This window comes from Trachinotus anak, unplaced genomic scaffold (genome assembly GCF_046630095.1).
Source record: "Trachinotus anak isolate AG129_WGS33_773 ecotype Australia unplaced genomic scaffold, CSIRO_AGI_Tana_v1 ptg000028l, whole genome shotgun sequence".
Lineage (NCBI taxonomy): Eukaryota > Metazoa > Chordata > Actinopteri > Carangiformes > Carangidae > Trachinotus > Trachinotus anak.
In genome coordinates, this window is record NW_027273879.1 from 6,391,593 (window position 1) to 6,534,373 (window position 142,781).

General features: G+C 40.3%; 10 protein-coding genes across 11 annotated transcripts; 5 read left to right on the forward strand and 5 right to left on the reverse strand.

The window, feature by feature from the left end:
• The first annotated feature begins 360 nt into the window (after nt 1-360).
• Nucleotides 361-10,682, forward strand: pstpip2 (proline-serine-threonine phosphatase interacting protein 2). The gene is made up of 15 exons (XM_071466237.1): nt 361-569; nt 1,829-1,929; nt 4,035-4,109; nt 5,185-5,219; nt 5,337-5,443; nt 5,541-5,603; nt 6,248-6,346; nt 7,115-7,160; nt 7,527-7,606; nt 7,684-7,782; nt 8,800-8,896; nt 9,026-9,110; nt 9,226-9,263; nt 9,746-10,425; nt 10,476-10,682. Exons 1-14 carry the CDS (start codon nt 387-389, stop codon nt 9,799-9,801), a joined length of 1,164 nt encoding a protein of 387 aa, XP_071322338.1. The 5' UTR covers nt 361-386; the 3' UTR covers nt 9,802-10,425; nt 10,476-10,682.
• A 294-nt stretch (nt 10,683-10,976) lies between these two features.
• On the reverse strand, nt 10,977-22,579 carry dhx29 (DEAH (Asp-Glu-Ala-His) box polypeptide 29). The gene is made up of 28 exons (XM_071466236.1): nt 22,256-22,579; nt 21,580-21,653; nt 21,321-21,434; nt 21,088-21,217; nt 20,842-20,981; nt 20,617-20,760; nt 19,968-20,094; nt 19,688-19,846; nt 18,943-19,111; nt 18,664-18,784; nt 18,166-18,558; nt 17,818-18,084; nt 17,558-17,701; nt 17,180-17,356; nt 16,838-16,978; nt 16,080-16,224; nt 15,852-15,972; nt 15,669-15,753; nt 15,357-15,445; nt 14,600-14,728; nt 14,360-14,435; nt 13,990-14,214; nt 13,678-13,814; nt 13,035-13,125; nt 12,591-12,887; nt 12,373-12,504; nt 12,016-12,112; nt 10,977-11,352 (listed from the first exon to the last, which is right to left on the reverse strand). Exons 1-28 carry the CDS (start codon nt 22,422-22,424, stop codon nt 11,297-11,299), a joined length of 4,149 nt encoding a protein of 1,382 aa, XP_071322337.1. The 5' UTR covers nt 22,425-22,579; the 3' UTR covers nt 10,977-11,296.
• A 270-nt stretch (nt 22,580-22,849) lies between these two features.
• On the forward strand, nt 22,850-45,906 carry mtrex (Mtr4 exosome RNA helicase). The gene is made up of 27 exons (XM_071466945.1): nt 22,850-23,007; nt 23,632-23,772; nt 24,101-24,167; nt 24,253-24,315; nt 24,614-24,726; nt 25,306-25,480; nt 25,570-25,660; nt 25,786-25,910; nt 26,671-26,769; nt 26,971-27,091; nt 27,185-27,316; nt 31,075-31,154; nt 31,663-31,773; nt 33,031-33,132; nt 34,916-35,041; nt 35,666-35,816; nt 36,349-36,521; nt 36,605-36,673; nt 36,749-36,874; nt 37,405-37,515; nt 37,627-37,815; nt 39,871-40,034; nt 41,140-41,245; nt 42,218-42,274; nt 42,384-42,546; nt 44,059-44,163; nt 45,195-45,906. Exons 1-27 carry the CDS (start codon nt 22,907-22,909, stop codon nt 45,245-45,247), a joined length of 3,114 nt encoding a protein of 1,037 aa, XP_071323046.1. The 5' UTR covers nt 22,850-22,906; the 3' UTR covers nt 45,248-45,906.
• On the reverse strand, nt 45,623-60,608 carry plpp1a (phospholipid phosphatase 1a). Of its 2 annotated transcripts, none has more exons than XM_071466948.1 (6): nt 60,028-60,608; nt 54,363-54,514; nt 52,650-52,930; nt 49,052-49,109; nt 47,434-47,610; nt 45,623-46,941 (listed from the first exon to the last, which is right to left on the reverse strand). In XM_071466948.1, exons 1-6 carry the CDS (start codon nt 60,083-60,085, stop codon nt 46,822-46,824), a joined length of 846 nt encoding a protein of 281 aa, XP_071323049.1. In that variant the 5' UTR covers nt 60,086-60,608; the 3' UTR covers nt 45,623-46,821. The 2 variants fall into 2 exon arrangements, with proteins under 2 accessions (XP_071323049.1, XP_071323048.1); XM_071466947.1 differs by lacking the exon at nt 54,363-54,514 and adding an exon at nt 56,350-56,504 and having other exon boundaries at nt 60,028-60,600.
• A 3,044-nt stretch (nt 60,609-63,652) lies between these two features.
• csgalnact1a (chondroitin sulfate N-acetylgalactosaminyltransferase 1a) lies at nt 63,653-95,907 on the reverse strand. Its single transcript, XM_071466946.1, has 8 exons — nt 95,770-95,907; nt 83,583-84,919; nt 79,241-79,457; nt 77,089-77,190; nt 68,458-68,636; nt 68,274-68,368; nt 67,947-68,028; nt 63,653-65,920 (listed from the first exon to the last, which is right to left on the reverse strand). Exons 2-8 carry the CDS (start codon nt 84,391-84,393, stop codon nt 65,625-65,627), a joined length of 1,782 nt encoding a protein of 593 aa, XP_071323047.1. The 5' UTR covers nt 84,394-84,919; nt 95,770-95,907; the 3' UTR covers nt 63,653-65,624.
• A 4,183-nt stretch (nt 95,908-100,090) lies between these two features.
• Nucleotides 100,091-103,379, reverse strand: nxnl2 (nucleoredoxin like 2). Its single transcript, XM_071466633.1, has 2 exons — nt 102,765-103,379; nt 100,091-100,823 (listed from the first exon to the last, which is right to left on the reverse strand). The coding sequence occupies exons 1-2, from the start codon at nt 103,064-103,066 to the stop codon at nt 100,655-100,657; spliced, it is 471 nt and encodes a 156-aa protein (XP_071322734.1). The 5' UTR covers nt 103,067-103,379; the 3' UTR covers nt 100,091-100,654.
• A 1,063-nt stretch (nt 103,380-104,442) lies between these two features.
• gng10 (guanine nucleotide binding protein (G protein), gamma 10) lies at nt 104,443-105,728 on the forward strand. The gene is made up of 3 exons (XM_071466332.1): nt 104,443-104,647; nt 105,373-105,500; nt 105,603-105,728. Exons 1-2 carry the CDS (start codon nt 104,567-104,569, stop codon nt 105,496-105,498), a joined length of 207 nt encoding a protein of 68 aa, XP_071322433.1. The 5' UTR covers nt 104,443-104,566; the 3' UTR covers nt 105,499-105,500; nt 105,603-105,728.
• A 140-nt stretch (nt 105,729-105,868) lies between these two features.
• Nucleotides 105,869-113,977, forward strand: btc (betacellulin, epidermal growth factor family member). Its single transcript, XM_071466331.1, has 5 exons — nt 105,869-108,145; nt 108,906-109,013; nt 111,367-111,484; nt 111,805-111,951; nt 112,678-113,977. Exons 1-5 carry the CDS (start codon nt 108,106-108,108, stop codon nt 112,826-112,828), a joined length of 564 nt encoding a protein of 187 aa, XP_071322432.1. The 5' UTR covers nt 105,869-108,105; the 3' UTR covers nt 112,829-113,977.
• A 6,614-nt stretch (nt 113,978-120,591) lies between these two features.
• On the forward strand, nt 120,592-123,469 carry rxfp3 (relaxin family peptide receptor 3). The gene has a single exon (XM_071466329.1). It carries the CDS (start codon nt 120,937-120,939, stop codon nt 122,173-122,175), a length of 1,239 nt encoding a protein of 412 aa, XP_071322430.1. The 5' UTR covers nt 120,592-120,936; the 3' UTR covers nt 122,176-123,469.
• Nucleotides 123,470-126,019: 2,550 nt separating this feature from the next.
• On the reverse strand, nt 126,020-142,241 carry slc45a2 (solute carrier family 45 member 2). Its single transcript, XM_071466757.1, has 7 exons — nt 141,508-142,241; nt 139,217-139,393; nt 134,595-134,962; nt 132,817-132,960; nt 130,690-130,813; nt 129,269-129,474; nt 126,020-126,344 (listed from the first exon to the last, which is right to left on the reverse strand). The coding sequence occupies exons 1-7, from the start codon at nt 141,977-141,979 to the stop codon at nt 126,123-126,125; spliced, it is 1,713 nt and encodes a 570-aa protein (XP_071322858.1). The 5' UTR covers nt 141,980-142,241; the 3' UTR covers nt 126,020-126,122.
• Between the last annotated feature and the right edge of the window lie 540 nt (nt 142,242-142,781).

Here is a 142,781-nt window from a genome sequence, read left to right on the forward strand (position 1 = left end):
TTCGAGCTTGATATGGTGGTATTCAAGGTAGTATTCCACAGAAGTACTATAACACACAACCAACAATTATTTTCATTATCAATGCATCTGTTGATTATTTTCTTTAATAACTGAGGGATTGTCCTGTGTAAAAAAATGCCATCACTAATCCCTGAAGCAATGAAGCAATGCAAAGATAATATAAAAAAAAAACAACTACAACAAATATTCACATTTGAGAAACCAGTACAAGTGAAGTTCGGGCATTTTTGCGTAAAAAAATCAAAATGTTTGCCATTTAATTTTCTATCAATCAACAATTTTTTTTTTTTAAACTTTCTTTCTTTCTTTCTTTAATTTGTTTAATTTCGACATTTCTAAATCTTCCGCTCCGGGATGGATACAAAATGCAGGTGAACCTTCTGGTTGGTTATCGTCATCATGAGTGCGCATGCGTGAGTTTGACCGGCGACGCACAATCAAAACCGACGCCAGCGCTGCATTTCAGTCAGAGCCGCCGCTACGCTGCCGTGCTGCGCCCGGTGCCTTTCACAATTATGAAAAATCTACATTTCAAGGATTTCTTCTGGGTGAGTTATCTGTTGATTGATTATCATTATTTTAAACACTAACTTATAGTCTAAATGCCTAAAGCAGCCTCGTAATTCCATCATAAAGAGAAAATGTCTGTTTCCCTGTTTCTACACTGCAGTTTCGAATGGTGATGGGAATTAGACACTTTATTTTCGACCTCAGCTGACAGGTTCCACTTTCCAGCTCTGGATGGGTGGTTTATGCAGTGGTGGGAAAAAAGCGTTCAGATTCTTTCCTTAAGTAAAAGTACCTGTACCACACTGTAACAATACTCAGGTGGAAGTACTGTATTTAAAAAGCTGCTAAAGTAAAAGCAAATATGATCAGCAATATTTATTTTTGATAAAGTAATGCTTATTTAAAGTAACAGAAGTAAAAGAAATATTTGATTTCTTTTCGTTGATTTTGGGGATTCAACTAGACCCAGGTCTTATTTTAATAATTCTTGGAACATCTGAGGGGCTAAGGAAGCTAAATAGTGCACGACAGCACCTTCTGGCATATGGCCTTATAACAGCAAAAAAACGGATACTACTTAACTGGGGGAAGAGAGAGGTCCTCTCATTTAAGCATTGGTTGATTGATTTGACAGACACCTTACATTTGGAGGGTATGCACTGTTGCCCTTTTTTTCCCCTTTTTTTTTTTTGTCCTGTCCTTTTTGTTTCGTCTGCTTTGTTGATGCAGGGCTCTGCTTGTTTACTTGCTATTCATTTTTGTCATTAGTTTTTTTTGTCTTTTTTTTGACATTCCACCTCTGGTTTTATGAAAAAGTAAATCTCCTTATAGACTCATGCATAATTGAATTAACAACACAGTTGCATACATGGTCTCTCATGGCTTAAAAAGATGGAAAGTCAATAACCCACTGATTTTGACATTCACGTGGTTTAGATGATTATAGGCTGTTACCCTATGCTTACCTAAATTATGGAGATGTGCACTTCAAAACATCAATTTACACTCTCTGTGAAAGATCCTAATGTTAAAGTCTTTCATTTATGTCTGTGTGTAGTGTTGTCTTGGGAATTTCGCTGTGTGAATTTACAATAAAAGACAGAGCCTGCCCGTCTCACAGTAAAGGACTGGGTATCAGAGGTAGTTGTATGGCAAAAGTATCTGTTTTGAATTCATAATATGTGTATAATGTACTGTATATCTGTTAACTGGACATAGAGTATCAATCTAAACTGTATTGTGATTTCTATAACCGAAGCAGATGAACAGAATAAACTATTTTCCATCTTACTGACAGAACACTGACCTGACGTGCACTGGTGGCTATGATGCCATCATCCAGTATCTCAATGATGGCAAGAGGACATGCAAGGAGGTGGAGGATTTCATGAAAGCCAGGTAATGCCCTGATCTACGTCGTATGTTAGTTGGAGACTGTTCGCTAGCTCTAAATTACTGACCAACTGTGCTTGCTGGCGTTCTAGTTGTACTGTATGTTACCATACAGTTCATAGGTAGCAAGATGGATAGTCACAATATAACTTAAGGCCACACATGCAAACCTAATGAGACAAAACCATTGGCCTGGTTGTAATCTCGATGGCTTTGTAACGGTCAGACTTACTTTGTGTTGCAGTAAAAAATAAGAATTTGTGTTTTATCTCAAAAACAGATTTTATTTGGAAGGTTTTGCAGAATCAGGAGAAATATATAAGAGTCAGATTAAAGGAGGAAGGTGAAAGAGAAAGGTGACAAGGAGGAGTTATGCTTGTGGGAAGTTACAGTGCACAGTTTCACTATGAGAGAATTGGAGCAATTTAGCTATTTAGAACAACTAAGACATAAGAGGGTTTTTAGTGAAGTGGCACAAAGAGGTCCAAAATAAGAGGAGGAACAACATGAATGACATTGACTACATAGATATCAGATGAGGAAAGATGGGGTAAATGTGATGTCTTGAGTTCCTTTCAACCTGAAGCTATTCAGAAATTTAACATCATATTGTTTTTGGACGGTCAAAATTATGTTCTTAAGTTTGCCAAAAGTTTCCAGAGGTGCACTCTTCTGAGAATGTGAAGCATTAACGAAAAAAGATTTGCTAGCATTAGCTTGCAGTCTGTCTGCAGTCTGCGACGACACTATCGAATGACAGGAAAATGATTCCCAAAGCTTCAAATGCACAATTTGTTACATGCACCTTACAAATGCTAAAGTCTAATATTATTTGTGTTCGAAATGGATTTCAACACAAATGAATTTATTCTGATATGGAAGATTTACCTTTAATCTGCAGGTAAAGCAGCATTTGTCCTGCACACTACTGCATCAAGGTAGACCAGCGGAAATGTATCCAGCTCAGAGAAGGAACAGAAAAAGAGTGTCTAGCCCACAGTGCTGTAGCTCTGAGCCTTTCATAACAAATCCTTTATTACCAAGCATCATCAAGCTAAATTTTATAGAGGAGTAATGCAAATTTTGACATTTGAATCCCTCCTTGTTCATATGATATTATTATGTCCTCTCTCCCACATAAACAAACACACAAACAACACACATGCACACACAAGTCCAGTTGCTGGCCAGTGGTTTAAACTTCACCTGTATTGTGCGAATTGTGCGACCTTGTGATTTGAGTATCCGTAATGACCTTGTGGAGTTCCTGTTATGCAGAGTTAATGAAATGGTGAGGAAGTCACATCATCGAGGTTAGAATTAGTGTGAGCAGTTATTTCCTGGTTGGTTACCCTCGGTGCCCTGTCTTTCTTCATACATGAAAGAATGACATTTAACATGCAGGATAGTTGTTTTTTTTTTTTTTGATTGTTTAATTGCATTCAGATCATGAAGATGTAAAGAGTCACAATGAGTACATCTAGATAAGGAGCCACATTTAGCATTTATAAATAGTAAATAAAAATGTAATAATAGGTTTTATAACACATTATAATGTAGATGACAGTTATTTATATATTAACTTTTCTTACGAGGATAGATTTTATTTTATTTCAACTGTGTTTTTTGTCATTAATCATCTGTTTATACACCAGCCGTCACTTGTTGGTATTCACAGGAGGAGTTATAGTTGTTGCAAAAATGCATTCATAAACCCTTATGAACTGCTCATTAATGCTAATAGGGTGACTTTAAGTGAATTGTTGCCCCTGTTTGCACAAATATTTTTATATTTTGTCCACTTTACTTAAATCGTTTCACCAAGAGTCTGTCTGGAGGTAGCCACACACACTCAGTGTAAATGTAGTCCTTTTTTTTTTCTAATCAGTTAACAAGCAAATTGATTGAATTTATGATGTTCATTTCTAAAAATGTCCACTGGCTGACAGTGATAACCAAGTTGTTTGTACATGTAAATTAATAAAGCGGTACCTATCACCAATATAAGTGCAGTTTCATCTAAATTCCTTTGCAGTTTATTAGCTAAAGGGTTGTTCTGTTTGTTCGCTTGTTTTCTTTGCTCATATACCTGACACATTTTTCTTTTTCAGGGCCTCAATTGAAGAGAAATATGCCAAAGATCTCCTTGGTTTGTCCAAGAAGGTGTGTGGACACAATGAGATGAAGTAAGTAACCGTCGTGTTGAGATGCTGTTATTGTTTGACCAGATCTATTTATAGAGAAATGAATTTATCTTTCAGAACGGACACGGTGCCTTTCAGTTTGAGAGCAATGCAGAGAGAGAGGTCACCAAGCATGAGATAATTATGACACTGTTAAAATGTGGAAATGGTGACTGCATTAGTTTGCAGTTTCTTAATAATATCAGTCCAATTTTACGTGCTAGTGTTAACATGGTGTTCTGTATCAGCAAGTCTAGTTCCCATTCTGTCAGTGGTCACATGAGCATTGTGGCTTTGTTTCTGCTGTTACTGTTAGAAAGAAGGAAGACTTGTGGTGGGAGGTGGAGCTAGCAACATTATGTACTTGAAAAAAATCATAGTGGTCAATTAATCATACTTTCAGTTAAAGGTTTGACCGTTTTTGTAAACAAATGAAAAGTTTATTTTCACATTGTGTGAATCCTTGAGAAAAAAAAAAAGCTGTATTTACATATTCAATTTTAAAAGTTCAGTAGTTGCTAAACAGCCCGTTGTCAGCTGTTAAACAGCCAGCACACTACCTGCTGCCTCTGTGAATTTGGCGTAGCGCCACATGTACCAGTTCTCCACTGGAGCAGAACAAGCACCACTGTCACCAGCTGCAGCCCAAGAATCTTGGAGATACAGTCTGGCTGCAATTTCACAATTTCCAGTCCTGACTTTCATAGTAAAATCTGAGCGGAAACAGGATGCAGCTTGTGATTCACATTGTGGATTGTGATTCTACCCAAAAAGATAGTCATATGATCTTTTTGCCAGATCACCCCAACCCTATTTATAGGTAAAGGCCATGAATTCAACTTGGTGAACCGCAGAAACCAGTGGCAGGCGTAACTCGTGCCGCTGTCTTTGCATGATTGCTCCACTGCACCATGAGTGGCCAGAAACTCCACGGGGTACCTTTAACGTCTTCTTTGTGTGTGCTTTAGTGGGTATTAAAAGGTCTTAATGCAGTTAAGTAACAGTGTTTGTTTATTTTATGTAGATTATGCAATGTATAGAATTCCCTATATAATATCTGTTTGTTTTGTTCTTTTAGCACATTAAAAAGATCCCTGGATGTGTTCAAATTACGTAAGTGCTGAAGTTTTTAAGTATACTGGCTTTCAGCCACCATTATTCACTTGTTCTCTATGTGTCAGTTCATTATTTCTGTGCAGAACACAATTCAAACCACCCCTCTTCCTGCAGAGACTGAACACATGAGCATATCACACTTACAACTGGCACAGAGCATGAGAGAAGAGGCCAAGAAACTGGAAGAATTCAGAGAAAAACAAAAAGAAGTAAAGAAAAAGGTGAGTGGTTTTATCAGCACTGCGGTGCTCTGAGGTAACACGGGCATCTTGACTACACAAAACATGTTGGTGACTAGATGCAACCTTGTCATTTCAGATAGAACAGCAGATGGATGCTCTTCACAAACAGAGGTCTACACACTTCAAGAAGACAATGGATGTAAGTAATAATAGAAAGGTCATAGTTCATTATTACAAGCTGAAATAAATGTCTGGTGCTTCACTCCAGAACTTTTCTGTTTCTTTTCCTCGTAGTGTGTCACTGATAAGCTGACTAGCATGCAGAGTCAGTCACATGCAGAGTTAATGATACATAGCAATTGACCTGCAAAACCAAAGTGAATTACTCTGTTATCTATGTTTGAATAACTGTGTATGATAGAACCAAGCTTGTGCTTTTACTGGTGTTGTGCTGCCTTTAACGTGAGAAAAAAACAGAAGTATTTGAAATAAAATGACACTGGACACCAGTCCATTTGTGATTCATGTCAGATGAGTTTCAGTTGTGACAACAGTGAAAATGCCAATTTTATCGCATCCCTCCGCTGTTCCTCTTTGGTGGGGGAAGTTGTGTCGACCAGTCTGGGAAGTGAACCACAAGGGATCATTAAGCACCAAGAAGATCGTAGCCAAAAGAAGAAGTACATGTGATGCACTTTTCAAATGTGTATAAAGTCAGTCTGTAGCAACAACAGAACTGAAGCCAGTAGATTGAAGCAGCTCAGCAGTAGAGAAATACCATGACCTGCTCATTAACAGCTGATGATGATGAATTAAAAAGCTCTAATGTGGTGCTGTCACCAGTCAAAGAAGACGTATGAGCAGAAGTGCCGAGATAAAGAAGAAGCAGAGCAGAACGTGAACAGAAACACCAACACCAACAACACCAAGCACATGGACAAGGTACAGTGGAGCCTCTTGGAACATTTACTTTCCCCACGAGGGTTATGTCTTTGGCCTGTTTTGGTCTGTATCCATGTAAGAAATAAAAAACAGTGCAGTAGTATGTCAATCAGCAAACATGAAGGTTCTATCAGCTCATTGACAGAAAATTTACAACAATTTTGATTCATCCTTTAAGTCAGTTATCAAGCAAAAATATCAAACATTCACTGGTTCAGGCCTCTCACATGTAAACAAGCAAGTAAAAGACTGATTAGCTCATTACCGGCCCAACAAAAGAACATAGCAGCATCAGCATGGTAAAGTGGGTGTAAGAATTTAAGAGCCCATAATGTTGATTGACTGTGTTGTTGTGACTAAAAGGCATCAAAGTGAGTAGATTTGAATTATCTGTATGGTATCTCGTCTTATTTCAGGCACTGTTGTGAAATTGTGTGTGTCCCCTAATGTGAAACAGGAAGATGTTTTGTGCTTTTTTTTTATGATTTCTATAATAGTGGTAGAGATATGTACTCTAATGAAGAAATGATGACGATGATGTTATCAGACTCTGGTGCACATATAGCCCCTGTGAAAATAGTGGTGTTCTTTAAATGTGCTGGTGATTTCTGTGCTTTACACTTCCTCCATCTACTGTCCTGCAGATTTACAATGTCGATAGGACCTTGTGAACAGCAGTTTCTGTATTAGTTAGTTGGTATGTATTTGCCTTAGAGCCACTGACACATACTAAATACTCGTGTTCTTTTTCAACTCATCATCTTTCAGCTCTACTCAAAAGCACAGCAAGCAAAACAGAATGCAGAAGAAGCAGGTAAGTTAGCAAAAAAAAAAACAACTGCTTTTGTCCAAACTGCTTCACATTTTGCCCTAATTCACCCTTTCACACACACATTTACACGCTGATGGAGCTACCGTGCTAAGATGGGGTTCAGTTTCTTGCTCAAGGACACTTCAGCATGTGTCGGTTGGCCCACCACTTTGGTCCAATTAAAATAACTCAACAACTAGTTTATATAGACATTACATATTCATCAGAGGATGAATCCCTATGACTTTGGTGATCCCCAGACTTTTGCTCTAGCGCTAATATCAGACTGATAGAATAAGAATAAGAATGTGTTTGTGTATTTGTATCATATTTATACAGTTTATATTGATGTATGTGTTTGATTGGCAGACAGGTTATACCAGCAGAATGTGACCACACTGGCAAAAGTTAGAGATGAATGGCTGAAAGAACATGTCAAGGCCTGTGAGGTAAGACTGTGAACGATTCAAGACTCCTGTGGTTTGAATATAGCACACATCATGTGACTGAATGTTTTCCTTGACAGATATTTGAAAAACAGTCAATGGAGCGCATCAACTTTCTGAGAAACACAGTCTGGACGCACCTAAACCAGCTTTCCCAGCAGTGTGTGACCAGTGATGAGGTAAAGCCCACAGTTACACCAATGTTAAATCTGCTATAATCAAATATTTAATTTAAGCAATGGATCAAGTAAGTGAACATAACATGAAACTCATAGAGAATTATCATTAAACCCTGTAATTTGCATTTTAGTATCTTTCAGCTCCTTGTTTTGGTGTTACAGCCTATAACCTTTTGGTTGACTCTCACTGCTCTCATTAGTGTGGTTGTCAGCTGCAGCAGGAAGAAGTTTTCAGTGTAAAACCTCTGATAAACATCCTGTCTATCATCGCACATAAGACAAACACAATTAGCAACTAGCTGGTGAACATAATGAAGGATTTAGTAGTTAAAGAGCCAAACATTTCCCTCAAGAGTTGGTGGGGACCAAAAAGAGAGCTAAAAGGAGAGCGAATATTGGACTTGTATCCATCAGGTAAACGCAAATATTATTGCTAATGTTGCTCACTGTCTGCTGGATGTGTAAAGAGGCAACTGAGGTGACATTATATTAGTGTGGTTAAAGCTTATTCTGCCACCCATAAGTGGCCAAAGAAATCAAAATCAGAAGTCATCTGAAAACCAAGATTCTAGGCCATCTTGCGCCTGGGATCACACAAGCTGCGACACTTGGCAACATCACTACATTATTATACGAGTTCTGAGGATTCACGACCACACCCATCTTTGAACTTTGAATGCTCGTAAAGTTTTGTGACAGTTTTTTGCATGGCTGTGACACTATCTGTCATCAGAACCATCTCTGTGGTGGTTCCTGCTACAGTATATGTCTCCAGGACCACATTTTGTCATGATGACACACATACACACAATACTGGCAACAAATTTTTTTTTAAAAAATAAAATAAATAAATTGATAAATAAATACACTGTTTTATGTTATTTTTATTATGAGAATCTCCCTTTTTTTAAAACTTCCTGGACAAACATCTATAACGGTTGTGTGTATCTTTAAAGGTGTGTTTTAACTGGACTCTGACCTTGTTTTCACTGTCTCTGCATGTGGTTGGGTGCATAGCTGTACGAGGAAGTGAGAAAGTCACTTGAACAGTGTGACGTCCAGGAAGATATTGAACACTTTGTAAACCTGAGGCGGACCGGTGATAAACCACCAGGTATGAATGAAAGATTTAGTCACTGACAGTTCTCCAGCATTATCAATTAACCAGGGCACAGTGATAGCTGACAACACGCAAGTATACACTGCTTCATCAGTTGCCAGTAACAGTCTCTCTCTCTTACAGCTCAGGTCGTGTATGAAAACTTCTACAGTGGTCAGAGGTCCCCAACTGGAGCTCCACCCTCTCGCCTTCCTCCACCAATCATCAGGTAAAGAAGAGAAGGACTCTAGGAGAGGCTCCCACCCGTCTGCTCATTCATTTATTCGCAATTATACACGACAAGTGTCAGTGCTTATTGTGTACCTTGTTTTGTCAATTTACAGGAGGGGGCCATTGCCTGGTCCAACACCCAACAGTCAGGGTATGTTTTTATTTGCTTAAATATGTTGTTTTGCTTAAAGGTCCCATATTGTATAAAGTGAGAGTTCCATGTATTTTTTTTAACTAAACACACAACCCGTATTTAGAAACTGAGCCTCAAAACGAGCTGCCAGGACGTCCATGACTTTGTGATGTCACAACAAAGCACTCACTGCCCTCATCCACACCCCAAGCCCAGCCCACCTGCACCCACCATCCGGCCTTGCAGGATTTGGTTTCTCTGAGTGTTTGCCTGAAATCTGCTATGTTTTTATCTGATCTCACTGATTGGCTCACCAATGTGTTGTTAGAGCTCAGAGAGGCCAGAGAGGGGATGTAAAACTACATTGATTTGTACTGTAAAGTGTAAAATATGGGACCTTTAATTCCCACATTTACGCTTTACACTCTTCTGGCAGTGGATGAAAGATGTCTCCTTTTCATACATAACCACCATGTTTCTGATCTTTGCTTTGATTGCAGATGACGTAGTCTACTCCACAGTGCAGGATGCAGGCTACAGTGTTATCCAGTACTAACACACATCAGCTGGAGCAGTTACTGCACGCCCTGTGCAGTGTTGGAGCTTGTAATGGACGTGACCTACATCTCATTACTTACTCCTTTGTGTTTTTCTGTAAAGACACTGTCTCACATGGAAAATTAGTGTCATATTTGTGTACATGCATAGTTTAGGTGAGGTTGTGTGGTGTTTTGAGCGTATATCACTGTGTTATAAACAGTGCAGTACCCATTATTATTTTATTTTACGGTTCTTGTGTGTACTTTTAAATTCAGAAGCTGATTAGGTAATAAAGAAAAAAATAAAACAGTGACAGCTTACTCATTTCTGTGTAAACTAAATAAGGATTTTCTAAGATTCCAGATTTAGAGCTTTCTGTCAAGCTGCATCTGAATTTGCCTTCAGTTTATTTTTGTAGTTCTCCAATTTTAAATACGCACATATTAAGTTAACATGTCATCTGCTCACTTGTTTTCATTTCCTCCAATGCGTGGGAGTAGTGTCAGCCGACAGATTTCTTGTGAGCTTAACCTAAAGGCCTATCCACAGGGTACAGTGTGTTGATTACTGCAGACCCTGATTTTCTTCATTTTGAAATCCAGTACTTTGTCACTTAACCTGGATCCTAACATGTCGACAGGTTTGTAGTTCAGTTTATGTGCTGATCAAAACAATCATTTCCAATGTGAGGAAGTTAGACGTTCAGTGTTCTTTATGAACATTCAAGTAATAAAAATGCATATGTGTGATGAGGATGCACAATATTTATTCCATGCTGGAGGACGATTGTTGGAATATTTGCACTTTGATTCAGCTTTTAATTTAAGTTAATAACTCTTCATTTGTAGAAAATGTTACAAACTGTGACGTAAGGGATTAAATGGCATTTTACTGTGACCTGGTGTTTTGTGGTTTTGCTTTTCAGTGTTTGCATTTTCACAACTGACTTGACTTCATCTGGTTTGTAATACATATATTCTAGCTGCAGCCCTGACCTGCTCCATCTACAGACTTTGTACTTGGTTTAAGTCTTAACTCTGTCCCCATGACACCTGGCCCCCTTCACATCACATCTTCAACACATTGTCAGGCTCTGTTTGGTATCTGCATTCACACTTGTTTATAATTTATATAATATTTAAAGCAGTGTTTCATTTTGACTATCAACCCTGACACAATAACTGGTTCAAATGAAAATGAATACAGCTTTATTTCCACCACATTTGGCAACATCATTAACTCATTATTGATTTTTACTCTCAAATTTAAGGATGTCCTTTTGCATTTCATATTATACAGTCCTCCTCAATGTGAGTACTAGTTCATCCTCAGGATGCCCACATCTGTCCAGTGGGTGCTGCGTGCCCACAGGCCTGAGTCCTGAATAGCAGGGCTGAAACAGGAAGCACTTCGTCAGCAGGACGACTGGACGCAGAGCCCGTTGACAGTGTGTGGAAAGGTCCCGGTTTGCAGGTTCTTCTGTAGCAAACAGCACTTTTGGTGGTTTGATATCACAAAGCATGCTCTGACTTGATCAGATCCAGAATCATCTGGATGGTCCTCTCACCTACAATGGTCAGAGACAGACTGGATCAGATCAGATCTACCAAAACAACATCTGCAGACTGAAACCATATAACATAGTGTATCTTGAGAACGTACAAACATCACAATACAGAAATGTTTCAGCTTAAAAGACACAAGTAATTTGTCTTGAAAATAAAAATGGATGATGGGAGCCTTTTTCATTTAAATACAAAATCATCAATGGGGAACAACTTTGAGAAGGATTTTAGCAACTTTCAACAAATCCCTAACAAGACCACAGCCACAACACATTGGTCTCTCTCTTCACAGTTAGTGGGCCTACACAGTCTGTGCCTACAGGTTCCTACTTAAAAAACCTCACAAATCTTTCAAAAACAGATCACACGAATAGAGGTTCTTGTTTTAGAAAGGCTCAGAGATGTCCCCAAACAGCTGGACGCTGGAGTTCCCAGCAAGAACATAAGAAAAATACAAAATATCACCACCAATGCTCTAATAAAGTCACTGCTTAGCCATGCCTTGATTAAGCAAGTGCTATTTATCTATTACTACTGTCCGAATGAGGAAAAATGCATGAATTTTTCACCAGTATTTTTCCACCGTGTAGACAGTGTGCAAAAGTGTTATGTTTAATTATGCTGTTTAATGTAGGAAAAATAAAAACTTTGATGCTTGGGTTTACCTTCCAGGTTCATTCTGGGATTCTCCAGCTTCTTTTCCAGCAAAGAGTCCATCAGCTTCCTGAGGTGTTTGAAGATCACACCAATCCGTACAGGAGCCTTCAAAGGGGAACACGGGTTAAATCAAATAAGCACAGGTTTAAATAATAACAGTAATGGTGGCTCTGTTGCATTAAGTGTTGCAGTGAGCCTACATGCACAATACCGACACCCTGAAACTGAAACAACATTAAACAGCATCTTATTTCGTGGGTGTACAAAGTCAAGTTTGCAAAGACAACTGCTGCTGCTACAGGATGGGACGGACGAGGAAAGGAGACAAAAAGTCAGGAGTCCCAGAGCAACCAACACTTTCTGACCTGAAAGTGTATCCATCCGTCTAGTGTGATGAGCCTCTCTCTGTGCTGAATATCAATGTCGCCTCCAAACAGCAGCATGGGGAAAGGAGATATCAGGGTGGTGTCTCGCAGGTAGATCTTAGTGTATTTCACCTGAGGAAAAGCAGTTATTAGCACATATGAGACTTAGAGATGAGCTGATGTCACACACACACACACACACACACGCACGCACACACCTTCTCCTGGTAGAGCAGCCAGCCGTGTGTCTGCAGGTTGCGGTTAACCGATGAGGGGTGGACCTGCGCCCTGCCTTGCGGGGTCTCCACTGTGCAGGCCACTCGCTCAAGCACATCCACAGAGGGGGTGCACAAGACCCGGGCCACGCTGTCGTAGAGCCCTGCTGTCAGCACCGCGTTCAGGACCGAGATCTGCTGCTTGGACAGCGAGGCCACCTGAAGCTTGGAGTGAGAAGAGGAGCGAGACGACCAGAAACCTGCCTGCTCCATCATCTTCATCAGCTCGTGCTTCACATCCTGGATGGAAGATGTCAAACAACATGATGTTGGACAGGAGGAGGAGGAAGAGAAAATAATTTGTGAAGAGAAGCCCAGGTGTGTGTCTGTGTGTGTCTGTGTGTGTGTGTGTGTGTGTGTGTGTGCAAATATACATGTGTGTGATACCTCTATTGTAATGAGAGCGGTTCGATTGAGGAAGTGTTTCCTACAGTAGGACATTTCTGCTCTCAGTCCGTCCATCTGTGAGTTCTTCCACCTAACAGTATGACAGGTTAACACAGAAAGCAGGTCAGGTCAGTCTGTCATAGCAGTAATCATGCTAAAGGCAACAGATTTAATACCCATTTCACAGTCATGCTACCTTACTTGTCAAAGTATGATGGAAAACCAGTAGGGCCACGGAAGCCTACAAATATTTATTATTATTGGCATTTCTGTCACATTTCTGTCTGCACTTTACAACTGTATACAACAATAATTTCTGCTAATAATAATTAATCAATAAGCAGGACCTGGATTTAGATAAGTGGCAGAAAACTGATGGAAATATTAGAGTAGCTGATGTTTATAGCTGCTATAGTTACGAATAGCAACAAGTTTGATGGTGTTAACTCAGAGTCCACACAAAAGGACTGAACAACTTCAACAATCCTCTGCTGCACTAGTCTCACCACAACCACATGCAAACATTTTTTATAACGCTGTCTACAAAAATATTCAAGACCTTTGGAAATCAATGTGAGAGGCTTCCAAAAGGCTCCATTTAGGGAAAATACACAGACATTAAAAGGTATCTAACAGTCCATACCCCAGATAGGCGTTGCATATGGTCAGGTGATCAGAGTTGGCCAATGCCAGTGCAGCTTTGGCCAGGTTAGCTTCCTCCTTTCTATTCATTGGTGTGGAGAAGGGAGACTTCTCAGTGATGGCTGCTGCGATCGTTGCCTGAAACAAATCTTGTATTAATATTTCCAGAAAGACATGAAAGTAGGATTTTAAGATACATAACTACAGCATAATATGGTAATAGTAGTAGTAACAAGATATAATCATAATACAGTTGCAAAGACTCGTAGTTGGAGTGTTTGTTGTCTGATAATAATGAGGCAGTGGAACGTACTATGGGCTCCAGGCAGCCGAGGATGGCTCCATAGATCAGCATCTTGCCGATCTTCACGTTGACGGGCAGACTCGCCAGGTGGTGTCCCAGAGGGGTGAGGACGTGATCACTGGGGTGACACGCACCGATCTTCCTCAGCAGGTTGACGGCGTTACTGACCGACTGGGGCTGAGGAGCATCCAGGGCCCGGCTCAGGAAGTCCTCTGGGGAGCCGTACTGACATTTCTGCCAGAGGGGAGAGAGGAGATTAGTGGGAGTGAAGAACACTTAAACAGAGGCTTTGATAATGTCTCCACGTGAGGTTGAAGGTAAAAGTGGTTGCCTTTTTTGTGAATTTTTATTTCTATGCTACTGAGTGTGGTTTATATACCATAATATGAAGGCAGAGCTCCTCCAGTGGGACGCGTAGTATCTCTGGTATGGAGTAATCCATGAACGCATCAAACCTGAGGTCAACAGAGCAGATCACGTGACCAAAAACAGGAATAATATAACATGTGTAGTTGTTGTTTTTATTGATGAAAACATCCTTTATATTTTGTTCTCCTGCTTTGTCTTCTTCATCCCATCTCATAGTGCAATAGTACAAAGTGAGTTAGGAGCTCCGTGCCTGTATTTCGGGTAGAGTCTGAAGCAGAAGCCATTTCGGACACGTCCCGCTCTGCCCTGCCTCTGGAGGGCGCTGGCTTTGGAAACAAAAGTTTCCACCAGGGAACTCATCTGGCTGCTCTCGTGGTACCTGACCGACACAACAGAACAGAGTCACGTCTCTTTGCAACCAGCCTCAGTTATGTTTTCCCATTAGTGTAATCATTAGCCATGTTAGGGCCGTGGCTCCAGAGGTGGGAATGTTGATCTTTCGGTGAGTCACCACTTTGGTCCAGACTGAAATATCTCAACAACTGCCATAACATTTTGTTTGGACATTCATGATTGCCACGTAATGAATCTTAATGACCTTGGTGACCCTCTGATTTTTCCTCTAGCTCCACCATGAGGAGAAAATCTGTTTGTAGAACTGAAATAACTTTTTTCAGCCCTTCAGTTTTCATTCAGCCCCTTCAACTGCTCAAAATGTTCAAGCATCCACTACTTGAGTTTATAACCAAATACCTATAAAGCTTAAGACATTCCCACCAGCCTCAGCTGTACTGTCATTGTGAGCATGTTCATTAGCATTTAGCTCAAGCTCTGAGTGTTGTTTATAGTCTGACAATTAAGATAAAATAATTTTTGAAGACTGAAGCCATGAAACAGATCAAATCGTTTAGGATCAGCAATGTGTAACAAAACAAGAGACAATACATTAACCATACAATAATATGCGAGACTTTTCTGGTATCGTGATCATGATCATGAGCTCTTACTTATTTTCTTTGGTCTTCCCTGTGTCGATGACAAACACGACGTCAGGAATAGTCACACCTGTCTCAGCAATGTTAGTTGACAACACCATCTGAAGAGGAGACAGAGCAGTGGGGATTTTTAGGACTTGTGAAAATATTTGTTCAGTTGCTCAATGAAATCATTTTATTTTCAAGAAATATTTAAACTGTATTTTCTGTTTCAAAACATGAGAAAGTATCAGCTAGTGGTGTGAAAAATTGTATTACACGATCTTCAATCTTGCTGTATATTTTTATTTCACAGTTATTACACTGTAACATATTTAGTGGTACCTTCCTAACTCCAGCAGGGGGGACTGTGAAGGCAGCAGCCTGGTCCTTTGATGAAAGAGTCGAGTGGAGAGCAACAATCCTATACCTTAAAGTAACAAACACAACTCACAGTGAGACCTTTTCAAAGGTTGCTGCAGGACTATTACGAGTGTATACTGGGTTGGATTAGTGTGTGCCTGTCACCTGTTTTTGTCCCTGAACCTCTTGTCCGAGGAGAGCAGGTCGTAGAGCTGCTGGATGTGAGCCAGACCTGGGAGGAAGACCAGGACGGCTCCATCCAATTCCGCAAACTGTGGGGATTTGTCTGACCAGAAAGACAAAAACGCACTAATTTAACACACATAACAAGACCAACACATGTATGAGTGTGGACTTTGTGCCGTCTGAAACAAGCATGATGATATTTAGTACCGAGGTAGTCCATCAGGTCAACCAGCAAGTCCATGTTGATCTTGTTAGGGTTCATGTACTGCAGCACCTGCCGGGTCCTGCTGCTGAAATGGTCGAGGTCAGGACCCAGGTCCCAGCCTGAGGAGGAGTCTCTCACTATCACCTCCTGACACACACATAGAAACACACATACTTATTATAAATCACAGTAGAATAATGATCCACTATGTCTCTCAAGGGGCAGGACAGCAGTTTAGCGGTTTAAGCCTCGGGCTCAGTCCATTAACAGCGACTGCTCAGAAATGTGTCCTATAATTAAACAAGTCATTTAAAGGCTTTAAAAACCTATTTCCTCATTAATTTCTTGCTATGAGTGATCTGGTTTTACAAGAACCAAAAACAACCTGCCAAAGTGTTCTGTTACTTCACATGAGAGATTTCTGTATCTGTGTGTTTTTCTTCTTGCTGGTTTGAAGTGGGCAGTGCTCAGCTGGAAGAAAGGTGGTGTGTCTCAATCACAACTGATCAATATCTGAATCAAAAACTAATGACAGTGGTGGGCTGTTTGCTTATGTTGCCAGGCCACTGTTGATCAAATCTGATCAAACCACAGTTTGGGGTTGGAAATAAACTGTAAATAAATAATACCTATGCATGAATGTTTTTCCAAACTTAAAAAATAAGATTTGAAACCATGTTTTCAAGTTTTGCTGCAGGTTGCTGGAGATTAGAGCAGCAGCTTACAGACACAGAATAGTACTGCAGAGGGCCAACATTACCTGGTGTTGTAATGTCTTGCCGCCTTTTTGGGTGACAGAGACGCTGACTTCTTCTTCCTCTTCAAGGATTTTCTGACTGTACTCCGAGTCCTTCTCCAGGATGTACCCTGTCTGCTCCACTATGTCTTCTAAGTGAAACACCTGCACACAAAACCACAGGAACTTGAGTAATGTACACCCTGCTTCCTCCACCATGTCCTAAGGTTCATCTTCTTTTTTTGTTCAGAAATGCATCTGTGATACGACTCAATGCTAAAACACGTGATACGACATCCAAAACAGATGAAGGGATTAAATTAGATTCTGTGTTCGGCTAAACCCAAACTAAAGCTCTCCTCTCACCTCCACTGGGAAAGTCCTGCCAGGGATGGTGATCACTGGGCAGCGGTTGAAGTAGTTGGAGAACTTGTCACAGTCCACTGTGGCGCTCATGAGGATCAGCTGCAGGTCCGATCTCCTCATGACCACATCTTTCAGGATGGTGAGCAGGAAGTCTGACTGGACGCTGCGCTCGTGGACCTGAGAAGACGGAGGTGAGTAGGTGTCTGATTATGTCATTTAAAAATAACTGCAAACGCTTTTTTATTTTATAACCAGACAAAAAATGTCACTTACAAATATATTAACCTGAGGATTGAGAGGACTCTCACAATATGGCAACACACGGTGCCAGGACATTACAATCTGCTAATACTGTGTTTGATCAGAATCTGTCAGTACCTCGTCTACGATGATGTGCGTCAGGGAGCTGAGGTGTCTGTCGTGCTGGAGTTTCCTGAGCAGAACGCCAGTGGTGCAGTACAGCAGACGAGTCCACTCCCCGGACTGATTCTCCATCCGGATCTGGTATCCGCACAGCGACGACTGAAACACGATCACAGCAGGTGTCAATGCATCCAATCTGCCTACACTGTTGTTTCCATAAGAGTAATGTTGTGGCCCTCAAGTCTGAAGGCGTCTCTGTAAAAGTGGATTTGCACCTTCGATCCGGGTCCATCCTCACATCCTAGCTCCTGACTCACTCTGCAGGCCAGGCTCATGGCAGATATCCTGCGGGGCTGAGTCACCACGATGTTGCAGGGCTGTGCCTCTTTGCCCCCGGTCAACAGCTCCTCCAGCAGGAACTGGGGGATCTGAGTACTCTTTCCGCTGCCCGTCTCGCCAGCCACCACCACCACAGGGTGACGCTTCAGAGCCTCCAGGACACGATGCTGGTGTTGGAAGACAGGCAGCTGCTGTCGCTCTGCCTTAAAGGTAGGACACTGGTTTAGTGACTTGGGTTCATTTTATGCGAACTGTACTGTGTAGAAAAGTTCAAGTGTATTTACCTGCAGTTTGTGAGCAAGAGAGGACTTCCTCAGCTTCATTAAGAGCTCCCTGGATGCCTCGAGCGCTCCCGTCCCTTCCCTCCTCCCTCCTTGTTTCTCACTCTTGTCCTCCACTTCCTCTCCTCCCTGCCCAATATCAAGACCAGCCAGGTTCTCCCAGGACTCTTCAGGCTCTTCGTCCCCACCCTGGCCCAACCTGGCCTGGCCTTGGGATGCAGACCCCTGCCCCTGGCTCTGGTTCTGCTGCTGTTTGAGTCTGGTCAGGAGGCGGGAGATGAACTGGTCTCGAGGTTTGTTGGCGGCAGTGCGGCTCTCCTCCTGCTTCTGCTGCTCACTGTCTCTCCACTCCAACCACACATCTCTGTAGGTTGGAGGAAGGAGCTGGTGCACTGACTGAGAGTCAAAGATTGAGAGGGGAGAGGAGAGAGCTCACTCTAAGCACAAATATATATATAAAACCAAAACAGAGCAGAGGTGTGGCCTGGTAACATGTAGCACCTGTCCTTTAACCAGGTTGTAGAGTGCCAGTGTGGCTGCCAGGTGTTGAGCCTGCATGCTGTCCTCAGTCAGGATGGTGGGACAAACCTCCAGAACATCATCTGCCCTCTGAATACGCACCCTGATGGACATAAAAACATCGAATCAATACAACCTATTTCTAACTTCACTCAAAAGTTAGTTTTGTTGTATGAGCAGTCAATTTAAATGGATTTCTCAGCATGTCAAGAGTATAACACACTGTATGGGAACAAGGACTCAGAAAACACACACACTTACCTGGATCTCCAGTATCTACCAGCAGCGACCTTGTGAAAAGCTGGTGGCGGACTCTTGGGCAGGTTCTTTCTGACCCAGTCGATGAGAAACTGTTTGGGAGACTTTCCCGTCCAGCTGCGAGCTGTGTAGTCAAAATTACGAATGTCCTTCGGCTCGTTCTTTTTCACGACTGCGAAGGCAAATGAAAAAAAAATGATCGGCAAAGAAGTCAGAGGCGACTGGAGCGAGATGTTGTCCTCTGAAGGCTGCAGAAAAATCTTAAGAACACTTCAAGAAAACATTTTTTCAGTTGCAACATCTGTCGAGTCTCGTGCTACATTACACTGCAAAAAATATCAAGCTTATATCAGGTTATTTTCCTCCTGGTGTTTTGTCTGACTGATGCCTCTTATGTTCTGAGTTAACATCCTGAACTTCTCCCCGCACACAGAATAACTGCATCTCTCTTGGTTTAGGGTGATTTGTATGTTTTCCACTGCAAATTTCAGACACTCTCTACTAGTCTGATAAAATAATATATTAAAGTTTGACTCATATGACTGAGGATAAATATGTGGGTGTGATTTATGAGCATGCAGCATCTATTACAGGGTACTATACAGTATATTGGTTCTGAGCCATAATATTACAACTTAATTACGTCCTACAGTTTGCTATATTTTGGGTTTCTATATCCTGTAAAACCTTTTGAACATGTTCTATTAAAGTCACTCAATGATTGAATTTAACTTGGTGTTTATTGAACCTTTCTCGGCAGGAGGCTCCTTTTCAGCTTGCTCAAATAAATTGAAGGAGATGTCCTCTTTGTCCTCACTGACAGGAAGTTTTTTTTTTTCCTTCTGAGGCACCTCCACCACTTTTATAGCTGGGTTAAACATGGGGTGGGACTCCAGCTGCTTCATCTCTAGAAAGAGAAAACATATTTGTTCTATTTAAGTCAAAGGTGGGTTCAAAAATGTTGTTTAATTTCTGCATGGAAGAATTAAAGCACACACACACACACACACACACACACACACACACACCTTGCTGTATGATGCGTATCCTGTCCTGTGCCATCCTCTGACCTGCCTTGTCTCCTTTGCTCTTGGCAGCAGCCGCCATTTCTTTAGTGTCATACAGTTGAGCAGTGAGGATCAAATACCGGTCATTCTATACAATGGGAAATAACGCACACTCAATTATAGACTGACCACATTGTTACGCATACATAATGACATTAAGTGTACTCATCTACCACAACTTCCTACCTTTATACAAACTATTCAGTTTCAATGCTGAAATGTGGTTACTTTCCATGTAAGCTTCAAACTCCTGAAGAAACGGTGGAGCATCTGTTCACTAAGGTGATCAAATTTTCTAAATAAAAGAATGGAGAGCTTTTTCAACCACGTAAAATCCTCTCCACTCTCATGTCTGTACAGTAAATAAGAAGCTACCACCAGCAGCTGGTTAGCTTAGCTTAGCATATAGAGTGGAAACAGGGGAGAAACAGCTAGCCTGGTAATAAAAATCTGCCTACCAGCACATCTAAAGCTCACTAATTCACATGTTATATATTCATTCTTGCAAAAACTTGTCTAACTCTCTTGGAGAAGGCAAATTTCCCAAAAATGTTGAATCATTATTTTAACTTTTCAAAAATATATAGCTCTTAGTATTAATTTTAATTACTGGGTCAAACTTTTCGTCCAGTTCAGGATTGCGCGCAGTCTTCTTCCCTCCTTCCTCTTCCTCCTCCTCCTCTTCCTCACTGCTCTGCTCTGCATACCTCAGGATCCAGTCCTTCATGCTTGCAGCTTCATCCCTCTCTGTGGCCTGGCAGACACCACACACACTTAATAAGCAATGATATCACAGCTGTCTAGCCAGCGCACTCTTGTTAATAAACGCACAAACCTTGGTGGTCTCTTTGCGGGTGCTGTTGGGTGCTTTGGGGCTCGGGGTGGCAGGTTTCTGCTGAGCAGGAGGCTGGAACCTGGGCCTGCTCCTCTGGCTCTCCTCCTGCATCTGCTGGCTAAAGCCTTCCGGCAGCTCCTCTGGTAAAACAGACAATAAATAAAGAGAGTTACAGAGTTTTTGCAGTGTCGTGTTCTCAAGAACTATACAGTGATTATATCTAAATGACTGCTGATGCTCTACTACCATCTCTAAGGTTGAGGCAGAGCCAGTCGAGAGCAGAATGGAGATCCCCTCCGTAGAGCACGCTGCTCTTCATCGCCTCCTCAATGTGCTCTCTCTTAAAGTTGAACTTCTCCAGAGCTGTGTACAGGTCCTGCAAGCACATTAAGAAACACCCAAAATAAATACAACAAGAACAAATCTATATGTGCATTAACTTTGAAAATAAAAAAAAAAAGAAGAAGTTTTGTCTTCACCAGCAGTTTCTTGCTTGTAAGTCTGCCTGATATGGGCCCTTTGTCCCCATCCTCCTGTCTGAAGTCATTGATCAGCTTGATGATCTTCTTCTCCAGGTCAGCTTGGATAGCAACCTGTGTTAAAGAGTTAAATCCCATTAATTACAAGATTTCTAATGTTTTTCTCTGTGGGAAACACACTTGATGAAATTGATGACATTCAAAGTTGAATACACAATGGACAATTTGTGTGTTGCAAGGTAACAACATGGTAACTTACTTTAAGAATGGACTTGTCTGAGACGCCTCCTGTGTCGACCTGCGCAGTGTTGGACAGACTGTAGGTCTTTGGAGCTGAGCAGAGCAGTGGCAGATCTCATGTTAGTTCAATTATCACTTTCACTGACATAACTAATACAAGTATGTTATATCTTTTATGACATGACACATTTGTTGACACATATTATCACGCAATATGGCCATTCTTCTGACTCATGAATGGTTTACTTTTTCTTATGTGCAGGAAAATGTCCACCACAAGTTATCTGACTGCAATGTTTGTTTACCAGCCTGACAAGAAAATGATGCATCTGGCATGCAAGCAGCACAAGGAGGCATAAAGGATTTTATGAAGGTGCAGCATGAAGAAGTTAATGATCTTTGTGTGACGACGTACTGAAATGAAAGGAACAAGGAGAGAGCTCCGTGTGTAAAAGTTGTGCCAGTAAATGTGCACAGCCTGATAGTAAACATCCCGATCACAGCAAGTATACAAGTACGATGAAGTCACTGTATACAGGGCGGGGCACAATATTCTGAACACCAATATAATTTAGTATTATCAGACTGAAAAGTGACCATATGAACACGCTTATCACACAGTAGGTGCCTGAGTATTGTACAGTGGAGCAAGACGATGTCTGGGGAGGATTTGTCCCGTTAGCAGGTATTACCACCTTTAGACTTGCTCTCTTTGGCTGGCTTAGCCGGCTTGGTGCTGGCTGTCTGTTTCTTCGGTTCCTCCGCCACGCTGTTCCCCGCAGCAGTGGCACCACTCCTGCCCGCTGCTGCTGCTGCTGCTGCCGGAGCCACCGGAGCGGCGGATTTTTTCTTCTTTCCACCCATTAAATCACCAAAACACAACCTGTATATGGCTCCTTTATGTGGCAAAAGTAATTCGAAGTCATCAGCAAGGCCCTAAAGGGTTCGATTATAAATAGAGAACAAAAATTACGCTAGTGTGTGTTTCTCATTCCTGCGTTTTCATGACGGATTGAACCCTGGACCACACGGCCACCGTAGCGGACGTATATGCTGCATTCATGAAAATGGGAAGAACAGAAACAAACTATAATCCGATACCTAAATGGCATCAAATAAACTAGATGACAATTTACTGCGTTACACATTGTACCACTTTATTATCATGTGAAATCAGATACAAACCAACACAAACCGTAGATCGCGCATATAAAATAAGCTTGATAGACTGTATTAGTATTTAAATTGTATTTTGATGTAACAACCAGCGGTGGCGTATTTGAAGCTATGATTTGAACGCCACATAACCTCGTGTTGAATTGTGGGAAGGGGTGCCCCTAGCAATCATGGCTGACGCCTTTGGAGACGGCTTGTTCAGCGTGTTTGATGATGAACAACAAACCACCACAAGCAAAAAGATACCCGCCTCCGTGGCTCCGGGAACAGGGTAAAGTCTTGGGTTTTCGCATGGCAACGTTTGGTGTTAAAAATTAGAGGTTCGGTTGTACGGGGAACTTGAACGAAGCATCATGTGCTTTCGTTACAGGGAAACAGTCCATAACGTAAGACGAGTAGACAGCCAGCTTCGTTAACTTAAAGAAATACATAAAACTGCATGTTTGTGTTGATAAACGTCAACCTAAAGCATTTTTGTGATTTCTTTTTTTTTTTTTATGTTTTACTTCGTTTCCGTGCAGTGGTGGAAGTAGTAGATCATTTACTTAAGTAACAATACCAGAACAAAACTGTAAAAATAAAAAATAAAATAACTACATGATTTAATCTGGGAAGTAAATAATAACCACAGCCGTCATATAATTGTAGAAACGCAGAATACTAGATGCATGAAGTATCAAAAAAATGAAATAAATTTGAGTCAAGTACAGTTCTTGAGTAAATGTACTTGATTACTTTCCACCACTGTTTCTGTGAGACTGGGAATTTCAAAATTATAAGTGTTTAGTTTGTTGTTGTTGTTGTTGTTGTTGTTGTTGTAACGTTTCTGTGTAAATTTACAGGCTCAGCTAACAACATTTTTTTTGTGTCTGCCTGTGTTTTTTCTCTTCTCCAGGAAAGCTGTAGGTAAAGATGGCGCTGACAAGGATGCTGGTCCGTCTGTTCGTGTCAAGAGGGAGGCAGACAGCGACGGTGGGGAGGAGATGGTGTTTGCGAAGAAACCACGGCACGACGCAGTCTCTGCCAGCGACCTAAAGTGAGATGAGTTACTGAAGGCCCGGAGAGGTTGCTGCTATTACATCTGTCTGTTGATGTACATTCAAGTTACCAGTTTATTAGACAGCCCAGTTAAAACCAATTGGTTCTGAAAAGCAAGTGCATTTACTGAAGTACTGTACTTAAGTGCAATTGAGTGTAAGTGTGCCTAATAAACTGGCAACTGAGTGCAGGTGTCAACTTTTGAAGAAGCAGTTGCAACATGAAGTAATGATTTTTGAGTGATGTCAGGTGAATTATTGGCTCGAGATGTTGCAGAACATGCTTCAGGGATGCTATGTGGGTGACACGTTCTGTGTTTACTTCAGCCTTGCAGAATTTATGCCCCAAGTGAAGGTGGAGCAAGTTGAAACTGTGGAAGGATGCTCACATGAGGTAACAAACAATTCCAAGCGGTTGTGTTTCTCCAATGCACTTCTCAAAACTTTTTTTGCTAAACATGTGGTCTTCCCCCCAACAGGTTGCTCTGCCTGCCAGTGATGAATATAAACCACTGAAACCTCGAGTGGGGAAAGCAGCCAAGGTATGTTGAGCTTTTAACTTTCTACTTGTGGGATTAACTTAGTTTGTCCAAATACAAAAATTGATTTGCCTTTATTATTCAATATGAAGGCTAAAAAAATTAGTTGACTATTAAACTTAGCTTCAGGAACTTTTTGATAAAATCTCAACAGCACATAGTCTCTAAAAGGAAAATACATGTGTATTATAATCATATCCCTTTATCATATATCATTGTAATGGTTTTATACACTGAGCTGATTGAGAGATTAGTGCACCTGGATTCTTATTCCTTTGTTTTGATATTGCTTTTCTTGCAGGAGTACCCTTTTGTTCTTGACCCGTTCCAGCGTGAAGCCATCTTATGTATTGACAACAATGAATCTGTGCTTGTGTCTGCCCATACCTCTGCTGGCAAGACTGTCTGCGCTGAGTGAGTATTCCCAATAAGAATGTTTTTCTTTTTCATTCAGACACTTGATTTTGTTCAAGCAGAGTAGCTACAGTACTGTTTAACCAGGCTAAAACTTAACTTGTTTTTCTTTTAAATAAATAGATAAAGTTCTCACTTGAAAGCAACAATATCCTACTTTTAATTCCTGTGTGTGGGTTGATGTGAACATTTTCCCTATGTAGGACTAAATATTTACCAAAAATAAGAACTTCAGTGAATGGAGCAACAGATTCCAAATAAAACAAGTTATAAATCAACTGTGACCGTTACTTTATTAAGAGGACTTGATTTGCTCAGCAGCAGTTAGAGAGCCATGAGTAAGTTTTGGAGAACAGTCCTTCCACAGAACTGGAAGTACTAGAAGCTCCTAAGTGTTATTGTGAAAACACTTTTATTGGAAACAAAAAGTTAAAAAAAAGTAAGATCCAGTTTGAAAGCAAGCAACTATCCTTTAGATGGAGCAATGATTAAACAACTTATCTCACTTCCGTTCAGTTTCACTTCATGGACTACGGTAATGTCAGATATGTACTCTAACCTGGTTTCCTCTGATTGTAGGTATGCCATCGCTCTGGCCCTCAGAGAGAAGCAGAGAGTGATCTTCACCAGCCCCATCAAGGCTCTTTCCAACCAGAAATACAGAGAGATGTACGAAGAGTTTCAGGACGTGGGACTGATGACTGGCGACGTCACCATCAACCCCACCGCCTCCTGCCTCGTCATGACAACAGAGGTGAGATGCCGTTATGCCTGAAAGAGTGGTGGCATCGTTAGATTTGTCAGATAAGGAAGCGCTGACACGATAAGCTTCTTTTCTCCCAGATCCTGAGGAGCATGCTGTATCGAGGCTCTGAGATCATGAGGGAAGTGGCGTGGGTCATTTTTGATGAGATCCATTACATGAGAGACGCAGGTGTGTACGTAGCACAAACAGCCCAGGCACACTATCGACCAATCCCCTGTGCGCGGTAACATTTTGGTTTCTGTGTGTTTCAACAACCTGAGAGACTCGTGACCTTTCTTGACCATTCCTTTCAGAGCGTGGTGTGGTGTGGGAGGAGACTATTATTCTTCTTCCTGACAACGTGCATTACGTCTTCCTGTCAGCCACCATCCCCAATGCCAGACAGTTTGCTGAGTGGATTTGTCACCTACATAAGCAGGTGAGATGGTGCAAATGTAGAACAGAACATTAAGCATACACTGTTATAGTCTGCTCACAGGCGGAACAGCATGAAAGCCTCGACAGTGTAATGCAAGGGATTTCAAACTGTGAGGCGGAGAGTTGCACTGAAGGACAGATGTGAGGTGAAAGAGATGGGTTCATGCAGGTGTTAGTTAACAGCTGGAGGTTAGTCGTCGTAGTTTGAGCTGTTTATTTGGTCTGGTTATCAGCGTGGTCATGTAACAGGGTCACAGACATAGTACACATATTTTTAGTGTCAGGGTCACTTAAACTGTCTGAGGACAACGTTGCCAATGTCCATTATGAATAAATGTCCATAATATACATTTTTAAAACATACAAAGAAGACCCTCCTTATAATTTGCCTGAGCAGAATCACAAGTTTCTTTAGTATCAGAGTAATATACTGATAGTTGTCAGCACATCCATGGATACACAGCAAACAAACGGTGCCAGTTTGCCAAAATGTAAACATATACAGGTTAAAACAATGTTGATCTGTCTAATGCAGTCTGGTACAGTAGACTTGCAATTGACACATTTGCAGACATGAATACCAGACATACTGTATATTATAATTATAAAGGTTAAATTACTTTGACTCTCCTCCTGTATGAAAAGTGAGTAGGCAACATTTATGTGTCTGTCTATATAAAAAGACCAGGATACTATGTGATTGTGATTTCTTCTGTCCTGTTTTCATGTATTGAAGTGTGTCTGTCTTCTGTCTCCTGCAGCCGTGCCATGTGGTGTACACAGACTACCGTCCCACTCCGCTGCAACACTACATCTTTCCAGCAGGGGGCGACGGTCTCCACCTGGTGGTTGATGAGAATGTAAGAACATGCACAGACACTTTCAGGAGTTGCGAGAGTTGACTATGAAGTGATAAATGAGACTTATAGAAGTCAGACTAGCTGTGTCTGGTTTGATATTAGACCCAGATGCCTGTCTCCTAATCCCTGATGCATCTTTTGGGACCAGTCTCTACATGATTGGTCTCTTCTGATATCTGTGTGTTCATGGGTTTTCTCCAGGGAGACTTCAGAGAAGACAATTTCAACACAGCCATGCAGGTGCTAAGAGACGCAGGGGATTCTGGGAACAGCAGCGGAGGTGGCAAATGGGACCCAAGAGGACGAAAAGGAGGCACTAAAGGTGTGTGTTTCTGTCCGTTTTTAAAGTTAAAATCTGTAAATGTCTCGAGTTAATAAGGCTAGATCAGGATTTTTGTTTGTGTACTTTCCTAAGGACCGTCCAGTGTGTTCAAGATAGTGAAGATGATCATGGAGAGGAACTTCCAGCCTGTCATCATCTTCAGCTTCAGCAAGAAAGAGTGTGAGGCCTATGCTCTGCAGGTGGCCAAACTGGACTTTAACAGAGGTACGTGCACTTGTGCGGGTTTGCTTTATCACAGCTGATATGTGTGTGTGTGTAATTATTTAAAACTTATACTTGTCACGTGGGGAAATTTGCATCATGAGAAGTAATTCAGCCGCAGTCTGACTGACATTGTATGCACTTAGTAACACTCCTGCACTTGTTCACTTTGAGTCGGTGTATACAGTGCAGGAGGTTGTACATGCATAGTGAAAGGTTTACGTCACACCCTTGAACCAGCAGATTAATGTTATGTGATGTGTTCTTGGCATGAGATGACTTCGTTTTTTTTTTTTTTTTTTTGCCAAGCTGAATGAGGTCAAACTGTGTCAAGCAGATTCGGCATGGAGTAGGTCAATGCTTTCTGTGTTTACAAAGTATAAATACTGCTAATCCAACTGTGATAAGGATAAAACATTCCTCCAGATTTGACCGTCCAGAGTTGTGCTCCTTACTTTGATTCATGGCCCACTTATTGAACGCGTCATGATCTAATGATATGTTCCACTCTGACTTCTGTTATTCCAGCCGTTGCTGCTTATTCAACCGGCGATAAAAGCTCAAATGTCAACTTGACATAATGAACCTCTTTTTAGCTAAATTATGGAACTTTATTGTGAGCTGTATTTTCACTGTATTTGTCACTTTTAAAGTCTCATCACCAGCACATCAGACAATGAGCATATTTCGGGTTAGATTGAGAGTTGTCGAGCAGATTGTCTGTGTCCGCGCTGGAATGCCAAAACAAATACATTTTTGTGACAAATTGTTGAGACATTCTGGGAGGGAGTTGAAATTAGGCAAGAGAAACCACTCACCAAAATGTGAAATAGTTGGCGAGCTGAGGTGAATGAATCCTCCCCACTGAGTGAGAGCTATGAATATGGTTTATTGTGCGTACACAGCCGGTCACACTGTTTGGTCCAGTGGATCAGTGAAGTTGCTTCATGAGGACAAATCTCTGCACTATGGGAGATAATCCAGCAGTAGATGGAGCTTGGCTCCTCTCCACCTGCTTCAGACTTTTTTCAGTGAAATAAAACATGCTTATGGAGTCTTACTCGGGGAAACATTTTCCTCCCTCATCTTGGTTTGTTTTCCCTGCATCATGACATTCTTATAAATGAGGAGGTTTGTTTTAATGCCGAGCTCTTCCAATACTGACGGCCTTTCTTCTGTCAATGCTGCCAACTTTTTTCATCAATATTGCAAAAAAAAAAAAACAAATAGAAAAACTCCGCCAAAGATAATTTCTCATTTCCAGCAGTTCCATGGGTTTTTGAGAATCTTCTTAAACAAACTGGCTTTCTTAGGAAATGAGGCAGATTGTGTCCAGTAATAACAGTCAGACAATTTCATTTGATTGCAGAAAATTTTACCTGACAGAGGAAAAAATGTTGAAATAATCAGAATAAAGTCTGTTCTGTAAAGGAGTCAAAATATTTGCTAGTATTTTAAACAAAGAAGTAGCTTTCATTAAATATGACTGGCTACAGAAATATTATGGCTACAGAAAAATTGCATCTCAAGATACTGCTGAAATAATTGGAGTGACTCGAACCATTTCTAGTTCTAAAATTTCAGCTGTGAAAGTTTTCTGTCTCGTCTGTCATTTAGAAACTCGTAAGCACCAATTCTCTAAACCAAGCAGCTGAGGAGCCAGATTGTTTATAACCAGCCTACACTGTATGTAGGCAGGTTGTTGGTGTTACGGGGCTCCTCTGTTTGTGTGTGTAGGTGGGTTATGATGAAGAGATGGAGCCACGTGGCTCTCTGTCCGACCCCCCCACCCCCCACCCTTTCCCTCTCTTTTACCTTTTCTACTTGTGCTTTTTTCCTTCCATCCTTATTCATTTGTCTGTTTCTCTTTTTTGAATACTAAAAAGACCACCCCCCCCTCTCTTTCCCTCCCCATTTTATGCTGTGACACATAGTTTCTGGGCAGTGTTTGTGGAATGGCAGAGCCGTGTTGGAGTCAGGGGACCGACCGGTGCCGAAACACAAACCAACTGACCGAGTGCATAACTGCAGCAACAAGCAGGCAAATAATAGAGGAAGTGACTGGCTTATGCAAAGACTGACAGAGGAACGTGGACCCATGCTCTGTTGTTGTGATGCTGACCTGCAGCAGCAGTAGTTGTTGTTGGTAGGTTTTGTTTTTGTTGTTGTGCAGTAGCGTTACAGTTGTTTTTGCCACTAATAGCAGAGCTGGAGGTTGATTAAACTCCATCCATCAGAGCCAAATGTTTCAAACATTACTGGTTGCATAGCTGTGCATAGCATGTAGTTTGGATATTCATAGTCCCCAGGAGAGAATTCCTAATCATTTTCACCACCATTAGGTTGAAATTTCCTTCCAGCATTTATTGTTACACGTCAATGTGAGTGGGTCAAACTCCTAAAACACTGGATCCTACATTTTACATAGTCTTGATTATACTTTGACTGGTACAGTTGTATGCAAAGGTTTGACCACAGCTGGGCAAATTATACCGTTTCTTTTTTTTTTTTTTTAAAATGCCTCTGTGCCGGGGACGGGCATCATGTTTTTGGGTTGTCTGTCTAAACCATTGTCATGAACATGGTATCTCACTAACACCTTGAGTGCCCTTTAAGCCTTTGATGAGGTATACACAAGAAGTTTGTTGTGGTTATTCACGGTCCCCGGTGGATGAATCCTGACATCCGCTGCTGGTATAGCTCTAACATAGCAAAAATGTATATTTTATACACTTGTCTGAGCTTGAACACTTTTAATCATTGGGTTGTAATGCACTTTGCAGCCTCTAGGGGCCACAAGAACAGCTTTAGACTTATAGCTTAAGCTTTTAGTAAAAGCCTCTAATAACCCTTCTCTATGTAATTTGCAATTATAAACTAGACGTCCTGGCTGTGACATTTCTTTCACGCTACCGTTGTACTGGAGCCTTGGAGTTTGCTTGCTTTTTTACATTGGCCTTAGCTTGTGTTTATCTGTGGCATTGCTTTGTTATTGAACCATTAGAATAAGTCCCATTGACACTGAAGTCATTTGGCCTTAACAATAAACACAGAGGCACCAGACTTTGTGGAAGTCCAAGTTTCTGACTAACACAGACACTTAAGGAGGAAGGTTTCCCAGAATGGTTTCATGAATAAATGTGACTAAGTTTCCACACGGAAAGAGATGGCCAGCAACAAACAATGTTATTACAATAATAAGACACTGGTGGTAGTGGCACAGTTGGAGCATTCATATATAGCAGATTATTATTAATAGATTAGTAGGTTTAATTGTGGCAGCAGAGCAGACAGCATTTTTCCAGGTGGTGTTTGTTTTTTGTAAGAAAACCTCAGCTTTAATCAGAGGCTTAAAAAAACACTAATCAGTCGAACAATATGAATATTTGTTAGAAATTCTACATAATTACAGAAATCAGACAAACAGTTCTGTTGGTTGCAAAGTCAGATTAAATCATGAGTCAACACAGGCTTGTAGCAAATGCAGCAGCATCATTTGTTTGCTCAGACCCTGGGTGGTTAAAGTTTTCCAGCAAGCGATTCCTTTTTTTTTTTTTTGTCCCTCGTGAACCCCTCATGTCAAGAGAAATTACATGTGAAACTTCTTGAAATCCCCTAAAACTGTGTATGAGTTAATGTGTGAGCACATGTTGAAGGAGTTTTTGAGATTGGAGCATTTTCTGGGAAGCTATGAGAAGATGAAGACGAGATGTTGAAGTAATTTATTTATTTATTTTTTTTTCCTTTTGTAAAATTTCCAGATGATGAGAAACGTCTCGTGGAGGAAGTGTTCAACAACGCTGTGGACTGTCTCTCAGATGAAGACAAGAAACTCCCTCAGGTGAGGAGGACTGGACTCTCTCACTGTGTTTCCTCACGACCTGTGTGATGATTTCTATAAACATCCACATTGATCTCCCTCCAGTTTTTGAACCCAGCGCTGCCACCTCATAAAGCCTCAGAAAAAAAAAAAAAAAAAAGCCTCGCCGTTTCCTTAAGTCATTTTCTACCAAGAGAAAACAGTTAAACAGCTCTAATGTAAATAGCTGCACACATAATATCAACACTGGCTCAAACACTGCGCTCCTGTTATTCCACCCTGCTGTGTTGAGCCACTTTATGAAAACCAGCCGTGTTGAGGTAACAGTTGTTAGTGGGTAGACCGCTACGGTACGAACCATGGCAAAGCCAACATCACACTCTTTCCACTACGAGGGTTGGATTCTGTTCCACTCTGTCTCTCTGTGGATGATCACTGTGATTTTATGAACTGGTGAACTCACACTGTCACTAAAACTTCATAAACAAATACTCCAAACACTGACCCGCCTCTCCACGCTCTTCCTCAGGTGGAGCATGTGCTGCCGCTGCTGAAGAGGGGAATAGGAATCCATCACGGAGGCCTGCTGCCCATCCTGAAAGAGACCATAGAGATCCTTTTCTCTGAAGGCCTGCTCAAGGTACGACTGTCTCTGCATCAAGATGCTCATCGAAACACACTCAAACATTTCAGATTTATCTGTCTCAGCGGAATTACTGCAGGGACTTGGTTTATAAAAGGTTAACATTCCTCAAACACCAAACATTATCCCTGACCTATGTGTAATATGTTTGAATTTAAACATTGTGTATGTACAAGATAAATTAAAATGAATGTTTAGTTAGCAGTAATTGATAAAAAAAGAAGAATTGATACACAAAATTGGAATTTGTAGAACCCATGAAGTTTCTGCTTGTATAAAGGCACCCTGTGAAGTTTTTGACCACTAGTAGCACTGTGGAGCATTGTGTTTGTCACCGCTTTATCTATGTCACAAGTGTATGGTGACTCAGTCATGTTCTGCCAGTTTCAGGTGATCCCACTTATCAACAGTCAGTAGCAGTAATAAGTGGCCATTCAGACCAGAACCAGTGAGATAATCCAGTTGGAATAAAACATTAACGAGTTAAAAGTCTCATCAGAAGCCAGAGATCTGCACCTTGGTTTATGAGACAGAATTTTACAGCTCTGGGAATTTCATGATCACATTCGTGAGGTAAACAGTAGAAATACTCCACTGATGTTGTAAAATAATCTACTAGAAATGTGAGGCTTTGTTTTATCATGCAGTGCTGTGCCAGGTCTGAACACAGGTTAACTCACCAACAAACAAAAGGCTGAGAAGAAGAAAGCTGCTGGCAAGCAACCATTGATGTAAACAATTCAGCATTTAAAATATGTTAAAAACCAGAAACTTGAGGCGCTCGGGTATAGAGGAGCAAACATATGGAAAGTTTTGATAAAAAGCCTTTATTAGTTACATGGCCTCAGGAGCTTGTAACTAAGTCATATAATTATAATTTATCAAACCTTTTACATTCTCCTGCTTCTCTATGTGCCAATGCCTGAAGTTCCCAATTTTGCACCTTTAGATATTTTAACTCTTTTAATTTTTTCCTGTAAAAGAACCAACAGCAGCCCAGGATTTACCCTCAGAGTTCACCACTATCTTGTTGGACAAATTGAGTTTGCAGATGTTTTATGAGGATTGAAACACATTCAACATGTTTTATTTAGACCTCTAGGACACACACAGAGTGAGAGGCACAGGGCCAGAACCAAAACAAAACTCTACAAGACAACTCAGCAGGGCGCACTGTAAAAGCTGGATTGAAAATGACACTGTCACAACATTGAGATGAGATTTTTCTTAATGTGCTTCTTCCTCTCGTCCCAGGCCCTCTTCGCCACAGAGACATTCGCCATGGGCATCAACATGCCCGCTCGCACTGTGCTCTTCACCAGCGCGCGCAAGTTTGATGGCAAGAATCACCGCTTTGTAAGAGCGCACAGACACACGCACACATGTTTGTATTTCTGTGAAGATGAATTGTCAGGGGCGAATTCTCTCAGGAGTTCCAAGAGGAATTTTCACTCTGTTCAATTAAAGGGATTGTTTTTTTTTTATTTTCTGTTAATTTTTTTCCATTATTTTACAGAATAAAACAGAACATACATATAGACCTATACCTATATACATATACATATACATACATACCTACAAAAAATTGATAAATGATAGAATTGAAATAATAAATAAACATTAACACAAATTAAGTAGAAATAATTAAAGTAAACAGATATACCATTCTTGAAGGGAGGCATTTACAGTATACCAGTATACATCATAGAGGAATGTAACAATGACATTTTCATTGATGTTCTCACAATATAATTTTGTTACAACAATCCATCTCACTCAGTTAGACTTCTAGGTATTGTGTGGCACATGTCCACCTTTGTATAAAAGCATCTGTTTCTTTTTTTTTTTTGTAATGAACCTTTTTTCCTCCTCATTCAGAGTGAGAACGACCTAGTATACACAGACGTCTTTACAAGTCTTCACATGCAGTTTCAGTATATTCTGAATGATGATAACCTATCAGTTATTGGATCAGCAGATGTGCAATACTGAGACTTTAATAGTTGGTCCTTATTTAGACTTAAGATTTATTTCTTGAACTCTTCAACATTTATCATGTAATGCAGACCAGTCCATTTTTGGTGTAAAGATGTTTTACTGTGCCTTTTTTTTTTTTTTTTTTTTTTTTTTTTTTTTAAAGGGAGCTTCTGCTTGAACCCACGAACATACAGTTTCTCCCTGTTACTGTACCTGCAATGAGTTTGTCTCTCAGTGGTAATACTCCCCATAAACAGTACTATCTCTTTAAAACGGCTCTGGCCTGTCTGTAGTGTGGGGCCGTCACACACAGTGTGTTGCTCTGAGGCCTTTATAAGGTCTTCAAGTCCTGCTGCTTGCGTCGCTACATAAACAGCCACGTATTGTGTACAAGAGCTAGGGGGCTGTGTGCGCCAAGCTGCCGTCATTTAGAAGCACACTTCATCGTCACTTAATGCACATGGCTTTCCAGCTCTCTCTCATACATACATACACACACATACACACACATACACACACATACACACACACGCACACACAAAAAGGGCTTGAAGAGAATGCGAGAGAGAAGGAAATTGCCCTCCAAGAAGTTCATCAGGAACATCTGGAGGCTCCGGCGGTGCCAAAGCTCCACGCAGGCACTCGCACACTTCAATACACACACACACACACACATCTCATTCCTGAAACACACTGTGTTTCAAATCAAGAGCTGATCCCCACAGCATGCCTGAAATGACGATTAGATCGTTTCAACACAAAAAGAATCGTATCTGGCCTTTGCAGCGTTTTTATTGCTGAAAGACCAATAGACGCGTGGAGTTTAATCAGAGCCACGTGTGATGCAGAGAGTCGTCCTCGGACGCTGGTGGAAAACTGGTTCAGTCTCTTCCTCATGAGACAGTTTCATCTAGATTTCTATGCCAGTAATGCAGATACTTGGCTCAGCTCTGACTGTACAAATACTGTGAAAACATTTCACACCTATAATACATTATCACATTACTTTTCTTTCCATCTTCAGATGATTTTACACTCTTCCCAGAAGTAGAATAAATCTTTTTCAGTCTTTGTCACATATATATTGTAAATCAGGTACAGAAAATCATTCACTAGCAAACTTCTTTCTTCTTAATGTCTTGTGTGTTTTCATGTGGTTTAGATTACATCAGGTGAGTACATCCAGATGTCGGGGCGTGCTGGAAGGAGAGGAATGGACGACAGGGGAATTGTTATTTTCATGGTGGATGAGAAGATGAGTCCAGCTGTGGGCAAACAACTACTCAAGGTAGCATGAATCTGGCTGCTGCAAAGGTTTTTTTTTAGCATTTAAGCTCAGGTTATTCTTCAGAATGCAGCTACTAGTCATCTGTTATATCTTTGCAAATCTCTTCAGTGCGGCTTCCACTGTCCCATCAATTAAACACATTTCCCTTCTGTCTCGCTGAAGAGTCAATTGAGTGGAAACTGTCAGAAGTGACTCTTAAGTTGTTCTCTCTGTGGATCATCAGGCCATTTGGTGCTCAACGCTGTCACAGAGAAGCCAGGGAGTCTTGGTCTTTTGTCTTTTGATTTGACACATTTATAGCAGCGCTGCTATAAATATGTAGCTGCAGCTTTTGAAAGAGGTTGTGTTAATGTAAAACTGTTTGTTGGCGCTGTCACTGTGCTTTAACTTCCAGGGTCTCTTGGAGAAAGATGTTGAACACATATCTGTGGTTCTGGAGCGTTGTGTTTGCAAAATGCTCCTCAGAGGTTAATTCAGGGAACATGACTTCAGCCTGCATTTATTCAGACCTTATACCTTCTTGGCACCTTCTAGTGCAACACTAACCTTATCATACTAACAGCGGTATATTTACTATCATTTCTGTCAATGTCTAATCTGCCTGTTTTTCATTGTGCTGTGCAGGGATCAGCCGACCCTTTGAACAGTGCCTTCCACCTGACCTACAACATGGTGCTCAACCTGCTGCGTGTGGAGGAGATCAACCCAGAGTACATGCTGGAGAAGTCTTTCTACCAGTTCCAACACTACAGGGCTTTGCCTGGTGTAGTGGAGAGTAAGCATTTTTCCATATATAGCACTGCACACTCCAGACTGGAGGAGGTAGGCGGGGTGACCAGGAGAAAATCTAAGTTGAATGACTGTGATTTATGTAGGGACAATAAACAAGTGTTCTGACGTTATCATGCTGACCTTTATTTGACCAAAATTCAACATGGATCCTTGTTAGGTAGTGTCTTCTTAGATTGAGAACCACTGCTCTTCAGTGATATTTGCGTATTGGCAAATGATTCTGTTCTGATTTGATTTCTTTAATGAATGTGTGTCTTATTTTCTCTATTGATTTGTGTATAAAATGTCAGAAAATATTGAAAATGCTGGTTATAATTTCCCACAGCTCAGGTTTACATCTTCAGATGCGTTATTTTGTCTGACCAACAGTGCAAACTCCAAAGACATTTAATGAAAACACATCAAATCTTCATGACATGTATTTCACTGGAAGATGCTGAAGTAGATTTCCATTCTTTCCGGTTATGGTGTAGTTATAGGTTGCATTTTAGTCATACTGCTTATTTTCTGTGCAGAAATAAAGAAGTTGGAGGAGCAGTACCACGGCATTGAGATACCTAATGAAGAGAGCGTTGTCACCTACTTTAAAATCAGGCAGCAGCTGGCCAAACTGGGTAAAGAGATACAAGAGTTCATCCAAAAACCCAAATACTGCCTGCCCTTCTTGCAGCCTGGGCGGCTTGTGAAGGTAGGCTTCACACACTTCCACTCTGATGACAGTAATTACAAATTTCTACATATTTTGACATGATCTTTGTTGTGATCCAACAGGTGAAAAATGAAGACGCTGACTTTGGCTGGGGAGTTGTTGTAAACTTTTGCAAGAAGTCTAATGTGAAGGTAAGTTCTCATGGTGTCACATGTTTGTGAATCCATTAACATGCATCTGTGACTAATATGCATTTCTCCATTTAGACCAGTACAGACTCAGAGCCGCTGTATGTGGTGGAGGTTTTGCTCCATTGTAGTAAGGACAGTGTAAAAGACGCTGCAACTGAGGCTGCTAAACCTGCTGCTCCAGGGGAGACTGGAGAGATGCAGGTGGGTGAAACAAGCACAAGGAAACACATACCACACAAGTCTGATGGAAATGCATTTCCATCAATCTGTTTTATGCACTTTTTCAATTTCCACTTTAAATAACCTGAGTGAAAATGCTGGAAATTTGAATAAATGTTTAAATATTGTGAAATAAAGTTTTTACTCTTGGCTGAAGTGGAAAATTTGGTCTATCAAGAAAAACAAAAGTTTCAGTGGAAACAGGCTTAGCAAATTAATCATGATGTACATGAAACATGAGACTTAAACACTGGAAATATAAATGCTATATTTCCATTATGTTTTCCACATTGCGGTTTGACTGGCTCTCTCTTGTTGCATCCTCCTCTTCTGCTATTCTTTAATGGCACCGGCTGCAGAATTAGCTCCACCAAATGTTTATCTTGATGCTTGTAATATTCTCAGAACTGCAATGGAAACCCATTTTCTGGAAATTTTTTAAAGCTTGTGCTAAATTTGGACAGAAACTCAGCTGATGACTTGTGTGATTGTAATCGCTGTTTTTTGTCCAGGTGGTCCCAGTGATGTTGCATCTCCTCACTTCCATCAGCTCAGTTCGTCTTTATATCCCCAAAGACCTGAGGCCCTTTGACAACAGACAGCTCATGCTCAAGTCTATACAGGTACTAAATACAGTCATCTTGAAAAAGATGTTGAAACTGGTTGAACTCAACTGAATCACAGTCTGAACTGTTGCCATTTATTTTCGTTACCTCTAAACATCTTGTTGTTAGGAGGTGCAGAAGCGTTTCCCAGATGGCGTTCCTGTGCTCGACCCCATAGACGACATGGGCATCAAAGACCCTGCGCTGAAGAAAGTCATTCAGAAAGTGGAGGCCTTTGAGCACCGCATGTACTCCCACCCCCTGCACAGTGACCCCAACTTGGAGTCTGTATATTCTCTCTGTGAGAAGAAAGCTCTGGTGAGAAACTGTCTGTGTGGGTTTCAGTTTGTGTTTGTGAGAGCTGAAAGTCGTGTGAAACCCTGCTAAATGTCAAACTCTATTGAAAGCTGAAGCATACATCCACAGGTGACAGTTGGGCTTTGTTACTGTTGAATTATTACTTATATCTCTCCTATTCATCTGCATTGGCTACTTTTTGTTCGATATCAATCAGTGACCTTTTTTTGTCTTTTCCTGTCAGACAGGTTGGCTTTGGTCATTTATATACTCACACAGACAAACACAGGAAGAAAGCAAGTACCTTACTCATACAGTTCCTCATCCTCATTCATAGGTCAAAACCTCATCGCATTACATGAAGCAAGGGATAAAAAAAGGCTAAAACAAGGGGTTGATTTTTTTTTTTTTTTTTTCTTTTTAAACACGTATCTTTGCAGAAGGTCCAACTTGAGCACGTTAACAATACATAACAATACATTACGTTAACAATGACAACACTAACATGCTGATGTTTGGCAGCAGGGGTATATGTTTGTAGCATGCCAACATTTGCTAATTAGTGCTAAAGACAGTACAGATGAGGCTGATGAGAGCATCATCAGTTTTGATCATGAACCAAAGTAACTGACAAATTAAAATTTTGACCCGATGATGGTGCTGGAGGAAAAGACAGGTGGGTCACCAGAGTTGCTGGGCTCATCCTCTGTGGACCGTAAACATGTTAACAAAATTTCATTGCAGTTCATCCAATATCTGTTGAGATATGTCAGTCTGGAACAAAGTCATGGACTGGCAGACTGACATTGCCATTGTGCTGCTAGCATGGCTACAGTTAAAAAAAAAAACAAAAAAAAAAAAACCCAAAAAACACCAAAAGTAAACAGAGCAAAGACAATATGTATCTTATCAGGGAAAGATCCAGAACAAAACAAAAGAAGTAAAGCTATCAGATATACATACATACAATTTGTAAAATAAAATGGTTCCTACACAATATCGTCTGTCAGGAAAGTGAATGAATTTAACTTTCGAACATACTTAATCACATAAAAATATATCGGCAACAATTTGTGAGGCACTGTAACTGGTAATGGCCTTCAAAATAAAATGTCTAATTCGCATCGATTTTTCCAGGAATGTTTTATGTCCTGTTCATAATTTAGCCAGTACAACTTCACCTAGTTGATAATTTGGTTGTTAAAAAGACACAATGTCGTATATGCAAAACACCCAGGTTGGACCAGGGGACCAGACTGTGTTTGACATTTGCATAAACATTTACATCTCTCTGTGGTCTTTTGTGAGTGTGTGCGTGCTGTGAAATGATAGAGTATAGAGTACAGTGTAAACTGGATAACTTTATGTTTGATTGGCAGAGTAAGAGTTTAACTTGCTTTTCATTTAGCATCTCTCCAGTCCCTGAGCAGCTCCCTGCAGCTCCTCAGTCCTCATTTCTGCAGCCTGTCCAGTCCTGATAGCACTCCTGCTTTATTTGTTTAGCAAAGCAGCTAACACTGTCTCAGTTCATCACCCCTCACACACACTGTGGCTGATACAGCTGCCCCTCATGTGTTGGCATGTGGACTAAAACTGAAACAGTGTTTAGGTTAACTCTTGGTTTCTGTTCTGTTCTGATGCTTTCTTGGCGAGCACAAGCACCGAAAAACATTTCAGCCCTCATGTGCATATGTGTTCGATTTCTCCACCTTCTCACATGCAGCCACTTGTTCTGAGAAATTAGGCTTCCCTTGAGTACTGAACAATGCTGGTGAAATCTAACTTTGTCATTGTGTTTGCCTTGTAGACTCAGGGGTGTGTTGTAATGATGAAGGGTAAAGGTTGAAGTGGATAATGGACAGATAAGGAGGCAGATGAACATCTGTTGGCAAATAACTCAAATATTCTACTACATCACTATGTAATGTTTGAAAATAGCTCTTGTACAAAACAGCTGGTAGTTGTCAAAGTGCCTTTAGTGCTTTTCTGGCAAGTCTGGAAGAGTGTCCTCAGGTTACATTTGGTGAAGGCTGCATGGTATAACAGTACATATGTGTGTGTGTTTTTGTGTTTAAGATCGCAGCAGATGTTCGAACAGCAAAGCGAGAGCTGAAGAAAGCTCGCACCGTCCTGCAGATGGACAAGCTGAAGTGCAGGAAGAGAGTTCTGCGACGCCTCGGCTTCGCCAGCCCCTCCGACGTGATCGAGATGAAAGGGCGAGTTGCCTGTGAAATCAGCAGGTAGGGAAGGACAGCAGTTTGTAAAAACGCAATGACACAGATTACCAGAAACCTGGATTATCATGATTATCATGTCATGATGGTGCACACAGAAAGATGAATGTCCAGGATCTTGTTTCCCAAAAGCATCTCAAGGCTAAGATGATTATAAAGCACCACTGCTTCTTTGTAGGTCCACAACATCTGCCTCCAGCAGCAGCTGAATCAAAACATTTTTAAACTTAAAACTTTTGAGTCAAACTGAACTTAAAACTGAAAGTTGTAGATACGTCTGCAAACACACTAATTGACACAGACAGTGAAAACATGATGTTTGGGTTAGTCAGCTGTTGCCACTTCTGCTCTGACAGATAAATGAAGCCAATGTAGAAGTTACTCTGTCTCGAAGCACTAGTGTGAAACTGGTTGCTTCTGTCCTTCACAGTCTGGAGGTGAAACTGCTGTGTGTGGTGTATCCAATGCAACCAGCAGGGTTTAAATAATCAAACCTCACAACTGTTGGCAGAAGAAATCAGAGGGAACTGATCATTTGATGAATACTGGAAACAAGATAGATTGAATAATTCAAGTTTTCTGGAGTAAACTTTTATATAAATGGCATCAAGGTTTACAAGTGAGGGGCCATCACAGTAATGTCCACCTCTGCCTAATTTCCAGATTTGTCTGTTGTTGATGACATGGATGGTGAGTCTGGATCATACTCAGTGGAATTTTGAACATTAACTGGGTTCTCATTTGTCCTGGAAAACCTGGAAAACAGTCGACCAGTTTTGCAGTCATGGAAAACACATGGAATCTGAGAAAAAAAATAAAATGTCCTGGAAAATGGTTCCAACATTCTCCTACTCTCAGGCAAAATGTTCAGGATCACATTAATGCTCAAATGGTGAGCTAGTTTATGGACGACAGTATTGTGAGTAGGCCGCTATCGGTTTCGTTTGGCAATGCTGTGAACGCACCCTGAAGTTGGATCACGTGTGCAGATTAGATGATTTACGCCTTAAAGTTTCCAAAACTCTGAAGAATCATTGCTCATTGAATCATTCCTCATTGCTTAATAAGTAATCAAGTATCATCTAATAATTCAATGCGTTAATCTTTCCAGTGCTGACGAGCTCCTGCTCACAGAGATGGTGTTCAACGGCCTCTTCAACGATCTGACGGTGGAACAAGCCACCGCCCTGCTGTCCTGCTTCGTCTTCCAGGAGAATGTACGCACAAACACGGACACACACACAGAGACACGTACAATTCCTCTAACAAACAGATATTAAGCCTTTCCCGAACACTCAGATAAACAGTTGATTCCCATTTCCACACTTTCAAGCTTCAGTTGCATTCTTGGCCTCTTCCCATTCTCTGCAAACAAAACAGAAACCTGAGGTTGATGTGTGTGTTTGTCTTACCTAATGATGCCTGTTCTCTCAATGAGGCAATCCAGCGTCAGATGGTTTTACAAACCTTTTCTTTGGCTCCGTTCTCTGCGCTGAACAAATTCTTGTTGAACTCAATCAGGGCGCCCACTGTCCTCGTCTCACTTTGTGTCTCACTCAAATGTTGAGAGTGACAACAAGCAGCTGTCATGTGTGCAGTAGAACTGTGTGTGTGTGTGTGTGTGTGTGTGTGTGTGTGTGTGTGTGTGTGTGTGTGTGTGTGTGTGTGTGTGTGTGTGTGTGTGTGTGTGTGTGTGTGTGTGTGTGTGTGTGTGTGTGTGTGTGTGTGTGTACACAGCTGTTGCCTGTCATTAAGGAGCACCTGCTGCTCTGAAGCTCTGGATGACAGCAAACCATCCAATCTGTGTCTGAGTCTAAAGCAGTGATGTATTCTGAGAATAAAATGCTCCAATATGAGTTTTATTTAAAGTAACTCACATGTGATTAATGATTTAAAGATATTAAATAATGGGGGATTCAGATCTTTACTCTTGGATAAGCCTATACTGTCTTTTATTTTAGTAATGTGTTTGTATTTGGCAACACAAACATATGGAAAGTAAACCCATCTGAACATCGGGAAGGCAGCAGGTTTCTGTTTTGCTTGGGGCAGGTTCGATCTGTTGCTTTTCAAACATGCCTACAACATGTTTAAGTAGACACGGTTTTTTGCCTGGAGCTCATAGTAAAAACTACAAAGCAAATGTTTGAAATTTGTCATCACAACATTAATGTTATTTTGCCCTCCAGGCCAGTGAGATGCCGAAACTGACCGAACAACTAGCCGCACCCCTGAGACAGATGCAGGTGAGACGACATGAGACTCTCCTGACTTTGTTTCTAAAGGTTTGAATTCGGTGGAAATGTGAATGCTGATTGTTTTTTTTGTTTGTTTGTTTGTTTTTGCTGCATTCAGGAGTGTGCGAAGCGGATAGCCAAGGTGTCTGCAGATGCCAAGCTGGAGGTGGACGAGGAGACCTATCTAAACCAGTTCAAGCCCCATCTGATGGATGTGGTCTACGCCTGGGCTAACGGCGCCACGTTCGCTCAAATCTGCAAGATGACAGATGTCTTTGAAGGTGGGTCACTGATGTCACCATCCAACAGACATGACAGGAAGTTAAAATGCAGGTGGTAACGAACCTGACCAATGATCAGTTCTGCAAAGTAACCAAATGCATTTACTGCTCTTAATTTTGAGCTATTTTACTCAATTATTTCAAATTTATGCTACTTTGTACTTCTGCTCCTCTACATTTAGATTAGATTTGATTAAAAAAAAACAAAAAAAACAAAAAAAAAACCTCTTTGTTCAACTTTGCTCTTCTTTCCTCTCCCATTTATCATCTCATGACACCTCTGATCAGTCTTGCGACCTTTTTGAGGGCCAGCAAACTTAACTACAGTCAGTAACTGTATATAAAGCAGATAAAATTAGCTCCATCTCAACAAGCTTAAACTGTGAAATGCTGCTTACACATTATTGCATCAGTATTAACAATCTAACAATATAATAATAATGTCAGATGTAATGATAACATCAGTTACAGGGGCCATTTTTCTGCAGAACTAGTACTTTTATCTGCCAAGCTACAACGTGGCCTTTACAAAACCATTTCACCTTTGATTCCTCTGCCGTCACACAAGCAGCCACTTGGAGGCCTCACTAATTGATTTATTATGAGTTGTTGGATTTCAACCCAATCCTAAGTCCATCATTCTCCCTATAGTTTTCTATCTCTGACTCCCAGCAATGACCTCAGCTGTAAAATATTGGATGTCATTGTAATGGGGAAGTAATGCTGAGTTGGGAAACTGTAGGGCGTTTTAGATGTGCTTGTGCTTGTGTGTGAAGGACAGAGACAGAACTGTGAAATTTCCAAAGTTTTGTGTATTTTGATATCTACTTTCTGTCTCATCTTTCTGTTCAAATTTTGATGACACTTGGTTGCAAACTAATAAAGGTTTGTATTTTCCAGCTCTTTAATTTCCTCATAATCTTCCGGGACATTTTGCAGAAGAGTTTTATTAAGTAACTAATTATCAGGAAAATGAAATGTTTCATTTAAACCAAAGTAATTAGTGAGTCATCATCAATTATTCATTTATTACTGGAAGCTTTATTCTTCACGCATTGCATGCTTTCCTGTTGACTAATGTCACATTCTGTTCAGCTGACTAAAGAACTCTCTGTTCTACAATCACAGTTAATTGGAATTAATTGGTAGTGTGCCACTTAAATAATGTCTCTGTTTTCCTTATAATTAGTAGCATTTTTTTTTAACTTATTTCCTGGAAAGGTATTGGAAATTAGGGTATTAAGTGATAATTACAGACCACTAAAACAAGACTTCACATATCCATCAAGGCAAGTTCGTCAAAGAGGATGCAAAGGTTTAAGAAGTGAGCTGTGGTTTCAATATTCTCCAGCCACACTACCGACAATAGTGATCTTATATCACTGAACAGACTCCTCCATGATCTTCTTATTCTCCCATTAAATTTCCAGTGTGATTCTGGATAAAGTCAGTTCATCTGCCTTGTAGTTATACTTTAAAAAGATAAAGTGTAATTCTGTCTGTCTCGTGTAGGGAGCATCATCCGCTGCATGCGCCGTCTCGAAGAGGTGCTGAGACAGATGTGCTCTGCAGCCAAGGCCATCGGCAACACTGAGCTGGAAAACAAGTTTGCTGAAGGTAAGAAACCTGTTACAGTGTTACTGCAGCTGAAACAATCAATTGATTGAAAATCAACAGGTATTAACCTTTAAGATTTTCTCTCAAATGTAAATATTAGCCAATATATTTCAGTTTTCTGATACTTAACTGAAACGTAGTTGGACTTTGGACGGACATTTTCTGCCATTTTCTAACCTTTTCATAATCCTGATGATTTAACCGTTATCAGACACCACCATTCAAACCCAAAAGTAATGTACCCGAAATAAAAAGGTTACTGTTCTTCAACCTTTTTGATATCTGTCATAACCCTAGTCTCCTTTTAAGGTAACTTAAAATTTTACAGTCCAAAAAGTCAGATTGTTAAGAGATACTGAACCAAGCTTAGAAAGGCACAAACATGGTAGAAATGTTCGGTTTTTGTCTCACCTATTACTGGGAATATAAGGTCTGTAGTAGTACTTTTTGTACAGAAAACACTCTGGAGTCGTAGCCACAAGTCTGAACCAGTTCTGTGTCAACACGGGGATCTTAAGATGCTTTGCACAGATATAATCAGGAGACTTGGCTTCAAAGCTGTGTGAAGATTTAGTCCAGTCCAGACCAAAACACACCTGAAGCAGCGTAACCACATGAAAATGATCATTAGTTGCAGCCCTCAGTACAAACCAATCTCAGCCCCTCAACTTTTTAGTCTCAGACGAGATTCACCCAAGTCCACTTTATTAGGTACAGTCTAATGTTATCCAACACAGCGGTTCTGCCATGAGGTCTACTTCTATGATGCCTATAATGTTCAGTTTTTGTTGACACTGCCACAGATGAGTTAATGAAATGTTTTAGCAACAAAGTCATAGTTAATGGTGGAGTTGTACTGCACTTTATTCGTTATCACGCCCCCTGACTGTACAGTCTTCATCCCACAGGCTGTAAACCTTTTTGTACAAGTAACTACAAAGTGTGTTTTGGTAAATTCTTTTTCACTGAAACAACTGTCTCTGTTTGCAATGAAATTTCTTATTCATGACAGTTAGTTTGTGTCTTTGCAGGCATAACAAAGATCAAGAGAGACATTGTTTTTGCTGCCAGTCTCTACCTATAGTGACAGTTACAGCTTTCCAACACATTGTGGCTACTGGAGGACAGCTGCTATTTTGGACCGTTTCATATGATCAACCCACGATGGATCTCTTGGCTCACTGTTTTCTTTTTTTAAGTCTCCCAACGGGGTCAAATATTATGACACTTAATTCCCAAAATGTTTGCTAAATTGACTTTCAGTTGGAAAAATAGTTTCTTTCAGAATACTTTTCTGATCATTTTGTTTTTTTTAAATCAACTTACCTGAACTTGTCCTGTTGAGTTGTGTCATCCACAGTGATATCCAGTTGCATTTTATAATGAATGAGGCTACATGTGTCTGAGGATGTGCATAGACGTCTTGTTCATTCAGGTGAATGCATCTATATGGCCAGAATACATTGAACATTCACGCTTTTATTGTTTTTTGCTTACATGGGTAAAGTGGTGCACAATGACAAACTAAGTTGATATATCTGGCTGAGAAAGTAAACAAGTCCTGCTTTAATTTCATGTGATGGCTCTTGACATAATACATCCAACACTTGTTTTTCATTGGTGTTCATGTTAATAAGTAAAATGTCTTTATTTTTACTTTTATTTTAGACATCTGTACATATTTTTTTTTTCAATAAAAGTCTGTATGGTGATTTGTTTTTACATACAGATTATACAAAAGTACATTATTGTCTATTCATTTGATGTTTATATTAGTTCTTAGATACACAAGAAGCTGTGATAGCAGCAGCAGCAGTAGCAGTCCAGCAAAGGCAACACGGGACTTGAAACTGACCGTTGACTCTTCAACTCTATAACGAAACAAGTTGAATTTTCATGAGGTTAGATGGTTGGAGAATCATACGGCAGTGGAAGTGGCCTGGAGTCAGTAGTTCCATTTGCGATGCAGTGTTGCCCTCTGGTCTAGGATCAGCTTTAGCCTCCAGCGCGTTCTAGCCTTAAGAAACAAACATTCCCCTCATAATTAGCCCTTTGTTTAACACTGGAGCTAAGGCAACGAAGTTGTGAGACTCACTGTCTCTCTTGGAGCTGGAGTTGTTTTAAAACTGACCCTAAATCAGATCTTTGACCACACTGACTCCAGGTCAGGAAAAAGCACAAAGCAGGGTTACATTCACAGGTTTCCAACCTTCCTCCCTCTCTCTCTCTCTCTCTCTCTCTCTCTCTCATCAGTGGTCAGACCCTTTAGTGAGTGCATGCAGGCAAGTCTTCCCACCAGCTCAGTAGATAGATGGTTCCCGTCCTTACAGAATCTCTAGCCCCTAACCTACATCTGTTTCTGTCACTTTAGCATATCTACATGGGTTGGACAGGCTGTCTCTCCACTTCATCAGTGGACAAGACAGCAAATTGCCTAAAATTATAAAGTCTATTAACAGGCCTGAGGTGTAGCTTCCAAAAGTTACTTCGGGGATGCACAGTCATCCACTAGCTAATCAAGTACTCCACAACGTAAATCCATGCAGGGTATCTGATGAGAATTTGAGCAAGATGAAAGGCTAGAGAGCGTTTGATCCTGGGTGTGCGTTTGGACAGAGCAGAGGTATCATCATCCTCCTCCTCCACCTCTCGCTTAGCTTAGTTTGGACTCTCAAAGTGGTTTCCATTTGTTGGGGTTTCCTGCAGGGTTGTGTGGGGGATGTCCACCTCTTTATGAGATTCAGCACGAGGCTTGAAAAAGTCAGACACAAAGAAGACCTGCAAGATACAGAAGGAGAATTTTAAAAATGCACAGATGGGAGTGAGGCTGAAATACTTGTATCTGTGCTCTGCCTAAAGAGCGCCACTCAAGCATAGTAATAACACTACTTGAACATTTTGGGAATACATTTCTGAGCTTTCTTGAGAAGAGTTAGAAATTGCCCTCATGTTTGTACGCTAAATATAAAGCTACAGCTAGCAGTTTGTTAGCTTAGACCCAGGCTTGCTGTTTCCCCCTGCTTCCAGTCTTACTGATAACTAAGCTAACCAAAATAGGCCAGATGGCTGAAGAGACTTCTTGTCCTTGAGTGTGATCCGCTGTCATACTTAGTCATCTGGCTCTTTTTAACTTCCTGTTATCTTTTCAGGACCACCACATAATAAGGGCAGAAAATGCACCAAAAACATTAATAAAAACAGCAAACTGCATTTCCCAAAATGTCAACCTTTCCCTTTAAATTTAAAGCAACGTTAAGGTGCAGCGCTTACCACCAGGATGGCCATAAGGGCGCCCTGCAGGAGTCCAGTCAGCACATCACTCCAGTGATGTTTATAATCAGACACTCTCGACAATCCTGTGAACACTGAAGCAGCAATCAGGAAAAACTGGATCGTGGGTCTCAGCAGCCTAGCCCATTCAACCTGGAGTCGAGCCTGCAGATAGAGCTGAGAAAGACACAGGGCGTGCATTGAAACACAGAGAAGTTATGTTTTAAAGTCATGACAGATAACAGTTTCACTGACAATGATCATGACAAGGACAGGGAGCATTATTAGTCTAGTCAATGATCACTGTAGTAGACAGCATTCCTGTAAGAATGACAGTAAAATGAGCTGCCGTGATCTGCTGGTGCCTGAGTGCACTCACTTCCACTTCCACACCAGAGACAATGGAGGAAAATGTCATAAAATGTCCCTGGATTGAATAAACATCCCTTTTTAAATTATCAGCTCTACCATTTACTCCCCCCCCCCTCGGCTTTTAAAGGTGAGAAAATCTCCTGCAGGCTTCTGGCCTTGAAATCTGTACAAAGTCTGACACTGGATCCATGATTTAACCTAATAAATAAATATCACACCACCACTGCAGGATAACTTATCATGGAAGAATCTTACGTCAGCTGAACATCATGTTCCATTGTGCCATAAACCCGACTACTTGATTTTGTTTGCATTAAAAACAGGGCGTGTCTGTTCTTTTTGTTTGAATCAAGGACAAACAAGCTTAGCCGCTTAATCCTGATGCACATGTCTCTTCCTGTTATTATGTCATTTCTGACGTCATTTAAGTGGCGGGAAGAGAGAAGAAAGGTACTTCAAGGTCTTTAGGTAAATGTTTAAATTTCAAGCTACTCTCATACTTGAACTTCCACTCCTTTCAGAGGGACAGAGCTTTATGTTGGTGCCAGGACTTTGTCCGTGTGTCTATTTTTAACTGCTGGTGTTGAACGAATCAGTAGGCAGTAAAGTTTATCAGGGCTGGGCAGTAAATTCAGCTCTGAACAAACAACAGTGGACGCTCAACGATGCTGCAACTGTCACCAAGGTCATCAAATGAGTGTAACATCATCTTCAAGTGCTGCAGCTCAAAGGAATAGTTTGGCGTTTTGGGAAATGTGTTTATTTACTCTCTGGATGAGAGTTAGATGATCAATGCTCTCCTGCCAGTACGCTAAATATGAAGCTACAGCTAGCAGCCTGTTAGCTTAGCTCAACATAAAGACAGGAAACCAGGGGAGGTGGCTAGCCTGGCTCTGTCAAATCATTGCTGTCACTAAACTCACATCATATTGTGGGGTTTTTTTAATCCAAGAAGATTATTTTTAGACAGACTGTTTTCAGTCTTTATGCTAAGCTAAGGTAACTGGCTGCAGTCTGTGGCTTTAGACATGAGAGTGGTATCAATTTTCTCATCTTACTCTCAGAAAGCCAACGAGCTAATTTCCAAAAATATCAAACTGTTCCTTGAAGCTGGAGCGATCGATATCACCATCAGGTTTTGCTCAGTGGCTCGACATGAACATGACAATAAATGGATCTTTTCATCCCAGTGTTCCAGTAAATATTGACCGACTGAATTACAGATCAATATGGTGCAGGTACTTACAGCCAGGAACAGCATGCAGTACATGGAGAAAGAGGAGTGTCCGGAGTAGAAGGATAGTCTGCAACGGAAAGACAAAAGAACAGCTCAACACTTTGCTATGGGCTAAATTCACTGACACATCTTGCATTAATACATTGGTCATAATTAGTCAAACGCACAAACCCAACAGTACATCCTGGCACACCCGTTTTGGGGGATTTTCTGGTTGATTCAATGTCTCACAGGCAGGTAAGTGCAACTGTTGTTGTGTGCATTCTGTGATGTTGAGGACTATGGTGGATTAAAAAGTCCTTCAGTCCTTCCTGCCTTAGTTACTTCCCATTTATAATAACAGGGCTGTGTTTTGCTGTTGTCTACAGCAACAGCCATGCATGCACACAGTGTAATGTTACTGCACACCTGCTTATTCGGTGTGCTAACCCACTCTGGCACTTGAGTTGTTGAAGAGATAAGATGTGTATGTCAGAGTCGGGGCAGGACTGTGGACCAGCGACTTGCCGCCTGTTCCAAGAAGCAGGTTTACTGCGTTAGTCGGATAAATTTGCTGGGTAAAATCCCTTAAACTGGACCATGGAGACGCAGAAACAGAACAGCTGTTCTGGGATTTACAGTAAAACCTGCTGAAAAGTCCCTTGGTCCTTTGAAGACCCCTACACAAGTAAAGTTTCTTCCATTGTTTGTTTTTTTTTCTAGCTGTAGTCTCTAGTCCATCACTTTGGTTCAGACTTGACATATTTCAATGAATATTAGTAAGAATGCCTTGAAATTTGGTACAGACATTCTTGTTCCCTCCAGGATGAATTATCATCAATTGTCTTAATTTACATAAAATGTATTGCTAATTAACATTCCATGCAACAAGTTAGCATGCCATACATACTAAACTAATACGCTAATATGAAAGTCAAATTTACAGCTAACAGTCATTGTCATTAGATGGATCCGTTGATAGTTTCTGTGAAATTTCAGACAATGGTAAACAACGCCCACTACAAAGCAATTCAGTCCAAAAGTACCCAAAGATATGTAATTTACAATATGAGAAAAAAATTGAGAAGAGTGATAGTAGTAGTATAGTAGTATAGTAGTATAGTAATTTGTAATTCATCATTATCATAATTTCACCAATTAAACAACTGATTATTTTGGCTTCAACAGTGTTTGTTGGAGGACACACCCCTGGCTGATTAAACAGTCCTTACAGTTGGTAACAAAACCTAACTGGCCAATGCAATGATAGCACTGACCTCTATATATCCTCTGTGGTATCAGGTTAAAGCTGCAGCTCGGTCGGACTAACTGAGAGCTTCACTCATTGTTTATTTATGGTTTCTACTCGAAATAAATATTTTGTGTTTTATGGATTCCCACCTTACAAGGGTTCTAATATTTTTCACACAAAACATGTTATATGAAAACAAACACACAGACAGCACTGACGTTGGGCTTCCCCTCTCCAGTGAAAGTTAAACTAAGCAGAGGAGGAATCATATTACTGTAAGATGATCCAGAGCAGCCCTCTCCTCTGCCTCTGCATTCATTAGCTCTATTAGTGACAATCAGACCATCTCAAACACACACACACACACATACACAGACACACACAGGCACACACAGGCACACACAGAGGAGCTGGAAATAAACTTGTCTCCTGACTTAAAAGCCTGGGAATATTTTCCTCCACTCACCGGATCTTTATCTCGGCCTGCTGATAGATGTTTGTCCCTTTATGCTACATTAAAACAGACTGCATAGTAGAAATGGGGCTCCAGGAAATGTCAACGATCATGCACCACACCCTGGTGAATACAGCAGATAACCCAAAGGAGATAGGCTTGGGTGGGCACATTTCCACTCAGCTCAGGGAAACCGGACAAGAGCATACACTCTGACCTCTGAGTAGAATAACCTAACCTTTACACAGAACAGAACAGAAAAGAGTAGAAAGCTCCTCGTAGCCCATAATAAACGCTGCTTCACACTGATACAATTGGCAGAGCTGATGTCACTATTTAGGCCTCTGCTTCTATAATTACCGCTGCTCTCTGTGGTCGTTACTACATCAGAACAAGAAGTGGATATCCCCTCCTCCCACTATACTTCCACTTCCTTCTGCTCTGAGCTGATAAGGGATGGACATTATAATCAAAACAACCTTTACATTCCTGGAATATTACTCAACATATTACTGCTACCATGTCCAGTTCAGTGCGCTGCAAACACTTCACACTGCATCCTACAAACACAAAACACTGCCTTGTATCGTGTGTCAACTTTGTGTGTCGAAGTTGTGCAACTTTACTGGAGCATGCTGGCGGCTTTCTGATCATGTACCTTTATATTTGTTCAACAAATTCTTATTAAACATTTCTTAAACCTACCTGTGCTACGATGTTTTCAGTTCCTCATCACAGTTGTTCCAACTGAAATACCATGATTTTTTTTTTTTTTACTTTGCTTCCAATAATTTGTTCTTTTTAAAACGAGCACATTCCTCTGAAACACGTGTGTAACTTGACCACTTTCATAAACCAACTGACGGATCAAAGGAGAAAAAAGAAATTATATAATTATTCATAGTGACACGTTTCGCCATCGCCCTTTGTACTCGCATGACTCTGCTACAAAACAATGTGTTCATTAATCTGTTGAGCAACAAATAAGAACCTGAAGCAGTGCAAGCCTGAATGTCAAGAGGAAACAACTGAAATCATGAACCATTTCATTTATTCCTTTAATCAAGAACCATGCTATTAATTCAATTAGGGCTGCAACTGACAATTATTTTCGATATAAATTAGTCTCTTATTTTTTCAATTAACCAATGTGTCTGTATTAAACTATAAGAAAATTGTAAAAAAAAAAAAAAAAAAATGCTTATTGATATTTCCTACATCCTGAGGGAATTTATTTTGATAGTTTGTTTAATTTGACAAACAGCAAACAACCTAAAGATATTCAGTTTATTATCATAAATGACAGAGAAAAGCATTTAAAAAATTACTGATATGATTAATGGATCATCAGAATAGTTTGTGATTCTTTTCCTGATTAATCAACTAATCGATTAATCACTCCAGCTCTACTTTCACACACCCTTTCTTGAATGGTTTGGTTTCAGAAGTAAAAAAAATATATATATATATATAACTATTATAATTTTTTTTTAAATGATTAGAAATTTGATACCTTCTACATCTATAATGTATCTGGATTTTTATGACATTTTTAACACAAACCAGTTTTATGATCTTATTTTTTCTTGATGTTCAGTTCTTGAGTCTTTAGGACAGTATTAATATTATGTATACAATAAAACTACAGATTTTCTTTCACTTCAGAAGTTGACAGTGCATTTTTTTCAGCCCTGAGTAGCGCCTACAGGTATTTCTTTAAGACTGCATACAGCGGGAAAAGTGCTGCCGCTGCTTGTTGAGCTCACTTCAAAGAAAGTGTATCAACATTTTTCTCAACTCTGACCTTCTCTCACAGAGTAGTAATAGTAGTAGAACAATGTTCAGAGAGATTTTAGTATGAAAATCAAGCTGAGACAATAAAATGAGAGACAAAAACAGGAGTTTCGATATACAACACCCACCTGCCCTCATTGACCTTCGTCAGGTCTCCAGTGCACGTGAACTCTTCGATATAAGCCCCCGCTGAACAGTTGATGAGTTTCCAATCAGGTTTGCAAACATCCAGGAAGTGCGGCCTGAGCCGACCAATGGAGTACTTGGCTATGTCGGTCAGAGACTGGCTCATGGCGGCACCAAAGAGGAAGGTACCGACGGCTTTGTAAACACAGGCAATGTAGCTGCCGAAAGACGACTTGGATTTGATGCGATTTAGAAAAACTAAAAGGCACTCGCCAAGGACCATCTGTAAGGGGGAGGGGAGGGAGGGCGAGGGAGGAAGGGATACAGAGTTAGAGGTTTGTACAGAAATACAAGATGCCAAATGACAACTGAAAGATGCAACTGAATGAAATCCACAACATCAGAGCCAGCGATACTCCCTAATCTCCTCATCACTATCTTGATCTAAAATAATGGGTTTGGTCGTAAAAAGTTTAGATTACTACAGAGCACTAATAACAGGAACAGTTTGACTTTTTGGGAAATACACTTATTTGCATTCTTGTCAATAGGTAAATATGAAGATTGACAGTACTTTCATATTGGTAAATAAAAAAAACCTAATTCTGGGCGTAAACGAGCTCATTTCCCCAGATGTCAAACTATTCCTTTCATTACGTTGTCTATAAAATTATAAGATCGATATCATTTGACAAAACTGGCAGTGCTTCTTCCTTCACCTTCTGAGATAGTAGATACCGTTAAAAAAAAAAAAAACATGGCCACAGGATGATGTCCACTTAAAACAAAATTTAATTTGATCCAGATGCTTAAATTGAATCCTGCCTATTGTTAGATCTCATAGTAAAAACTTTTTTTGCGTATTTGACCTTGTGTGTACAGTATGTGCTCATAGTGACGTGTGATATGTCAGACGAATGACTCATGAATTCCCCTTGTTTATAATGATGGGGTTCAGGTGCATGTGAATGCGTTTGTTATGCAACGCTGCTAGCAGATAACAGGCCCACGAGACTTCGTCTAACATAAAAGCTGTTGACAGGTCTTTTATTGCTTTATGTATCTTTAAAAGCTTTGACTATGAGAGCTAACAGCTTCTGCTGAGGCGACACTAAAGATTAAAGATATATGTTTATATCTTTATATATGTTTATCAAGGAGCTTTTTTTACCTTAACTTAGTGTAGCTGAATGTGTTTGATGTGTTTTAATGCGAGTTTTATTTTAGCTTTATTTTATTCATTCATGTAGTATGCAAACTTTTTTGTCAGTCTTTAGTGAAATGATATTTTCACTGCTTATACGGAATGAGTCTCTATTTGTGACTATTTAGGTGCTATTGACATTTACACATTTACAGTACTGTCTTTTTGCAAACTATTGCAGCAGCTCCAGATTAATTCAGTTTCAAAGTGAAGGTCTGTCTCTGTTCACCTTTCTGTTTCATCTTCAGTTCCGGGAGCTAAGAGTTTTGAAAGCGGTTCCTACCACATGCTATTAGGAAATGACGCTACAGTTAATGGTAGTGATGGCTTACGCAAGCAATTAAAGACACACACATTATTACACAATAATGTACAGAGCAGCAACCATGCGTTAAGAGAAAAGAGAGAAGTTAAAAGTGTAAACGTGGATTGAGATAAGCAGCAGATATAGATGAGAAAACATGAGAAGTACCACAAAACCGTTAGCTGAGAACAAAACAGATGCACTTACAGTGAGTATTGTGATGGGAATCATAACACCTCCTAACAACTGATAGGAAATGGTCTCCTCTTTAAGGGGGTACTTGATTGAATCATCATTACAGAAAAAGCCCCGGCGGAAAGGACTGTGTCGCACATTGAGTATTACAAATGGGAGTCCAGCTAGCAGAGAAGCAATGAGAGAGAGAGAGAAAAAATAAATAAAAAATACAGGTTATACAGGGGCTCAGATCCCGACACATGATGCAACGGTGTGTGCCTGTGCAAAGCAGCAGGCAGCAGCCACATGAGAGGGTCACACCAAACACTGCATCCACTGCATCCTTGCCAACCTCCAGGGACGTCAGAGAGCAAATATTAATGGTTAAGTGTTGGCACAGATAAAGTTAAATGCTGAGAAAGAGCGGATGTTAATAGTTAAAGGTTAAACTTAAAGGCACAAAAATGACATTTCTGAGCAGGTTATTGAGTGAGCCTCATTAACTTCCTCCTAGAGGCTGTGATAGGTGCAGCAGGTGAGGTTTTAAATCAGGGATTCGGTCTCCAGATCAGCTGACTTCTCCCCAACACGCCCACAGGAAGCTGAAGCTGTCAGCATGTGAGGAGAAGCAGTTGTCTCACATACCGTACCTCCCATACTGGACCGAAAACCTCCTACATTAGGCATGTTCTCATTCACTTCCCCTCAGAGTGACAAAGTGTCGCTTGCTGCTTCTTCATCTCGCTTCTCTTTAATACCTTACCAACATTCAAGCTCTAACTGCTCTGAATTCCCACATATTCCTCCTCTGGCACACAGTGAGCTGTTCAAAAATGAAGACGACACTCACATTTGAGATCAAAGAAGCCTCACAGATTGATTGCTCGTGATGCATAAAAGATTTTATGGATGAGATAAATCACTGACACACACACACAGATAAGCAAAAGCAAAACCCACACACCAGCAGCACTTTCTGCCTCTGTCATTCTCTGAAAACAATCGCTCTGGTCCAGAAGAGCATTCCTGCTATTTTAAGGAACAGAGGGATGCAGCCTGCAGTGTGCAGCCTGCAGCCTGCATGTCTGTTGCACTAATTAACAACAGTGACAGAAGGTTTTCTCAAGACATCAACATTAAAAACAAAAAAAAAGAAGAAGATGAAAAAAAAAAAAAAAAGTGTTACCTCATATCATCCATATTTAGAATAATAGATTAGTTTGTGGTTTGGCTCTTTTGTGTGAGGTTGAGTCTGTGTGTTTGGTTGGACCAAATGATTAGTGTTGGACTGTTGATGGAAAATAATAAAGATGTCTGGAAACTAAATATTGACCTATAACTAAGCTGAATCTGCATAAACTCATTTTTAGCAGAAGGCGTAATGAATGCTGCTGTAGTGGGCCAGATGTTGGTAAAAGTAATATATTTTATGACAGTTTGGTTTTTATGTGTGTGGACTCAAAAGGATTTAATATTTCCTCTATGGCTGATTTCATTGTGATTCTCTTGGTTTTTAAGTGGACATCCTCCTTCTCCTTTTTGTTTTTTTGTACCCAGCTGTTGGTAAACACCAACAAGGCCACAAATCTCACACTGGGCTGGAAACAGTAGCAGAACTAAACCAAACCCATTGTACATATTTGGTTTCAGATGTGCCATTCAGGCACTTCATTTGTGCCACTGCACAAATGAAGTGATCTGTAAGCTAGTCCTTCTGCACATACCCTGTATGAGGCTGTGGAAATCTGTTGTTTGTTAACATACTGGTCTCGCTGGCTCTGTCCGGCTGTCAGTAACACATACTTCTCACAGTAGAAAAAAACCAAATGTTTAGCCGACAACAATAATAATTTTTTTTTTTTTTTTCTTGTGGGCGTCATTCTCTGATACCACAGGCGCTGGCGCACCTTGGAATGCTTTAACGTAATCAGTTACACCTGTGTTTGGCCAGTGCGCATGTTTCTATGAGACAGGTTATGCGTGTATGTGAAGCCTGCCTGGATCGATTCCTACTTACGCAGCTAATGGGCAGGGTGAAGCCCACAGTGTAGAGGACTGTGGAGGTGATTGTGCTGTCGTGGAAAGGGTACTTGATGCTGTCATCGTTACAGAAAAAGCCCCTCTGGTAGGGGCGGATCTTACCCAGGTTAAAGGCTGCCAGCGGCAGACCGCCTGTGGACGGAGATCAGGAAGGTCAGAGGTCAAGTGAAGCACGACAGAGAAAGTGAGGGCGCCGAAAGAAAAGGGTCGAGGTCTTCAAATCTGTCATCTTTCAGGTGGAAGTGACTTTACTGAGTTAGCATCATGACGAACTGGAGAAAGTGCCAAATCTGTTTTTTATTTTTTTTAGTCTTCATGACAGAATTGAGAGACCCCAACTTTTCTAGCAGTTGAATTAAAGGATAAGACTGGCTTCATTGTTTGTACACGTTTCCTACTGTCATTAAACCCAATGAAAAGACCAAAACCACCAATGTGTTAAATCATCTCTCAGTATCGTCCAGCACTCACCCACAAACCGAATTGTTCCTACTGAGTACATAACTCTTCAATAATTGGTCACAAATATTCAAACCTTTAGAAAAAGAAAAAACATTTCCTAAAACAGCTGGACACCGGAGTGAATATTTCTCATATTTCTCAATTCTCATTTTTCTGTTGAGGACTATTTTCAACTGTGGATTTATTCACATTTGGTGCATTAGTGACCAATTTACAGCAGTAGGACAGTGTGCTGTAGGAACATCAGTCACCCAGTGCAACAGTGTGGCTCATTTGTGTGTTTTTAAGCTTTTGGACAACAATGAAGCTCTATGGCACAGAGACATAAGCTACAACAGGCTCTGGATACACAGACAATCCTTGCTAATTGCATCAATTTCTTGTTTATTTTGGTCTTTTCATAACATTGATTCATAATAAGAAAAACAGAAATTACCACCCGCCTTATCCTTAAGTCAGAAAAAGTGTATTTCTAAGCACAATCAGATACTCTGCAACTTGACACATTACACAGTAAAAACACTCAGCAGCACTGACTTCATCTCTCCAAAAAAATGACTTTATCTTTGGCCAGTTTTTCAGCAGGGATGATTGTTAAGTTTTAGGATGGAGCCTTGACTCAAACTGGTGTGAAAGGAGCTGTGGACATAGCTTAACACTCCCTACAGATAAAGAAAACAGATTATGCTAATAAGTTATGACAGTCCAAAGTCTGAGTGTAATCCAGCTGTCATTTCTCGGGCTGTTTGGCCCATTTAGCCCATTGTATAGTGGGGAAAAGACACAGTCGTTCATCCATTCAAGCAGAAAGTGAGGGTCTGTTATTGAGCTGTAACGCACATTAACATGCCATGGCTACAAATGGCAGAATGTGCACAAACATATGGCATCACACAAAGATACACCTTCACCCACAAACTGCTTTTAAACTACTTGTTAACTCTTTCTGGTATTTTTCTTCTGCCTGCCATTTCTGCAGCTGTTCACACCGTCAGCTGTGCCACCCTCAGTTGATTGGCTCCAACAACTGGAAATGCCAAAATGTTGGGACAAGCCAATGGCAGGACCCCCCCCCCTCCCCGCCCCCCCCAGCCCATAAGTCACTTTCTGACTGCTGTAAACAGCAGTGATACACTTTCATTTGTTCTCATCTCCAAACTTTTGCAACCAAAGAAGGAAAAATGTGGGTATTTTGAAATAAATCCACATTTCAATTTAATCTTTTACCAAGACTCACTGCCAGCCTGTAGTCTATTCTCTCCCTGCTTTAAAAAAAAAAAAAAAAAAAAAAAAAAAAAAAAAAAAAAATCTCTCTCAGTTCTCATATTCAATCGAGCCATATTCTTAATACATGTTTGTGCATGTTTGGTAACATGCAGCTGTGCCTGACTGCACAGAATAATCACGATTGCGTCTGCATCAGGCATCCAAACAGCAGAGAGTTTGTACTGTTACCGTGCTTCTCGCTGCACAAGTGCTGCTGTAAGGCGCTTACTAAATTATGCAATGTAAAATAAAGCTGCAGCCCTGAACTGCACTCAAGTGTGTTTTACTTATTGTTACTTAAACGCGTAACCTTCACTGTGCAGAATGATGTATGTGCTCGGTATTATGTGACTGCCTTCACATTCATCAGTTCAACTGTTCTCACATTAAATCTAAGTTTTTTAAAACTAGTCTGGAGGCCAATTATGGTCCAGTATGCAACTTGCACAAGTGTAATGTCAAACACTGAAGCCTCCAGTGCACATACACTGAGAATGGCCTCTACAGTGAAGCAGCAAACATCTTGTGTGTGGTAGGGCAGGTTTTCAAATGGACAATATACGGAGTAGATGTAATTTTATTGTTTTACTGGATAATTGAACCTTTTGTGTAAAAAAATAATTAATTTTAATATGTACTGTAGACTGTGCAAGGGAAGCCGTAGCTGTCCAAGTCACGGTTCAAATCAATAATTCATAATCATATTTAAAGCCCCAGAGACGGTGCCTGTGCCTACGCAGCAAAAATGAAAGAGAACAGTCCTGTGAGCACTTAGACAATGATTCCTATAATCTAATATAAAGACGTTAGGACTGGCAGAGAGAGACTGCAAATATTTTGGGCCTGATATGAGTGTACTGTAAGAGCCCGCCATTTAATGGTTTCAGACCATGGTGATCTGTGTCAGTGCAAACACGTGGTTTTAAACCACAGACTGAGTGGTAGTACTGCCATTCATTAACAGTGTCACAGCAACATCCTGAACAGATGTCAGAAATTTCACGTTCGATTCCCTCGAAATCAGTTTAAGGACAGACACTTTAACTTTGAACATGTGAGTGAATGACACAGTAGACAATGATCTGCAAAATATACGTCCCTGACTTGTGCTGCAACAATAAGTCAATTAATAGATTGAAAATGTCAAATACGTGCTGATTCATACATGACAGTAAACTTAATATATCTGGATTCAATCGGGTTATAAGACAAAACAGGGAATCTGAAGACATCACTTTGAGCTTTGGGAATGAAGAAAGGGACGTGTCTCTCAGTTTGTTAGCTGAAACTTCAAGTCATATGTTTAAATCTATTCCAGTACAAATCAGTTGATATACAGGCATGTTTACAGACTTCAACCGTGACTGTGAGTAAATGAAACACTGATCAATGATCCATTACATAATGAAGCCACGAGAAATACTAAAACATTACATAATCAGGCAAGGGCTGCAATATAACTGATACAACATAGATAAGAGTAAGTGATGTGCTGGAGATTTTATGTGTCATAACAAATTGTTGCACCCAACAAAGCAGCATCATTATTAACCATTTGATCCCCGTAGAGCATCTTAACCAAGTAATTTGCAAACAATGGGAACAACAAGAACACGCAGCTCTTCATTGTACTGAGAAATCACTTATCTGTAGCCACCCTTCAGCCCAGTTAGAAAGACACTCAACACAAGTGATATAAACATACTACATAGGTTAGTGCTACCATGGGATGTTAAGATGAACACAGTGGAGTCTCACTCTGTCACACTCGTGGACGACTGGTTATTCACCACTCCCTTCACGTGATTGCAAGCTGTGAAATTATCCCGGGCAGGAGGATTATATCAGATCACAAATCGGCTTAAATCAATAAACAGCAGCAACACAACAGCACGCAACAGTCAGCAAAAGACGTTTAAGCACATACCCAGAACCAGGCAGGCTACGTCGAGCAGGACAAAGGGGATCCCTCTGGTCTCAAACATGTTTGCTCCTGTCTGTCTCAGAGTCGAGTCCCTGGCTTGTGGAGCGTCCTCCCCTATAATAAACACCAGGGGGATCCTCCTCCTCGGTGCGTCGCTGCTTCCGAGTATGTGTGTGTGAGAGAGAGAGAGAGCAGAAAAAAAAACCGCAGCAGCAAAAAAAAAAAAAAGGTACAAACACAATTAAAACGTCGACGCCCTCGTCGCAAAGGAACAAGAGGGCCGGTGAACCGAAGCGCTTATCGGGAGGAGAAACGCGTCTTAAGTGTCGCTGTAATTTGGTGGTGAAGAGCCGCAGCACAGCCGGTAACTCCACAGATCTGCCATGATGGGTCTTTTTTTTTTTTCTGAAGCTGTTATGAGCTTTTTAAAAAAGGGAGCTGACGCTCACTCTCACAGACGGCCGGTCATTTAGAGGGACACCTGCCCCTCCTTCCGCCGATGTTTGCAGCCGGGGGCACACGAACCGTCCGACGGATCCGGAGAGGAGCTCCGAAGGCGACCGAAGGTGCAGGCCCGATGTAGCGTTCAATGACCAGCGGAAATATCGGAAATAAGAGGCTTAGCCTAGTTTGTGACCTCAATGTTTGCCCGGGAGTGCCACCCTAACACAACCATAAGAGAAAAATCAAAACGTTAAAGACGCTGCCTTATAGCTTGTTTAGGTGCAGATGGAAGCAATGAAAATCACATTTTTTTAAAAAAAATAATTTTTTTTTACAAATAGAAGAAAGGTGAAAAATCTGAAACAGTCTTTGGCTTCTCTGGGTTACTGTGGGCCAGATTTGACAAGTCTTAGTGGGTGGTTTTTGATCAAGACCTGGTCTAGATTTATTTTCACTGATAGAATAGAGGTTTCAAAATCTGAAACTTTGTTAATCAAGACCAAGTCTGTTAATAGTAAATTTAGGAGGTTTTGTTGGCTGCTCAGAGAAAATAAGCTTTTTTTTCTTTTTGCTGTCATAAATTAAGGATCCACAAATCTTAAACTGGGTTTAAAACAGCATTAAGGTGCATCAAAAAATGGAGAGTTAGGTACTCAATATTGTCATTTAAAGTTTCCTTTAAGTTTCACCTTCACTGTTGCTTTTTTGCTGAGATTTAGACTTATAGATTGATACAACTCTCATATCTGTCCCTTAAATCTAAGACCAGCGCTCTATAGTTTAGCACAAAGATAGGAAACAGTAGAAACAGTTATTCAGACTTTCCAACAATAACAACATCCACCACCTGGATCCCCTAAAACTCACTAGTTCACACATTATGTCTTATTTGAAACTGAATTATTAAGATGTTGTCGTGTTACACAATGTTGTGTGTCAGACTAGGTCAAGCAACTGAAGCTGCATTTCAGGCTGTTTCCTCCTGATTCCAGTCTTGATGCTAAACTAAGCTAACCGACTGCTCCGACTTCATATTGCTAGTTTATTTTGGATCACTATCCTGTTCAAGGGTCCACTTCATGGTTCAAGTTCAACTTTCAGACAGATAGACTCACTCTTTGATATGTTGCAGAATTCATTGTTGAATCAATGAATGCAAACTGCTCCGGTTCCCGCGGCAGCAAAGCAACCCCAAACCATAACATTTCCACCAACATGCTTCAGAGTTCGTATGAGGTTCTTCTCCTGAAAAGCTGTCTTTGATCTGCTGTTACTGTGGCCAAACAGCTCCATCTTTGATTCATCTGTCCAGAGCACATTGATCCAAAGGGCCTGGTCTCTGCCTATATGTTCATTGGCAAACTGTAGTCTTGCTCTAATGTTCTTTTTGGATAGCAAAGGCTTTTTCCTGGCACACGTCCCAGGTGTCACAGGTCAGATTCGTGCAATCTGTTTTTGATTGTAGATGCATGCACTTTGACACAGTTCTAAGAATTACCTGAAGATTTTGTTATAAAATGTTGGGGTTCTTAGAGACTTCTTTTTGCATCAACATGGTCTGCTCTTGGGCTGACTTTCCTGGGGTCATCACTCCTGAACAAATTTGCAGTCGTTTGAAATCTATGCCAGTTGTAGATGATTTTCCTTTACAATGATTTATTTCTAACAATTTGGACATATTTTTTAAATCTCTTACTGGACTCATAGGAATCCACAACCTTTCATATTTTGGCTTGATGACACCAGGCATGTTAACAGCAAAGAGAAAACCAGACCTTAGATGTCTGACGTTTAAAAAAGACAGGTTCCAACTGCACTCCCTAAGGAGGTTTTAATCATGGCACCTACTCTGCAACACCTGATTCTAATTTCATGGATTTAAAGGTGTGATAAATGTAGGGATTTACTTACTTCTAGCATGTAACTGATAGTTTTTTGGGTTTTTTTTTTTTCAGGTCGTTGTAATAAAATAAAGCAGCTGTCAAAACTGTGTCTGTTGTGTATTTCTATGGACTTCTAAGATGTCAATTTTTAAACCAGAGCTACATTCCTTGTCAAATATGTCATGGTGACACTTTAACTAACAGCTCAGGAAACTCCGCACACTGCAGACCTGAGATGTAATCTATTAAAATCTGGAATTGCCTGCACAGGAAACATTCATCACCCAGGAAATGACACAGAGCCACACTAGCCTCTGGAGGAAGTTTAGTCAATAAGAAATTGGGCTACATTAAAATATACTGAGAAACCATTGAATTATATACTACCCCATTTGTCAGATTATAATATGTTAATATTTGTATACACACTCTGTCATACTTGTGATTATCCTTGAGTTGTCACACTCAACAATAATCACAACTGACACTGTAATTAGCTCACTGACCCCATCTAGTGCTCTTCGGGTTAAACTACACTAATAAAATCCACAAATAATTTTGGTAATTATGATGATTACCAATACATGATTGCGCTAAGATCTTCTGTACTGTATCTGTGACATGTTACAATACTGTAAATTACATTTACTTATATTCTACAGGAATTTGTATATTTTACAGGGTTGTGTTCACAAAAAGAATCGAAATTCAACAGACAGACAACTGGATATCCATGGATCCAGTGGAGGAGACATCTTGCTACTGGCGGTTAAACTTGAAACAAAAATATTTGGATATTTATAGATTCTGGATTTTTTTCAGTGAGGCAGAAGGAGTAAACGCAATGTCTACTGAGTGATTGAGAGCACTACTGCGGTTTAACATGAGAGAAGACACAAAAGCATCCTCTGATTGTCAGTGTTTTATGTGTTTCTATTGTTTCCTTTGAGAGTCTGATCAAGAACCAGGTTAAAATGCCTTAAATCTTTTTGGATTATTTTATAATTTCACGGTTACATTACATATTCTGTCTGTATTCATTGTTGTTTATTTCATGTTTTAGTTATTTGTTTGATATTGAATACTTTGGCTACTTTGTTACTCACCGTGTTCCTGAGCACAAGGTAAATGGATAAAACATAACTAAATTATATTTATGTATCATTAAATGTGCAATAATAAAGGTAATAAATGTAATTTTCTCTAATCACTAATCACTAATATTCACCTTATGGTCATTATCAAGATAAGACTTGATAATTACAGTAATGACATGAGAAAACGCATTGTAATAAAATATATACAATGTACAAATATGTTTTATTCAACTAACTTACAATGAAGTGAAAAGATAACTTGAAACATAATGAAAGTTGATGTATTATTACAAGGAATATTTCAATGAATAAAACAAAAACATGATTCAGAAAGTGCCTATTTTCACATCTTTGGTCAACCACCAAAAATACAGACTGTTTGATTTCCTCTAAGGATTGAAGAAGTGCTGAAGAAAAAATTACAAGTGACTATATTGAAACAAATATAAAGTAACCATCAAGGCAGTTGATAGAGATGGTTTTATATCTCTAAACCGACATCAGGTTCTCTTCAGTCTCTGTGACTACAGTAATGCATGTAATGTCACATTTTCTCATCATTATTGCACTCTGGACTTTACTTTATTGACAGAAAAAAAATATGAAGATAAAAAATTTTATTCTGACTTGTTAAGTCATCGTCATTGTCAATAATTTATATCCTTATGTGTCCACATATTAGTTATGTGACAAAAAACACAAAGTTTCTACATTATATTTTATCTTTTGAAGTAAACATTTAAAAAAATATTCTTATGTGTAGTTATATTGTGTACATACATACATACGTCCTAAACTAAGAAGGCTTTTGGTAAAAGAGTCATTTTACTGAAAAACACAGAGATAATGAAATTTATGGCATTTTTTTTCTTTAACTCAACACTAACTCTCACTTCAATAAAGATGTAAATGGCCCCCACACAAAATACTGCATTTGAAATGAGAGAAAAATAAAACATAAAACTTAAATGGTGGCATTTACAAAATAATATCAAACATAAATAAAAAAAAAATACGATTACTAAATTATAATTTATAAAATGTTTTACAAGGCCATTACTGGCTTTCAAAAAGTCCTTCATTGTTTATTCACCAACATGTATAACTTTCAGTCCACTAGGTGGCTCTGTTTCCCTACATATTAAAAACCTGTAGGTTGGTTAGATTTACAAGAGACAGTGATCAGGTTTTATCCACACAAGGCACATGGTACACCTATAGGCCTTATGCTTTCTTTCTTAACGACCTTGCTGCAGTTACAGAGGGATACACAAATGGACACTGAATTACAGATGGCTGTATCAGACCAATTAAAAGTCCACTGCAGTTGTTTAGATAAATGCCTCGAGCAGTTCAGTCTGTTTTATTTAGCTGTAACTTTATGTTGTCCTTTCCACAGCTACATCAGAGCAACAACGTGTTCTGAATCCTTGTAAATTTGATTAAAAATTCTTCACATTTTTCATTAAGGGAATAGATTGACATTTCTGGGAATATGCTTATACATTCTCTCTGAGAGTTATGTGAGAAGATTGATACCTCTCTCATCTCAAGCAAAATATGAAGCCAGCAGCTGGTTAGCTTAGCTTAGTTTGAAGACTGGCACTGGGGTAATGTAACTAATGTAAGGACATTTACTCAAGTATTGTACTTAAATACAAATTTAAAGCACTTGTACTTTACTTAAGTATTTCCATTTCATTACACTTTATATACTATTAACTCAATTACTAGTCACTTAACAGATTTAGATTTTTTCATACAATGCATATTATACAGTTATAAAATGGTTTATTCTGAAGAGAACATTAATTTCAGCCTTTCATTAAATAGTTAAATTAGTTTCATCTCTACCAGTCACCAATCACTGTAAAACCACATCACATAACTTATTAATTAGTGACTTTGGACAGGGCCAGAGTAGCTGTTTTTCCCTGTTTCCAGTCTTAATGCTAAGCTACGTCAATCACCTGCTGGCTCTAGCTCCATATTTTGCGTACGGAGATGAGAGTGGTATCTACTGTCTCATCTAACTCTTGACAAGAAAGGGTATTTTCCAAAATCTTCAACTGTTCCTTTAAATTCTAATGTAGTCCAGGTCAGTTGAATTAATCTCTTCTTCTCAATTTTAACTGATTGCAGTCATTGCGAGTGATTATAATTCAACCGTCAGCCTTCATGTCTTCTTGGGATTTGGATTTTGCTGTTGCTTCTGTTTGCGGAGGTGAGCCTCGATTTCATGCCGGAAAAACAGCATCCCCAGCTGGCCGTGCGAGGCCTCGTTCATGGCCTTGGACTGCATGCACATGCGGTACTGATCCGGGGGGAGCTCATCAGCGCAGTGCTTCTCATGCCACAGGTGGAACAAGCCTCGTGTCGGCGCTCGCACCACTAGGAGGTTACTATGAAGGTACTTTCTGTAGAGGTGGACATCTTCACCACCCCAGCCTTTGATGTCAATGTCAAAACCGCCTAAGAGAACAGAATATCATGTAAATCCTTTTATTATATCATCATTAAACACGCAGTTATGTAAAGTGGAGACTTCAAACCTCTTAATATGCATACACTTCCAGGCAATGTTTGTTTTCAGCGCTGTGTTCACTGCCTCTTGAAGGAGTGCTGATTATGAATCCTGATTAGAGTGCTCAGTATGTGATCATAATCAGTTTTCTCTCCACACTGCCTGGTTTGTTGTCTCATGAGGGGGCAGTGAGGAAATTCTGGACTGATGGCGTGTGCAGCAGAACATATCTTGATCAGGCTTGTTTAAATCTGCATCTTTACACATCTAAACCACTCACGTCTGCTTTAGCTCACGCTGCATTTTTATTTGGAATATTCTCTCTCTTTCCTTTTGTCGCCTTTTTCAGGGCCTAAATGGAGCAGAAGTGGGACTTTGAACCCAAAAGAGGAATTGTTCATTTCTTTGTGTGTACTCATGGCCTGAATAATGTATTCCACTGTAATTTCTGTTGAGCATAAAACTGCACAACTAAATTTTGCTTTTAAAGGAATAGTTTGACATTATGCAAAACATGGTCATTTTCTGTCTTGTGGATACCACTCTGGTGTCTGTATGGTTAGAGCTAGTTAGTTTAGTTTAACATAAGGACTGGAAAAAGGAGGAAACAGCATTGTATAAAGTAATATGTAAAAAAATCCAGAAGAAATTGTCGTTTTAGAGGAAGCTGACACTGCACTGGGCCAAAAAACAGTCATAACCTCCAATAAAACCACAACTTCTCATTTTTGGATTTAACACACACAACAAATTAATTTTCCAATTTCTATTCCCCCTAGAATGATACATATAAGTGTTTTCTCATGTGATGCTAACGGGGTCAAGGTTTGGTTAGGTCAAGGCACAAAAACAACTTGGTAAGGGTTAGGTAAAGGTCACAGTTTGGGTTACTGTTGCTACTTGATTAAGGTTAGGGGTCTGTCGTCATCATGGTTAGAATAATAACCATGACTGGTGAGCTAAAAGGCTTTCTCTTCAGGCTTTATCACTTCATTGTAAACTCGTCACATTTGCTGAAATGACTGATGCTGTTGTTTTTCTTGAGAGGACAATCTCGACATACACTTAAGCGGTTCCGGTAGACTGATTTCGTTAACTTTGGTCAGAGCTAAGCTAGCTGTTTCCCCCTGTTTCCAGTCTTTATAATAAGCTAAGATAAGCTATCCCACTGGTGGCTGTGGCTGCATATCTACTGGACAGGCATGAGAGTGGAATCAATTATTTATTTATTGGTTTGCTCATTTAGATTCTCTATTAGATGTTACCAACACAACAACTACTTTCTTGGGTCCATAGAAAAAAATGACTACAGCAATTTTATGTTTCTACTTACCAAATGAAAGTGACATGTATCATATGGTCATACTCTGAGCTGGAAAGTGAATAGGTGTATTTTCCCAAATTATCAAACCATCCCTTTAAAACAGATTCTGGCCTTCTTTTGTTACACCTTTGGCACAGTTAAGTGAGTTCATTTGCATGCCTGTGTGTGTTTGTTAGGGTCCAAAACAATAAAACACTTTGTATTTCACTGAAGCCTGTAATTGATTTCACTTAGGAGGGAAACTAAATTGATGTAAATCTGCCTTGAGAGCCAATATTCCTCACCTAATATACAGATGGAGAGGACATGGGGCTATGAGATATGCTAATATATGCTGCTACTGCTCCTCAGAGCAGTTTCATGTGGAGTAATATAATAGAATCCCATCCAAGCTAAGAAACGTAATGTAATATTGAACCATTTGTGTTCTGATCATGTTTTCATATCCATTAAGCTATGGCACCATTAACATGGAAATGCATATTTTTGTAGCCATCCAGGAGGCTCATTTCTACTCTGCGTTATGCAACGCCTCTGCATAGATAATCAACCCCCAGGAGCAACTGTTTATAAATTCCTGCATTGCTAAGATGTTGCGATGGATGTGACTGCAGTGTGTGTTGTGGTCTAAATTGTTGTCTAATATTTACCTATGTTAATAAAGTCGGACCTGTATTGGCAGGTCATGCCGAAACCGAAATCCCTCCAGAATCCTGTGTCTTTCTTGATCACCTACGGGGGAAAGAAGTGTAGCTCTTAGACTGTTTGTGAAAAGAAATATTTCAGCTCAGTACACATGGGAGGTACTTCAACAGGAATCCTTCTTTGGATTTGTACACCTAGCAGCTGGAGAGGGGAACTATTTCCCAGCCTCCCAGCTACATAGCATCACCCTGAGTATGATATTTTCAATAAGTGGCTTGCAGAGTGTTCAAAAAATGGAAAGGTAGAAGATAGATTTGACTGGTGTGTGTTACCAGCTGTTGCTCCACAGGTGGGATATGTTCAGGGCTTCCATAGATCAGACTGGGGTTGTACTGGCTGAATAACACCGGGTAGAAAACCTTTTTACCTGAGACGTAGAGAGACAGTGCCGTCAGACGACTAAGATATGATACGATTTCTGTGGAGTGTGTCTGTGTGCAGGTGTGTATGTCTCACCAGGCTGTGTGTTGAGTCGGCAGCTGTTGAGGAAGTCAGCATTGAAGTAGATGTCCACATCGCAGAAGAAAAGCAGTACGTTGCCCCCTTTCCAGGCTCGGGCCCCGATGTCCAGACCTCGGCCCCGAGAAAACTCCTCATCCAGCTGCAGCAGAGTGTAGTTCTTAAAATTAACTTCCCTGCAAGATACACAGACAGAGAGACAGAGAGAGGGAGAGAGAGGTTAGATGGAGAAGCCAAAGTCATTTTTCTTGTAGCAAAAATTTGACGTTTTTGACTGAAATAAACTTGCTTTTCCGACATGCTTTGGCAACAAACCATCATACCAAGACAGCGATAGATTGACGCGTTGGTTGAACTGCTTCAGAAACTGAGATTCTAATTTCAAATTCCTTAGAACACACATTAGCAATAACCTGAGGTGCAAACTAACACTGAACACACCAGTGCAAAAGCTCAGCAATGACTACTTCCTCACTCACAGAACTGCAAAGCAAAGATCATCTTCAGCCTCCCTCATCCTGCTCACCACCTCATCCAGCTCCTTCCCCCATGGATGCATTACAGGTCACTGTCGTTTCACAAACAGGTTTTTCCCTTTAGCTATCAGGACTCTAAACTCCTCCCTCTAGCCTCACATTCCACTAACATGCATGACCACGATTGTCTGCTATTGCCTGTTAATGTGCTAGTCTAATGTTGTCCATGTATGTATTGCAGAGAATAAGATATTGTAGTGATCGATTCACATGTGCAAAAGGGTCTCAAAGTCCATTCTGGACCTTTGCTCTGCAGCCAAACAGTCATCATGATTTTGCTATATCAGTATGGAGCCGGGATTAACAACCAAGAAAAGTGGGTAAGTGCTCCAAGGTCTGTGGTAATTATTTTAATTTGTCACTTAATTTGTTTGGGAATATGCACTGTTAAAGTACAATGTACTGCTAACTGAAACAATGAGGGCCTTAAGCTAGCTCTTGCATTTTCACTTGATCAAAAGACTTGTGTGTTGACCTTGTTTTGTGGAGGAAACCGGTGGCAAAATCCATCTTAAATACTTTCATTACTTCATTTAATTCTGTGCTGACATGATGAATGTTATTCCTAAATAAATGTGAACTTCATTAAATTACCACAAACTAATACAGCACGCCAAACATGGGGTCGGGTAGTTTGTGCTGGTTGGTTTCTATGACTCTAGGCAAAAACATAATGAAGCTGCCATGTGCACTGTGCCCAATGGTTATGTAAATGCAGCAGAGTGAAGAAACTGAAGGTCAATAGGGCCCAATCGTACAATTTTGCCCTGGGCTTCTGTAGTGGGTTAATTTGCCCCTGGTAATCCTCTGTTTTCCGCTTTTTCTGCCCTTAGTATTTTCCACCCAAAGATTAAAACATAACGACCTCACAAATCCTCTCCCAAAAGTTCACATCAGCACAAACGTAAACTCTGACTTCATTTCACTCCCCCGACATGTTCATGAGTTCATGCAGTCCTCCCTCTGATCCTGGTCATGATATGGACAAGCTTCAACTGCAACTGAAAATTAATTGCATGGAATAACAAAGCTTCCTCCATCAGTGGCCTGAAGTTTTTCAAGGATGTGGTCAGAGTAAAAAAAAACAAAAAAAAACAGCTGGATCCAGATGTGCACAGCTGTGGCTTTTTCCAGAACCATAACAATTCACACTGTTAGTGACTAATCCTTTTATTCATGCAGGCACATACACAGACACATACGCACACACACACACACACACAACTTCAGATAGAGGATACTGAGGAAAAACTGGTTCACATGTCTGAATGCGAGGCAGAACAAACAGGATCAAACCTCCTCCTTCATTCATGTGATACTGGGCGACATAACACATGGGAAACAGTAGACAGAGGGAGCAAGTAGACAGAAGCAGACATACACAGCTTTGTTAGAGGAAACCAGGATGACCAGAGGAAACATGGTCAGTTTGTTTTTGCCTGAGGCAGCTTGAATCATGCTCCCCACATTTCCATCACACTGCTGTGTGTTTGTGTCTGTGTATCAGCAGATTTATTCATGTGTATGTGTGTGCAAAAAGCCTTTGTCTCGCTGCCGTCCTTTCAGCCCCTCCCATAAATAAGATGTAATAAAACCTTTTCAATCTGAGTGGCCCTAACAACAGAAACAGGAACATGACGCCACTTATTAGCACCTTATTTGTCTGTGTGATTAACCTACAGATGGCCACTAAAAGCAATGTCATCACATCCCAAAAACGTCTGACAACTTCAAATAATTTGTTTACATTTTCAGCAATGAGCTAAGTATCAAGATGTCCTCATACACCTGTCTGTAGGCGTTTATATGCAGTCGAAATGTCAGCAGACAGAGTCCAGTCTTCTGACTATTCTGTCTACAGTTTGTGAATCCAAACAGACTCGATCTGTTTCCCAATCTACACAGAGTCCCAGGAGAGGTGGACCCACCCACTGGCACTAAACTGTCCACAGATGGCAGAGACAGAGCATAATAGCTCTGATTGTCTCAAACAACGTTAACACAACACCAGCTACATGCACATGTTGATTCAGTCTCCACTTAAATGGGGCAAGAGGCTCATTTGTCAGAGATGAAGCCAAAACTCTAAATTTTCTGTCTGTGACTGAAGAAGCAACTATTTTGCTCATTTCTTGCATTATACTGATAAAATTCAGATTTTATGATGATCTGTTTAAGCATATGATCATTTGCCTTCTGTCGGTTAGATGTTAAATGAGAAGACTGATACCACTCTTCTGTCGTTACACTTAATATGAAGCAACAGACAGCAGCTAATTAGCTTAGCTTAGTTGAGTCTTTGTGCAGGCCAGCTGTTTATCCCTGTTCCCACTGGAAACAGTAGTAAACAACTAGCCTGGTTCTTTCCAGAGGTAAAACATCTATCAGCACCTGAAGTCATTCTTGTGTTTTAGTAATTGTAAGAATTAAATGAACACCGCTAGCATGGGTAAAAATCTGCCTTCCAGCATCTCTAAAGCTCACTGATTATCACGTGATATCTCGTTTGTTTAGCCCCTCAAAAAAAGGCGATGTAGAAACTATTTAAGTGGTGTTATGAGGGGTTCTGTGCTGGATTACAGAAATAAACGATAATATGATATAATATTAGTTAACTGGTGAACTGTAGATGTGCTGGTAAGCAAATTAGCTTTCAACAGAGTGAGGCTAGCTGTTTCGCTCTGCTTCCTGTCTTCATGGTAAGCTAAGCTAACCAGCTGTTAGCTGCAGCTTCATATTAAGGTGTGTACAGACCTCTTATTATACAGACCTCTATTTCAACATAAAATCATGCATATTCATAGTTCAATTATACTAACATAAGTAATCCAAAGCATGCATGTACATTTTATCCCCTGGAACATTTACTAATTCAATTGTGCGTATTACATTTTAAATGCAGTACATGTCCATGTAGTTATAAATAATTCATTAATCGTTTACTTTGTGATTACCAATATTATTTAGGTTAAAATGTAATTATCTCTGTTTCAAGAGAGCCAAAGTTGTTATATTGTTCATCCTGGTAAGAGCAGGGTTTGTGTGTGTTGGCCTGAGGTTATTAACTATTCAAATAATCCTCACAGACAGACAGGCACTACTATTGTGTGCCAAGTGATGAAGTCCACTTAAATACTGTGATATTAGTTTTTATATCCTCCTCTTTTTCCTCCATATTTCCCACAGGCATCAGCACTCTTATTATGGCCTAAAATAGTCAATTTGTTTACTGTAGGCGTGATGGCTGGTATCTAGTAGCAGCTAAATTATTGAAATTGTGTCAGAGTGAGAAGCCCATAAAGAGCTGTCGTGTTGTGTCTCAGCAGCAGGCATGATCCTGTTAGTTCTGCTCAGGACAGGGAGGGGAGACCAGATTTTCTTTTTCTTTCTCTGTGAATCTGTGCCTCTGTATAACCATTTTATGTATTTGCTTGTGTGTGGTTATAGCTAGAGGCCTGACTGCAGACACGGTGCTTACTGAATGTGAAAAGTCTCGACTGTAAGCCCCTATATGCGGCCAAAACCAGGCTTCTTTTCAGTCTCAAGCAAATTAAAGATACCAGAGAAGCGTGCTTGCTTTTCAGCCATGCTAGTGGCACTGCTCTATGGGCAGCAAAGTCAGTCTGTTCACCACTTTGGTCCAGACTCAAATATCTCAATAACTATTAGATGTTCTTCAGAGGATAAATCCTAATGACATAAATGATCCTCTGACTTTTACTCTACTGCTCCCAGCAGGTTGGTGTTTTCATTATTCAGTGAAATATCTCAACATCTACTAAATGGATTGGCACAAAATTCTGGTATTCTTCTTCCCCAGAGGATGAAACCTAATGAAAGTGGTGATCCCGTGACTTCTGCTCTTTGTCTAATATTTGGGATTATGACTCAACATTTGAAAAATGAATGAGTTTCCCATTAGCTAATTAGCAAATGATAGCATGCTAACACACTTAACTAAAACTGTGAACATAGTCAACATTACCAACTGTATCAGCGTTATCATTATTAGCATGCTTAATGCTGATGTTAGCTCAAAGCACTGCTGTGCCTAATTGCATCCTGATAGAACTGCTTGCAGTCTCGTTGCCTCATAAATACATTTCAGAATAAACACTCCTCATCATTCTCTCCATGTTCTCTGATGTAGCAATGTCGGTCAGTAGCTTTCTTCTACCTATAGTTTTTTTTATTTTCTATGCTTGCAATATTAAACAAGTCATTTTCTCACTGTCACCTTCCTGCTGTTTACAGAACAGGGAGACCGGTGTATCCTCTCTGGGCTATTGTGCAGAAGAAGAAAAAAAAAAACTTCTCCTTTACAGTGAGCTGGAGAGTCAGCAGTCTGTGCATGTAATGGAGAGGTCAGGGGAAGCTATAAAAATACAGACTTGTTATCACTCTGAGGCTGAGCCCTCAGGCAAAACAGCTACACGAGCTATCATTGAGTAATTTGCAGAATGGGTCCGTATTGGCGATCTGTAAAGACACATGATCTCTTTGATCTTTGATATTTCGGCAGCTTTAGCTATCTCTATCTTGTCTCTGATTTCTTTAGCGTTTCATCTACTCATAATCTTCTCTCCATCACCTTCTGCTGAACATTATCCTCTCTCTTCCTCTGAGCTGTCAGAGGTTCTTCAGAGAGTTGTCGACCCATCTGTGAACTGAATGAAATGCCACAACAGCATCAAAGGCTTGTTGGAGAGGCTGTTGTAAGTTGGTACAAGAGGAAGATGAGAGAAAGGTTGCAGTCGAAGGCGAGACAAGAGTGATCTCATTTTCCGTTTCTTTGTCTGTCCAAATTTGTTGTCCTTCCCTTTCATCTGCTCGTCCAGTTTCCTTTGAGATGCTCGCTGATGCTCTTCTTCCATCCTCAGAAATCCTGTCTATCTTTCCACCTTTGGTTTGCTGTCCAATCTTATCTTTATACGTCTCCTCCAACTTCCTTTCTCACAGTTTTCCCCCACAGCCATCGTCTCTCCTCTGCTTCTGAAGCACAGTAATTATTCATACCTATCAATGGGTTATCGCTTTAAAACAGATCACTCATTCTTCCTCCTGCTTTACACACAAATTCCCTCTCCCTCTTTTTTTTCTATCTGTATCTCCTTTGCTTTTTCTCGCATAGTTGGGAATTTTTATTGGGAATCTATTCTTGAATATGTAAGCCTCAGAAACATACATGCCCCCCAATGGTTTGAGCCTGAGTTCAGGCTTTGAAGTACGGATGTGTAAGCGATATACTTGAAAGTTTGGCAGCTGATCCTATCTATTTTAAACGATATCCCTGGTGTCTGCCAGACTGCTTGAACGCTGAGGCTCTGATTTGCTGGAGCTGGATGCGTTCTACTTTTCTATATTCTACTTGTTTTGGCTTTTGTTACTGTAGAACTGATGTAGGTGTTGATACAGCAAAATGCAATTAAAAAACTACCATCTTTTAACCATTTTAAACCCAGAATAGGTTCATAGGGGTTAGAAAACCTGGTGTAGATCCAAGACAATTTAGATCTTGTTAGACTCATGGGAAATTTGCCTCAAGTAGTTTATATTGGCTGTTGATAGTCATGCAAATGCTTTTTTGGAAGAATTTGAGCAGGGACACTGTGCCACTAAAATGCCTGGAGTGTGACTGCATGTGATTTCACAGAAAAAAGAGGACAAATAGCTGGAGGTGATTTGGGAGCAGATTCAAACGAAACCAGTTTCTGGAGGTGAATCTAATTTGTAGGAAGGGCAGAAGAATCAGATCAGCCGCTAATAATGCCATCACTGTTGGGAACAGATATTGACTTGTTTGTGAGTCAAAATGTCTGTGTGTGTGTCTTTGTGTGAACCAGTCAGAGTCTCAGAGTGAGGAAATTATGGTCAACCCACTACTCTTCTTTCAGGGTTTGGAGCTGGCTTTTAGGGTTAACCTTCTGAACCACACTGTTCCACCCATGGAGCACTTTAGCCTTGGTAATGCTACAGCAGCTGTGTTTTGGTCTGTACTGGACTCAATCCTAACATAACCTTGACGAATCAAACTGTTTCATGAATCTTTCTGTTCAAAGCATTTTTGGATCCCCGTGTCACTGCAACAATGAAATCATGATTATTATGGGTTAAGAACTGAATAAAATAAACATTTTCAGTCAATTAGTTGAATAGATTAGTCGATAAGAAATAATTTATTAATTATTCATCAAGGATAATTACCTAAAATTGGTTCAATACAACTTATAAAATGTGAACATTGGCTTGTGCTTGATTTTTTAGCCATGTTAGCCATGTGTCTCAAGGGATGGCAGTGTTGGTTGGTCAGTCCAGCACTATGGTCCAGACTGAAATATGTCAAAAAACCAATAGACTGATTTCCATGAAATTTTGTATGGACATTCAAGGATGAATCCTGCTGAATTCTCTCCTTTAACACCACCATGAGGTTGGCATTTTTGTTTTATTTTGACATGTCTCAACAATAATTAGATGGTGCTATGAAATGTGGTACAGTTATCCATGTTCCCCACAAGATGATTTTAATGACTCCTCTATTGCCACTATGAGGTTCACATTTGTGGTCTTAAATGAGATGTCTTGAGAACTACCAGAATGATTACCATGAAACAAACAATGTTCCCATAAGGATCAACTGTAATAACTTGTTGATAGCCTTAACTTTCCTTTAGCGCTATCATCTGGTAAAAATCTTAATTTGTTCATCAACCATTAGCTGTACTCTGTGTTTACTGCCAATTAGCTAATATTAGCATGCTAACACACTAAACTAACTGTCTAAACTAACTAAACTACTGTCATTATTCTTGGCAACGTATTGTTTAAGCAATTCAGATAATCATCCTTTCACTTTCAGCCCAACTGCACATGCACACATGGCACGCACCTTCCATTGTTAGCGTATACTGTATGCAAGTTTGTGATTGCATCTGTGTATACTGTTATGTGTATTGTATGTGTATGTCTGCCTGGGTTCCTAGATAATGGAACTGCAGGTAGATCGTCCAATAATGACTCCCATTCATTTCAACCACAGTCTGAAAGCCAGATAAAAGAAAATCGGAGCACAGAGCTGATTACAGGAAGTGATTCAGACTCAGATAAGCTGCTAGATAACTGATGAATGCATAGTTAGACCGAGAGAGTAATACGAAAAGAGTTCAAGGCTGAGCTGCAGCTCAGGGAGAGAAATTATAGTCAATGTGCTTTATTCAACACCCTTCTTTCCCTGACTATACCTTCACTTACTTTTGCTCCAAGTGTTTTCCATTCAGTGTGTTTCTCTTACAACCCTTAAAACCACCTCACTCCTTTAAGAATTCTCCCACAGGAAAATCAATAATATTGCAGGAAGATTGCAGGTTTGTTGGATGTTTGTGTTCTTCTTTCTGTATTCACAGGTTAGGTTGTAATTTTACCTTATTTATGCTTCATGTGAGCTTCACTTCAAGAGTATTTAACGCTGCCTTTTTTTTTTTTATCTCCACAGTTTCCCCAACAGGAGGAGACACAGAGAGACAAAGAGACGCTGTGTGATACTGGAGATAGTCCGACTGATTCAAGGCCACACAAAAACCTTCGGGGCTGGGAAATCGACAACCATCACCATAGCAACCCCCTCAGGGAATCTGTGGCTCAATCCACAGTGGATCTGACTCCTGATCAGCCACACACAGCGATCGTCTCCAGAGGTGTGGGTGTCGAGCTCCCTGTTAGTGGGCAGCGTGAAACAGGGACTATCACAGGCCTGTTGTAATTTATCTGTGTTGGCTGGTATGGCTCTAAACTCCTCAGCATGGGTGGCACACTGCTCCATTATTCATCGGGCAGATGACTGGCTATGGCAGGACGCCGATCTAGGAGGTGTGTGTGTTTTGTGTGTGTCGTGAGAGAGAGGAACAGATTGAAAAGCATGAAGAAGAGAGGGGGTTTCTGGTGCAAGTGTGGAAATAGAAAAAATATTTTTACAGCATGGTAACAGCAAGCGTGTGACTGCGTCAGTGTTCATTTCACATACATAAATTGCATTACATATTCTACATTTGGCCTCTAATTCAAAGACCTGATCTTGGCTGCGGCTCCAACCCACCTGGATGTGTTCTCCAGGGTGCTGCGGACTTCATTCATCTGCTCTTTCCCAAAATACACCACTGTCAGATGGACCCGGCCGTCCTGATGCACGCACACTTCCCTGTATATATACACAAACACATAGAGGAAGGAATATTAAGAATGAAAGCGTGTGATGTGCTATTTTTTGCTTTTTCCTGACATTTATAGACTGAAAAATTAATTAATTAATCAAAAAAAAAACAAACCCAAAAAAACATGCAATCCCGACTCTCCTCAGTCTAACACTATGTTAAAGCACACAGTGGGAAAGACTGTGTGTGAGTAAAAGAGAGACCAGGTGGGAGATGCCTGCAAGCACTTTGATGGAAACATGTCAAATATATCACACACATGCTGAAGATAATTCACCCTCCTCTCCCACAAGACGTACAAACATTTGTCTGAATTTTCCACCGAAGCACATGGGAGAAAAATGTCTCATAAAACTTAACTAGATGAACACAAGATGCTTAAAATGACTCAATACATGCAGAAGGTACTGAGAAGTCATGAATAATACAATTTTTACTGTCATTACAGATGCTGTTGTGTATTTTATTAGAAGTAAATAGATTTTTTGCTGCAATCTGATGAGTCATTTTTTATTTTATCACTGGGACCAAAGAATAGAAAAAGAAACATGTAAAAATGATTTCATCATGTATTAAAAATGAGGTTTTATCTAGAGAGCCTGTCTGCAAATGTTTGCAATTTGTTTGTGTTCACAATTCACATATTATCTCTGTATGCTGTGCTGTGGAAACATACCACAGTGAATAAGAAATGCTGTTATTTCGGGGTCTGAATGTGAATAAAGAACATTTGATAAATACGCAATTACTCACTGTTATCACCAACTAAACACACAGACACACACACAAATCCTTGTTTCACTACATTTGTGGGGACCCATCATCGACATAATGCATTTCTTAGCCCCTTACCCTAACCTTAACTATCACAGCTGAATGCCTAGCCCAAAGCTAACTCTAACCTCTAAACCAAGTCTTACTCCTCAAACCCCTTAAACTTGTGGGGTCCAGCATTTTCAGCAGTTTGGTCCTCACAAAGCTCTCAGACCCCACAAGTACAGTGGACTCCCAGTTGTCAGACTCCATGAATGTAATAAAACAAGCCCACGCGCACACAAACACGCACACACACATACCACACAGACAATTTCTTCTAGTACATACACCTTTAATATGGATGAGGGCAAAGTGTTTGCTCAGCGACTCGCTGACTCTTTCAAGTAAGTACACTTCTTGCTATGCTTTATATCAACTTCTGCTGGTCTGCCCAGGGGACCATTTTAATGGGCTTCAACACTGCTACTAAGCAGGATTTACCATGTAAAAAGAGCTGTGATAAGCAGCAGCGGCAGCACAATAAATTACAGACATTAAGGACGTTTCCTCAGCTGATGGTGTCAGAGTGTGGAGCTGAAACAAGCACATTTTGCTATTAGCTGATGAGTTTTGACTTCTTGTCAAAATATGAATGTGAGTGTTTTTTTAAATGACAGCTGTTATTCTTTTTAATTTGACCTTGCAGGGATCATTTAACATAAAATCAACCCCTCATACTTTTCCTTTATCAAAAATTCTTCTTTGTTTCATCACATACACGTGGTAGCCTGGATCTGTTTGAGATGCATCAAAAATGTGTATGAAATTACATTTCCTGGGCTTATGTAGTGACTGATAAAAACTGAGCAACAACCTGTAAGGCTATCTTTATTCATAGTCTTGTTTGAATCATTCAAATCTCTTTCAGATTATTTACATTCATATTATGCCCACCAGCACCAAAATAAATTAACTGATAATTTAAAAATGTTAATGTACCTTCAGAAAAGAAAAATCTCTCTCATGTTAATTTTCTTGCCTCTAATCTCCCCACTTCTTGTCCCTGTCTGCCTGATCCCCAATTAAAATGTAAGAGCGGAATCAAAACTGGGTTTGAATAACAGAGTATCACATTTTCCTGCATTAGTTATGTGTTATACAGAGAACCGCCTTGAATAATTTATTGTGGTGCTTCAATGTCTTTGTCACATTGTTTGTGACAGAGACAGCTCAGTAAATAAATGAAGAATTCAAGAAAAAGGTTCAACCACTGAGTCTCACCTGAAGTTCTGCATAAATTGTTTGAACTTGTCTGTGCGCCTGGACAGTGGGACGATGATGTTTATCGGGACGTTGGCTGTGTCCACCCTCTCGTTTTTCACCTTCATCAGCGGTCCAAAAGGACGGAAGAGGACCAGGCGTCTGAATTCATTAGCTGACTCCCCTCTGAAGGTCAGCTCATACAACGTCCCTTTGTCCCTCTCGGTACGAGTGATACCTGATGGGTGAGACGCAGAGACATGAACTCATGACCAATCAAACTTAAAAATACAGTGACAGAAATCCTGCATGTTTTTGAGATAATCCAGTATTAAGTATATAAACCTGTTTAAAAGAACAGTTTGGGAAATATGCAAGTTCAAGATTGATACCAATCTCATATTTCTCTATTGAAAATGAAGCTACAGCTAGGATATTTTTTTTAGCTTAGCATAAAGAGTGCAAGCAGGTGGAAAGAGCGAGCCACAGATAGAACGTAACTAATGTCGACGTTACACTAGTGGATCTGTGGGGCCGCGCTTAGATGCATTCTTATGCTAGGTAAGTATAATATTTACATGTTAACGCCCCCGTTTCTGGTCCATATACAGCATGATTGTCAGGTGTTACTTCCACATCTGGACCAATTCTGGCACACACACACAGAAAATCTTCCAGCTGTCAGCCTACACCAGAGGATAACAGCCAGAATTTAGCCAGATGCGGAAGTATATGGGCAAGATATGGCCGTGGAAGTGGGGGTGTATACTGGGCCAGAACTTTCATTTTGTCATATGCTAACATTTGCCATTTACAGTAGCACTAAACTCCAAGTACAGCTGATGCTGATAGAAATGTTGTTAATTTTGCACGCATTTGGTCACAAACCAACATTTTAAAAAGAAGTTGAAAGCTCACCAATCATCCTGAGAGTAGCATGAATGATGTATTGCTACCTTCACACACACTCAAACTCATACATGGGCACTGATTTGGAGTGGTGTGTGTGTTGGGTGGAGGGATGTGTGTGTGTTGGGTGGAGGGATTCACTTTGCAGTCAGCCAGTGGCTGTTTTGGGTGTCACATCAGGTGTTGATTGGACGCAGGTGTGTCTGAGCGTGCCCCCCTCTCCTGTCTATTCTCCTCCTTGTGTGCAGGTATGGTTGCTGTGTATTGAATATCTAGGCCTATTTAAAGCAGCTCATTTGTGGTGTTCTGCGTGACTGACTGTAAAGCTAATGAAATCTTTACTTAAAGGGCCCTAAGTTTTGTTGTTTTCTGTTTGTACTTAAATGAACTCTCTCATTCCCTCTCGGTCTCTTCTATGTGCTGCTGTCTGAAGGCGGGGTTGGGCTTATCATGGACTGAGCAACCAACAACCGCTAGCCTGCTAGTAGGACATGAACTTTGAGATTTTGACCGTTCAAGTTTATTTATATAGAAGCCTCAGAATCTTTCCTCAAGCTATAAGCTCTCTTGATTTTAATTTTTATACTTCTATATAAGGTGGCATGGTGGTGCAGTGGTTAGCGCTGTCGCCTCACAGGAAGAAGGTTTTTCTGTGTGGAGTTTGCATGTTCTCCCCTGCCTGTGTGGGTTCCCTCCGGGTACTCCGGCTTCCTCCCACAGTCCACAGACATGCACCTTAGGTTAACTGGTGACTCTAAATTGCCTGTAGGTGTGAGTGTGAGCGTGAACGGTTGTTTGTCTCTATATGTCAGCCCTGTGATGAACTGGCGTCCTGTCCAGGGTGTACCCCACCCTCGCCCAGTGTCAGCTGGGATTGGCTCGAGCCCTCCCACGACCCTGTATGGATAACCGGTATAGATAATAGATGGATGGATAACCAGTTCAGTCCTTTGCTGCACCGGTCTTTCAAACATAAGAACTCATAGACTCCCTGCAACATATCGCAGGGTGTGTTACATCTGCACCAAGTTAATAGAGCAATGTCTCTAGACTGGATAAAAAATCTTTCTAAATACCTAACTAATCAACATGTTATATTTCATTAATTGAATCCATAAAGAAACTGAAGTATAAAAAGGATAAGTTGTGGTTTTACAAGTTTGCAAGCTGTGCAAAAGCAGCAACAGCTTCCACTTTTTATGCTAAGCTAAGCTAATGGTCTTCTGGCTCTATATTAGAGAACACACAGCTCTTCTCTTTTAACTCTAAGCAAGAAAGCATATTTCACAAAATGTAAATGTAACCTGGGGGTGGGGCTGACTACATTCAGTTGCATATATATTACATTTCAATATCACATTTTTTTTTTTTTTTGCCTGTTGTTCCTCTGTGCTTTTCCTGCGTCACAATGATCTAGTTTCCTTATTTTCTCCAGGGTGCAGATTTTGTTTAAACCCCTAGAGATTTCTAAGTTTCTAAGTTCAAAGGATCATGTTTTCTTTTCCCAGTTAGTTAATATCTAATTTTAAAAACAGCACAAAAAATAAACATCTTTCAAGAGAACATAATTTTTACCATCAGCTGCACCATTATTTCTGTGTGTATGTGTCATCAATTCTCTGTGACAGCCTGATACTGTGTGTATATATGGGGAAAAAAAGAAAGGAAAAAGGGGGCATATGAGGCCAAATGAGACATTGTCCATGCAGACTGCTGCTGCTGGGCAAAGTGCCATAATCGTACACACATGTAACACACACACTGAAAGAGAGGCTGTTATGATCATCCACACCATTTTCTTTGTTGCAGGCCGTGAGTCAGTTTGAAAGTTTTTTTTTTCAATGACTCCGCTATTACTAAGATTATTACTTGCAAATTGACCCACTGAGGTCAGTGGTGGTAGAAAGAAAAGGGAAATGGGATATAGAAAGTGAGAAGTGAGATGACAGAAAAAAGTAGCAGACGGAGAGAGTGGAAGAAAACACCTCACTGGAAGGAAGCATGGTCTTCAAATAGAGAGTTTATCAGATATCAGACAATGACACAGAGAGAAGAAAGTGAAAAAAATGACAGACAGAAAAAAGAAGCGAAAAGATGTCTGTGGGCAAAGATTTTTCCTGTTAAGTTGGCCAGCTTCCTGTGATGGGAGGCTTCAACTCCCAGAGGGACACGATAAGCCTTCATTTAGTAAATATGTCCAACAATTTAGACTAAATGCCTTCACTTCCTGTCTCTGTCTTTCTGTCTAAGTGTTGCTCTCGGTCCCTTTCTAAGGACAGGACTCAGTGGTTGGCAAGTTCATTTTGCATACCTCCAGTGTTTGTGTGCAGATTCAGCTCACTAGCTTGTGAATGCAGCCCTGACAGCTCCCTGAAGATGCTTTTGTCAGTCTGGCCATCTAGGTTGTGTTTCTCTTGTCTGGCTGGTGGGATAAAAAGCTGCTTCTTCAAGATTTGCTTAAAAATCAATGGCTTAATCCATTAAAGAGCATTAAGTGAAAAATATGAGCAGGGGGGGAGAGTTGCTATTTCATAAAAAGCAAGATGCACTCTCCTGCTGTCTTGTTGAGGATGTGTAGAGGCTGTTTATATGAGTATACACAGATGTAGACAAATGTATGCACATCTATGAAGATCGCCATCACATAAACACACACTTAGATCACATGAGACCACACAGAGGCTCATGTACATGTAAGAGGCTCCATATTGTGACCTATGGCTCATTTCCTCCAAGCCAGGTGCCCCTATTACTCACTTTTAAACCCCCACCCACTCATGCGCTGAAGATGGTGACCTTCAAAGAGTAGATCTCACATACACACACACACACACACACACATCAGATACACAAACGTTTGAAGAGATGCTCCACTGTGAATGAGTAGCAGCTGTGTTCATTTCCTGAGGGTGTGATCAGAGCTGAGTGGAACAATCTAGGAGGATATCCTGGTCCTACTTGTACACAAAAATGCTCACATGTTTCTGACCTTCCAGGGATTCATGTACCAAAAAAAGAAGACAGAAAAAAGGAAAAAAGAAAAGAGATCAAAGTAACACAGGGTGGCAGAAGAAACTGGAATGCAGTGTTCTGAGAAAAAAATGTGCCAATAATAGAAATGGAGTCCACATAAAGGTAGAGAGGTTTACATTTGCAATCCTGTTTCCAGGAAATGATGTATTAATTCAATAACATGACATAGATAGAGACTGAGGTAGCCTGTAACTCAGAGTTATCACATGTGCTTTGATTGGCTGAGGCAATCAATGATTACACCTTTAAACAGCGACTGACGTGATCGTTGCCTGGATTATGTGTGGCTGGGGTGGATGGAGGGTGTACAAAGCACAAGACTTGGAAGAATGGAGTCCATGTATGTTTACATTTAAGTAACAAAAGCTGGTTAAGTTTAGGGAAAGATTCTTGTTTTAGTTATATTTTAACGTGTTTTCACCTTCTATGAAGTCAGACGGTGCGTAAACTTTGCTGGTTTGAGTCTTTTCCGCTGCACCCCTGCCGTCCTGCTTGGATGAAGGTGTGTTGAGGCTGTGCAGAGCCATCTCCAGCACCTCCCCCAGCTCCTCTCTCTTGTCCTTCCTCACTGGCTTCTCCTCTGGGTGACGCGTCAGCCCCATCTCCAGCTGGTACACCCTCTGAAGGGTGAAACTCTCAAATGGCACCACCGCATACTCACTGGGAAGCCTGATGCCGGCTGTCACCTCGGCCTTTGACAGCTGGCTCCTCAGAAACTCCTGGAGATCAGCCTGCTGGCTCTTGGCTCCCTGAGCCTCGCCGAGACCACCACCCTGAGACCCGGCCACAGCTCCCTCTGCTGTGCCCCCAGCGGCTCTCTTCAGGCTCTCCTGCACTCCTTTCAGCTGCTGGCTGCGTTCCTGCAAAGCCTCCTTCAGCTGTGCAATCTCCCTCTTCAAGGAGGTGATATGGAGGCGGTGCTGCTCCTCACGTTCTAGGAGGAGCACCTGGTACGACTGGACACCTGGCGATCCACCGCTTTGAGCAGGCCCGGCTCCGGCTCCTCCTGTCCCACCAGCCCCTGCTCCAACCCCTGGCCCTGTGCCCCCCAGGCTGGGGTGATTGGGTCCAGCACGGGGTAAAGCATGAGTCAGTGGAGGATCATCAGAGTGGGGAGGGCTGCAGGTCATCACATAGAGCAATGAGAGGGAGCAGCAGAGGAGCACCAGCACGCCGCCAACACGGGAGACCCAGGTTAGCAGTCCACGCCGCAACATTGCTGCATGTGGCATCAAAACTCACTCCTCTGAGTTAAACATCCATCCACACACACACACACACACAGAACTATCATGTAACCTCACACACTCCAGCCTCTATGATAAGAGTCCATGTGTGATTATGTTCCATCACCCAGTGAGGAGGCGGGCTACTTATCAGTGTGAGGTCATTTAATCTGAATTAGGTCATTGGCTCTCAACTGCCTCAGAACTGGTTTTGTCATTGGCAAAATAAATGTGTGAGGGTCACACGCTGTCGAAAACCACTTCTTCCCTTTCTGCCGGTGCAATTAGCTCCATGGTCTGCTTGTCGACTGGCCCAGACATTATTACATCATCTATCACTCATATGTGACTCATCTGCTCAAATGTGCTCTGACTCGCTCACTCAGTCCGTAGCATCCTCTTCCCATCTGCCTGTCTGCCTGCATCTTGAAATGACTGAGTATGAAGCTGGCTGATGCAGCGAGAAAAAACGTTACGTTCCATGTGAGGGCGAATCCTTGGTGGTCAGCGGGGGTTTCTTCATGTTGTTTTCCTGACAGCGAAAACAGAGAGAGAGATTTGTCATTAGAGAGATATTCATTCTTCCCATCTTGACCTCCACTGACTCCATCTCATTACTGTTAGTTGTGTCACTTGTAGCAAACCAGAAACATGCCAGACTGCTTTGACATGTTAGTTTAGGACAGCAAAGGGTTTAACTGCCTACGCCAAACTAAGCATTCCTCCAGGACTACAGCTCCTGGAAAACAATGTTGTCACTGATGTGTGTGAATATGGGGCAGTGTGCAGGGGTGTGTGTTTGACAGTGTAGTGTTTTCTGTGTTTTTGTGAGTGCGTGTTTGGTATATACAAAGCAACAGAGAAACTAGGACATATACCTGTGTATATAACTGTAGCATACTGACACACAGCTCCCTATCTGTGTCCTCGCCAATTTAAAGCCATTACATTCATCTTGAAACATTTTTCTAATGTGGCGTTCGAGTGACTCATACAAAGGCACCATGCTCAAATGAAATTTCTCTCAAAGGTTATTTTAATCCCTGGGTGCAAGCCTCTGTGTGCTCCAGTTTCCTCCCTCAATCCAAAGACATGCAGAGTAGACTAATATGGTGACTGTGAAAACACATAGATGTGATTATAAAGGGTTTACTCTCTGTAAGGCCTGTGAGAGACTGGCAAACTGTCCCCACCTCTCACCCAGTGTGAGGTGGGATCCACAACCTTGCAAAGGATATGTGAGTATTGATAATGGATGAACAGAGTTCAGAATAGGCATCCAAAATCAACCATCTAGGGCTCCATGGTGGTTACAGCACATAACCACGGTGTCCACAGTGTCCATGGCTATGAGCACCATGGTTGATTTCTTTAGGCCTCTAAAAAATGGCCACGTGACTCCATTTAAAATAGAAAAATTGGTTGAAATGCTCAGGGGCCATAACCTGTGATGAGTGGTCATAAGTTTACAATTAGCCTCTTTTAAACAGAGAAGAAACCCTTCATTATACTGGCTTTGCTTGTTTACACTGAAGCAAACAAATGGGCGTGACGTGTAACACAACAGCATCTACATCTGTGCCTTTTACACAGATGTCGATCCGGCTCTGTGCCTACCTCTGCTGCCGGCTTATTGCTGGAACAACAATCCCCCTTCATTTCCTGTTCATACCTTTTATACAAGATGTTGAGGCAGAATAAAGGCACAACATTCCCACCTTTAACAGGCTGTATAAAAGGGGCTATATCTTAATTTTAAGAAAAAAAAAGTAGATGATAATGTTATTGTAATATGATCATAAACAAATAAAGCCATTAATAAAAAAATAAAGACATATTGTCTGATAGCCAACACCAGTGTAGAAAAAGTGAGTGGTGCTGATGTGTATGAGTGAGCATATTTTTATGTTTTTTCTGGGAAAGTGTTTGAGTGTTTGCATTACAGTACGTATCTGTAAATGTATCTCTGTGTATCAGTCTTGGTCTCTCTTGACTCCCCACACAGTCAGCTCTTTTACAGGGCTGCCAGAAGCCAAGCCTGCTGAAAGGATTAGTATATGGCAGGAGTGAATACTGGACTGTGCTCCAACAGACGGCTGGATCAGGAGAGACAGGGCGTCTCTCCAGCAGAACCTCCACTGCAGAAAATGTTTGAGGAGAGGGTGCTCAGGGAAAAGTGGGTGAGTGAGTGAGTTGGAGTGATGTAGTATCATCCTTTCAATTACAGGAAAATCCTCATGATGTCATTATATGGAGCCATAAACCCTCAGAATAATATGGCATGGCATTAATGGTGTGGTAGCAGTTTAATCACTTTCTGTCTTTCACAAGCAGCTTTCATTAGTTTCATAGCCATGTGATCGAAGGCTGGGAAACTCCTTCAAATAATTACATCATTTCTGCCAGATGACTTTGACTTTCCCGGTTTCATGATTTCCTGTAACACACAGCTACACTCACACTAATGCCAGTGAAAGTGACCACAAGCCATTCACACAAATGAGAGCATACACTTAGCTCTGACATTGCGAAGGTCAATTTGCCTCTTCATTGAGGTGCAAATGCATGACTTTACATTTTTAACTACAGCCTCTGATGTTTTCAAGTTACAGAAGGAGAAGAGTGACATAAACATAACATAAAATAGACATATTATTTTACAATAACTTTTTTCATTATCAATTAATCTGTGGATTACTTTTGTAATTAATAATTTATCAGATTTTATAAGCAAAAGAGGAAAAAAAAAACACCTCTTCATATCTGAGTTGTTTAATGCATCAAAAACAGCTACAAGCTGTGGGTTTTGTTACCTTATTCCCCCGTGCTTCCAGTCTTTATGCTAAGATAAGCTAACCATCTCCTGGCTGTGAACTTTCATATTTAGTGTACAGATAAGAGAGTGGTATTCCCTTAAACAATGAATTGATTGTTGCTGTTGATTCATTTTCTGTCCAACTAGTGATTTCAGTACTAATACAAAACTGATGCTATACATGATACTGAAACAATAATAATGCATATCTATACTTGACAGCACTGTATTTCTCCTCCTGTGACGTTGCTGAGACACACTGCTTTTAGGAAGAACTGCCAAATATATCACAGACATAATAAGAGACGATCCTCGGCGGCAAAGCAATCAGTCCCTGCTGTAAAGTTATGAGAGAGAGATTCATCACTGGAGAGGGAACTGGTGTGACTAAGATTTATGAGCAGAGACTCACAGTCAAACCACTGAGTCTCACCGGGAATGAATGAGTTGATTCAGCCCTGGTTATTTGACTCCCCGTGGGGAAAGGCATGGCTGCAACACAGGAACACTGGCAGCTAAATAATCATGTTTGATTTTATTTCTGCTGGGATGTCTGAACAGGTGTCTCTAATCATTAATTCCTGCTTTGTGTTACTGTAGTTGTGCCCATGTCATGCTTATCTTTAATACTGAAAGAGCATCTGTTTGGGTTGTGACATTTATATTGCTTTCCCACACACTGTGAAAGGCAATCATTGTAACATCAGAAATGATAAATAATCCACAGCAGATTTTTAAATCTAATTAAATTTAGACGGCCTAAATTCATGTCACACTCATGTCACCACCTTTTCAGTTAGCCCGATCAAAAAGTCAAAATATAGTTTGTCCTGTACTTTGGTTCACGACCAGATAATTACAAAACTTCCCTAACATCCTTGTCAGCCTGCTAATTAGCAAATGTTAGCATGCTAACACACTAAGTTGGGGGACATGTAAAACGTTGTACCTTAAACATCAGCATGTTAGCATTGTGCCTGTGAGCATATTAGCTTGTTGATTTTAACATTTAGCTCCAAGCACTGCTTTGCCTAAATACAGCCTCAGAGATCTGCTAGCATGGCTGTATAGCCTCAGGAAAGCACCTATAATCAGACACAGTGTTCCATTGACAGGTGAAAGGGGTCACCTGTGATGAACCTTCAGAGAACCTCCAGAGAATTGCAACATTATGGTAAAAGGATTATGGCAGAAACTTGATATTGAAAGCTTTTCATTCAACACTTAAAACATAATTGGTGTGTGTGTGTGTACTTGTACTTGCTACTTGGTAAGGACCAAAAAAAGTATTTTACTAACAGAGTGAGGACATTTTGGGAAAGTGAGGACATTTTGGCCGGTCCTCACTTTTTGAGACACCTTCAAATCACATTTTGAGGGTTAAGACTTGGTTTTAGAGTTATGGTTAGAATTAGGTTTAGGTTAAGTTAAGGTTAGGGTCAGGGTTAGGGTTAGGCACTCAGTTGTGATGGTTAAGGTTAGAGTAAGGGGCTAGGGAATGCATTATGTTAATGAGTGTCCTCACAAAGATGGAAGTACAAGTATGTGTGTGTGTGTGTGTGTGTGTGTGTGTGTGTGTGTGTGTGTGTGTGTGTGTGTGCGTGTCTGTCTGTGTATGTGTATTGATGACAGACTTTAGCTTCATCCAAGAACCGAAGAAGTAAAGATTTCCAGTTAACTTAAACTGACACTGAGAGGAAATTGCACCATTCGACTGTGACTTTTCATTTGGCGTTTACCACAACACCCTGTCCTGACTTCACCCAATACCATGCACATTTATATATTATATTTATTGTAGAGTACAATGTCAGTTTCAACAGAAACAAAACTCACACTGATGAAATTCAACAGTTCCTGTTTTCTCTTTGTGCAGGGCTGCGACTTCCCTCTGTAACTGTGTCCCTGGGAGGACTGGCACCTGATAAGTTTCCTGCTTTTTGTTTCAACCTTAACTCGTTCGTGCCGCTCTGACACTGCCTCTAATCAAAGGTCTCACAGAACTGCATTTCCTGAAGACTCTTTTGCATAACACAACTAATACATCTACATGCAATAGAAGCACTGTCAAGCTTGTTTACCAACAGAGAAACAAGGCAGAGGATACATTTCCTGGACTTCCTGAGGTGACATAACTGATAAATGTGTTTTTCTGCTTATCACATATTTCATTCTCTGCGCTAGAAATAGAAACAGAGATGCAGAGATGAGAGAGGTAGAGGGTCAGACAGACCGATGAAATAAATAATCAGGCTGTCATAAAGAAGAGAAAAAGAGAGAGGAGAAAGAGAATGATTTAGTATTTGGCGGCTAGATATGTTTCCAAAGCAGAGCTCTGCAGCGTCTGGTTCAGCCTCCGAAATCACTTCCTCCCCTCTTGCTGCAGCTTCCTGCCCACAGGGCACTTCTGTATATGTGAGTGTGTGTGTGTGTGTGTGTGTGTGCCCCAGTTTGCCTGTATCTATGTGGGAATATGTGTATGTTTGTATCTGTAATAGCACGGAGCACTGAGTGACAAGTGGCAGCTGCAGGAGTCTGCTGTGGGAAAACAAGAAAGAATGAATTTCTTCTCAGTCCTATGTCCCATTTGTGGTTGAGAGTCACACTAGTACAGCAGAAATCACACACAGGTGACGGGTTATCTCTGTACTACAGCCCACGCAGGTCAACCTTTAAATGTCCATTAAATGTCTCAGCCATAAGAGAAAAAACCTTGTGACCCTCTCCTCATAAAAAATGTAGCATCTCAGTCCTGCGGTTAGATTTGAAGAGCGGATTCTCTTTGCTCTCTGCTGGTGTTTTAATATATTCAAGCCCACTCTTAAAGAATAATGCATGCACTGACAAATTACGGTATATGCTCTTTTCAAATGCAGAAGCTATTTGCTGATTCACTGAGTGTGTGTTTGATAGAGACTGTGACTGAGAGGAAGTGCAGGAAAGAGAGAAATCAGACCACATGACCCACAACCATAGAAGAGATACTGTATATCAGCTTCAAGGATCTTATCAGTGATTTTACACATTGCAGCTCTGCAAATACTGCACTTGCTGATGATGTTCAAATGCATGCTCAAGAGCTTCCTGGGAGCCATTGTTTTCCATTCATTTCTGCATGGTATGAAAATCTATTGGCAGACTAATGAAACTTACTTGGGTTGTGTAATCCATCAAAGTAAACATCAAGTTCTGCAAGTGCTTCATAACGATAATTGCAATCAGTTTAATGGAGTGCTCCACTGATTCAGTGTTGCATTTCCACAAAGTTGGGAACTTGAAAAAGAAAAAATTGAAATAAGAAGCTTGTTTTATCTGTGCAGTTGAAGCTGAAGCTGGGTTTATAGATGTGTGTTGAGTGTGTTAGGGTTATATAGTAGCTACAGCACTTACACACATAGCCAATGTGTGCCCTCTATCACTGTGAATGAAACCATAGATGCATAGATCTTATAGATAGTCTTATATTCATTAATGAATTAATCTGAACTTCCCATTGTTCCCATCACTCATTTCTCAAAGACACTTTACTGTGAATCATATGGCCAGATCGTGTACGATACGTCATGTGTTGAGTTGATGCTATCAAGTGCATAAAATCTGATGCTGCGCTACAAATCACAGCTTAAACCGTAGGTATTCACGGCAGGACTCCTGTTAACCCCTTGTGTCAGGTAAAAATCCAAACCTTAGTCCTTATTATCTCCAAAAAACTAAATCCTATATTTCACATTTCACAGCAGAAAAAGCACATACAATAATATAGTAAACACACAAATAACAATATTAACAACAGTTCAATTCCATTAAATTACAAGACCAGGACTCTGAACCTCCCCGATTCTAAGTGGTTAAGTTTTTAACCACATGGTCTATAGTTACTCTGTGTTGGAGCATCTTTGGCTGATAACCCAGCCCAGATATGTGCGACTCCAACCCCCTGCCTCTTAACACAGGCTTTTTGTTTTAAATGCAAAGTCTTTAACACAAACTGAGATGACCTCTAATGACATTGTCAGGAGGTATTTCATCAAACTTGACAAAGCCCCGCCCCCCCCCAGAGCCACAGAGGACATTCTACAACCGTAGTCAGAATGATGAGTAAACTGATCTTTTGCACTTATTAAATAGATGTAGTATTTATGCCAAGGTCTCCCACTGCACCGAAGCTTTTGTGATGCAAGTCACTTTGAATAAAAACACAAAATGAAAGGAGTTCCCCTTCACGTGTTGACTGATTTTGGCTGATTTGAACAGTTTGGGCCAGATTACCTCACCACAGACTTGACATTAAGCAAAGAGAGATTACACAACTAAGACCAGTTACAAGAAACTGCTGATGGATTTTCATATTGTGTGTAAACCAACAGACGCCTGGAGCAGTGGAACATTTTCTAAAGCACAATGGTTTTCAAAAAGAGTGGCTGTAATGTTAAGTATACTTTACTTCCATGTGAAACCATTGGTTTGGTTAACACCAATTCTGCCTCCGCTTTAAACGTCTAGTTTCTCAGCCAGTTCACATCCATGAAGTACACACATCCACACATGTTTATATGAGAGGGCATGGATGCATTAATCTTTTAAACAGCACCCCTCCTCCCCATCCCTCCCCTTCCACTCACTCTGAGTAAGTAGCCTCTGTGATCAGTGCAAACAGCCCGATAAACCACAGGACATGTTCCATACTGTCTGTCTATGGCTCTCTACCCTGTCTCACCGCAGCCTCTTGTGGGCTGTGTGTTTGTTATAGGTTAAGGACGTTAATGCATTTATGTGCATGCTGGCCTCAGTGAATGTCAGGGCTTCCTCTCAGACATCTCTGTCTGAACCTGCCCCGTGGCTATCTCACAGAAAAAAGAGAGGAATGTCCTTTAGGGAGGAAAGCGAGGAGTGGAGAGGAGAGAGGAGAGGAGAAGAGAGGAGAGGAGAGGAGAGGAGAAGAGAGGAGTGCAGAGGAGAGAGGAGAGGAGAAGAGAGAGAAGAAGAGAGGAGAGAAGAGGAGAGATTAATTAAGATACATTTTAAAAGTGAGTGGAAAAAAGGAGGCTGGCGAGAGTGTCAACTATGCCCACAGATTACTTGAGGGGAGCTACTAAGCAGCTAGATTAGATACATGGTGTGAGGAGAAAATGAAGAGCGGAGAGAAGTCAGTATAAAGTGAGCATGTGGGAGGGGAGGAAAGAGCGGGAAGCAGAGAAAGGTTTCTTTGATGTCTCTTGTCCCCTCAGGTGATTCTCCCTCCCATTCATTAGGGGCCTGTTTCCCCGGAACCTTCCTGTCGACGTGCCATCTGGAAGGCCCTTAAAAAAAAAAAAAAAGAAAAAAAAAAAGAAACACACTATACTCCTCTACTTCACTACAAGCGCCCCGTGTTAACATTCACCACCCACCCCCCTCCTCCACCATCCTCCCCTCTCCCTTTCTCTACATTGGTCCTCAAAGTGTCCCATTTCTTCACAGTTAGGTTTGATTGTATCTGATGAATCTTTAATGGTCCCCTGGGGAAAATGGGTCATTTCAGCAGCAGAGAATGTAGATGGACAGATAGATAGACAGACAGACAGACAGACAGACAGACAGACAGACAGATAGATAGATAGATAGATAGATAGATAGATAGATAGATAGATAGATAGATAGATAGATAGATAGATAGTTGCAGCCCTCGTGTTACTGTACATGTTCATAGACAGAGTGGGTCAAGAATAAAGCCTGACCGGTACAACACCATTCAATACAACAGCTGCACTTATCAATACTTTTACTTTCACAGTGGATCAAATAACTGTGTGTAATGTGAAAGGGGTCGTAGTGATGAATATCACCTCCTCTGCAGTTTCCTCAGCCCTCAACAATGGCTGTGAATATTGGACTTGCATTTGTCAGTTGACAAAAAACACGACTCCAAATAAATGCTAATGTTGCATCATGTCAAAAAAAAAACCAAAAAAAAAACAACTAAATAATAGTCCATGGATTTTTTTACTCTCAAGTATAGATATCAGTATCAACCACAAAAAATCTAGTGTCGGTCAGGCCAGAAATTCCAAACATATGTTTGAGGTAATTTAGAAACAGCATTATAATTATGTACTTTATGGTAGTTGAGTGGTTAGGGCGCGTACCATGTCGAGCGTAAGACGCTCTTGGCAGGCAGTCACTGGTTCGACTCCCGACCGGTCTGACTCTTTCCTGCATGTCATTCCCCTCTCTCTACCCCCTTTCCTGTCAGTCTCCACTTGTCTATAATAAAGGCATAAAAAGCCCAAAGAAAAAAAAAGTAAAATAATTAAAAAAATATATATATAATTATGTACTTTATTCACAGCAAACAGGTTTTCCAGCTGTAAAAAGTTCAGATCAGTATAACTCTGGGCCACAATAATTAAATTCAAAGGAATCTATCAGCTGATATAGTGTTGTTGTCCTAATAAATCCAGTATCAGTCAGGGTAAAGAATAAGCAGGTTTGGTTTGTAAGTGTTTAAAGACAGAGCGTCTGTAAGCCATCAAAAACAAGTTACTCTGATTTCAATCCAAACTAAAAAGTGGGGATCACAAACGTCGATTTTAATGCTTCATGGAGTCAAAAACAATCTGTGATCCACACAAAAAGATTGATCGCTCCCATAAACCAATGATACAATAACAACCACCACCCAATTGCACAACGTACAATGCCTGTGTACAGAGGCGAACTTAGTAGGCACTCTCTCATTCACTAAAACACAATGAAAAAGCACAGTACGGTTCTGATGGGCTGTAGCTCATCTCTGCATAATTATGGTGCAGTGAAATAAATCGTAGTTTTGTACAGCGAGACACTCCCTTTGTCACACGCTTCACAGTTGTTGAGAGTGGTTTTACAAGCTGACACTTATAAATAGCTGATACTAGAGATAGGAAGAGAGCAAACAATTGAGGTTGGCACAAAATGACTGAGTCCACTGTGTCCACGAATAGCATCTGCTCATCTCGCAGCCTGAGCCACTCACCTTCAACGCGCCGTCACAATTGCACATCCCCACCTTTCCAAACCTTGTCACTTGTGTAAGAGAGGATCATCAATTTTGTCCTACAGAAATGTTTGGCAAATGCTGTAAGTGGAGAAAAACGTTAACGGGTGCGAGCCAAGTTTGGCCAGAGCCAGAGCTCATTACTTCCCTCTTCTCATCGGACAGTAAACCACCACACAGCGGTTGCATTTCTCAACTGCAGCCTGTCTACATGCAAAGATGCTTTGGCTTTCAGCTGTTAAAACGGGTCTTTGCGATGTTTACAGCAATAACCGCAAGTGAACCAGCTCCACATTCTGCTGTTGACAGCTTATACTGGTTTTAAATGAGTGAGACTGACAGTCAGCCCTTGAGGCAATACACTCTTCAGTGCCGTTCATAAGGTCTCCATTTAATCTGATAGATTTTTGTAGAGCAGCATCATCTAGATGAGCAAAAGGCAAATGTAATATCGTCAGAGGTAATTTGTCAATATGCTGCAGCGACGTTACATCAGCGCTGCTAAAATGTCACTGGGTAACCCTCCTAAAAGATTCTATTATCTGATCTATGAAACATAGGAATGTGGTGTGTTCAGCAACAGAAAAACAGAACACACACACACACACACACACTCCCAGACATGCACTAACCACACATCTAGGACACATGCACTCATGAATTGAGCATCCTAAAGGGGGCAACTTTATCTTCCAGGCACAGTCAGCGCATATATGTCATCATGTATCAGATCATTTCATCACTCATATAGGGTAAAGTAATTTAGATACTGAGGATGTAAGTATGTGTACACTCCTTTCAAGTCTTTCTCTTCTCTGCCTGCTAAACAACACCAAATCCCACATAATCTCCAGTTTCATTCTTCCAGTATGAGGAAAACAACTCCGGCAGCTTGCAAACCAAATATTTCAGGCTGCTAGGTGCCTGTTAGTGAATGCACTAAGCAGATTAGAGCCATTTTCCCTGATAAAATCTCCAGCCCGCTCAGTATGCTGTGTGTACTGTATGCATGCGAGTGAGATGCGGAGGAACACTGCAAAAGCCTGTGCTTTCACTAAGTGCATATAATTTTATTATCTGGGTCTACCCACTACAAATTATTGTGGGTGCTTTTTTAATTCATCTATGTTATTTTACTTTCATCTGACCTAAAGCATGACTCACATATTGACAACCTGGCTGGGCTGAAACCACTTATTTTAACTATGCCAGAAATGTGTGTCCACTCAGTGGATGGAAAACACACAGAAACGCAAATTGCACTCATTTTTTGCCCGTGTTTTCTTTCATACTCAACATCTGTGTGTGTGTTATGGGAATAAGGCACTTTGATTTAATTACAATTTATAGTTGTTCTTTTGTATGACTCCTTATGCAAAGTAGCCGGATAGCTCCTATAAATACATCCAACATAAAGTTCTCATTGAGAGCCATCACTGCAAACTCACAGCAGACGCACTATTAAAACATTGTCATTATTCTTTTACAGTATGGTTGTATTGTACATCTGAAGTGTACACTGTGAACATGCCCTCTCACCCGGCCAACTTACCTCTCCTCCCAGCGGTCGTTGGTTCAGTCCATCCTGAGTGGAGGTTTAGTCTTGTCCCGGTGCAGCGGTCCAGGTCCCGTCCTGCAGACCTCCACCGGTCCACAGACGACACTTGCGGAGCGCAGGAGCGGGCGTGAGCGTTTGTACCGCGGAGTACAGTGAAGCCCACCGGAGAGAGGCACCACACCGGAACATGGGAGTTTCTGCTTTCAAAATAAGAGAGTATACTAAAGGACTATTCTTTAATTATCAATACATCTGATTTATAGCTTCTTTTTTTATATAATCAATTAAATGTTTGGTCTATAAAATGTCGGAAAGTAGTGAAAACTCCTCATCATTATTTTCTGAAGCCAGAGTTGACGTATTCAAATAGATTTTTTTTTTTTTTTTTTTTGTCTGACCAACAGTCAAAAATACAAAAATGCTGAATTTACTGTTGTAGAAAACCAATATTCACACTGTACTGTATAGTGGAGGTTAATAGGAGCCCAGCCACAAAATTTTGTAAGAGGGAAGCAAATGGTGATATTAATTTATGACACTACAACCTTGTAGTCTGTAGCCTGCATACCTGTAGAAATTATGATGCATTACCCAAGAAGCACAGCCTTATCATTATCATAATTATCATTGTCTTTTACTGTAATTTATACCCTCATAATCTGTGTATTGCTCAATGTTCTGTGACTATGCTATCATCATCTTTGAAAATTCAGCTATTATATTTCATACAGTATAATGTCTAATATTGCATAATAAATTATCTGTATAAGAAGGCCTGAGGCTGGCCCCATGCAGCCAGCTCAAATTCATTTTGTTCATTTCTCTTCCATTCGGATCTTTATTACCCCACATGAAGAAATTCTTTTTGCAGCAAGGCAGCATAAACATATAAAATATGAGCACAATAACTGAGGAACCTGAGAGTGCTGCTACTGTGCACACAATACTCAGCACAATAAAAGGTTCAAGCTCGCCCTGAATTTAACACAGCATTTCTGTGTTGTGCCATTTTGTTGTTAACATACAACTAGTTTTACTACTTAGAGACAATAAAGAGTAGCAGGAAATAACCTGGATGTTACCCCCGTCTTGACTTTGGTGCTACAGCTTCATTGTTTTGGATTGCACAGACCCCACTGATGTATGTGCACAAAATCGTTCTTCATTTCTGTTCATATTGAAACTCAATATGTGAAAAAGTATTAAAGAGGTAACCCTTCCCTTTGAAGGCATCCTGAGCTTTAGGCAAAGGCCGCTGACATTCAGCGGCCCTGACAATGTTAAAGAACACACTGCTCACACTGCACCGAGCACCTGCACCGGGCTGTAGGGGACATTCTGCTGGGGGCTGACGCTGCAGTTTCTGTGCTTTTGCATCTCTGCAGTTCATTTGCTCACACTGTGATGTAAGAATCACATACTAGTAACCAGATTACGTTTCCTGTAGAAACACTGTAATATAATAAATCGTAGCTAGGATTCAGATAATACTGTATGTTTGCAGGTGTTTGCCATGTGGGCAGTGAGTCATGGGTTTGACAAAAGAAAGCCTGTGCTGATGAACAATTAGGCTGCCATGAAACTGACACGATGTCACTGATGGTGAACACACCTACAGTGCTGCTGTTTGTTTGCCATTTCATTAATGCTAAGTTTAATGATTCGGTCCAGACCTCCCTGCTGCAGAAGACTCACGCTGCCATCCCCTCTCTTGGTGTAGGTACATTGCTGTGTGCACTGAAAGTTGTATGATTAAGGAAAAACATACAATTATAATATACAATGTGGCTGGTGTTGATGGCATTATAGAGAACAGAGGCTGAACTAAGTTAAATTTGAAATAACATTAGAAACACCTCTGAATCTAATGCTGGCCAGTAAAGCATCTCTACAATTTAATCAAAGCCTTTGTGACAGTGTCAAATTAATGAAAAAATACGAGAGACCAAGCTCCTTGACTTGTTATAAACGATTAAGTCGTCGATGCCTCAGTATCTTATTTTGAAGGTTTTGAGCAGAGTCCTGTGTATTAACGTGGTGAGCTTGACGCTGGCGCTCAATCCGTGCAGGTCCGCCGGTCCACCCAGCGGGCCCCCCCCCCCGCCCCCCCCCCCCCCCCCACCCCTGCTCTCACATAAAGACAGCCTTGTTAGTTGCTTCAAGACACCGTTACAGCAGCAGGAAACACTACTGCCTTTCATTTCTGAAGCCAACAAGAAGTCCGACCGGCTCCGAATGTGAAGTCGACATACAGATCCGTCTTAATGTGAACTGACCTGGGGGCTGTGCTCTGCGGCCTCTGCGGGGTCCCAATCAGGCAGCAGGCAGGAAGCAAGTGCAAACAATCAGAGCAGCTGAAGTGAGATTTTCTTCATCACATCTCAGGAAGGCCAATGTCTGACGCCAGAGTACATTTTACATTGTACAGTAGAAGCAGCAGGACCACAGTGAAGAAATTTCACCTAAACTCAAGTCTGATGGTATTGGCATGAAAATATACCTGTAGTGCCAAAGGTATAGGTATGATGAAGCCTATATTATATCTCTGAATTATAATTACTGATGCATTAATCACTGTGATATAACTGTTAGACATAAGAGTCTCTGACCTCATGGAAAAGTCCACTGTCAGTGTTTGTGCACTGAATGTTTCAGCTGTTCATATCACACTGTGAAGTTTTATACTGGACCATGATTGTCTTCAAAACATGTTGCGATGCCACAAAATCGTCTTGTACGTACATATTGAACTCAGATTAACAGATTATGAGGCAACAGGCCCCTGGACACAGACACGTAAAAGGCCCCCACACCCTACATAGAATCAAAACGTTCTGCTTTCTTCATCTCTTTCAGCTAGAAACCTTTTAGTGTCTTTGTAGTTGTTTTGCATCGCTTTGTAGATGTGTCTCTTTTTGGTTGTTCTGTCTTCTCGTGGTCTGTTTCTAGCTGTTTTGTGTCTCTTTGTAGTTGATTTTTGGTCATTTTGTGTCTGTGTGGTCTCTATAATTGTCTGTGTAGTTTTTGCCTCCTTGTAGTTGTTGTGTTTCTTTGACTCAGAAACAAGGCACCCAAACCAAAAGAGACTTTCAGGTTGTTTGGCATCGGTTTCAACTACAAACAGTTTGTGTTATTATTTGTCTCTTTGTCATCATTTTTTGTTGCTGTTGTTTTACATCTATTTGTGGTTGTTTGATTGACTTTCTAACAATGAATGACGTCACTTTGCACTGAGGCTCTGAGCCCTTGGGCCTCTGGGCCTGTGCCCACAGTGAGGGGAATGAAGACACCACTGAATGTGAACAGTCTTCTAGTATCACACTGCACATGTATCATTCTGCAAAGTGAAACTCAAACGTCTAAGTGTAGTAATAATAACTATTTACTTTTACTTTAAGATGATGAACCACATCATCACAAACCTCTAGATAAAACTGTAAAAGAAATTCCCTTAAATTGATCGTACTGCTGGTGACACCTGCTGACACAATACTCATTCTATGTCAAGTGTAGCATGTGTGAGTGGTGGGATAAACTGTCTTAAATGTAGGTATGATTAAGAGAATTAAACACCATTATTTCTATATGTGACAATATAGTGACCCCACATGGTGGATTATGAAACTACAACTTACACATGGTGAGGCAGAGGAATAATGATTCAAACGAGATCAATAAAGCTCAGTTTTCTACTGGATAACACACTCTCACTTAGACGTGCAGTAGATTTCTGCGGGTTTGTTGCGCCAAATGCCCGAATCTGAATCTGGTGCTTCATTTTCCTTCTCTCTTTTTCACCTTGAGCAGTTGCATCATTTCATCCAGTGATGGATGTCGAGCTTTAAGAAAGCTCTCTCTCTCTGTACAGCCCTCTGAGACATGCCTGTGATGAAGGACGGCATAAACACACCTGAAGCTACCTGAGGAGAACCACCATCCCCGGCTGAACGTATTCCTGAGTGAAGCCTCGGGGCATTGCCTGGTGTGGCACGGAGTTCTTTGAAGACTTGCAGCATTTAATATCAAAAAGCAGACAGACCTGGGGAGACGGGCCTGTGCAGGCTCATCATAATGTCATCGTGCATGTTGGATGTTTTTTATGTACAAAGTGATAACAGCAGTGTCAGCACACACAAGGGAAAAAGGCAATTAGGGTCCAAGGATGTGCTAGCATGTTGGAAACAATGCCCTGCGGGCTTTCTGTACCTTAATGAGGCAAAGGGGAATTATCTTGTTGATATGTGTGTACGCTCTTTAACGCTATGACAGAAAATGTTTGATGAAAGACACAATGAAAATAAATCTGCATCCAAAATCACAGAATATATATATATTCTTTAATAATAACCAGTCTTAGCAACTCATGAAAAACAAAATATAAAAATATACAGGCAGCTCAAAGTAGAACTACAAGTCAAACTTTTGAGAATGTTTAGAAAGGCAAGCTCTCCGGAAAGAAGGTGCGTATTACATATGAGCAAGATTTAGCTGTATGTTTAGTTAGTGCATTAGCTTATGGAGAACATAAGCAAATAAACCTTTAAATAAACTGCAAAGCTGCTGTAGCTGGCTTGTATTATTGATATTAAACACACAGTTTCTATAAAGCAGAGCCTTTTTCATACGTGAACCACAACAGACATGCCTGAGATTTATCTTAAATGCATAGGATGGTTGGTAAAAAAAAAAAAAAGAAAAAACCCTCATTAAAACATGACTTGTGAGCAGCTTTCTCAGATTGTTTCATTTGAAGGATTTTACCATGTTACTTCTACTAAAGTGAATTTACAAAGACTATGCTTTGGTTTTGCTCAGCGCTCTCTGTGGTTACTGAAGCCCATGCGAAAAGATGGGCTGACCTTTTCCTTGTCGTTGTTTCCTAACCGTTAAAGTTCTGAAAGATCTCCGCAGCGTCCAACCAGGACCTGAAGCAGGCCAGGCCTCGGTCTCTGATCTGCTTCCTGCCCTTGTCTGTGATCACATCACCGTTCTCCTTCACGATCACCAGTTTGGGCACCGCTGTGATCTTGTAGCGCTGCTTCAACTCGCTGAGAGACAGAGAAGAGAGACAAGGACACACATTTATTATAAAAAAGAAACCTGGAACAACTGCTGCTCTGCTTCAAAAAACAAAAACATTATATGCCTGACGGTGGTGGAACCTGAAGTACATTTACTCAAGTACAGTACAGATCAAAGGGAGTTGTACTTTTGCAACTTTTGTACTTCAATTCTTCCACATTTAAGAGGAAAATATTGTAATTTTTACTCTACTACATTTATCTGACCGATGGAAAGTTGCTAGTTGCTTTGCAGATCATATAAGATAGCTAGATTCAGCTCAACTGCGGCCAGCTACACCATTAAAAATACTGCTAACATGTTAATGAGGCAGTAATATTATCCAGCACTATACTATGTAATAGAATAACTCTGACAGTGGGAATGCTTACTTTTATATTTTAAGTAAATTTGACAGTAGTAGAACGTAACAAAACTATATTCAGTCAGGTGCAGCACTGAAGTGCAAGTTTGAGATACACATACTTTATGTGTGCTGACACACACAATACACAGTCGTCTTAAAAAAACAGATGCACTGTTATTGATTAGAGCTGAAAGTTACAATTATTTTCATTATAAATGAATCTGATGATTATTTTCTTGATTAACCAATTGATCATTATCTCTAATTATCTCTATAAAATGTAAAATATAAAATGAAAATATTAAATAATGGCATCACAATTTCCAAGAGCTTAAGTGATGTCTTCATATTACTTGTTTTATCCGACCAACAGTCAAAAATCCAAACATATTCAGCGTACAATCAAACATGACAAAGAAACGCAGCAAATACTCAAAGTTGAGAAGATGAAACCAACAAATATTTGGCATTTCTGCTTAAAAAAATGACTGAAATTATTTTTAAATAGGTGCCAATAAATTTCCTCTGGAGTGACTGGAATATTTCAATTCTGCATTTTACTTTTTATGACACTTTTATACTCCACTACATACATACATATCTATATATCTATATATCTATAGATACATCTCTCTCTCTCTCTCTCTCTCTCTGTTGATCATAGGAAAATTAACCAGCAACTATTTTGATAGGTGATTACTGGTTTTTCAACCATAAATGCTCAAATACATCAATTCCTACCTTGGGATACAATGACTCAGCAAATTTTGAGTTTTCCTTTTAATTAGTTGATTGACCATGTAAATAATCAGCAGATTAATGAACTAGTTGTATCCCTATCTGATACTTTAATCCTCAATGACATAACACTGAGAGGGGTCAATGCTGCCTTCATAATGTGTGCTTTTGATGCTTCAAGCACATTTAACACATTAATTGTGTACTTCTACCTGAGCAACACTTTAAACGCAGGACTTTTATTGTGGAATTGCAATGTTTACTTCAGAAAAGTGTACTCACTTTCCTCCACCACTGATGCTTGATCTACATAAGAGGATAAGCATTTGCTCCTGTACCTCCACACACACACACACACACACACACACACACACACACACACACACACACACACACACACACACAGATTTAATTATCAAATAAATATCCACACAACACATTTGTCCAAATATTCACAAACCAACCTGGGACCTGGACACTCAAAGGCTAAAACATAAAATGAGATAAAAATATGATTAACATGGATTTGGTCAGTCTTAAAGTCACTTTTATTCTCAGCTGTGGGAGGAAGTAATCCCTGAGAGGGTGACCCTGGTAAGCATTTTACATAAGCTGGAGCACAGCCTAAAAAGCTGCACAGACAATAGTGTTAAATCCTCATGAGATACACGACAAATAAAGCTCAACCAACTGCAGCCAGTTATGTTTTTGACATATTATGTTGAGCTCAAAAATCACCGTGTAAAATATTTAATTAAGAGAAAGTGAAAGGAAACTTTCCAAGTTAGATAATCAAAACTTTTGATCTCATTTTAATACTGACTGTTTGTAGTCGTCCGTCCAGGGCAGAGCGAGCCAGTCTCCGTGCATGTCGTGGTAGTATTCAACCATATCATCGCTCGACTTGTCAGAGGAGACAAAGACTATTTCAAACTGAGCAGGAGGCTCACTCTCTTCCACCAGTTCCGTGTAGAAATCACACAGGATGGGCGTGAAGTCCCGACAAGGCGGACACCATCCTGCAGAAAAGTAGATCCCCACCACTTTATTCCTCAACGCCTCCTCGGGCTCGACGAAATCCCCGTCTTTATTCAGGAGTGTCCGCCCGGCAAATACCTCCACCATGTCTGCTAAGCTCTCCGGCGCACTTCAAGTTAAAGTCCGGGAGATTTGACAGCTCTAAGTGTAGTTTTAGCTCATTTCCCCACCCCCCCGCCCCCCCGGTTTAGATTCAACACCTCGACGCTGTTGTTGTTGTTGTTCTTCTTCTTCTTCTTCAGAAAACGTGGTAACTCTCTGAAGAAGGTTCTCCCACTTTCCTCTAATGTTCGCCTTTCAGTGAAAGCTACTTACAGCCAATCCCGGTAATCACCTGTGGACCAATGAGGACACCGGACGACGGTGTTGTGGTTCGTTAACCACGTGGGTTTCAGGAGGAGAGAGCTGATCATGCGTGAGCGGCAGCGGCTGTGCGACACCTCGCAGCACTTTCAGGCAGCGGTCACCGACGCATGCGTAGTTTTGTTTTGGTTTTGTTTTGTAATTTTTTTTTTGTTTTTAATAACACAACAAATATTTCAGTCTTTGTATCTTTGTAAAATATATAAGCACCAGTAACCATAAAAACTAAACAAAAATAAATAAATAAATAAATAAAAATAATGATGTAGAAAAACATTCATAGAAAAAGCAAAAAAGAAGAAAATAAAGAAATAAATAAATACATTAAACGAAATAATGATATACAGAACATAGAACGTTCATAGAAATGGAAAAAGAAAATTACAACAAATACCCAATAAATAAAATTAACACGTGAATTAAAATAGCGTAATAATTATAAGAACAACATTTATAGAAAAAGCAAAAAAAAAGGAAAACTGAATGAATGAATTTCTAAATAAACATAAATTAACATGATAACTATAAGAATAACAGGAAAAAAAGGAAAACAAACAAATCAATAGATAAACTCATGAATTAAAACAATGACATACAATAATAAGCCACCTAAGGAGAAAACTAACAAATAAACAAAATTATAAATAAGAACAACACCACAAAAAAAAAGAAAATAAACATATAAATAAATGAATTCCATACATAAAATAATCATGCTCTTATACAAATTTCATAAAAATAATTTGATGGCTCAAACCAAAAGTAAAACCACACTCACCCTGAGTGAATTGTACATTTTCATGTGACATGTATTTGGTGCAAAAACTGGAAGAGTACATTAAGTATGCAAGAGTTTAATAGTGTACAATGATAAACAAGCTCGCTAATAAAATGACTACAAATTTAAAGAAAATGTATATGTCCAAATTATTGTTTGGGGTCAAATATATATCTGTATGCAGTTTATAGTTTTCATTTCACATTTAGCAAAGAAAGCTAAAACACTTATAAAGTTTGTGTATAAAGTACATATGGAGGTCAGTGTGCTTCCTTGTCTCCTTTGAAGAGAAGGGCTGAGGTCATTTGGAAAGAAACCCGGCCACTCCTTTCTTGTCGAGCGTTTGCTGGAGTCAAGGGCTGTGTTGAAAGACTGAACTGGACTAAGTGGACTTCTTTTTTTTTTTTTTAACAAGGAATTCTTCTTCCAAAACAATTTCCATCAACATGACCTCTAACTCTAATTTATCCAACATGCGACGGCTGGTAGAACAACTGAAGCTTGAGGCCAGTGTGGAACGAATCAAGGTAAAGCAAAAGAAATTAAACAGAAGATGATATCAGAGCGTTAGAGCTCAGGGTCTACTAACTTGTTTTTCTTGATTTATTTAATTTTGTTAAGACTGTCCTAGACGTAAGACTTTACAGACTGATGTTTTGCTTCTATTTTGTATAAAATATTAATTTGTATCAGCATGGTCATTCCTTACAGTTAGAAAATCACTATATGCTATTAATAACAATTACTTTGTCACCCGGTTGTGGAAAATCCAGCAAACTTCTTTTTTTTCTTTACCTCTTTGGTTTATTCTGGAGAGCCCTCCTTACTAGTGAGTCATAAATAAACTGTAAAATAAGTCACCATGTCTACATAAATAAACGTTAGTAAGTCATAAAGTTACACAGGTTTCATGTCTGTTGTTACAAATGTTAACAGGCCTTTAATAAAATGTCTTGTGTTTTCAGCCTTTAAAGAAAAAAAACCCCAAATCTTATTGTAATCCATCAAGTTGACAGTTGCACGTGTTAATAAGATGATTATATAGGGACTTTGATCTAGATGACCTGCAGCCCTTTTCCACAACCTGGCAAACCAAAAGCAATTCTTATCATTGGCTTATAACTGAGATTTAAAGTGTTAATAAATGATTTATTTATAAATCCCTTAATTAATGCATATTAACCCTTTACAAAAGGTGGCTTATCAGAAAGTGATACCATATAAACTAACATCTCTGTGTTTGTATTCCCAGGTGTCCCAGGCAGCTGCAGAGCTCCAGCAGTACTGTCTGCAGAATGCAGGGAAAGACGCCCTGTTGGTCGGCGTGCCCACTGGCAGCAACCCCTTCAGAGAACCACGCTCCTGTGCTGTAGTGTGAAGGTCAGAATCCGCTAAGTTCACAGCCTTTATTTGTAAGTAAACACCTATTACCGATGTTGCTGAATTTCAAATGAGAAATAAAAAGTTTTGCACTTTTTGCAGAGGAAGAAGAAGTGGACATGTCTCACTCACAGAAGAAAAGAATTCAGTTTTATTTTTTTAGCCATTTTTATATGATTTTCATGTTCATGTTTTTGAAAAAAAAAAACCATAAAAAATTAACACATATTTTTTGAATACACGTCTTTTCTTTCTTTTTACTGTATAGCCATTCACATTTTTTAACACATTAAAAAACATTATGTAGTTCATCTCAGTCTTTCTTTAAATACCTTTTGAAAACTATATAAGTGTGATCACTACTTTACACAGTGGACAGTTGCAGAGTCATATAGTGATTGTCTATGGGTTGTACAAAGCGGATGTTTATAGCCCGGCTCTAAATTACACCCTGGAATCTCACAGCGTCAGAGCTTCCTGATGTTCACTCTAAGTTAGGAGCACAGCCAGAGAGAGGAAACTAGCTCTTCCTGTCCAAAACTGCAAAGACACTCAACACAGAGTTAAACTTCAATCAGTCTTTGAGCTTTTTAAAGCTTTTTGGACTTATTTATACTCTTATACTTAAGGTCAAGGCTTTGCTGGATTAGAAATAGAATATGAATCATCATTGTATAGAAATTGGACTATATGAATCATGTTGCCCATTTTATTTGAGTGTGTTTAGTCATCTAAATCAGTGCCTGTTTATTCTATTCATTTGTGTATATACTATTTAATATGGGTCTTGTTACATAGATATGTGAAGGTGTAGATTGCCCCAGAAACAGTCTAAATCAGCATAAAAGATGTCTAGCCAGTCATGAGATGGCTCTCTACTTTGTCACTTCCCTTTCCTCTCAGTACACTTCTGGACGAGTCTCAATAGTTTTCCCATTTTAATGCCTCCTCTCCCAACAACCTTTGTTTGAATATGGCCTATAACACACTGAGAGGATGAGATCCTCCTTTTGAGAATGAAATCACTTTTATGTGATTTAAAATTAAATAGGTCAAAAAATTTACATTATCTACAATATGAAATTTATCCTAAATGTTATTACTTTTATTATTTCTAGCATATTCCTACATGTACTTGATATTATTTACCCTTTTAAATAGTCTTTGAATTGAAACATATTTTACATTACAGGAGGTTTTTGAAATTTTAAAAATACGATTTTAAAATGTAACATTTATTTCTACGGTGGCCGTCCAGAGATTTATGGTTTTAGATGTAGGTTGGAGATTTATGGGCATTAACAGAGTTTTCTCTTTCGTGCTGGATAAACAAGTTCTTGCACATCTTGATGTTTTTGGCACAGCATGCACACGCTGTTGCTCTTTTGTCATGTTCTGTGCCAAATAGGTTGCCTGTTTCTCATATGCAGATTTAATCATAGGAATGGAATGAGAAAAACACAGAGAGGTTTAATTATAAACTTAAGGTGGCTGGCCGTACAGAGGCATTGTGAAAATGAAAGACTAAGAAAGGTTACCATACAAACCAAGAGTCCGAATTTAAGGTGTTAGAAAACGTGTTAAAAGTATCTATTTAATTCATAAGAGGAAAATGTCAACTTATGCCATCTGCTGGTCATGTTTAGAGAAATTACCAGCATTCAGTTTTACCAAGGCAGCAAAGTAACAATACCCCTGAGTAGAAATACTCAGTTATGGAATAGAAGTTCAAGTCCTGAATCGAAAATGTTACTTAGGTTAAAGTATGTAAGTATTATCAGCAAAATGTATCTAAAGTATCAAAAGTTAGAATATCCAGTTTTGAAAAAGCTAACTACACACAAAACATATGATGCATTGTTACAGCATGTCAGATAAATGTAGTTGAGTTAAGTAAAACAATTCCCTCTGGAATGTATTGAAGCAGAAGTACAAAGTGTCATGAAATGGAAACACCCAGGTGAAGTACAAGTATTAGTCGTAGCCACTTGAATTTTCACATTAATGAATCTCCTACATTTATCTACTTTCTGTTGGTGCAGGGATCCTGCAAATCTCAGGTCACATTTTAACATGTTCCTCTGAAAGGCAGTGCAATTGAAAGTATGTATTCTTAAGTATCTGGCTGTTAAACAGGTTGTTGTTTATTGTCAATGAACGCTCCGCCTTTCACTTCATTAAGAAAAGGAAAGTCAGGTATAAAGGTACAGTTGTTCTTTGACAGAGAAACAACCTGAGTTGCTTGAATGGTGTGGCATTCTCCTTTAAAGTCGTGGGCGGGGAGCAGAGAGCAGAGTTGGGTTTCGGTGCCACCCCTTTTCTATTCTCACACTCGCTGTAGTTGCAGTCCAGTCACAGTCCAGAGAGCCACTTTGGCCTGTACGCCTGCTTTGGTTACAGCCTCAAGCTCTCCTGTTTGACTATGTGCTTAACTCTCATCAATGAAGGACCACAACACAACCCACCACTGGGGAACTTCCACAGCTTGTCCACACCTTTTGCATAGGTCATTGACCTCTGAGGAAGGATTGATCAGGTTTGACTTCTACTCACCAATGACACTGAACTTTCATGTATTGGATCAGCACTTACATCAAGTGAGGAGATGGCCAAGGTGTACCGACTGTATGTGGGAATACTAACAGGTAAGGTTTACTGTTGTTTTATCCTTTTACTTGAATCAGCGTTTACCTTCTCTTGTAAACAGAGGGCTGGTTTATAGTATAATATAATTATTATCATCGCGGAGTTTGGCAACCTCAGACAGACACAAAGTGGTGTTTACTTGTAACTACACATGATAAATTTTCAACACATGCTCTTTGTGACAGTTTTCCTCACATATAGTTCCACTGTATGGGTTTGATAGCTGGCACACTTTACACCTGATGTGTAATTCAGCCACACCAGGTTTGAAGATAGTGCTCCAACTGCTACAATAGACTTCAGTGTTGGTTAATGATTGAATGAAGAGTCCATACACCAGCAATATATCCCTTGTGATTACTAATCATTGTCAAAACAGGCTTCCCCAATGTGGAATGAATATGCCATTTGGTATATATATATGTTTATACAATCAGTGGTTAAGCTCTTATGTATTTAAAGTGCTTTGACCAGGGTAGTTAGTATGGCTTGTGTTTAGAGTAGTAAAGGTGTGTGTTATATTGAAATAGGTTGACTGTGACAGGAGTGGGCCAAGGGAAATATAAGGCTGAATGCCATCATGACTCACCATCTTTTCACCAATAACTCAGATTATGATTATGTTTTTTTCCCATCATCTCTTACGTAGCTCCTATACAGTAGGTTGGATATGGTCACAAATTGGTTGAATCTGTTTCTTGTGATTGTGTGTGTTTGTGTGTGTGATGGGCTTTTGTGCGTTTGCGTTTGTCGCTGCAGCTCTGGCCTTATGCAAACACTGCCTGGCACAGGGGAATGCCACCGACGAGTCTGCCAATCGAACTGTGTCCCACTGTCATCGCCATGGCAACAGAGACAATTGCACAGGTAGATATGGACAGGAGGTGAGGGGCGGTTCCTGCACCGTGTCATAAATGGTTGGCTGCTTTCAAGGTTTAAGGTGGAGGTTTAATAGAAGAATGGGCAAAGCACACCTGTGCACAGACACACTTCACAGGAAAGGAAAAGAATTAGGAAAATATAGAGACAGAGGCAGTTCATTATGGAGGAGTCATATTCTAGGCTGTCCGGAGAGCAGAACTGGGTTGCACCAGCGATTCATAAATAATCACTAAGTTTGAACAAGCCCTTTTGAAGTTCTTTGTAACTACAAGCTAGTTTCAAAGTAATGAGTTTTAAATTAGCTTGTTAGCTAATTAAGACTTCATTGATGTGTAAATAGGTTGTAAATAGGTTCCGGACAGTATCCAGACTTTTTGCAGCCTTGTGCTAAAATCATTCAAATTAATTTTTCCCTCATTAATCTACTCTTAATTCCCCATAATGAAAAAGCTGAAATACAATTTTTGACATAAGTATTTAAACCCTTTACTACAATGCTTGACATGCAGCTCAGTTGCCTCCCATTTCTGTTCATCACCTTTGAGATGGCTCTACACCTTGACTGGTGTCCACTCTCCGTAATTTCAATTGATTGGACACACCTGTCTATACAAAGTCTTACAGCTGACAATGCATGTCAGAGCAAAAACTAAGCCGTGAGGAGGAAGAAACTGCCCACAGAGCTCAGAGACAGGAGAGTGTCAAAATGTAGATCTGAGGAAGGCTACAAAAACATTTCTGCTGCATTGAAGGTAACAATTCTTAAATGGAAGAACAACCAAGAGCAATCAAGGGAGAAGGGCCTTTGTAAGAGAGGTGACCAAGAACCCGATGGTCACTCTGGCTGAGCTCCAGAGATCCTGTGTCCTCAGTGGAGTTTGTTAAAAAGCACCTAAAAGACCCTCAGACTGTGATAAACAAAATTCTCTGGTGAAACTAAGAACAGTTTGGCCTGAAATCTAAGCGTCATATCTGGAGGAAACCAGGCACCACTCACAACCTGGCCAATACCATCCCAACTGTGAAGCATGGTGGTGGCAGCACCGAGCTGTGGGGGTGTTCAGCAGCAGGGACAGTGAGATCAGCATTTAGAGAAAGCTGTACAGTGCAAAGTACAGAGAAATATTCAGTGAAAACCTGGTCCAGAGTGCTCTGCACATCTCTGGAAAGACCTGAAAATGGCTGTCTACTGACGGTCCCCATCCAACCTAACAGAGCCTGAGAGGAACAAATATTTTTCAGCTTAAACCCGGATAGCAAAAATGAAACTTCTGGCCCAACATATCCCTGAGTCCTCGGCCCAAGTCTGGCCCATTTACTTCCAGATCTGGACAGATTCTGGCTGTTATCCTCTGGTGTTGTCTGACAGCCGCGAGATTTTCTGTGTGTGCGCCAGAATTGGTCCAGATGTGGAAGTAGCATCTGATAATAATGCTGTATATGGGCCAGATTTGGGCCGTGGAACCAGGTGTATACTGGACCAGAGGAAAACAAGCATGTGGCCCAACTATGGACTGGATTGATTTTGCTATCTAGGAAGGAACCTTTCTAAAAAATGAATTAGTCAATGTTTTGGTGTTTCCCAAACTATTCCCTTAAACTTTGTAACTGGATATTCCTCCTTTCAGTCCTGAGGTCACGGCAGCAAGCCGAATATCATGTTTCGACTAACAACTGAAGCGCTCTCATTGATGTCACCTGAACAGCAGTATTGTTTTACAAGCTCGTTTTCAAAGATAATCTCCTGGGAATGGATTGTAAAGATAGTGGCAGCCTGTGGTATGAGAAGCACTAACTGGTGGTAACTGGTGGTCAGAAGTTCAGCATTATTGGCCTTCTAGCAGCTGCGGGGTGTGTTTTAGTGTGTGTTGTTGTGAGTAGGCTAGACAAGGAGAATGGAAATTTTATTGTATCCCAACTGTATCATGTGTTTCATTTAGTGAAGAATTATATTAATTGAGGCACGAGATTGATGAGACCTTGATGACACCAGGCTTTTCCTGGCACTGGATGATCAATCTTCCTCTTGGGATCGAATTGCGAAGTTTCTATTTATAATATCAGGCCATGCCAGGAGGGGACGGTGCAAGTTAGAGAAGCATGACTCAGTTAAAGAAACAGATGAGCATTTAAGGAAATGCATTTGTTCGCTTTATTGCCAAAAGTTAGTTGAGAAGATTGATACTGCTCTCATGTCTGTACACGAAACAGAGACTGTCTCAAGAAAAACATTATTTATCACTCGTTTCAGTAAATGCCCAAAAATGACATATGCTTGTGTTGAAGTGACATAGGCCTATAGCAACTGCGAAAATGTGTTGTTTAATTTCTCCGGCAGACACAACGGATACGGGGCAGTGGAATGGCCACTTCTCAAAATGTCCCGAGGATCTAATGCACTACTGTGTCCATGGAGAGTGCCGTTACATTAAAGAACAGAAGACGCCATCTTGCAGGTGAGAAACATCCACTGAAGAAAGATACAGATGATGACTACACAGAGAACTACACAGAGTTAGATGTCACTTGGTAAAAAGGACATGAAGGACAAACTTGGCAACAAAGGAGTAAGACGATGCCATTACAGATAAGATGAAAGAGAAACTGTTTGGTTTTTTTGTTAGTTATGTTCCTCCTCTGTAATGGGTTTTGAATGTTACAGTACGTTCTGACATATTTGGAGAAGGAGACAAACAGATAATTGTAAGGAAACCCGACAGGATATCATGTGAAAATAAAAGCCATCAAAGTTGTCTTCTTTCTGTCTTTGTCTCAGGTGTCAGCGAGGTTACATTGGCTCCAGGTGTGAATATGTGGACCTGGACTTGCGGATAGGAGAGAAACGACAAATCATCATCGTCTGTGTCATCGCCGGCCTCGTTTTTCTCATGCTGCTCATTGTATTCATCTGCATCTGTTCACAGTAAGCCCGTGTGTTTGTTTCTACTAATGTAGAAAATGCACTTAGAGGAACAGTTTGACATTTTGGAAACTACATATATTCCCGCTCTTGCCAAGAGGGAGACAGTGGTGCACATCATAAGATCTTCAGCTGAGTATTTGGATGCTTATTGAAATGCACCTTTGAATTCATAGTTAAATGTATGTACACAGGCGTTGTTGTTTTTTTAAAGAAGCAGACATTTTCTAAAATAGTTGTTGATCTTTTGTAATAACAATTGAACTAGTTTCATGTTAACCCAAGCCATAGAAGAGATCCAGCTGTGAGTCATGTTACATTGCCTATGGGAAAAATGAATGGGACTCCCACTTTACAGCTCTATTGCTGTTTTTAGATTTTCGCTTTTGTATGAATTAAACAAATGAGACCTAACAGTAATAAGTGCACTTTAGAGGTGCTGGTAGGTGGATTTTGTTACCCCTGGACAGAGTGAGGCTAGCTGCTTTCCCCTGTCTTTATGCTAAGTTAAGCTAACTGGCTGTAGCTTCATATTTAGCATTTAGACGTAAAAGTTATATCAATCATCTAGCTTTCGGCAAGACATTGATTGAAGTTTGTCCCAAACCTCTGGAACTATTCCTTTACATGCATGATGTATGATTACAACAGTGGTTGTGCTATTTCTGCTGCCTATAAATGATTATAGGTCCATGGGACCTCTGTGTGATGAGTCGGTTTCTCTGTAAGTCGTAGGTACAGATTGTGTTGGCGGAGGGGAAGACGGAGGGAAGAACCAAGGAATGGGACAGAGAAGCTCAGCATGATGGATACCAGAGCAACACACACAACATTAACGACTCAAGACTCAACAGAGCCACCTCACACCAATGCAGTATGAGGAGTGTGTATGAGCACGTGTGCGTCCACAAGTCTGCGAGTTGTTTAGATTTGAAGGATTTTGCCCGTCATGTGACAGCTGCTGCCTTTTGTCTCACAGTGACGGCAGTGTGCTATAGGAGGTGCCGCTGTCCTCGACAGGGCTGAGGCCTGCTCCATAGAGGGACATTTGTGGATAAAGTGTGTCTCTGGCAGCTTTGGATGAAGCACGAGCACAGGATTTTGTACCCCCTTCTCTTAAAAGGCAGCCTTGTCGGAAACTTCAGAGCAAAGAAGATGCCTTCCTGGATTTATGATAAACACAAAGTGTAGTCCTGTTTTTGTGCTGGCAAGGACGTTTTTTTTCCAATACTGTGGTGCAACAGGCACGCGTAGCCTGTCACTAAGTGCCGCTGACTGTACAGCACCAAATAAATTGTTGCTATGTTGGAAAGAGCTGTGACACCAGCTGGCAGCCAGTGATCACAGTTGATCATGATATTGGTCTGTGTGGGGGACACTTAGATGCTGAAAAATGAGAGGAAAGGGACTATGTGAAGATGCTATGCTCTCTTTAGGGCACTGTTGTCATGTAAATAAATCTCTGAATGTATAGAAATACAAGTACCAGCAGAACAGTATACTGTATTCTTGTGTCATATTATTTCTATTTTGTTTACTGCTACTTTTGCTAGTGTTTTGTGACAAATGCACAGTATTGATATTTCAAAATATGAATCACAAAATCATCAGTTATGATCACTTCTTCCTCTGTTCACAGCAACGTCTCCATGTACGCTCACACAGAATATTGTTACTTGTAAACATTAGCAATGCAAGAAGAGTCTCCTATATTATTAAAGGTTGCAGTTCTGGACTCTTGGGTTGGTTGAGGACAAGGAGAACTTGTGCTGGAGGCTTTTTTGATCTGTATATTTGGAGCCGGGCAGCCTCGGAGCTACAGAGGCAGAACAGCCGAGCCTGTGTGTGGAGGCTCGACTGAGGTGAAAGTGCTCCACTGTATGAGACAGTTTCCAAACTGCCAGCCTTTCACTGGTAAAGTGTATCTGTATGTGTATTAAGTCTGTATCTAAATGTAGAATCGGGAGAGTTAGGTGAAAGCCAGTGAAGTCTGCTCCTGCTGTTTATATTAATAAATATGTCACCTGTACATGTGCCGGCCATGTAGATTATTTTTCAAACAACTCCGCAGGAAACTAAAATCTATTGCAATGAGACCACACAGTGTTTTATGAGGAAAGTTACTCAGTGTTACTTGGTGTTTATTAAGAAATGTTACTCAGCATGACCTCAGTTTGTTTTGCTTTCATCACAATCCAGTGAGCACCAGTTCACAAGACCAGGGCTGACTTGCGATCCTCCACTGTGTCAGATTCTCCAGAATGCTCAATGAACTCTGCTATAACTAATACAATACACTACTTACAATATTACTACATAAACAAATGGGCAAGAACTGTAATGATTATGTGAAGTACAATCACCTTTCACATGATTGTACTTTGGTTATATTGTATTGTTGTGTTGCTATGGTGCTACATTAGCCAGTAAATTCCAGAGAATAAATTCCAGAGAGTATTAACATACTACAGTGTCATTCGCTGACATAATGTGATTTAATCCACTGGGTACAAGGGACTCATCTTGTATCTTCATCTTGTCCTTAAAGTTTCAAATGCAATTCTTTAAAATGTGCAAGTCAGTCTGCCAAAATGTACTGATGTGTCTGTCTGAGGAACTTACCCTTAGCTAGTATATGAAGTAATATGAAAAATCAACACATGGCTGCACCAACCTAGATTCATTTTACAGAGGCAGAGGCCTGACTAACTCTCCCTTGGCCTCTGTTGCCTTGAAATATTTTGTTCAAAATGCCTGAAAAAGTAAACTAATTTCAAAGCAAATATGAAGTTAAGTTTGAGGAGAATGGATTAAAAAGCAATAAAACACTTTTATACACTGATAACACTGACAAGAAGCAAGTTTCTCACATCGTTATTTTGGTGTGATGATAGTGGTATCTTTTCAGAGTGAAACAGAACTTAAGGCTGCATGTTTTTCCTAACAAGAACACTGACCCACAGTTTTGTATTCAGCAAGGACATCTATTCTGTCCTCTGTTTACAATGAAGGTGTTAGGATCTTTGACCTAATTTCAGGTGGCCTATGCGCCCGGCTGTCTTCAAAAGAGTGACAGCTGTGGAATGCTGGAGTTTCTATATGAAGGGTGTGTCTGCAGGACTTAGAAATGAGGCTGATAAGAGCGACAGATACCAGCCAAACTGTTTGGAACGGAGACGCAGTAAAAATCTCTTTCATAAACCTGTGGTGTAATTTTGAAATGCTTCAGTAGACTTCTAGTGGATATTAGACCTTGGATAAATGAGACTACAGGGATCATTCAGTACAGTTTACACGCTGACTGCTAATAGTTCCATCTGTTCTCCTCTGGTATGTCTGCAAGCTGGTGGCTCTAACAGCTGCTCAGTGACTACTAAACAGTTTGACCGAAAGATACTGCACCACACAGGGCACCACATAACTGGAAGTGAAAAAAAAAGGGGTTGGGGGGGTGGGGGGGGGGGGGGGGGGGGGGGGGGGGGTCAATCAATCAGTTTCTGTACCGTTTTTGTAGTTTGCATGAATACCACTGGAGGTCAGCAGAACACAACAGCCTTCAAAAATACTGAATGTACACATTAATTCTGTCAGTGTTGAAATCTTAGGACATTTGTTCAAGTAATTTACTTCTGTGCAATTTTAGGGCATTTTTTTTTCAGTTTTATGCTTCTTTACACTTCTACTTTACCACATTTCAGAGGGAAATATTTCTTTGACATAGTTGCTAGTTACTTTGCTGATTAAGATTTCAAAATACCTATAATGAGCATATACGTTATGATGTATTGTATCAAACCCCAAGAGTATATAAAATGTTTAAATTAGTTGCCTCAACCAGATGTCACATTAAAACTTTAAGGCCTCTGTCATAATGACAAAAGACAAAACACCATAAACACAAACTATTCTGCTTGCATGGATATTTTTACTTTTATATAATTTTACTTTTATAGAATGCAGGACTTTAATTGTAACAGCATGGTATTTTACTTAAGTTACAGATCTGTATACATCTTGAACTACTGGATTTTATATTTCACAAAAGCTATTTCTGATGGCATATTTCTAAAAGAGCTAAAATCACCTTTAACAGCTACTACACTACAATTTCTTCTAACACAAGTGTAATTAGTTTAATTGTTATTAGTACCAGAAGTAACAAAAGGGAATGGTTATGATTTTTTTCTTATAAACTTAAGCTAAATATATTTTTGGAAAGTTGGTATTGTAATCATAGAGGTTTTACGTGTCTGGGGGATAAATACAGTGTGAATGCTGTAACTGTCATTGTGCCTCAGTAAATTCATCCCCTTCATGACAACAGCTGTCAACTGAAGACATCTTACAAAATCCAGGAGGATCAGGAAACCATTACAGGGATGACAGGTAGCTGTGATTGGAGCAGGTACCAGTTATAGCAGAGATTTTTCCTGTCTCAGACTTTTATTCTTCTCCCTAAGTGCTGCAGAGGCTCAGAGAGGATCTGACGTGTTGATTTGTGGTGCATGAGCCCAAAACGAAAGGGCAAATGTTTGGTGAAGGAATATTACACAGATGATTCGGGTTTCCTTCTGTCTCATTTTGATGCCAACAAATAGAAAATGGATCAGTGAGCAAACATATCAATATGGATGGAGGTCTTGCCCTCCTGACTTCCTGGATATTGAGCAGAGATTTGGTTTCCTTGTCATTCAGTTATCATCACCACTGATGATACATTATTTTTACTACATGATCTTGTCTGTCCTATCAAATCAAATATACAGTACGATGAATACTGTAAAACTACATCTAGAAACTGACCCATACATGTTGATATTTATACTCTCACTGTCTCTCTCACTCTTGTCTCATACAGCACTCAGCTTCAATGCATCCATACTCAATCCATCGATGATAGATGAACATGTTCATCTATAATTTTTTGCACCCTCTGAACTAAACTTTCAGATGATATCTTTAACAGGATAAGAAATAGAAATTTGACTTTCTCTGCCTAGAAAGAAATACTGTATTGGAAACCTTACAATCCAAGAAGAATCTGATACTTTTTCAACAAACCATGGACAAAACACCAGTCAGTCTATGAGGACGTATGCTTGTGATAGAGACAGAAAGAGTTTTTTTTTCTGCTGGATGTGTAAAGGTTGTAGCAGTTACAACTTTATAAGCTCATGCAGTATGAACTGTGAAGGCTTGATGGTGTGTTTCTGCCTCCTGGTGGTGCGAAAATGCATACTGTGCATTAAATCCATATGTGGAAAACAATTTAAAGCATACCTATTGAAGAGGACCATGGTAAACATTACCTGCTAAACATCAGAACATGTTTGCCATTGTCACTGTAAGCATGTAAGCATCCTTCCTTTAACATTTAGCTCAAAGCATTACTGTGCCTAACTACAGCCTCACAGGGCTGTTAGCATGTAGATCCTTGAAAGTCACTGCATCAGCCATATACAGATATCTGCGTACACCGTATACCTTTTTGTTTTGTGGTGCAGAATCCTGCAATAAGAAATCAGTCAGTCTATTTAGTCAGTCCAGTCTATTTTCTCTCCCAACTTTTCTCCAACTCACTTCCCAGAACCAAACAGAAACATTAAGCAAAGAAAGCCTAAATACACAGTGGAATGACTTACCTTTCAGTAGCATGAGTTTCTCACTGGTAGTCTTATTAAAGCATGGGCATCAGTTCAGGCAACAGATTGTGTGGGGGTATCCCAGCATGCCAGCAGCCTGTCAGACAGAAGTGAACTGCACCAAATTAGGCTAGTTGCATATTAAACCACAAAACTCTCACAAAATGTTTACCCAGTGTCTTGCTGAACAGTATTATTGATGGTAGTGGAAAATTTCAGTTTTTAGCTTCCTTTTAAAGCCAATTATGGTTTGGGCAGATTTGATATCCACTGGGAGCTGGTTCTGGCAGTGGGCAGCATAGGCCCACTGATGGCCATTGCACCCTGTTTAGTTTTAAAACTAGGCACCACTAACTGACCAGCTCCTGCAGATCTTGGAGATCCATTAGGCTCATATACATCAAACATTTTAGAAATATATTTAGGGCCTAGACCATTTAGTGGTGTGTCAGTTCTGTATCTGACTGGAAGCCAGTGCAAAGACCTAAGAATTGGAGTAATAAGCTCTCTTTTCTTGGTTTTAGCTAGAATCCTTGCAGCAGCATTGTGAATAATCTGTAGCTGTCTAATAATCTTATAATAATCAACTCTGGAGGATCTAAAGGCATGAATAAGTTTCTCTAAGTCTTGGTTTGACACAAGGTCTCTGACAATAGCTATGTTTTTAAGATGCCAAAAACACAGATTTAGTCATAGCTTTGATGTGGTCACTGAAACTAAGATCCCCATCCATCCATTATTACACCGAAATTTTTAACATGGGTTGAAGTCTTTAATGCTCTAGATTCCAGGTAGGCACTAAGCTGCAACTTTCCTTCTTTGTTCCTAAATAGCACTATCTCACTCTTGTCTTTATTTGATTGAAGGAGGTTTTGTTGCATCTAGCCATCACTTTTTCAAGGTACAGACACAGAGTCAATGGGATCAAAATCATTTAGTGAAAGTATGAAATAAAGCTGCTTGTCTGCATAAATATGATAAGCCACATTATGCTCTTGGAAGATATGGTCGAGAGGGACCATATACAGTTTGAACAAAAGGGGCCCAAGAATGGATCCTTGTGGGACTCCATATGGAACAGTGGTTTTCAGTGATTCATGAGCACCAATAGAGACAACACAATCCCTACCTTCCACGTAGGCCCTGCACCATGTGAGGACCAACCACATTTTCTAATTTGTCTAGCAGTATTTTAGGATTAACAGTATCAAACGTTGCACTAAGATCCATCACAACCAGGACAGTTATTTTACCTGAGTTTAGTACCTTTATGAAAGCAGGTTCAGTTCTGTGATGTTGATAAAAACCTGACTGGAAGTCATAGCAGCCATTTATGTTCAAGCAGTAACTGATGTGGTTAAAAATGATTTTCTCAATAACCTTGCCTATGAATGGGAGGCCTCTAATTATTAACTTACTACATAATACTGTAGCCATATCTCTGTGTAGCACATAAATATGAATGGGAGGTTCTATAGTACAGAGAGGTCTCACAGAAGAGTCAAGCACTCATCTTTCTGCTGAGCTTCTGGAGCATTTTCCTTTGTCCTCAGTTGAGGACATTATTTTCTTCATTGTTCCTTTAAGACTTTAAAAGCAATTACAAAAGTATATTTGATCTGAATTTCTTGAAGAATCATTTGTGAATAGTTCATATGTTTCCTAGTTCAATGTAAGAGCATTTAGCTCAGTGACAATTTAAAACTGTAAATAAAAGGGAAGCGAAACAAAACTACAACATGTTTGCGGGATGCCTGAACCATTTCAGTAAGCTCCCCTCTGGATTAGTTGCTGTCTTGTGAATAAAGATGAGGATTAAACCTGTTAAAGTATAAATATATCCTCTATATCAACCTGTATCCATAATGAATTCCTTATTTATAGGCCAAGTATTAGATCCCTGTGAGAAGATAGGAAAATGTATCTGAGGTTCTTTTCTCGTTATTCTCTTTTGATTCTATATGTAGTGTAAGTATAAGAGGTCATGCTGAAAAACAAAGAGCCGACCTCTGCAAACTCAGTGCTGTACTCTTATCTTACAAAAGAGACCAAAGTGGATTAAAACACATATGTGTTCATTCAATATGAAGCTGTAGGCGGCAGCTTAGTATCTTAGCTTAGCTTAGCTTAGCTCAAGGATTCATGCTTTCCTGCCAACCTCATGGGGTTCATATTGTATGGAAGGATATCAAAGTGTTATATTGACAGCTCAGCGAGCAGTAAACACATTTCAAAGAATGTCGTACTATTTCTTAACATTTCACATTTTTGGTTTCTAAGCTTTTTGCCATTCGGATCATGTAGCCAGCCTTGATAAAAAATAGTGTAGGCACATCCTTGAAGTCGCAATGTAGCTATAGCAAAGCAGAACATATCAGTAATCCTCTGCCATGGGCCACATCCTAACCTTGAACAAATAACATGTGCAATATGAAATAGCCTATATATATACATGATGTATTGATATAGTCCTGCCTGTAAATAGCCTTCCTCTTAGACTGACTCTAATGAATCCCACTGCTGTCTGATCACAATCGAATTAACCCTCCTACTCTCACTTCTCCTGTCCGGGTTTTGTCTTCAGTCCTGTCCCAAACCTTCTACTACTATTCAGTTAAGCCATCATCCTCGCTTTGAATTATTTCCCCCTCATCTTCACTTCCATGCACTTCTTTCACTGGTGTCATCCAGTGGGAAACACTGGTGGTGAATCTATTGGTTGCTACTGACCCTCAGCCAGGGCAAAGTCAAATCAATAGAAGGTAAATTAAAATTAATGGAGGGTTGAATCGACAGAGAGAGAGAGAGAGAGAGAGAGAGAGAGAGAGAGAGAGAGAGAGAGAGAGAGAGAGATGTGTGTTTTGGTCAGTACAGGATAAAGTAACAGTCAAAAACATTTGGAAAACAAATTAATTTGTCTCTGTTTAAATTGCTTATACCCAACTCAAAGCGATATGCTTGCATGTGTTGTTTCCCCCCCCCCACATGAAATTAACTTGGCATCTAATCAGAACCAAGGACAGCTCCAGACTGCGCCTCTGCGCTGCGTCAGGACGCTTTTTCTTGGTTGGAGAGCCGAGACGCTCACACAAAACCACAAAGCAACACGGCGACCTGAGGAGGAGCTCTGGCGCCTGCACAGCTGCCCTTCTGTCACTTTGTGCTTATTTTGACACACAGGAGATCCCCGCAGTTTTTTTTGGATGTTACAGAAGTATAGTGATGTATCATTTAGCTAAGTAACATGACAGAAGACCCTACAATCCGAGGATTTTTGCTTTTCAGGAGGTGAAGCTTTGGGATCCAGAGATGACTTCACTGAACGTCTTCGAGGAATTAAGTTAAAATGTCTGAAGAATTTCTCGACACCAGCTACGAGGGCTCAGCAGAAATAGTCTATGCTGCCGCCTTCAACTTCAGCTGTGTTTTCAACACGACCAACCGCTCCTCCGGGGACTACTTCGACCTCTCACACTTGGACAAAACTGAATTTGTGGGAGATGGCGCCGCTGTTGTGAGAATTATCATCTCTGTCATTTACTCCCTGGTTTGCGCGCTCGGTCTGGTTGGGAACTTACTGGTCCTGTACCTAATGAGGTCGAAGCAGGTGTGGAAGAAATCCTCCATCAACCTCTTCGTAACTAGTTTGGCGGTGACCGACTTCCAGTTCGTCCTGACTCTGCCGTTCTGGGCGGTGGAAAACGCGCTGGACTTCACCTGGCTTTTCGGCAGAGCTATGTGTAAGATCGTCTCCTATGTCACGGCCATGAACATGTACGCCAGCGTGTTTTTCCTCACGGCCATGAGCGTGGCGAGGTACTGGTCGCTCGCCTCCGCGCTGAAGGGCAGGCGGCGGCGGACGCACTGCTGCTCGGCGCGGTGCATCACCGTCTTCATCTGGTTTGCCGCCGTCTCCGCCGCGCTGCCGCACGCGGTCTTCTCCACCACCGTCACCGTCTCCAACGAGGACCTGTGCCTCGTCAAATTCCCCGAGTCCAACGGGACCGCGCAGTTTTGGCTGGGACTCTATCACTCTCAGAAAGTGCTGCTGGGCTTCGTGGTGCCTCTGGGCATCATCTCCGCCTGCTATCTGCTCCTTTTACGCTTCATCACCTCCAAAAACATCAACACCTCCAGCGCCAAGCGACGCGCCAAGGTCACCAAGTCTGTCACCATCGTGGTCTTGTCCTTTTTCCTCTGCTGGCTCCCCAACCAGGCGCTCACAGCCTGGGGCATCCTCATCAAACTCAACGTGGTTCATTTCAGCTATGAGTACTACACCACGCAAGTTTATGTTTTCCCCGTGTCCGTGTGCCTGGCGCACTCCAACAGCTGCCTGAACCCCATCCTGTACTGCCTGATGAGGCGGGAGTTCAGAAAAGCGCTGAAAAAACTCTTCTGGCGGATGACTTCGCCGACCCTGACCACCATCAGGCCGATCACAGCCACCACAAAGCCAGAGATGTACGAGCATGGGCAAGTCCCGGTCCTCATCAGCGCTCCGGAGGAGCCCGCAGTGGTGTTTTATCCTCCGGGGGCAGTTATGTACAATGACAGGCGAGATCTGCCGCAGAACAGCACTTAGTCTAAAGTGCCACGGACAGTTTCTTCTATGCATTTATGTAAACTGGACTATTTCCGACCTGACACAGTTGTTAGGGCAGCTGTAGTCCAGGTTGGATCTGCATTTTTGAGAAGGTAAGAAAAAAAAAAAAAACTCAAGCAGAAATAACGACCTTCATCTCAGTTTATCGCACTGGCTCCTCCGTGGCCACAGACATGTTACTGTGACCACTTCACGAAGACATATTCTGAATGTGCTACATCCGTCAACATTTGTTTTAATGTCCTTCTCTTTGTTCAGGTTGAGAACATGTTCACTCAGGTGGACAGTCCATTCGTTCATGTATTCAGTTTTTAAGCCATAGAAATCCATGGCCTCTGGTACAGTAGGAAAGAAATGAGTCAAACGACTTCCACACAGGGAGGTAGCCTATACCAAATTTAAATTGGAATAATGAGAGAAAGTTAGATTAATGTATAAAATATGTATGATCTCTAACGCAAAAACAAAACAAAACAAAAAAAAAAACCACCTGAGCACAGCATAAATACTCTCAAAAAAGGCGAATTATACCAGGTAGTTACATAATCATGTGATTCTACAGTAACTAGCTATTAGCATTTTCTCACATTTTTGATCATTAGTGGAGAACTCCCATTGTTCTATAGTTTCCACATTAACAAAGAAGCTTTTTTTATTTTTATTTTTATACAAAATATTAATGTACATGCTTTTTTTGTGTCACACTTCATTACCCAACAAGATATATATAAAAGATCATGTGTGAGGGTATTATTCATAAACATGTCCAATAAAGAACAAAGTTTCTGTGTCATGCATTGAAGAGATTTTGCCAATAGCTTGAGATCATTGTTCCATCACTTGGGTTTAACCTGTAAACATTTACATCTATGAATGAAGTGTTTATCTAACAAAATCAAGTTGTTTTTCTCCTCCAGAAGTTCACATGAAATCGCATTTAGAGGGCGCAGCAACCTTTGGTGAAATGGAAAACAGAAATCCTGGAGGCAGATATATGATAAGAGTCTCAGTGTTATAAGTAAACAAAATTCAGATGATTATTGTCTCAGGGAATTTGTGTGGAGGGCGGATATGGAGTTGTTAACTCAGAAAATTGTGTCGTAAATATTGTAAATAATCAGATCTGTGGCCCATGTTGCTGATGTCGATTGGCTCAACCTGACATCTAGGTGAAATCTACACGTGGGCCTCCTTGGTTATATGCAGAACATCAAATGATGAGTCATAAACTTCATGTCTGTGTTAAATAAATGGTCTTTTGTGGGTGCATTTATTCGGTGTGCATCTTTTTTTGTTTGTTTGTTTGTTTGTTTATGTCTCTGGTTAAAGCATCTGAAAACATGTTGGGATGTGCACATGCTACTCATTGTCATATATCTACGAATATTAGACACACACACACACACACATATATATATATATATATATATATATAAACCCTAACCCTAACTTGTATTGACATTCATTTTTTTTCGAAATTCATGAAGAACTGCCTTAAAATTAAGTTTATATAGTCATTCTGAATTATTTTTTTGACCAACTTCAACAATCCATTAGCTTTTAATTTGTTGACTTTCTCCTCCTAATGACATTTTAATGAGAAGAACTTGTCATTAAAATGTTCTTCTTCTCAAAAGCTTTTAATTCTCATGATATTTGCCATTTAAGCACAAAAAAGTGCAAGTTCATACTTTTAAATGTCAAGTTGAGTACTGTTAGTGGACTTTTGTGGTTAAATTTAATTGGTCATATCGCCATGGTCATAACCAAGCACATTATGAATTTAAATATCCCGTCATTACTAGTCCCTACATGAATACAACCATTAATAATTCATTTAAAAACACATATGAACCCATAATTATTGTTGGTTAAATGGTAAAAAAATTTGGAGCATTTAAGGAATAAAATCATATGTTTTAGATTTTGGCACTTAAGCAACACCATTAACCACTTAATCTACAGTAAATGCTGCCATGTGTCAGAGGGGTAAATCTGATGGGTATTTCTCTCACTTCATTTATTCAGGACCATATGCAAGAATATCACCCCTTAAAAACTAAATGTAACATATGGCTGAGCACCACAGTCAGCCGTTGTTGTGTTAACATTTTGATGCACTGTTTGTGGATGAGAGTTAACAATCTTTCTCAAGGGAACTCCACGCTAATACACAAACAGATATAAAAGAAAGTACAGGATTCAACTGAGTGCTGCATTCAGTGCTGCCTTTACAGTGACAATAACAATAACCTAATGAAACTCATTTGGTTGATATCCAGTCAGTCTTTCCTTCTGCTGCCGCCTCAAAGTTGTGTGTGTGTGGTGAGAAAAAAAACAATGACTGTGGGAAACAGAGACCACACATACATATTTAACAGATAAGACACGCAGGAGTCTGGTAAACCAACTGTAACAATCAACAGCCTACAGATAAGCACTGTATTGATTTTTTAAAAAATGAAACAGCTAAGAGCATGGGGACTAATTTTCTGCACATAGGAAGAGGCAAATGTAATTAGAAATAAATAGATGAAGACCCATAAGACCTGCATATTAAATTGGTACACCAGAGCGATCTGTCATGTGAATGTTGAAACCGACACACACATGAATCAATTTAACACACACAAAGAGCATTTCATCTGGTAGTGGAAGAAAAATGACATCAATCAAGATCATGATTAGAAATTCAAATGCGTTCCTCAAGAGATAATCTAGCATCTTCAATGATCTCCCAGGGCACTGGAGAAGATCCTTTGATGTGTTTTGAATGTCTAGGACACAAACTTTCAAAGATATTAAGATAATACATGGACTTTTTTTTTTTCAACGTGAACCACAATTACTTTTTAAAAAATCGATTCACACACGAAAACACGGTTCACAGCGATAAAAACCTGAAATCCGTGAAATGTTGGCGGAAATATTCATAATTGCTTCAGACGCAGCAACTGTTTTCTGCAGATGTCAGTATATTACAAGTGAATAACAGACAAGAGAGAAAGTAAGCTTCTAAAAAGTGAGTGAGCTCCTCATCTTTCTCCTTACAAAACCCTCAAGGCAGGAACAGTGATATAATCAGGGGCAGAGAAGGATAACTTATGTTCCTCCCTATGAGTCAGTGAAAAGTCTTACACGGCTGATGTAGAATGGTGGCACCCATGGGTTACCACACATTAGTCACTCTTCTTCTTCTTCTGCAAATCAGTTCCCGCCAATAGCTAAATTAGCCAGGATGCGTATTGTGCAGTTGTTAGACTTTGACTAGTTTTGACAAGTTTAAAAGTCCCCCACTGACATGTCCCAGACATGTAGAAAAAAACTTATTTCAGATTATTAAAAAAAAAAAAAAAAGTTGAGCTAACCCATTAAAATTGTTTGAAATGTCATCTTTTCACTCCCCTGTTGAAAGTTATTTTTCATTTCAAAAGTGTAACTGCAGGACAGAAAATGTTTTCCGTCACTCAAAGTTCCAGTCACAGTGTGTGTGCACTGGAGGCTTCAAGTTTCCACATCCCACTTGTGTGAGCTACATTTTGGACCAGGGTTGACTCCAAACTGGTTGCAACATCACAAAATCATCTGACATGATGGTGAGCATGGAGAAACTTTCAGCTGATGAAAAGCCTCAGCACAGTGAGGCTCAAACATCCAACTGAAGTCATAGTAAGTAAAAATATTTTTGAGTGAAGGGTCACTTTAAGTTTGGTTTATGTCACATCCACAATGTCGAGTACAAGCACAAGACAGAAAGTCCCGTGTCACCACAAAGTTAAACTGCTTTGGCTCCACCACCGCTGCAAAGCCCATGACTGTCGTTCAAATCAGTCATTTCATTCATGAGAATCAGACATTTTAAGCATATAATAAAGATTTTTTATTTATTAAAACAAGAGCAATAAAATACTTTTATATGAGCAAAATCATTCCACGTATCTGATAAACAGGGCGATGAAGATGCAGCCGAACAGAGACACGGTGGAAGCTGAGAGGACCACCACTATTACACTTCCTGCTGCGTTGACCAGAGCGCCTAGCCCCGCACCCACGATGATCTGAGCCAGCTGGACCATGCAGGTGAGCGCTGCGCAGTCCACCCCGGAGCCTCGTGGACTTTCATTGCTTCCTCGCAGCTTCATTTGTTCCTGGAAGCACAGCAGGGTGGTGTGGGGGTGTGATTATAGGAGAGGAGGAAGAAGAAAACAAAGGAAGGACATATCTGATGTCATCAATTTTCACTATTAACTGAAACGTCTATGACAGAAAGCAATCAGCACTTGGGTAAACAGGTTCAGCTCTGGAAAATATTAAGCGGCAACCTCATATACCTATTTTTTTTCAGTGTCTCCTCAGGCATCTCAACTATTTCATATTGAATTTCATCACCAGCTCACCTGATTCGACTTAATAAGATATTGACGAAGGATGTCAGGACACATCAAAATGGCTATTGAAGGAGAGTGTTTTTCTGCCAGCAACTGATTTTTGAACCACCACTTAACTGAAGATATTGAATTCTAGTATTTATTTATATAGAGTATCAAATTGCTTAGTTTGCAGCAATTTTATTATGTTGTCAAATATAATTTGAAGTAATTTTGTTAAAAATTGCAAATTATTTTGTTTTGTTTTGTTCATTCAGCAAAATCAAAACCTTTTGTCTAGAGGCCATGACAAGAAATTTAAAAAATAAATTATTTTCCTCAACTTCCCACTGATATTAAACTATACTTTCTTAAATGTAAGGGGAGTTGGCAGTGATTTTTTAAAATATGAGCATGACAAATTATCTTAACAGGTGGGATCCACATCCCTTGACACCTGGGCTGCCAAAAAATGTCGTGTTCAAGAGCAGCCTCCAGTACTGCGCTGCCAGTATCTGGGTCAACTACACAGGTCTAAAAAGGGAACAAACTGATCTACAGCTTTTCTCATGTGGACAGAAATCTAGATGTTTCTACATTTGGCTGACAGTTATATCTGTGCTATACAATCAATTAGATAGCATGGTACAAAAATAATTGACCTAGCACCTTAGATCATATAACGGTGTGAAGTGCTCTGATGGGCTGCCAAAATAAGAGTTTGGGCAGGAGGCTTAGTACATTTAAAGAGACCAAGAAGATTTTTTTCAGTTTATCTTTTGATGTTAACTGTTGTAGTTTTGTTCATGATAAGTTCAGTGTCACAATGGAAAAAAACTATTTGACAACTTGCTCATAATTCCAGTGATGTAACAATAACATTTAGTAATATTGATGTAATTTCCATAGGCTTTAGGTTTCAGTTGTTGCCACTAAAACCTTTAGCTTGTTTTGTTCCTTCGTAAAAAAAAAAAAAAAAAAATACAGAACCCCACAGTATTTCATGTTCCATATTAAACATGAATTTAAGTATTCCATATTTAAAAACATTTTGCAGTGCAATTTTCTTACTCTGTACACTTGAATGTATTGTTACTTTCTAATGAACTATATTAAAAGTACAGAATATCATAATAACTACCTCCCTGTCCAATGCACAATAATGACCCCATTATTCTGTAAGGTGTTGACTTTGTTTCTGTACCTACATATTTATAGCAATAAGTACAGTTAAGTATCTTGTTGTTAGCCTGCAGTAAAACAAAGTGTACACTGTAACACTGTATTGTGAAGGCTGTAATGTAAAGCTGTGCTATATGCACCCAGGATTTCCTGGAAAACAGCACTGATACTTGGTGGATTATCCTGGTGTAATAAAGAAAATTGATTTCAAGGGTCTCTAAACCAATTTTACAAATTAAATTAATTTTAGCCATCACAAGGAGAGCTACTCAGCCTGGAAAAACTGTTATGAATGTCTTTTGTGGCTCTGGCTCTTCAGTTTCATTATGGGAACCATTGACTGTAAAACTACAAAATGTGTTTACACATTTTAATCAGGTAGGATGTTCCTTTTATTTGGTTTTCAATCTCTAAATTGTCATTTTCTCGATGAGTTGTTTTGTCTGTAAAATTGTGAAAGATGCCCATTTAAATTCCCATCAGGCAAAGGTGGTGTTGTCAGCTGTCTCGTTCAGGTTACCATCATATAACAAGGAAAAGGACTGAATTCTCACATTTGAGAGACTGGAACCAGCAAATGTGGCAAAAAATGTAATTTTTGCATAAAATATAATAAAAACTGTATAATTGGATTATTAAAATGGATGTGAGTTAATTAATCATTACAGCTCTATTGGAAATTGATTTAGAATAGTCCATATGGCTGATATTAATATCTGATATCTAAAGAATAGCTTTGTTTTTGGTTGATGGATATGGGATTCAATGCTGGGAAGGTAAGGCAGGTCTGAGGATGCCTGTGACTACAAGTAACCGCTTGGTGAACACTTTGGTAAGAAGTTGTGTAACACTCATGACTGGTCAAAAGTTAAGGGTTCCCTGTGGAGGTTTTGCACTATGGAGTGTTTTTTTTCATGAGTGGATCCCTGTTCTGTTTGCACGCACATGAGGAAGCACATGTACTTGCATGTGCTTGCATGTGGGTGGCACAGTGCACAGTCTTGCCAATGGGTTCATACTATTCCAGTGAGCTACAGGGATTTAAAATACTTTATAAAGAAGGAAACACACGGTGTGTTTTTTGTGGCTTTTTTTTTTTTTTTGCTGCTTGGGAATGTGCTATTGTGCCTCTGCAAATTGCTCATCCGGGACAAATAGTGTGAATTGAGTTGAATATAATTGAACTGAATATAATTGAACTGAATTGTATTCAGTGTGTTCTTCAAGGATACAAACAATAAGTTTTGGTCTGTGATACTGATTTAACCTTAACTTTGTTTGTTTTCAAGAAAATTGTACATGGCACCTTTAAAAGACACATAAAGGTTTTGCTGAAACATCTTCGCTGAAAATATGCTAAATTTTGGCATTGAAAATGAAATAAAAGGAACATCCTTATCCTTTTTCTATCATTTGGTTGTACACAACCCAGCTTTCTTTGTTTTGTGTTTGATTGAGCACAGTGGTTTTTTTTTTTTTTTCTGATCTCAACCCTGGAAAGAAAAATCTTGCGAGTCCAGTACCTCCTCTTCACGCTGATACTCTGCTATCAGGTTGAATGGGATGGTGTAGAGCGTGCTGGACATGACGCCAAACACGCTGCAGAGGATGAGCGTGGCGATGATGTTGGGGAAGAGGCCAATCAGGCTGGTGCCCATGCCGAACACAAAGTAGCCCATGAAGTATAATCCCTTCAGGCCGATGTACGGGAGAAGGAGACGCTGCACATCTGAAAACACACACGTGATGTGGAGTTACAGAGGAGAACAGTTTTATGTGTGAATCATAGCAATCAAGAACTTTGTTGATTCAGGGCAGATATTTGATCATCATTTATGGTATTGCACCACTCAAAGGTTGATTGATTGGAAAGAATCTTTCCCTTAGCAAGAGTAGCAATGGAAAGCTCAGCACCTGGACTATAAATAGAGCCACTTTCATACTCCTCCACACTGACCATGCCAAGCCTTCATTACTTGGCTGAACTTTGCTTTTCATGTAGCACAATATTTCTCCCCTTTCATTTTGCATGGTTGTAATTATGGCAGACCTCTGTTTCAATTAAAATGTACAGCTCAGCATGCCTCTGGAAGCACCTGTGCGTTTCATTCAAGCAGTGCCGGTTGATAAACGGCTGAAGCCTGTTATCCCGATGCAAAAGAGAAGGAAGTGGTAATTGCTTGCTGCAACCTGTTTCCCTGCACAACCAATTGTCAGACTGTCATTCACAGAGGAGCTAATGGCATAACTGCAGGATATTAATGGTTAATGGATAGTAGCTGCTATGATGCATGTCCAAATAAACACACACACATACTATCTCTTTGTTCCTGTCACTCACACAGACATGTGCAGTGGCGAGAAAAAGCCTTTGAACCCTTGAGAATGATGTGGTATCCTGCATTAACTGGTCAACACACTGTGCTCACGCTAATAACATGCAAGCAGTTAGGCATGTACTGTTGGTTTTTGTTGTCCTGCAGCAGTTTCCTCTGTGTCCTCGGTGTCCATGCAACCATGTACAATGATGGGTCTCATGCACAGAGATGTTAACCAGCCCCAGTGATTCCTTTAAGTCTTTAGTTGTTATTCGGGAGTTCTTTTCTGCCCCATTAGGCATTCTGCGTTGTGCCTTGTGCGCACTTCAAGGGAGAGCAGCAACAGCGCTAATCATCTCCAGTTATAGACAGTTTGTCAAACTGTGGACTGATGAATATCTAAAAAAAAAAAAATCTTTTTTTTTTTTTTTTTTTTTTTGGAAATCAAAGTAGCTCTAACTCATGCCTGCAATCTGGTTTCATTGACTGGACTCCAGGCCAGATAACTCCTGGCTCCAGTTAGTTTAGCTGATGCCATTAGCTGACAGGTTCACATACTTTTTCCTATCTACAAAATTGCTGCAAATACATAAAATTTCAAAGCCACCATAAACACATTTACTTACAGGAGTAGAGAGCAGAAGACACAGCATTAATGCACAGTCCCCAGCAGCCCACTTCTACTCCTCTTTCATATGTGGCATAGGCTGTAGAGTTATGGTCTGCATAAGGATTTCCTTTGTATACAATCTGTAAAAAAAAAAAAAGAAAAACAATTTGAGGAGGAGAATGTAAAATACACTGCACTATTTCCAGGAGAAAAACAGTGGTAAGACTGTTATAATACAGCCTGTAATTCACAGTGTAATTTGGTTCCTGCTGGTGTGTAGACGAAGGCACAGTGGAAGAAAACAAGACTGTGGGGAACAAAGGAGTAACAACTGGGTATTTTTTAGTTAAAGGAGAAATACGTGAAACTGGTAAGTATTTTTGTAATTACTGGGTACTTACTGGGTGGCAGTACTGATAAGTTACATTACTATGTAATATAAAATGCATATTGATGTTTCACTCATTAACAAACGCTGCAAAATGTAGGAGAAAGTATCATTCATTACAAACAATGAACGTTTCCTGTTGCCATCTGAGGAGGAAAAGCTACATATACATTATACAGTAATATGAAGTATAGATGTAGATGGATCAAACAAATAAGAAACAATCACACAGTAAGAATAAGGTATGTAGGCTGTAATATCAAGTGTTGGCTGTTCTCACCCTTTGACTCTTTAATTACACAATAAGAACAATAAGGATGCAAACACAGTTTCCCCCAAACCTCAGTTTTGTTTCTGAGTACTGTACGCTGTAGGCACCCAGTATTTACAAAAATACTTACCCACTAATTTATTTCTCCTCTTCTCTAAAAATGTCCAGTCAGTACTCCCTTGTTTCCCTAAGTCCTGGGTTCTTTCACTGTACCTACACTGAAGTAGTACCAGTAGGAACTGGTATTGATTGGTGCCTGATTCGTGAAAGGAAATTACACTATAAACCACAAGCTGTATTATAAATTGAAGCCGAATTATCATAAAAGCTGAGGAAATCCAAGCACACAGGGTCCTTAATACACATATCAAATGCTGGCCAACCTTTGTACTACATGCTTTTATCTTTGCTATAAAAAGAGACAAATTCCCTTTAACTCAACAGGGAGCCACTGACTATACATTTCTTATCCCTGATAACAATGCTTGCAATTTTATATTGCATGGTAGTGCATTGGGTCTTAGTGAACCGTGGCAGTGGGTATGTGCGTCACGGTGCATCATTTGATCAGCATGCACACTGTGAAACTGAAAACCATTCATCATTATTACACATGTCAACCGAAGATTACACACAACAGACTATTCCGTCACTATCCCTCCATCTGCCCCCACACAAACAGGGATTAATGGAGCTTATTGCTTTCATTTCATTTTAAATCATTTTGTCCCTTTGCCTCATTTGACATTGAGTCATATAAATAATGATTAATTTCATTATTGATTAGTCAGCTCACTGCTAAATTTTTTATCGTATGAAATATCAGAAAATAGTGAAAAATGCCCCAATTTCCCAGAGTTCAAGGTCTTTAAATGACTAATTTTGACCTAAGATTGAAAAAATAATTTAAAGCAGAGAAGAAGTAAATTCTAACATTTGAGAAGATGGAAACAGAGAATATTTGGGATTTTACTGTATATCTAACTTACATTATTACTGAATTATCAAACAGTAGATCAATTTGTGGTTGACTGACTAATCAACCAATTGTTTTAATTCCACAACTTTATGTTGCTTAAAAAAAAACATACATAACATGTTGTGAAATGTACAATTAATATTTAAGGTCTATCCAAAGGTACAAAAACAAGCATCTGCAAGCACATCCAAAGTTCACTAACTGACAAGTTGCATCTTGTTATTCTCAGTTTGGAAAGAAATGATGTCAGCAACACGGTGCATCGAGAGTTCAGTGGCACTAATGACTGTAATTCACTTCAAATCTGTAATAGTGTCTGAAAAACAAGCAGTGATTAGGAGCTCTGCGCAGCACTGGGACAGGCAGAATGCAGTGATGGGGAATTGTAAGGAAATTATGATGTGAAATTAAAGTGTTTTTTTTTTTTTTTAGTGCTGTGTCGCTGATCTGTGACTTCCTGAAATGTCCACATAGTGTCAATATGCAGACACACACAAATCAGTACCTGTCCCATAAAATCAGTGAAGAAGAGCATATTGCAGAGGAAAGCGGTCCATCCCAACAGGTGACTGACACACAGGCACCGGTAGTGGTTTGGCATGTTGACTATAGTTTTCATCAGTGACCTGAATGTCATCTTCTTCTGGGCCTGCAGATACACAAAAACATAACAGACATTGCTGCCAACAGCAATAACACTGACAGTTTTTCAGAAAGAAAAAAAACCCAACATAAAACAGGTTTGACAGTACTCATTACTCTCTTGACATCTCATTGCTGGTGGCACTTAAGCCCACGACTGATGACAGTTCAAAAGATCCAACAATAAAGAAAAAAGAAAGAAAAAAAAAGGATTGAAGGGATTCAACATAAAGATCTAAGAAGGTCTCTCATTAATGACTTCACTGAAGGGTCAAAGATACAAGACAAAGAAAGATTAAAGGGCAACCTTAAAAAGAATAAGGAAAACAATGAACCTCTTTTAAACAATCAATTAAATCAGTTTTTGAAATATTTAGGTTCATCGAGCACCTCAGGAGCATGAAACGAAGCAAGAGATGAGGACTAACAGCAAAAGCATGAATCGTTAACTTTAAGTTCAAGCAGCGGAGCCACAAAAGTGATTTTAAAGAAGAAGATGATACAAACTAGCAGTAAGAAATCAGCTGATCCGGAACAGATCATTGATCAATGATGATTAATTGTTGTTTATGCACTGAAAGATGAACTCATCAGCGCTCAGTCACTGTCTCAGTGCATGATGCAAGGAATTGTTTCACATGTAAATTTTATACAGTACCCACACTACTATGTAACAGATTCAGGTGGTTGTTTGAAGCCTTTCCTCTGCAAAGTAAAGCCTAATTAACTGTTTGAACCTGAATACCCTCAATATTTCCAAATCCCCCTACACAGCTTCAAAGTTAGAGTATTTTTATTGGCCAAGCTAGCTGCAAGTAAAAATACTCGAGGGATGGCAGTGTTGGTCAGTCCACCGCTTCGATCCAGTCTGAAATATCTCAAAAGCTATCGGATGATTTTCCATGAAATTTTGCACAGATGTTCATTGTCCCCAGAGAATGAATCCCAATGATTTTGGTGATTTTGATTTTTGTGTTTCTTTGACTTTTTGGTACTGAGTGAAATGTAATGAACTTCTCTCTCAGTTCTCTTTTTTCATTTGTTACACAACTATTTACTTCTTTATCCTTTACCCTTATATTTTATTTGTGGCAATGTGAACTTCTTGGACATACTGTTTGAAAATCTCTATGAGAGCTGGTTTTTCACTTGGGTCAACTCCATTAAAAAAAAATAGAATAAAAGAGCGCAGCAATTCCTACAGGGTCCTCACACCGTTTGGTGCTCAAAAAAAGAAAAATAAAATAAATGTTCTTTTTTTTGTCATGAAAACTTTCAGTAGTTTTAGCTGCTTTTTTTAAATGTTGCTTTCATGCCAACCCAATTTCACTTCTGTTGCAGTGCCTCTTATTTCACTGAACTTTAATGGAGTTGAACGGTTAGTATGTCGACCATGACCTGGTGTAGCACAAGAAAATGTTTTCAGACATGTCCATGTGCATATATCGTTCCATAGAACAGCTTTCCAGTGAACTGTGATTACATTTCATGACTACAATAGACCTAAATGTCCATTTTCTCTGCTTTACCACTACATTCGGTGCTCTCTGTGATCATGAGCAGGGTGAGCGGTTTTGAATCTTTATTGATGAATACATTTCTTCTGTATTCCACTTACTATACATCCCACGTATGACATACCTCTTTGTTTGGCTGCTTGGCACTGGAGGTCACTGAGTTGGCCTCCCCCAGAGCAGAGAAAGACCTCGGCCTGAGGTCTGGCACAGATGCTGGGATTACAGGAGACACGGGCTCTTTAGCCAGTGCTCCGTAACCATTGTTGTGGGAGCCCAATAGGCGGAGGGCACTGGGAGGTGAAGGGTCAGAGTGAGAAGGGTCCTTATCCAGAGGTTGCTCTGGAATGCTGAAGAGATGTACGGTGAGGAAGATGCCCCAGGTCAATGCTGAGAAGAAGTAGATGACTTGGTACTCTGAGCCAAGCAGCTGACCCAACACAGAATGACCCCAGTCCATAGCTCCCACCAGGTAACCACATGCTCCACCCAGCCCTGGAGAACAGAGAGGCAAAGGTCAAAACACTATGCAAGTGACACCCTCAGATTCTGCTACAGCTCTCCCTTCAGGTATATTGTAAAGGAGCTGTTTGTACATTCTGATATTGCTACATAGCCGCTGTTGTTATCGACAGCTGTTTATTTACCATTCTTGGCAAGAGCTTCATCCGTCGCTCCATTTACGAGACAAGAGGTTATAATATGTACTCTGAGAAGTGCTAATTCTTCAGGGCACACTGGATACCACAGTGACGAGACAGTGTGATTGGGCTAGCTGGTTAGCATGCTAACTTCAGTAGAAGAAAAGAAGTGATAGAAATAGAAGCAAAACAACCACCAATCCTGCTGGACTCCATCTGATCCAACCAAATTAATTTTATTATTTCTTTATTTCTTTTGACCTAAGAATGTGCTGCCAAAATCCACCAGGCTTCTTTTCATGCTCTCTGACAAAGTTTAACCTTGCAGTTTTGTGCCATTTTGTGAGCAATTATTTTCTTTTTGGATGTCACAGAGCTTGACTTGATGCAATGTCCTTCACCCTGTCTGATCAGGCACTGAAAAGAAACAATTTTCCAGATAATCCTTGTGCCAAAGCAGGTAGAGAGTTTTGCATGGTGTCATTTTTCAAGGACGGCCACTGTGCTCTCTGTTATGGCTCCTGCTATACTTCCTGACCACTGCTGCAATTGTGTTTTAGCTTATGTTCAGTAGACCTCTGACACTCTTGTACCCTCTCCCATCTTTATGAAGTCTCACAATCTGAACCTGAGAAAGCTGTGGTGTTCACGGGTTCTGTTATAACCTTGTTCATGCAATTTGCCTTGATTGGAAATTGGAGGTGCAAACGCTTTTGTTATAGTGAGGTTGCACTGTCTATCTAACCTGTTGATTTTTGATTATACAAATACCCTACCATCAAACTTAAAAACAGTACAATTATTAGAGCTTACAATTTTGAACAATTTATGTTTCAGTGATATTACAAAGGGGGCATTTTCAGTTTTGTTGTTTCATGTAATTCAATTGCTGCACAATTAGGAGATGATCTCTGCTGACATGGAGCACAAACAGATATCAAATAATGACTACCACATTTTTCTTCTTGATTAGAGTACATTATTTGATTTTGTTACAGAGGCACAAGATACTTAAGACAACATGAGTCAAACTCAATATCCAGTCAGTGGATATGGCCTATCAAGATTTAGCCTGTTTGTCACAGCCTCACTGATTTCTCCCAGGGGAAGAACAAGTCACTGTGCCCTCTCTCTCTGTATTTGCTGGCTTTCATTAACAACACAGCCTCCTCTCCTGACTATAAAAGGAAAGTTAGACACTGAGGCCTGACAGCTCCAAGAAAGGTGAGGGACTGACTACTTCTTATTGTCATACATGTGTCATAACATGGACAGATGGACAGAAAGCCCTGACTCAATCTTCGCAGTTTTACATGCTGATTGCCTGTGCAGTATATGAATGAACAACCTGATTTGTTACTCACGCAACATAGTGGATCCTAAGGAAAAATTCTCTTGTGGCTGATGATTGCAATAATAATGACCATACGCACACACACACACACTTGCACACGCACACAATAGACTTCAAACTTGTAAACAAACAGTAAATGAAGAGAGAATCACAAAATGAAATTTAAAAAAAAATGCATTTGATTGCTTGATCAACTGACAAACTGATTCATTCACTCATTCAATAATTAACTTTTGTAACTGCTGTCTCCTGAGGAGATATCCAGTCCCCTACTGCTGCTCGCCAGAAATGGAGGCTATTTTTCTACATTTCTGCCACTGGCAGGTGAAGTAATAACCACTCCAGGAGTCACGCTTCACTCGCAACATTGCCGTTTGTGTGCTGCAGCAAACACTCTGATTCAAGATCCTTCTCCGCTTTCTTTGAGTGTTGTTATTGTCCAACTGTGTGTGTACCTTTCTGCCCGAGCAATAACTCTGAACTTTTTATTGCGCTCCAGTGCAACAGAGCAAAACAGAGACATCGCTGTGGCTCATTGTGAACGCCCTCAGAAATATACACAGTGAGACTGAAAATGAGAGAGAAAGAGATTTATAGTCAGAAAGGTGTAATTTGATTTAGATAGGCTATCAAGTATTAGCTTAAATGAAGTGGTTTCACATTGCAGCAGCAAACATGATTTTCTACAGAGCTGAATGAGGTCAGGATCACTGGAGAAGCTCATATACCTTCATGGATATAACCTAAAGAACATAATTGAAAAATGATGTCTTTACTGCAAATAAGGCAGAGCATCATCAGCATCTTAGTTTATTGAGTTGTTCACTTGGTACATGGACATCACTGTATGAAGCTCTGAATTGAACTTAACAAATTGATTTGAATAGCAGAGGATGACAGGAAGGTATTTGGTCATAAACCAAAGTATTGGATCAACTCAAATTGTGGCCTGATGACAGCGCTAGAGGAAAAGGCCACTTCCCCAAAATAGTCTTTAGGATTCATAATCTGGGCACCATGTGTGTCTGCACCAGATTTTATGGAAATCCATCCGATAGCTGTTGAGATATTTCCATCTCTGCCTAAAGTGGTGGACCAGCTGACGCTGCCATCCACAATCCACAAGCAGCTAACAGGCATTCACTCCCAAGGGTAACAGTCCGTAATTCAAAAAAGAACACAAATCACAGAGAAACACACAATAACTCTCCCTCCCTCCTCCTCAAACCTCACATACCAGTGGTGGCAGGGACGTCTAAAGAGTCATGTGCCTGGCCTCTGTCTCTCTCAGCCCAGACCCATGACTGCAGCACATGATTAGCTCAGGGCTGGATTACTGTCTGACTAGCATGCTCACACCACCCGGTGCCTGCTGACAGCTGAGCGCACCACTGGTGCACAAGCCATAACACCACCTTGTCTCCAAGCGGTGCATGACGAAATATTTGCTTGGTTCTGTGTGTTTTTCTCGATAGACTCACTTGGAACTTTTTTTTAGGTTATGGTGCCTTATAGATGCCGTTTGAAAGAATTATATCAAAATATGAGGTTTCCCTCAAAAAGTAACACATCATGCAATCTCATAACTTAAGCAAGTTTTAAATCAGCCAAAGTAATGATATAGTTAGTATTACTTCCTCATATATCAAAAGGGGACCGATTTGGCATCTAAAGGACTTTGTTGTTATGTAATAAAGTGGGATGGCGGCTGACTGGGGGTTGGGGGATGCTTTCAAATGTATCCATAAGTGGCAATCTCAATAACTCTCCCAGATCAAAGTCTGCAATTATCCAGGATTATCCAGTCACAAACTGCAGCCTTATTCACCTCAGCTTCATTTAGCGGCACTTGGAGACACTTTGCTGCCTCTATAGTTAGAGGACTCGCAATATAAGCGGAGAATCTGTTCATCCATCTAGGCGTATGAAGGTGAAGTGCAGATGGGTTAAAGCATCAAGAAAACGATCCAAAACATGTATTTCTGTATCAGAGTGGTGGAGGAAAACACAAGGTTGGAAAGAGTGAAAGGTGTCCTACATGAAAGAGTGAGTTAAGCTTACTGTGTGTAATTCCAGACTTACTATAAAAGGAAACATTTGGTTGCATTTGGTTATCCTAAGCTGATAAAACCAAGAGGGGGTGTATTGTTCGCATATAGGGTCACTGTATTGGTGAGGTTTCAGTAACAAATTCATGAAACAATTATCAGAATTAATGTGTTTACTCACACAGTTCAGTTTTTTCAAATTTTATTTTGTTATGTTTTGTATCATACTATGTTTTGGCTGCAAAATCAAAGCAATGAGGTAAAAAATGAGGTAAAAAACTTAATTCATTATTATGAGCAAGCCCATCATTATATATTGATTAAAGCAACTTTAAGTTAAAGGCCTGCTGACCATGGTATTGAGTAACAGGGCTAATATTTTATCTCTTTATTTTATGACTGCACACACTCACAGTCAAACCACAAGAAGATCCAGTTTAACTCAGAGCTTCGCTGCCATACAGCATTTGCATGTTATGAGAACTGCTTAGCTGCAAAATGCCCACGAGGCAGCTATTACCACTGAAACTCCCACCAAACAAATAACTAATGCTGTTTAATTCAGAGCAAATCCATCAAGATGCACGTTGGAAACAGCCGCCGAGGAAGGACTTAGGACAGAAAAAAAGCATAAATAGACACAAATATTGAAATAGGCTAAGAGCAACAGGAGCGTGTGTGTGTGTTTGTGCTCTGTGCTACAAACCTGTGAGTAGAGCGTGGTAGTGCAGACCTCGCTCCTTGTCTTGATGTGAACACACATCAAACAGGTAGGCCTTGATGGGCCCGTCGATGAAGTCTGCAGCGAAGTCAAACAGTACGACTCCAACCATCACCACCACTATAGCCCACATCCTCCTCAGTGACCTGTCACTGACTAGCGCTGCAAAACACAACAAAACATCTCATCCCTCATCAAGCACAGCAGCAAATTCTTTGAATAATAATATGATGTTGATACCGCTGCATGAATAGATTAATTTTGTTGAACTTAGAGTCGAATTTGCAAGTGTAATTTGAATAGTGGAAACAAATACAGGCACCAGGAGCTTACCGAAAGAAAAACACTAAAACTTTTTTTTTTTTTTTTTCCAAGAAAACCAATTAAGTTTGACAGGTATCAATTACATTTTAAAATCTGACTGTTTGAATGTTACGTCCACTCCTGTTCTATGTTCTCTTGAAACAAATGAAGGATGTAATTAAAACACAATTAAATGGATTTCATTATTGAAGCTGGAGAGTGTGTTTAGCAAGTGCTGAAAAATGTAGAAATCTATGAAAAGTTTTAAACTAGGTAGAAAAGTTAACAGAAAAGTTACATTAGCAGAACATTACACCTCTTGCCACTCTGCACTCATGTCTGAACTGACCTTTTTCTGACTGAAACTCAAGGAAAAGGACCATTTGGAAACTAAAGGGCAACTCATGGGCAACGTGAAGCTGTTCTTCCTCTCTCAGGTTAGACTAAGTGGTGGTGGTAACAACAATGCAAACATTATGTCATACAAAGGGCAGGACATTATGTTCTGTGGCATTTACTACAATGCCAAGAAACACTGGAACATAATCAGCTTATCCTGGGTACATCAGAAGAAAGAAATACTTTATGTTCCATATGATTATAGCAAAGCCCAGAGCATTTGAAACGAAACTCAAACAACAATCAGATCATTCAAGAAAGAAAAAGAGCTGATTTCTCATTTTCTTTTGACCAAGGCTCCAGATTTGAAATGAGAATCATACATTTATAAAATTTACAACAGCCTACAAACCGCAGGTAGTAATAATAAACATTGAACTGCTATTTTCCATATATTTATGGTTTCTTTATGAACTAGACATTCCAATCTAGTACAGAAAACTCCCCTCAAACCTCACACAGTCACTATAGTTGCAGAAAGTTATCTAAATTGTATAAATATATTTTTGTAGTGTTCAACATCCCGTCCAATTATTTCTCTAATTATCCTCTAATCAAGAGATATGATTGAGGTATTGAGGATGATGTTTTCCAAGCCCCATGATACAAAATTTCCAGAATCAACTTGTTAAAATCTTAGTGGATAAATCAATCATTCAATGTGCACTTAATGCCTCACTGAGCCTGTGGAGCTGCACAGTGGGTAACAAAACAGCCCCTCTGTGACTCTGTGGTGAAGCAGTTGATGTAAAAAGAAGGTGCTCTTTACTCAACTTATCTTTTTTTTTTTTTTTTTTTTAAATCAAACAAAGGTCACAGATTCTTTTGTGCAGAGATGTTCTCGTGACGCTGCCTGGAGCTCAGTAAACTCCTGTGAAATGGTTTAGGGGTTTTAAATGTCATCAGCAGTTTCCTACTTCAAACTAAATGTACAATGTGATTTTCTCAGTCATGCCTTATCATCTGTGTGTGCATCGGCACAGAACCACCCTGATGAGTCACAGGTTTAACCGCAGTCACAAGTTCACGGCGTGAGCATTTCTGGACCTCACACATGTAACAAGTTGAATCTTTCTTCTTTTCCTGATGGATGTGACGCTTTTTCCCCCAAAACCTGCAGGCAAGCAGCTACTGATACAGTTCGGAGCTTCCAGTTAGATAATAATCCTACGTGGCAGGTACCAGCTGATATTCTTCGATAGCCATCAGAGAAAGGGAACAGTTAGTTCTTATATCCTGACAGAAAGATCAACATAAAACCTTTATATGTTTGCTTGGAGATTCTTGAGCTTTGCAAAGTAACTCACAATTATTCATCTGCATATTTTCAAGAATGAGCACACATAAAACGAGAATGATCAAAGTACTGTCAAATTTCCACAGAATGTTCTACAATATTTCTGTTTCTTTGAGATGGAAAGACCTAATTATTCATTCTCTCTTATTCCCCCTGAATCAAAGGCACTGGCGGCACCAAAACAAAAACTCACTTTTTGATATGAGACTAAAAACGTAACAGTACCTCCCTCTTCTGACTGTCTGGTTCTTGAAGTCTATCCCCCCCAAGAACTCACCTGAGATGACAGCATCTCCATTAAGGAACAGGGTGATTCCCAGCAGCATGAGGATGCCCAGGGCCAGGATGTAAGGCCTTCGCCGGCCCCACGCTGATCGGCAGTGGTCGCTGGCCGAGCCGATGACTGGCTGGAGCAGGAAGCCCAGGATGGGGCTGATCAGCCACACCAAGCTGTACAGGCTGCGAGGAAGGCCCACGCTCAGAAGTACCGGTGTGACGAATGCTGCCTCCACGGCATAGCAAAATTCCCTTCCAAACATTACCATGCCATGGAGGATTAGGCGGCCCCGAGAGCGTCTGGGGGGCTCCACTGCTCCAAACACAGCACTGTCCCCACTGTCCATGTAGTCCTCTTTGGACCCAGTGTAGTCTGTTGAGTACTGGTGCAAAGAAGAACTGATGTGCTTGCCAGGCTCCGAGAGCCGGCAGGCTTGTGGCCTCACAGACTGGTCCTCCGATAAAAGGGTCATGGTTGAGAGAGGGGAAAGAGGGGAGGAAGGAGAGAGGGGGGAGAGGAAGAATGAAAAGGGAGTCAAGAGGCAGGTAAAAAGAGACAAAAACAGAGAGTACGGTAGTGTCTCTCTCAGTCAGACAGGTGATGGATAAATGGCCAGATGCCCAGTCCTAGCACTGGTGCTCAGCTCGGGCTAATCCTCCTCTCTACTGCATAGCTGAGCAATGAGTTCACGAGCCACACAGCTTTACTTCACATGAGAAGTTCTGCCCCCTGGTCTGAGCAGAGCTGAGTTGGAGTCAATGAAGAAGAGAATGAGAGGGGAGGAGAGAAGAAGAAGTGGGTGTATTTAAAAGATTACTGGATGTCTTCGCTCTCAGAAGTTGGCTCCTGTAGTAAAGGCCCAGGGCAGTTCATGGGAGTGCGTGTGTGGAATTAGATGCATGTGAGTGCATGTGTGTCGTAAAAGGGTTATTTATTCCACTGTTTACACAGTCATTAATCATTAACCAGTGATACTCATTACTTTACTTTTAGAAGGGAGGATTCTGCTCTACCGTTTACAGTTTACCACACTTTCATTTGTACTTTAATTAATCACTTCCGGTTAGCCAGTGCTTTTGGTTTGTGACCCAGGAGCTGCAAAACTAGGCTAAGAAGTGTGTTTAGTGCTTATTTGCAACATCACCAAAACATCACCATGTTAGCATTAAGATTAGAGGACTGCTGTGTGTGTGTGTGTGTGTGTGTGTGTGTGTGTGTGTGTGTGTGTGTGTGTGAGGGATTGAATGTGATTCCTTCTTCTCATGTGGTTTGTA

Coding starts and splice junctions, on each gene's coding strand:
- pstpip2 (XM_071466237.1), top strand. CDS start 387: ATGCAGGTGAACCTTCTGGTTGGTTATCGTCATCATGAGTGCGCATGC. Junction 5,444..5,540: donor AAAAAGAAGTAAAGAAAAAG/GTGAGTGGTTTT, acceptor TTGTCATTTCAG/ATAGAACAGCAGATGGATGC. Junction 9,111..9,225: donor CTTCCTCCACCAATCATCAG/GTAAAGAAGAGA, acceptor GTCAATTTACAG/GAGGGGGCCATTGCCTGGTC.
- dhx29 (XM_071466236.1), bottom strand. CDS start 22,424: ATGGGTGGAAAGAAGAAAAAATCCGCCGCTCCGGTGGCTCCGGCAGCA. Junction 20,982..21,087: donor CTGCCTCAACCTTAGAGATG/GTAGTAGAGCAT, acceptor CTGTTTTACCAG/AGGAGCTGCCGGAAGGCTTT. Junction 18,785..18,942: donor GGTAGATACTGGAGATCCAG/GTAAGTGTGTGT, acceptor TATGTCCATCAG/GGTGCGTATTCAGAGGGCAG.
- mtrex (XM_071466945.1), top strand. CDS start 22,907: ATGGCTGACGCCTTTGGAGACGGCTTGTTCAGCGTGTTTGATGATGAA. Junction 27,317..31,074: donor CAAACTGGACTTTAACAGAG/GTACGTGCACTT, acceptor TAAAATTTCCAG/ATGATGAGAAACGTCTCGTG. Junction 33,133..34,915: donor ATGGCAAGAATCACCGCTTT/GTAAGAGCGCAC, acceptor CATGTGGTTTAG/ATTACATCAGGTGAGTACAT.
- plpp1a (XM_071466947.1), bottom strand. CDS start 60,085: ATGTTTGAGACCAGAGGGATCCCCTTTGTCCTGCTCGACGTAGCCTGC. Junction 49,110..52,649: donor ACGAAGGTCAATGAGGGCAG/GTGGGTGTTGTA, acceptor TTTCCGTTGCAG/ACTATCCTTCTACTCCGGAC. Junction 47,611..49,051: donor ACTGCATGCTGTTCCTGGCT/GTAAGTACCTGC, acceptor TGTCTTTCTCAG/CTCTATCTGCAGGCTCGACT.
- csgalnact1a (XM_071466946.1), bottom strand. CDS start 84,393: ATGCCACATGCAGCAATGTTGCGGCGTGGACTGCTAACCTGGGTCTCC. Junction 68,029..68,273: donor CACCTGTGGAGCAACAGCTG/GTAACACACACC, acceptor TTTCCCCCGTAG/GTGATCAAGAAAGACACAGG. Junction 65,921..67,946: donor GTCCGACTTTATTAACATAG/GTAAATATTAGA, acceptor CTGTTCTCTTAG/GCGGTTTTGACATTGACATC.
- nxnl2 (XM_071466633.1), bottom strand. CDS start 103,066: ATGGTGGAGGTATTTGCCGGGCGGACACTCCTGAATAAAGACGGGGAT. Junction 100,824..102,764: donor TGGACGGACGACTACAAACA/GTCAGTATTAAA, acceptor TCTGTCTCTCAG/CGAGTTGAAGCAGCGCTACA.
- gng10 (XM_071466332.1), top strand. CDS start 104,567: ATGACCTCTAACTCTAATTTATCCAACATGCGACGGCTGGTAGAACAA. Junction 104,648..105,372: donor CCAGTGTGGAACGAATCAAG/GTAAAGCAAAAG, acceptor TTGTATTCCCAG/GTGTCCCAGGCAGCTGCAGA.
- btc (XM_071466331.1), top strand. CDS start 108,106: ATGGCCAAGGTGTACCGACTGTATGTGGGAATACTAACAG. Junction 111,485..111,804: donor CAGAAGACGCCATCTTGCAG/GTGAGAAACATC, acceptor TCTTTGTCTCAG/GTGTCAGCGAGGTTACATTG. Junction 111,952..112,677: donor TTCATCTGCATCTGTTCACA/GTAAGCCCGTGT, acceptor TTTCTCTGTAAG/TCGTAGGTACAGATTGTGTT.
- rxfp3 (XM_071466329.1), top strand. CDS start 120,937: ATGTCTGAAGAATTTCTCGACACCAGCTACGAGGGCTCAGCAGAAATA.
- slc45a2 (XM_071466757.1), bottom strand. CDS start 141,979: ATGACCCTTTTATCGGAGGACCAGTCTGTGAGGCCACAAGCCTGCCGG. Junction 139,394..141,507: donor TGGAGATGCTGTCATCTCAG/GTGAGTTCTTGG, acceptor TGTGTTTTGCAG/CGCTAGTCAGTGACAGGTCA. Junction 132,961..134,594: donor CCAAGCAGCCAAACAAAGAG/GTATGTCATACG, acceptor GTGTATCTGCAG/GCCCAGAAGAAGATGACATT.